The sequence below is a fragment of the Anabrus simplex genome, chromosome 7, assembly GCF_040414725.1.
Source record: "Anabrus simplex isolate iqAnaSimp1 chromosome 7, ASM4041472v1, whole genome shotgun sequence".
Taxonomy (NCBI): domain Eukaryota; kingdom Metazoa; phylum Arthropoda; class Insecta; order Orthoptera; family Tettigoniidae; genus Anabrus; species Anabrus simplex.
In genome coordinates this window covers 264,229,162-264,373,340 of record NC_090271.1, presented here as the reverse complement: position 1 = coordinate 264,373,340, position 144,179 = coordinate 264,229,162, and the positions used below count along the sequence as shown (strand labels likewise).

The 144,179-nt window shown below is 40.3% G+C and overlaps 1 protein-coding gene and 1 pseudogene across 1 annotated transcript; both read left to right on the top strand.

Annotated features, from left to right (window-relative positions):
- The first annotated feature begins 48,090 nt into the window (after nt 1-48,090).
- On the top strand, nt 48,091-48,209 carry LOC136877885 (5S ribosomal RNA; annotated as a pseudogene).
- A 12,601-nt stretch (nt 48,210-60,810) lies between these two features.
- Nucleotides 60,811-136,559, top strand: LOC136877105 (uncharacterized). Its single transcript, XM_067150920.2, has 4 exons — nt 60,811-60,941; nt 90,267-90,425; nt 119,922-120,092; nt 136,283-136,559. Exons 1-4 carry the CDS (start codon nt 60,864-60,866, stop codon nt 136,442-136,444), a joined length of 570 nt encoding a protein of 189 aa, XP_067007021.1. The 5' UTR covers nt 60,811-60,863; the 3' UTR covers nt 136,445-136,559.
- The last annotated feature ends 7,620 nt before the right edge of the window (nt 136,560-144,179 follow it).

The window sequence follows — 144,179 nt, the reverse complement described above, 5'->3', positions numbered from 1 at the left end:
AATGTACGAGTTTTCCGCGGATTTTTCGATGATACAGACCACTATCAGATCTGTAGTGAACTAAGTATCTCTATGCCTAGGGTAGAGAAAGTGAAATCTGTCTGCAAGCGAATAAGGGTAGAAAATCTCCAGGACGAGGAAATTAGACAGAAGTACATGGATATGATTAGTGAGAAGTTTCGAACAGTAGACAGTAAGCAGGTTCAGGATATAGAAAGTGAATGGGTGGCATACAAGGATGCTGTAGTAGAAACTGCAAGGGAATGCCTAGGAACAACTGTGTGTAAAGATGGGAAAAGGCGAACATCTTGGTGGAATGATGAAGTGAGAGCAGCTTGTAAACGTAAAAAGAAGGCTTATCAGAAATGGCTCCAAACAAGGTCCGAGGCAGACCGAGATTTGTACGTAGATGAAAGAAACAGAGCGAAGCAAATAGTTGTTGAATCCAAAAAGAAGTCATGGGAAGATTTTGGTAATAACCTGGAAAGGCTGGGTCAAGCAGTAGGGAAACATTTCTGGACAGTAATAAAGAATCTTAGGAAGGGAGGGAAAAAGGAAATGAGCAGTGTTTTGAGTAATTCAGGTGAACTCATAATAGATCCCAGGGAATCACTGGAGAGGTGGAGGGAATATTTTGAATATCTTCTCAATGTAAAAGGAAATCATCTTGGTGGTGTTGCAAACAGCCAAGCTCATAGGAAGGAGGAAAATGATGTTGGTGAAATTATGCTTGAGGAAGTGGAAAGTATGGTAAATAAACTCCATTGTCATAAGGCAGCAGGAATAGATGAAATTAGACCTGAAATGGTGAAGTATAGTGGGAAGGCAGGGATAAATGGCTTCATAGAGTAGTAAGATTAGCATGGAGTGTTGGTAAGGTACCTTCAGAATGGACAAAAGCAGTAATTGCACCTATCTATAAGCAAGGGAACAGGAAGGATTGCAACAGCTATCGAGGTATCTCATTGATTAGTATACCTGGCAAAGTATTCACTGGCATCTTGGAAGGGAGGGTGCGATCAGTCGTTGAGAGGAAGTTGGATGAAAACCAGTGTGGTTTCAGACCACAGAGAGGCTGTCAGGATCAGATTTTCAGTATGAGCCAGGTAATTGAAAAAATGCTACGAGAGGAATAGGCAGTTGTGTTTAAGTTTCGTAGATCTGGAAAAAGCATATGACAGGGTACCGAGGGAAAAAGTGTTCAGTATACTGGGGGCCTATGAATTAAAGGTTGATTATCAAAATCAATCAAAGGCATTTATGTTGACAATTGGGCTTCAGTGAGTATTGATGGTAGAATGAGTTCTTGGTTCAGGGTACTTACAGGGGTTAGACAAGGCTGTAATCTTTCACCTTTGCTGTTCGTAGTTTACATGGATCATCTGCTGAAAGGTATAAAATGGTAGGGAGGAATTCAATTAGGTGGAAATGTAGTAAGCAGTTTGGCCTATGCTGACGACTTGTCTTAATGGCAGACTGTGCCGAAAGCCTGCAGTCTAATATCTTGGAACTTGAAAATAGGTGCAATGAGTATGGTATGAAAATTAGCCTCTCGAAGACTAAATTGATGTCAGTAGGTAAGAAATTCAACAGAATTGAATGTCAGATTGGTGATACAAAGCTAGAACAGGTCAATAATTTCAAGTATTTAGGTTGTGTGTTCTCCCAGGGTGGAAATATAGTAAGTGAGATTGAATCAAGGTGTAGTAAAGCTAATGCAGTGAGCTCGCAGTTGCGATCAGCAGTATTCTGTAAGAAGGAAGTCAGCTCCCAGACGAAACTATCTTTACATCGGTTTGTTTTCAGACCAACTTTGCTTTACGGGAGCGAAAGCTGGGTGGACTCAGGATATCTTATTCATAAGTTAGAAGTAACAGACATGAAAGTAGCAAGAATGATTGCTGGTACAAACAGGTGGGAACAATGGCAGGAGGGTACTCGGAATGAGGAGATAAAGGCTAATTTAGGAATGAACACGATGGATAAAGCTGTACGCATAAACCGGCTTCGGTGGTGGGGTCATGTGAAGCGAATGGAGGAGGATAGGTTACCTAGGAGAATAATGGACTCTGCTATGGAGGGTTAGAGAAGTAGAGGTAGACCAAGACGACGATGGTTATACTCGGTTTCTAACGATTTAAAGATAAGAGGTATAGAACTAAATGAGGCCACAACACTAGTTGCAAATCGAGGATTGTGGCGACGTTTAGTAAATTCTCAGAGGCTTGCAGACTGAACGCTGAAAGGCATAACAGTCTATAATGATAATGTATGTATGTATGTATGTATGTATGTATGTATGTATGTATGTATGTATGTATGTATGTATGTATGTATGTATGTATGTATGTATGTATGTATGTATGTATGTATGTTATTATCACGCCTCTGTAACTACTTCTACGGTTTTCGGTGATATTGAGATCACGAACCAAAGTCTCACGCTCCAGGACACTGCCATTGAGGCGGTAAAGGTAGGATCCCTCGCTGAGTCCGAGGTAAAAGCCAGGAGGGTAAACAGGTTAAGAAATAAATATTTCGTAGCGGGGTTGACTGGCCGAGGCGGTAAAGTCGTATTCGATTCACCCAGGAGGACGTGGGTTCGATTCCCCGTCAAGCAGTCGAAAACTTTAAGAAACGAGTTTTCCACTTCCAGGGGTGCACTTGACCCTAATGTTCACTCAGCCTACACCAAACATGAGTAAGTTTATCGGGTTAATTCCTGGGGAAAAGAAGGCCGGGCGTAGAGCTAACCACTCTGCCCTACCAAGGCCGAGGTTACGGATGGTATAGGAAACTGCGCAGTAGAGGATAGTGTTGTGTTTGGTATGCAAATTGCCGAAATGTTAGGGACAGCATGAACCCCAAACCCCGAGCTAAAAGAATTAACCGTTTATGATTAAAATCCCACAAACCAATCGGGAATCGCACCTAGAACCCAAGGACCGCGTGCCAAGATAACAACCGCTCAGCCATGGAGCCAGACGGCATTCTGAGTAATTTGATAAGAATGCATTCCTGTACAATACATGCCTCGGTATGATGGGAAAAACTTATGATATGACTATGTACTACAGTGTCAGAGGGCTGTTATTTCAACTCACCTGGTGGTTTGGTTTGGTGGTTCACAATACCCGAGGCTGGTTGCTTTACGGCGACCACAGGGAAGCACACAGGTAACCCTGGGGCTGTTGTGGTGTAAGCTGGACTTCGCTATTCTCTCCGGGCTATTCCAAACCGACCTAATCAGTTGTAACTACAGCTTGTCTTGAGCTCAAGGCGTTAGAGAGCAGCATTTTAACCCGCGAGTGGTCGCTAGCCGAATTGTAACACGAGTGGTCGCACGTGAGACTTTCTCTCACATTAAACTTCATTTAAAATAAATATATCTTCCACAATTTTTCAGGGTGTAAGAGTGAAATGAATTGAGGAAATGAGACGTAAAGACTACGTTATCCAACTTGGATTAAAAAATTGAAGTGATTATCCGTATATTTCGGAAAATAATTACTCTTTAATGGAAATTAGTCATTAGTTCAGTCACATGTCGGTAGGTAATATTCAGATGGTTTAAGGCGTTAGCTCTCTGATCCCAAGCTGGCAGCTTCGATCCTGGCTCAGTCCGTTTGTATTCGAAGGTGTTCAGATACGTCAGTCATAGATTTAATGGCATGTAAAAGAACTCCTGTGGGACAAGATTTCGGCACCTCGGCACCTGCGAAAAAAGTAAAAAGTAGTTCTTGGACGTAAAACCAATAACATTGTTATTAATACAGAACTTTATGACAGACGCAATACGAATGCAAGAATAAAGTACAATAGGTCTTTTCTCCAACATTTGAGTTTGCTGGAGTTTGTACCAGCGCTTATTACCCTCTAACATTTGAGTTTGCTGGAGTTTGTAACAGCGCTTATTACTCTCTAACATTTGAGTTTGCTGGAGTTTGTAACAGTGCTTATTACTCTCTAACATTTGAGTTTGCTGGAGTTTGTAACAGCTCTTATTACCCTCTAAGATTTGAGTTTGCTGGAGTTTGTAACAGCTCTTATTACTCTCTAACATTTGAGTTAGCTGGAGTTTGTAACAGTGCTTATTACTCTCTAACATTTGAGTTTGCTGGAGTTTGTAACAGCGCTTATTACTCTCTAACATTTGAGTTAGCTGGAGTTTGTAACAGCGCTTATTACTCTCTAACATTTGAGTTAGCTGGAGTTTGTAACAGTGCTTATTACTCTCTAACATTTGAGTTTGCTGGAGTTTGTAACAGCTCTTATTACCCTCTAAGATTTGAGTTTGCTGGAGTTTGTAACAGTGCTTATTACTCTCTAACATTTGAGTTTGCTGGAGTTTGTAACAGCTCTTATTACCCTCTAAGATTTGAGTTTGCTGGAGTTTGTAACAGTGCTTATTACTCTCTAACATTTGAGTTAGCTGGAGTTTGTAACAGCTCTTATTACTCTCTAACATTTGAGTTTGCTGGAGTTTGTAACAGCTCTTATTACCCTCTAAGATTTGAGTTTGCTGGAGTTTGTAACAGCGCTTATTACTCTCTAACATTTGAGTTAGCTGGAGTTTGTAACAGCGCTTATTACTCTCTAACATTTGAGTTAGCTGGAGTTTGTAACAGTGCTTATTACTCTCTAACATTTGAGTTTGCTGGAGTTTGTAACAGCTCTTATTACCCTCTAAGATTTGAGTTTGCTGGAGTTTGTAACAGTGCTTATTACTCTCTAACATTTGAGTTAGCTGGAGTTTGTAACAGTGCTTATCACCCTCTAACACAGCACGCACGAACTCATACGAATCTTTGTTCCGACTATAGGAGGCGATGCTTACCCTTCAAATGTGAATCGCCTTAGTCAGGACAGTTATCAACTCAGCTAGAAGAGGGAACAGTCACCTCCCTTGCATCACTGAGAAGTAAACTCACAATACAAAATTATGTGAAAGTCTCACATAGCGACCACTCGTGGGTTAAACCTTGGTAATAAGCTTACAGCACAGTAAACAGAATATTTCCTTCAGGTAACCTTCCATTCTGCCTGCTGTCACTTCTTGATGGATACAGTACTTTTGCATCCATCTCTTGGCACAGGCCAGAGTAAAGTGTAGCTTCCACCAAAGTCCCAGTCAACATCCATGGCTGTGACAATATGGAAGTTGCTGAGGTATGAGTAGTGCTGAGTAATGACATTCAGAGCATGACTAGTGCATCTGAGTTTTATGAAAGGTGCTGCTCATACGGTCAGTCATGCTGCACTAGTACTTTCTGACGAAGTGAGAAAAGCAATGGCAAACTACCTCACTCCTCATCCTGCCTAGTATGCCTCATTTTGGTGCTGCCATTGGTTTTTGGGATCTCCTTATGACCGTATAACCTTTGGTGGTGCTATTTGAGGATCCAACCAGCCCCTGGGCTGATGACCTAACAGACAGAACCTTCCATTGCAAAGGCTAATGATAAGGAGCTGTGACAATGATTACCAACAGTCTGCTGTGATCAATAACAAACATTTGATATTTTTTAAAAAGACGTTCTAAGCAATTTTAAGACAATATTTTATTAACATTTCCGCCTCTGTGGTTAGTGGTTAGTGTGATTAGCTGCCACAAAATTTGAAAAGTGGTAGGAGGACTGGCAAGGGGTCCACTCAGCCCCGGGAGGTCAACTGAGTAGAGAAGGATTCGATTTCCAACTCAGCCATCCTCGAAGAGGTTTCTCGTGGTTTCCCGCTTGTTCTCCGGGCAAATACGGAGATGGTACCTAACTTAAAGCCACGGCCGATTCCTTCCGTCTTCTTCAAGGACCCTGCTCAGCATAGCAGGAGTGGCCGCCTAGGCGAGGTAGTAGTCTCACGCTCCAGGACACTGCCCTTGAGGTGGCAGAGGAAGAATCCCCGTAGAGTCCGAGGGAAAAACCAACCCTGGAGCGTAAACGGATTAAATAAAAAGTATTAACGTACGAATCATGTTTCCGAGTTCTGTGTCATATTTTTGTATTTTAGGGCATAAATGCATGTATATTTCCAGAGATGTTACGTCATACAAAACCGAGTCCTATTTGTGATTATGGTCATTTATGAACATAAATGTTGTGTTCAAGGACTTCCATTTGTTGTTTGGTTTTTATTTATCGAATGGCTTATAGTGCAGGGAGTATCCGAGGGCATGTTCGGCTCGCCTGGTGTAGGTCTTTCTATCTGACTCCCATGGGTGACCTGCGTATGGGCATGTTGTTGTTGTTGTTGTTGTTGTTGTTGTTGTTGTTGTTGTTGTTGTTGTTGTTGTTGTGGTGGTGGTGGTGGTGGTGGTGGTGGTGGTGGTGGTGGTGGTGGTGCTGAAGTAGGGAGAGGGTCAAACCCGGTGTGTTGAATAACACCAAGGGGACTGTTCAAGGCAACGGGCGGATCACCATCAACAGTTACATATGCCCTCACTTCGTATGAACATAGCGGAGAAGTCTGGAATTGAATCGAGGCGTTTGGCACGCACTCTGGTGATTAGAAATTGTATAACACCGCGTCTCCTACCTTGTGCGGGCAATATTTTGATGGAGAAAGTTTTTCGACCAACGGGACTCGAACCGGCCAACCACGGTGTCAGACCATACAGACTTGACACCTTAACGATCATGGCCACCAGACAGGCTACCAAAGAAAGCTGGATATCTTTGACAGAAAATTAATGTGAAAGGAAGAGGGGCAAGGAAGCAGGATTTGGAGGCTATGGAAAAATGACGAGGAGTACACAGATAAGAAAAGAAAAGGAACACCGGAAATATCAGTAACGATGTTATAAGTATTTCCAGATGATCTAATCAAAAGATCTGTCTACATCCACATCCGAAGTCCATAAAATCAATTTTATAGTAATAACATGTTCTATAAAAATATGTTATGACTAGGGGGCGGATGTTGTTGAAATGTCATACTTTTTCCCTTTGCATTAGGACGTTGCTCAGGAGTATAGAAATTCATTCTGCGATATAACAAACTATACAAATAATATGTTTTTGCGTTATTTTGTATTTTTTGCCAATTTGAGATGGTTAGTCATTAGTTCAACTTTCTAGAAAAGTTCTAGGTCAATATATAGCATTTGAAGAATCATTAGATCGTTTTAATAATTTTTTAATTTATGCATTTTTATGACAACAGAAAAAATTATTCATTTTTCTTACATATGGTTAAATTTGCTAAATATATTTCACGACCAAGCAAACTGACAGCAGTTGTTGGTGACTAAGAAAGGGTAAGGAAAGGATTTATACCTGTGAGTCTTGTGTTTCCAAGATTATGTGCAGGAACACAATACATAAATTGATAGGAAAAAGTATTTCTTAACGTGTCACAAGCACAAGGAATGCACCAAACAGTGGTGGCCACATTCCATTTTATCCGCCTGAAACTAGTAATTATTTCTAAAAGCCATTTGTGAAAGCCCTGTTGTCTTATCAGCTAATTATTTCCCTTATTTCCTTTAATTATCAATAAACCCGAGTACTTGCTGTTGTCTGTAAAAAAGCATCCCCCTCCCCTCCGCACAATTCTAATTCCCAATCACCACTACTGGCACCAGCCATCGCCAGCGCCCCTACAGCCAGTCATTCCCTCCCACGAACCACAAAGCCAAAAACAAATGTAAACGAGAAAGAATCGGAAACGACAGTTATATAACTTACCGCTTCAGTAGAGAATTGTCCTCCCAAGTAGTTCTGTGCAAGAAAAATGCCAAAGTCAAACCATCACGAAATGTTCTTTATCTTTAACAATTTGCTATACGTGACACCGACACAGAGAGGAAAGGCTAGGAGTGAGAAGGAAGCGAACGTGACCTTAATTAAGGCACAGCCTCAACATTTGTCTGCTGTGAAAATGGAAAATCACGGAAATCCCGAATTCAAGCTCATAGCTACGTGACACAAACCGGGCAGCCACTTGGTCGGTATCAAAAAGTGTACTTTCAATTCACCTAGTGATTAATTTGGAAAAGCCGTGTGTACACCAGATGGACGTGTTTTATTTTGTAAATTCTGCTGTGCTAAAGTGAGTACGGAGAGGAAGTTTTTTTGTATGACAGCACACTAAATGAAAAAGAGTGCGAAGAACGAGTGTTCCCGAGTTCTGCGAGGGGAAAGTACTACATCCAGGAAATCATTATGTGTATATTTACACTGACTGACAGAGCAAATGCAACACCAAGAAGGAGTGGTTCGAAAGGGATGAAAGTTGGGGAAAAAACAGGGACGGCACGGACGAATAATTGATGTTTATTTCAAACCGATATGCAGGTTAGACAATGCGCACGGCATCGACTCAGTAGGATGTAGGACCACCGCGAGCGGCGATGCACGCAGAAACACGTCGAGGTACAGAGTCAATAAGAGTGCGGATGGTGTCCTGAGGGATGGTTCTCCATTCTCTGTCAACCATTTGCCACAGTTGGTCGTCCGTACGAGGCTGGGGCAGAGTTTGCAAACGGCGTCCAATGAGATCCCACACGTGTTCGATTGGTGAGAGACCCGGAGAGTACGCTGGCCACGGAAGCATCTATACACCTCGTAGAGCCTGTTGGGAGATGCGAGCAGTGTGTGGGCGGGCATTATCCTGCTGAAACAGAGCATTGGGCAGCCCCTGAAGGTACGGGAGTGCCACCGGCCGCAGCACATGCTGCACGTAGCGGTGGGCATTTAACGTGCCTTGAATACGCACTAGAAGTGACGTGGAATCATACGCAATAGCGCCCCAAACCATGATGCAGCGTTGTCTAGCGGTAGGGCGCTCCACAATTACTGCCGGATTTGACCTTTCTCCACGCCGACGCCACACTCGTCTGCGGTGACTATCACTGACAGAACAGAAGCGTGACTCATCGGAGAACACGACGTTCCGCCATTCCCTCATCCAAGTCGCTCTAGCACGGCAAAATGCCAGGCGTGCACGTCTATGCTGTGGAGTCAATGGTAGTCTTCTGAGCGGACGCCGGGAGTGCAGGCCTCCTTCAACCAATCGACGGGAAATTGTTCTGGTCGATATTGGAACAGCCAGGGTGTCTTGCACATGCTGAAGAATGGCGGTTGACGTGGCGTGCGAGGCTGCCAGGGGCCACCGCTTGGCGGCGGATGCGCCGATCCTCGCGTGCTGACGTCACTCGGGCTGCGCCTGGAACCCTCGCACGTGCCACATGTCCCTGCGCCAACCATCTTCGCCACAGGCGCTGCACCGTGGGCACATCCCTATGGGTATCGGCTGCGATTTGACGAAGCGACCAACCTGCCCTTCTCAGCCCGATCACCATACCCCTCGTAAAGTCGTCTGTCTGCTGGAAATGCCTCCGTTGACGCCGGCCTGGCATTCTTAGCTATACATGTGTCCTGTGGTACACGACAACACGTTCTACAATGACTGTCGGCTGAGAAATCACGGTACGAAGTGGCCCATTAGCCAACGCCGTGTCCCATTTATCGTTCGCTACGTGCCCAGCACAGCGGCGCATTTCACATCATGAGCATACCTCAGTGACGTCAGTCTACCCTGCAATTGGCATAAAGTTCTGACCACTCCTTCTTGGTGTTGCATTTGCTCTGTCAGTCAGTGTATATACACTGCGAAGTAAAATTACGAGATAATTATTTCAGCAGAGCAAGATCTGTGCAGTGAATAGATCTGAGATATACAGCGTGTTGGGAAACGACGTGAACCGAGTACATGAGTGTTAGGGAGTTGGTCATGCTGACAGGTAATTTTAAAAAATCTCTCGTTACGAAATCTGAAGAAGAAATAGCCGGCTTGACCTTTGTACGATAACCAAGAAACCTTACCTTCTGTAAATACAAGAAAATCAGTAATAGGAGTACCGGTATCTACTACCTTGCCATTAAGAATTTGAGGAATAACAAAGCCAATGCCACCGTAGCTTGCTTGCTGTGAGCCGAGCTTATCATCAGGGAGGTCCTTGTTCAAGTCCCTCCCCTGGAGAAGTTTATTTCTTCTTTTGGCGCTTTCAAGCCGACCATAAGCCACGAGGAGATTTAGCAACACCGCCTCATAAAGCCCATTTGAATTCGCCCGCGAAGCGATCTGATTGGCTAACTTCAGCAGCTGATAAAATGACAGTGGCGCCAGATATCGACGCATTTTGTTTTTCAAATCACCTATCAGTATGACCAAGATACTAACACTCATACACACAGTTCACGTTGTTTCAGACCACCCTGTATTTCTTGTAAAACATTTGTCACACTGTCACCAGAATACAGTTAGGTCAAATACTTTAAAGTCACCTTTTTTACTTATTTTGCAACATTTTCCCGTATATTTAAGGGTATTTTATTGATCATTTGTAGCGATTTTTAGGATAACAGCATCCGCCCCCTAGTTATGACTGACAGAAGTTGAAAGGATATTACATGTCTATTTTCTACGAGAGTCAACTATCGATATCTTCGAAACGCATTTTTAACTTTCCAAGAATATTATTGTCCACCTCAAAAAGGAAGCTTCGGTAAACAGAAATGTGTTGGCTGCTTACTAAATCAAAAGAGAAAGCTTTTCTGTTTCCATGTATGGATATCACCGTTAATTACCTTGTTTCAACTCACTACAAAACATGAATATGGCTCATTCGGGGAAAAAATATCACCACATTTCCTGCATAAAATGTGGACCAGTATCAAGCAGGTTCTTTGATACTCTTCTTACCTTCCTGATCACGGTGGACGCGTAGGTGTGTTGTGCCACTGGTAACTAATAATGGATCGCGATTATGCAGATAAAAGTTAACGATGAGTTGCTTTCATCCTTGAATCAGCCAGAGTTCAGATAACGTGGTCACAAACCGTAACACATAACAAAAGCCTTCACAATCAGCAACAAAGGCCGTCATCCACGGATGTTTTAAAAAAGGATCTGGCAAGGAGAGGCCGGGCACTGCGTCTAACCGATTTCAACGAGCTTCAATGTACCTGTGTGTGAGGGGGGGGGGACAATAACTCTTGTATAAGGGTTAAGGTCAATAAGCATTCGTTTTCGAAAAAAAATACGGACAAACTTCATGACGCAGTAGCCGCTTCGGACAAACTGGAGATGATAGAATGCTAAACAACGAAAAATATTTACTTAAACATGTCAAGTTCGCAACCTGAATAATTTCCGAAAACTTGATGTATCCTCGATTCAAATGCAATGCATATATACTTGGAGAGTTATATCGCAATCAACCGGAGTGGTGGCCTTATGGTCACCATAGTTGTCTGTGAACCTCGAAAACGTGAGTTCGAGTCTCGTCGCAGCTACAGTATATTTCTTGTACAAAATAAATAATGCAAATCAAAATTCCTGGAACCCTTTTTCCTAAATGTATACGAAGACTGAAGGGAGAAAACAAGTCAATTCCTTCTCTTTGTATAGGAGATAGTGTCGTGCAAAACACGCTCTATGCTCGATTCATGACCGAGCCTCGCTTCTCACAGGCGAGGCGAGCTATGTTCGTTCGAACTTGCCCCTTCATAGTCGCTCCTTGACGCGCTGTCTCAGACACAGGTAGAAGTGCTCGCTTCCCCTTGTTCTTGTTTAGCCGTACTCTGCTGTTTCTCTCGCGCACCTTTATCTATCGAAACATTCGCTTTTGCCTCAATGGTGGACTTCCGACTGGGCATGTAGCTGTCAATAGTTAAACTCTTATTTTTAGACTGTGATTCTACAATTATACTGAACTCGGGCGGCTTCGTATATATAGGTAAGTAATACTGGAAAATAATGTAGTAAATATCGCTCCTGTCGGAGAAATGGTTCATGTATTTCACGTGCTGCCACGTGTATTCCTCCTGGCTAGCATACTTTACTGCTTTTATACGGAAACTAAATACATAAGGTATATATTTCACTACTAACTATACTAAAGACATTTTATAATCAACTGTTCAAGTTAAGTCATTATAACACATAAAGTTAAATATAAACCTCAAAAGTAATTTAAAAATTCATCTTTGTTCAAGGTTTTATATGGCTAGTGCACAAACTCTAGCTCCGAACTGGGAATTAATTGCAAACTAATTAATTATTCTTCTGATTGTTAGGAATTAATAACAAGTCATTGACTTGGTCTGGGTCTAGTTGACGCCTACGACTCGTTAAAAGCATTCCAGCTTTACTAAAGTTTCTTTCGCTACTTGCACTGATTGCTGGGATGCACAACGTACGTCTGGCAATTATTGACAGAGTAGGCAGACTGGTTTCGTGTTCCTTCCACCATCGCAGTAGGTCGTCATCATCATCACCAACATTCATATTGCAGTACATCCCTACTTCGTCGCCAGCAGCTGAACTGTCGCTTATCCATTCACTGAATTCGTTTTTTTCCTTCGGAGGCTCTTGTAGGCTGATCGATGCACGCACAGTGCGACGTGAAGGATCTATAGGGAGAGAAATATAAAATTAGAAATAAAGAAACTTAACGAGATGTTTGATGGACGTTGTAATACAATCACTTAAGTAATTACACACAGCATATTATATTACGAACCTGATATATCAGATGTTATACAGATAAGTCTGACTTCGTCCATTACGCCCTTCCTTTCATCTTCCTGTAACATTTTCAGGTGGCGAAACATAGGCCATAGAAATGTGGCTATTTTGTGTACAGTTGAGACCTGTACCTTTTCACTTAATAGCTTTTGAGCTCTGACTTTTATTTTACGGATTTTCTGAAAGTAAAATCAAGGTTCAACATAATATTAATGAAATGAAAATGAAATGGTGTATGGCTTTTAGTGCCGGGAGTGTCCGAGGACATGTTCGGCTCGCCAGGTACAGGTCTTTCGAATTGACTGTCATATCCTATGGATATGGCAAGCTGGGGACTGGATAGGGTTCTGAAATGCACTATACTCTACAATGATAACACCAAATTAAGGTGGCTTAATGCCAAGAATTAATATATTGAAATTTCCCAAAGTTATTCACTGTACAATATATACATCTATATATACAACTCTTGATGCTAATTTGATCTTGAATTAGGGAACTTCCTAATCCTGCACAACTTTCTCTCTAGCTAAAAGTTCTTAGTTCCCTATTTAGTTCACTCAATACTAGTTAATACTTATCTTCTGAGCGACGGGAGTCTTCTACGACGTCTTCTTTCTTGAAGCCTGAGTTTCACTATCACACGTTAGCACACGCTGATACACTTCTTCCCTTCACTGGTTCCCCAAGAGATACAGTTCTAAATTACAATGTTACAGTCCAGGCTATTCACTAGGTGATTGAGTTCATATGTTGTACTGGAACCTGTCGATCCGTGGTTACCTCTTCCCTACTGACCGGCCCAATCTTGTACAGTCTTATCCCTGTTTCCTTGATAATAGGAGACTTTAGTCCCTGAGTGATGCTTCCCTCTAGCCTCCTCTGTATAGTTAGTGTCTATTGAGTGGGTTCCTCCAGAGAACTTCACTCCTATTGAAGAACAGTCAAAGTCCTTAATTGTCACCCTTTACTTTACGTCCTTACTAGCGCAATAGGGATTATGTGCTTCCACTGCTTGTCAGAATCCGGTGCTTTTCCCTGGTCGCGTAAGCCTAATTTACTTAATAGGCTTCCCTTATTTTCTCGTTAATTTACGAGTCCGCCAGTGCGTTCTCTTCACCCTACCACTCTTTTACTGGAGTGTTCAGACTTCCTGACGTATTGTCTAAGAGTACTATTATCAATGATAATATTCCTGACTTCGAACTTCACTTCAAGTTCTGTTCGCGACCTGACTGGCTCAATGTCCCCGCCAGACCTTCAGCTTCCTTCCCAACTACCTCTTCTGACTGTGAGCTTTGAACTAACTGATCACCTCTCTGAGTTCTCCCTTAAGTTAATTCTGTATTTCGCTGTTGCTATGCTCAGCCGAACTTTGAACCCTGTGTACTTCTGATTTGTCTTATTCTCATTGGCTGGCAGCATCCCTTCCCTGAGGGAATTCTCAACCTTCTCAATTGTTCCAGAAGGTCGAACCTCGGAATTTTCCCTGTACTACGTGCGGTTTAAGCCGCGCTCTGTCATCCTTGACCATGTACATACAGTGATAAGGAATGACCAAAATCCTGTGTTTGTTCAAACATTTCACCACTGTCTGAAAGCTCAGAACTGCATCTCCTTTAGTAATTCCCAATGAATATTTCAATCTCATTTTCTTACCCATATAATTATTTCCTCTTGATACCTTAAGTTTTATTTCATTTTCTGACTCAACATTTCTTATATCTACCTTTATTTCTGCACTGTGAGGTCGCGGTTCGAATTTATTTTCGAACAGCGTGTTCACGACTTATGACCTGCAGGAGTGCCTGATCAGCGATACGACATGACTCCTGTAAGCGACCTGCGCGTCGTGATGAGGATGAAATGATGTTGAAGACAAAACATACACCCAGCCCCCGTACCAGCGAAATTAACCAATGATGGTTAAAATTCCCGACCCTGTCAGGAATCTAACCCGGGACCCCTGTGACCAAAGGCCAGCATGCTAACCATTTAGCCATGGAGCCGGCCAATGTAATGACTATATGCATATTACTTAAGTGACAGAAAATGAACAAGTCAATCATTAACAAATACCTCAGTGTCTGGTTCACTGACTGAGCAGTGCTTCCGCAGTTTACGGAAACACAAGAGTACTAAGTGAATTGTTGGTGCTGTGTCATGTTCCAGATCATCGGTTGCTTCTTTGAATGGTTTAAGGAAAGCTAGATCTCTTCTGAAACATCATAACTGAAGCCATCTAACTTTTTAAAGGCATTATTATTTCGCAGCAGCGCAACAATTTGATCATACTGCTTAAAAACATACTATAACATCGTATAGAAACTATTTCACCTCGTCATTACTTCTTGCCGTACCGTTGTTTGAAGCGGGGCAGCAAGACCGCTTTTCTCAGATACATCACTACTGCCTTTGCGGCGTTTATTGTATTTGCAGATACTGTAGCATCTTCCACAAGAAATCTCGTTTCATCGAATAAGTGCGCAAGTGCTGTATTTATACAGTGAGCAGAACAAGACAGACGTCTATGTTCTTCGAATGCTTCCTTTATGTTTGAACCCTGATCTGTTACAAAAAACATGTCTTCATAATCACATTGTGGAATGTTTAACTCGGACATTCTTTCGTGAACTTCCTCAATTATACTTGCACTTGTTTTCTTTGTATTCGGAAATTTTGTAGTAAAAAGCACATTACTGATCAGCTTCAACTCTCTGTCTATATGCTGCATAGTCAGCGTCAGATAATGGGTTTGGTTGTATTGGTCAATCCACATATCAACAGCAGCCGAGACACATTTGTCGTGCATAGCAGAAATAATCAGAGGCATTATTTCGCCCCGTATTTCATCTGCCTTTGCTTGGACGTTTCTACTGATGGTGGAAGGATGCGGTAACACATCAACAATATATACTTTCCCAAAATTAGCACCGATATTAATTAGTTCTTGCCCTATTTCTTTAAAGCCTTCTTCGGCAACAGTGTTAAACGGTCGGAAATCTTTGGCACACATGAAAACACACGCGCTAGTTATGGTTTGCTTTGTAATGCCGGGCAATACTTGGCGAGAAAAGCCAGCATCAAATTTGCAAACTTGTTTTTTTTAATGAGTTGCACAGTGCATTGCACATTTCACAGGAAATATACCCTGTCTGCTGATTATCTGCAGTAAAATGAAATGGCGTATGGCTTATAGTTCCGGGATGTGTCCGAGGACTTCGGCTCGCCAGGTGCAGGTCTTCTGATTTGACTCCCGTAGGCGACCTGCGCGTCGTGATGAGGATGAAATGATGATGAAGGCAACACATACACCCAGTCCGCGTGCCAGGGGAATTAACCAATTATGGTTAAAATTCCAGACCCTGCTGGGAATCGAACCCGGGACCCTTATGACCAAAGACCAGCACGCTAACCATTTAGCCATGGAACCGGACACTATCTGCAGTGACCACAAGCAGGAACTTCTTCCAAAGATCAGAACTGAGCCCATCTCTCTTGATTAGTTTATATTCACTGCTTTGAATTTTAGCCATAACGCTGTCCATCGATTTCCGTGGCATGGTGACTTCAGGTCAAAACTAACGGGTAACTCAACCATTCCATCGCCCTTTTATACCTCCGAATTCCCGGGCTTTGCTCTATGTAAACAAGGGATTCCCTATATCTGGAAAAAACCGCATTGCTTGCAACGTCAGTAAAGCAAGCAAGGCCATCCTTCCTAGTCAGCAAACTTCGCTTCGAACATGCCCTGTCGAACGAATTGGAGCAAACTCGGGCATTTTAGCTTACACGCTCCACTCATGCGTGATACTGGTTGCATATGCTACAAGGCACATGATGTTCTGTCTTGGTAACCCGTCTCAAGTTCGAACAACGCACGACACTAATAGGAGGGGATTTATTGGCGACAACAGATGTAGATAAAGCCAAAGCGTTAAATAAGCACTACAGAAATATTTTCAGTCCGGTGACCCAATTATTCAGGGACAATTTTCCGAAAACTAATAATGATTTCCAAATTAAAGCTTCATTATTGCGTAAAGGTCTTTCCAAACTCAGAAAAACTAAAATTTGTGGGCCAGATTCTATTTCCGGTGAGGCATTTAAACTCGGAGGTAAAGCGATCCTACCATACTTAATAAGAATCTTTAATATATCACTGAACAGTTCAAAGATTCCAGAAGATTGGAATTCGGACATTGTAGTTCCTATTCACAAAGGGGGTGACAAGAGCGACTAGAATAACCATAGACCGGTAAGTTTGACGTCAATCGTATGCAAACAAATGGAGCAAGTAATAGTAGATCATTTGAGGTTAAAATTGGACTCTTATGGAATGATATTTAAGGGGCAGAATAGTTTTGGTGAAGGCTTCTCCTGCGAAATCCAGCTCTCTTCGGTATGTCAAGATATATCGGATAAGCTCGACAGTGGGTCAAGAATTGATGCAACAGTAATTGATTTTGCTAAGGCATTCGATTTTGTGCAACATGACATCCTCCTTAACAACTTAGCGCGTACGGACATTGACATCAGAGTGGTGAAATAGATACGAGAACTCCTCAATGGAAGATCTCAAAGGGTACGCGTGGGAGAAACGCTATCTTCTCCAATACACGTTACGTCTGGTGTGGCTCACGGTAGTGCGCCAATTCTTTTCATACTTTTCATGAATGATATGCCTGATTCGATTCGATAAAATCGGAATTACGCCTCTTTGCTGATGATTGCATCATATACCGGGAGATAGAGACGGAAGAGGACGAACTATTGCTTCAGCAGGATTTAGATACGATTGAAAAATGGGCGCGTGAAAATCGAATGCAAGTCAGCTGTGGAAAAAGCAAGAAATTGTGTTTCAATAAAAAAGACAGGAAAGAGGGATTTATCAACTAGTGGGGGGGCGAGGAATTGTTGTTAAAGTTGATAGTTCTAATTAGCTGTTACTATTAGAAAAGACTTGAACTGGTCAGAGCAAGTGGAAAATGTAGTTAAGAAATCCTGGAGATCGTTACACTTTATTATGCGGAATCTCAAGAAAGCAAATTCCACTTACAAAAGTAAAGCTTATATGTACACTGACTGACAGAGCAAATGCAACACCAAGAAGGAGTGGTTCGAAAGGGATGAAAGTTGGGGAAAAAACAGAGACGGCACGGACGAATAATTGATGTTTATTTCAAACCGATATGCTGGTTACACAATGCGCATGGCATCGACTCAGTAGGATGTAGGACCACCGCGAGCGGCGATGCACGCAGAAACACGTCGAGGTACAGAGTCAATAAGAGTGCGGATGGTGTCCTGAGGGATGGTTCTCCATTCTCTGTCAACCATTTGCCACAGTTGGTCGTCCGTACGAGGCTGGGGCAGAGTTTGCAAACGGCGTCCAATGAGATCCCACACGTGTTCGATTGGTGAGAGATTAGGAGAGTACGCTGGCCACGGAAGCATCTGTACACCTCGTAGAGCCTGTTGGGAGATGCGAGCAGTGTGTGGGCGGGCATTATCCTGCTGAAACAGAGCATTGGGCAGCCCCTGAAGGTCTATGTGGGCATCTGAAGGTGATGTGTCGCATTGTCTGGAATTCTTCACACACATTCATAGCCTGGAGAAGGTCGAAGGCCTCAAGAATGCATCGCAGAGCCACTTCTTCCATGCCCAGTGCGTGCTCTGTTTAGTGGGACCCATACACTCCGCGGGAGATGAAATGCGGGCGGGGGCTGCGAAGGGTCAAAGATCGATCTCCATTCGTCGGGAGCCTTAGCAGTCCATTCTTCATTCCAAGTTCGCAGTCTTTCATCAGTTTTTGAGCCAGCAGCAGGGGAAGGTGTTTGGATTTCAGTCGGGTTGAAGTGATTCTTTGGATATCTTGGTGAATTGGGAACCATTTATTGACCTGTATGTTATTTGCTTCTCGGACGAGATTTTTCATGTGGCGTAGATCTGGATGAACGATGAGGCTAAGGACTGGAAGCCTGTGCAGTGGGGTTGTTTTGATGACACAGCTGATAAGCCACATTGTACTAGACGAATAGAAGACAGGAAAGCTCATAATATGAATTAAAGTTGGAATTCAAGAAGAAAAACTGGGGCAAATACTCATTCGCAGGAAGAAAAGAAGTAAATTGAATAAATCAAGCAAAATGTTGCATAAATTTCCAACTTCTTTGAAATCATTTAAGGAAAGACTAGATAAAAAATCCATACGGAATCTGTGACCTGGCGGACAGTGATAAATACGAACGCTAGGGGCTTTACGTCGCTCCGACACAGATAGGTCTTATGGCGACGATGGGATAGGAAAGGCCTAGGAGTTGGAAGGAAGCGGCCGTGGCCTTAATTAAGGTACAGCCCCAGCATTTGCCTGGTGTGAAAATGGGAAACCACGGAAAACCATCTTCAGGGCTGCCGATAGTGGGATTCGAACCTACTATCTCCCGGATGCAAGCTCACAGCCGCGCGCCTCAACGCGCACGGCCAACTCGCCCGGTTTGATAAATACGGATCAATGTTGACTGATTATAACCAGTCTGGCATATATGAGCACCTTCAGATACCACCGTTCTGAGCTGGGATCGAACCCGCCAACTTGGGCTTAAACGCCAGCGCTCTGCCGTATTATTATTCTTATATATATAATTCGCTGGGTCCATCAAGGACCACGTTAATTCTTGTTGCATTTGACACTGAACTTGGCCTTTATTAATTTTATTATTATTATTATTATTATTATTATTATTATTATTATTATTATTATTATTATTATTATTATTATTATTATTATTATTATTATTATTATTATTATTATTATTATTATTATTATTATCACCCATGGTTCATGTTTGTGGGTTACTGTAGTCACGTCCTAGTTCGTGAACCATGGGCAACGGCTGAGTGTCCTAGTAAGTGGTCCTGAGAGTCGGGATACCAGTTGCTATGGAATGGGAGTGGGCATCTCGGACATATTCTGAGTCCTGGCCCTCCTTGTGCTCAGGCGGCTAGGACTATACAATTCACCGGTGGTCCATAACCCGTTAGAGGAGAGATCCTCACTTGGACTATGTGCAAGTAGGGTAGCATCCTGCTTCATGAATTTACCGAGCTCAGAACACTTTAAGCAAGCCTCGGACCTATGGGAGTAATGGAGTTCCACTCCCTTTTGACAGGCGAGGGACTCCTTGGAAACAACTTGGCGAACGAAATGGAATTCAATGGGGAGCTATTAATATTAATGGGGCTTATGGAAGAAAGGAGGTAGAACTGGCTGAGTCAGCAAAGAGTATGCATCTGGATGTGCTAGGAGTAAGTGATATTCGGGTAAGGGGAGATAATGAGGAAGAGATAGGAGATTATAAGGTGTATCTGACGGGTGTTAGAAAGAGAAGGGCAGAGTCTGGGGTAGGGCTCTTTATCAGGAATACCATTGCACGCAACATAGTCTGTTAGGCACGTAAATGAGCGAATGATGTGGGTAGACTTGTTAGTTGGAGGAATTAGGACAAGAATTGTGTCCGTGTATTCACCATGTGAGGGTGCAGATGAGGATGAAGTTGACAAGTTTTATGAAGCATTGATTGACATCGTGGTCAGGGTCAACAGCAAGGATAGAATAGTGCTAATGGGCGATTTCAATGCGAGAGTTGGGAATAGAACTGAAGGATACGAAAGGGTGATTGATAAATGTGGGGAAGATATGGAAGCTAATGGGAATGGGAAGCGTTTGCTGGACTTCTGTGCTAGTATGGGTTTAGCTGTTACGAATACAAGCATAAGGTTATTCACCGCTATACATGGGAGGCTAGGGGTACCAGATCCATAACAGACTATATATTAACAGACTTTGAATTCAGGAAATCTGTTAGGAATGTACGAGTTTTCCGCGGATTTTTCGATGATACAGACCACTATCAGATCTGTAGTGAACTAAGTATCTCTATGCCTAGGGTAGAGAAAGTGAAATCTGTCTGCAAGCGAATAAGGGTAGAAAATCTCCAGGACGAGGAAATTAGACAGAAGTACATGGATATGATTAGTGAGAAGTTTCGAACAGTAGACAGTAAGCAGGTTCAGGATATAGAAAGTGAATGGGTGGCATACAAGGATGCTGTAGTAGAAACTGCAAGGGAATGCCTAGGAACAACTGTGTGTAAAGATGGGAAAAGGCGAACATCTTGGTGGAATGATGAAGTGAGAGCAGCTTGTAAACGTAAAAAGAAGGCTTATCAGAAATGGCTCCAAACAAGGTCCGAGGCAGACCGAGATTTGTACGTAGATGAAAGAAACAGAGCGAAGCAAATAGTTGTTGAATCCAAAAAGAAGTCATGGGAAGATTTTGGTAATAACCTGGAAAGGCTGGGTCAAGCAGTAGGGAAACATTTCTGGACAGTAATAAAGAATCTTAGGAAGGGAGGGAAAAAGGAAATGAGCAGTGTTTTGAGTAATTCAGGTGAACTCATAATAGATCCCAGGGAATCACTGGAGAGGTGGAGGGAATATTTTGAATATCTTCTCAATGTAAAAGGAAATCATCTTGGTGGTGTTGCAAACAGCCAAGCTCATAGGAAGGAGGAAAATGATGTTGGTGAAATTATGCTTGAGGAAGTGGAAAGTATGGTAAATAAACTCCATTGTCATAAGGCAGCAGGAATAGATGAAATTAGACCTGAAATGGTGAAGTATAGTGGGAAGGCAGGGATAAATGGCTTCATAGAGTAGTAAGATTAGCATGGAGTGTTGGTAAGGTACCTTCAGAATGGACAAAAGCAGTAATTGCACCTATCTATAAGCAAGGGAACAGGAAGGATTGCAACAGCTATCGAGGTATCTCATTGATTAGTATACCTGGCAAAGTATTCACTGGCATCTTGGAAGGGAGGGTGCGATCAGTCGTTGAGAGGAAGTTGGATGAAAACCAGTGTGGTTTCAGACCACAGAGAGGCTGTCAGGATCAGATTTTCAGTATGAGCCAGGTAATTGAAAAAATGCTACGAGAGGAATAGGCAGTTGTGTTTAAGTTTCGTAGATCTGGAAAAAGCATATGACAGGGTACCGAGGGAAAAAGTGTTCAGTATACTGGGGGCCTATGAATTAAAGGTTGATTATCAAAATCAATCAAAGGCATTTATGTTGACAATTGGGCTTCAGTGAGTATTGATGGTAGAATGAGTTCTTGGTTCAGGGTACTTACAGGGGTTAGACAAGGCTGTAATCTTTCACCTTTGCTGTTCGTAGTTTACATGGATCATCTGCTGAAAGGTATAAAATGGTAGGGAGGAATTCAATTAGGTGGAAATGTAGTAAGCAGTTTGGCCTATGCTGACGACTTGTCTTAATGGCAGACTGTGCCGAAAGCCTGCAGTCTAATATCTTGGAACTTGAAAATAGGTGCAATGAGTATGGTATGAAAATTAGCCTCTCGAAGACTAAATTGATGTCAGTAGGTAAGAAATTCAACAGAATTGAATGTCAGATTGGTGATACAAAGCTAGAACAGGTCAATAATTTCAAGTATTTAGGTTGTGTGTTCTCCCAGGGTGGAAATATAGTAAGTGAGATTGAATCAAGGTGTAGTAAAGCTAATGCAGTGAGCTCGCAGTTGCGATCAGCAGTATTCTGTAAGAAGGAAGTCAGCTCCCAGACGAAACTATCTTTACATCGGTTTGTTTTCAGACCAACTTTGCTTTACGGGAGCGAAAGCTGGGTGGACTCAGGATATCTTATTCATAAGTTAGAAGTAACAGACATGAAAGTAGCAAGAATGATTGCTGGTACAAACAGGTGGGAACAATGGCAGGAGGGTACTCGGAATGAGGAGATAAAGGCTAATTTAGGAATGAACACGATGGATAAAGCTGTACGCATAAACCGGCTTCGGTGGTGGGGTCATGTGAAGCGAATGGAGGAGGATAGGTTACCTAGGAGAATAATGGACTCTGCTATGGAGGGTTAGAGAAGTAGAGGTAGACCAAGACGACGATGGTTATACTCGGTTTCTAACGATTTAAAGATAAGAGGTATAGAACTAAATGAGGCCACAACACTAGTTGCAAATCGAGGATTGTGGCGACGTTTAGTAAATTCTCAGAGGCTTGCAGACTGAACGCTGAAAGGCATAACAGTCTATAATGATAATGTATGTATGTATGTATGTATGTATGTATGTATGTATGTATGTATGTATGTATGTATGTATGTATGTATGTATGTATGTATGTATGTATGTATGTATGTATGTATGTATGTATGTATGTATGTATGTTATTATCACGCCTCTGTAACTACTTCTACGGTTTTCGGTGATATTGAGATCACGAACCAAAGTCTCACGCTCCAGGACACTGCCATTGAGGCGGTAAAGGTAGGATCCCTCGCTGAGTCCGAGGTAAAAGCCAGGAGGGTAAACAGGTTAAGAAATAAATATTTCGTAGCGGGGTTGACTGGCCGAGGCGGTAAAGTCGTATTCGATTCACCCAGGAGGACGTGGGTTCGATTCCCCGTCAAGCAGTCGAAAACTTTAAGAAACGAGTTTTCCACTTCCAGGGGTGCACTTGACCCTAATGTTCACTCAGCCTACACCAAACATGAGTAAGTTTATCGGGTTAATTCCTGGGGAAAAGAAGGCCGGGCGTAGAGCTAACCACTCTGCCCTACCAAGGCCGAGGTTACGGATGGTATAGGAAACTGCGCAGTAGAGGATAGTGTTGTGTTTGGTATGCAAATTGCCGAAATGTTAGGGACAGCATGAACCCCAAACCCCGAGCTAAAAGAATTAACCGTTTATGATTAAAATCCCACAAACCAATCGGGAATCGCACCTAGAACCCAAGGACCGCGTGCCAAGATAACAACCGCTCAGCCATGGAGCCAGACGGCATTCTGAGTAATTTGATAAGAATGCATTCCTGTACAATACATGCCTCGGTATGATGGGAAAAACTTATGATATGACTATGTACTACAGTGTCAGAGGGCTGTTATTTCAACTCACCTGGTGGTTTGGTTTGGTGGTTCACAATACCCGAGGCTGGTTGCTTTACGGCGACCACAGGGAAGCACACAGGTAACCCTGGGGCTGTTGTGGTGTAAGCTGGACTTCGCTATTCTCTCCGGGCTATTCCAAACCGACCTAATCAGTTGTAACTACAGCTTGTCTTGAGCTCAAGGCGTTAGAGAGCAGCATTTTAACCCGCGAGTGGTCGCTAGCCGAATTGTAACACGAGTGGTCGCACGTGAGACTTTCTCTCACATTAAACTTCATTTAAAATAAATATATCTTCCACAATTTTTCAGGGTGTAAGAGTGAAATGAATTGAGGAAATGAGACGTAAAGACTACGTTATCCAACTTGGATTAAAAAATTGAAGTGATTATCCGTATATTTCGGAAAATAATTACTCTTTAATGGAAATTAGTCATTAGTTCAGTCACATGTCGGTAGGTAATATTCAGATGGTTTAAGGCGTTAGCTCTCTGATCCCAAGCTGGCAGCTTCGATCCTGGCTCAGTCCGTTTGTATTCGAAGGTGTTCAGATACGTCAGTCATAGATTTAATGGCATGTAAAAGAACTCCTGTGGGACAAGATTTCGGCACCTCGGCACCTGCGAAAAAAGTAAAAAGTAGTTCTTGGACGTAAAACCAATAACATTGTTATTAATACAGAACTTTATGACAGACGCAATACGAATGCAAGAATAAAGTACAATAGGTCTTTTCTCCAACATTTGAGTTTGCTGGAGTTTGTACCAGCGCTTATTACCCTCTAACATTTGAGTTTGCTGGAGTTTGTAACAGCGCTTATTACTCTCTAACATTTGAGTTTGCTGGAGTTTGTAACAGTGCTTATTACTCTCTAACATTTGAGTTTGCTGGAGTTTGTAACAGCTCTTATTACCCTCTAAGATTTGAGTTTGCTGGAGTTTGTAACAGCTCTTATTACTCTCTAACATTTGAGTTAGCTGGAGTTTGTAACAGTGCTTATTACTCTCTAACATTTGAGTTTGCTGGAGTTTGTAACAGCGCTTATTACTCTCTAACATTTGAGTTAGCTGGAGTTTGTAACAGCGCTTATTACTCTCTAACATTTGAGTTAGCTGGAGTTTGTAACAGTGCTTATTACTCTCTAACATTTGAGTTTGCTGGAGTTTGTAACAGCTCTTATTACCCTCTAAGATTTGAGTTTGCTGGAGTTTGTAACAGTGCTTATTACTCTCTAACATTTGAGTTTGCTGGAGTTTGTAACAGCTCTTATTACCCTCTAAGATTTGAGTTTGCTGGAGTTTGTAACAGTGCTTATTACTCTCTAACATTTGAGTTAGCTGGAGTTTGTAACAGCTCTTATTACTCTCTAACATTTGAGTTTGCTGGAGTTTGTAACAGCTCTTATTACCCTCTAAGATTTGAGTTTGCTGGAGTTTGTAACAGCGCTTATTACTCTCTAACATTTGAGTTAGCTGGAGTTTGTAACAGCGCTTATTACTCTCTAACATTTGAGTTAGCTGGAGTTTGTAACAGTGCTTATTACTCTCTAACATTTGAGTTTGCTGGAGTTTGTAACAGCTCTTATTACCCTCTAAGATTTGAGTTTGCTGGAGTTTGTAACAGTGCTTATTACTCTCTAACATTTGAGTTAGCTGGAGTTTGTAACAGTGCTTATCACCCTCTAACACAGCACGCACGAACTCATACGAATCTTTGTTCCGACTATAGGAGGCGATGCTTACCCTTCAAATGTGAATCGCCTTAGTCAGGACAGTTATCAACTCAGCTAGAAGAGGGAACAGTCACCTCCCTTGCATCACTGAGAAGTAAACTCACAATACAAAATTATGTGAAAGTCTCACATAGCGACCACTCGTGGGTTAAACCTTGGTAATAAGCTTACAGCACAGTAAACAGAATATTTCCTTCAGGTAACCTTCCATTCTGCCTGCTGTCACTTCTTGATGGATACAGTACTTTTGCATCCATCTCTTGGCACAGGCCAGAGTAAAGTGTAGCTTCCACCAAAGTCCCAGTCAACATCCATGGCTGTGACAATATGGAAGTTGCTGAGGTATGAGTAGTGCTGAGTAATGACATTCAGAGCATGACTAGTGCATCTGAGTTTTATGAAAGGTGCTGCTCATACGGTCAGTCATGCTGCACTAGTACTTTCTGACGAAGTGAGAAAAGCAATGGCAAACTACCTCACTCCTCATCCTGCCTAGTATGCCTCATTTTGGTGCTGCCATTGGTTTTTGGGATCTCCTTATGACCGTATAACCTTTGGTGGTGCTATTTGAGGATCCAACCAGCCCCTGGGCTGATGACCTAACAGACAGAACCTTCCATTGAAAAGGCTAATGATAAGGAGCTGTGACAATGATTACCAACAGTCTGCTGTGATCAATAACAAACATTTGATATTTTTTAAAAAGACGTTCTAAGCAATTTTAAGACAATATTTTATTAACATTTCCGCCTCTGTGGTTAGTGGTTAGTGTGATTAGCTGCCACAAAATTTGAAAAGTGGTAGGAGGACTGGCAAGGGGTCCACTCAGCCCCGGGAGGTCAACTGAGTAGAGAAGGATTCGATTTCCAACTCAGCCATCCTCGAAGAGGTTTCTCGTGGTTTCCCGCTTGTTCTCCGGGCAAATACGGAGATGGTACCTAACTTAAAGCCACGGCCGATTCCTTCCGTCTTCTTCAAGGACCCTGCTCAGCATAGCAGGAGTGGCCGCCTAGGCGAGGTAGTAGTCTCACGCTCCAGGACACTGCCCTTGAGGTGGCAGAGGAAGAATCCCCGTAGAGTCCGAGGGAAAAACCAACCCTGGAGCGTAAACGGATTAAATAAAAAGTATTAACGTACGAATCATGTTTCCGAGTTCTGTGTCATATTTTTGTATTTTAGGGCATAAATGCATGTATATTTCCAGAGATGTTACGTCATACAAAACCGAGTCCTATTTGTGATTATGGTCATTTATGAACATAAATGTTGTGTTCAAGGACTTCCATTTGTTGTTTGGTTTTTATTTATCGAATGGCTTATAGTGCAGGGAGTATCCGAGGGCATGTTCGGCTCGCCTGGTGTAGGTCTTTCTATCTGACTCCCATGGGTGACCTGCGTATGGGCATGTTGTTGTTGTTGTTGTTGTTGTTGTTGTTGTTGTTGTTGTTGTTGTTGTTGTTGTTGTGGTGGTGGTGGTGGTGGTGGTGGTGGTGGTGGTGGTGGTGGTGGTGGTGCTGAAGTAGGGAGAGGGTCAAACCCGGTGTGTTGAATAACACCAAGGGGACTGTTCAAGGCAACGGGCGGATCACCATCAACAGTTACATATGCCCTCACTTCGTATGAACATAGCGGAGAAGTCTGGAATTGAATCGAGGCGTTTGGCACGCACTCTGGTGATTAGAAATTGTATAACACCGCGTCTCCTACCTTGTGCGGGCAATATTTTGATGGAGAAAGTTTTTCGACCAACGGGACTCGAACCGGCCAACCACGGTGTCAGACCATACAGACTTGACACCTTAACGATCATGGCCACCAGACAGGCTACCAAAGAAAGCTGGATATCTTTGACAGAAAATTAATGTGAAAGGAAGAGGGGCAAGGAAGCAGGATTTGGAGGCTATGGAAAAATGACGAGGAGTACACAGATAAGAAAAGAAAAGGAACACCGGAAATATCAGTAACGATGTTATAAGTATTTCCAGATGATCTAATCAAAAGATCTGTCTACATCCACATCCGAAGTCCATAAAATCAATTTTATAGTAATAACATGTTCTATAAAAATATGTTATGACTAGGGGGCGGATGTTGTTGAAATGTCATACTTTTTCCCTTTGCATTAGGACGTTGCTCAGGAGTATAGAAATTCATTCTGCGATATAACAAACTATACAAATAATATGTTTTTGCGTTATTTTGTATTTTTTGCCAATTTGAGATGGTTAGTCATTAGTTCAACTTTCTAGAAAAGTTCTAGGTCAATATATAGCATTTGAAGAATCATTAGATCGTTTTAATAATTTTTTAATTTATGCATTTTTATGACAACAGAAAAAATTATTCATTTTTCTTACATATGGTTAAATTTGCTAAATATATTTCACGACCAAGCAAACTGACAGCAGTTGTTGGTGACTAAGAAAGGGTAAGGAAAGGATTTATACCTGTGAGTCTTGTGTTTCCAAGATTATGTGCAGGAACACAATACATAAATTGATAGGAAAAAGTATTTCTTAACGTGTCACAAGCACAAGGAATGCACCAAACAGTGGTGGCCACATTCCATTTTATCCGCCTGAAACTAGTAATTATTTCTAAAAGGTATTTGTGAAAGCCCTGTTGTCTTATCAGCTAATTATTTCCCTTATTTCCTTTAATTATCAATAAACCCGAGTACTTGCTGTTGTCTGTAAAAAAGCATCCCCCTCCCCTCCGCACAATTCTAATTCCCAATCACCACTACTGGCACCAGCCATCGCCAGCGCCCCTACAGCCAGTCATTCCCTCCCACGAACCACAAAGCCAAAAACAAATGTAAACGAGAAAGAATCGGAAACGACAGTTATATAACTTACCGCTTCAGTAGAGAATTGTCCTCCCAAGTAGTTCTGTGCAAGAAAAATGCCAAAGTCAAACCATCACGAAATGTTCTTTATCTTTAACAATTTGCTATACGTGACACCGACACAGAGAGGAAAGGCTAGGAGTGAGAAGGAAGCGAACGTGACCTTAATTAAGGCACAGCCTCAACATTTGTCTGCTGTGAAAATGGAAAATCACGGAAATCCCGAATTCAAGCTCATAGCTACGTGACACAAACCGGGCAGCCACTTGGTCGGTATCAAAAAGTGTACTTTCAATTCACCTAGTGATTAATTTGGAAAAGCCGTGTGTACACCAGATGGACGTGTTTTATTTTGTAAATTCTGCTGTGCTAAAGTGAGTACGGAGAGGAAGTTTTTTTGTATGACAGCACACTAAATGAAAAAGAGTGCGAAGAACGAGTGTTCCCGAGTTCTGCGAGGGGAAAGTACTACATCCAGGAAATCATTATGTGTATATTTATATACACTGCGAAGTAAAATTACGAGATAATTATTTCAGCAGAGCAAGATCTGTGCAGTGAATAGATCTGAGATATACAGCGTGTTGGGAAACGACGTGAACCGAGTACATGAGCGTTAGGGAGTTGGTCATGCTGACAGGTAATTTTAAAAAATCTCTCGTTACGAAATCTGAAGAAGAAATAGCCGGCTTGACCTTTGTACGATAACCAAGAAACCTTACCTTCTGTAAATACAAGAAAATCAGTAATAGGAGTACCGGTATCTACTACCTTGCCATTAAGAATTTGAGGAATAACAAAGCCAATGCCACCGTAGCTTGCTTGCTGTGAGCCGAGCTTATCATCAGGGAGGTCCTTGTTCAAGTCCCTCCCCTGGAGAAGTTTATTTCTTCTTTTGGCGCTTTCAAGCCGACCATAAGCCACGAGGAGATTTAGCAACACCGCCTCATAAAGCCCATTTGAATTCGCCCGCGAAGCGATCTGATTGGCTAACTTCAGCAGCTGATAAAATGACAGTGGCGCCAGATATCGACGCATTTTGTTTTTCAAATCACCTATCAGTATGACCAAGATACTAACACTCATACACACAGTTCACGTTGTTTCAGACCACCCTGTATTTCTTGTAAAACATTTGTCACACTGTCACCAGAATACAGTTAGGTCAAATACTTTAAAGTCACCTTTTTTACTTATTTTGCAACATTTTCCCGTATATTTAAGGGTATTTTATTGATCATTTGTAGCGATTTTTAGGATAACAGCATCCGCCCCCTAGTTATGACTGACAGAAGTTGAAAGGATATTACATGTCTATTTTCTACGAGAGTCAACTATCGATATCTTCGAAACGCATTTTTAACTTTCCAAGAATATTATTGTCCACCTCAAAAAGGAAGCTTCGGTAAACAGAAATGTGTTGGCTGCTTACTAAATCAAAAGAGAAAGCTTTTCTGTTTCCATGTATGGATATCACCGTTAATTACCTTGTTTCAACTCACTACAAAACATGAATATGGCTCATTCGGGGAAAAAATATCACCACATTTCCTGCATAAAATGTGGACCAGTATCAAGCAGGTTCTTTGATACTCTTCTTACCTTCCTGATCACGGTGGACGCGTAGGTGTGTTGTGCCACTGGTAACTAATAATGGATCGCGATTATGCAGATAAAAGTTAACGATGAGTTGCTTTCATCCTTGAATCAGCCAGAGTTCAGATAACGTGGTCACAAACCGTAACACATAACAAAAGCCTTCACAATCAGCAACAAAGGCCGTCATCCACGGATGTTTTAAAAAAGGATCTGGCAAGGAGAGGCCGGGCACTGCGTCTAACCGATTTCAACGAGCTTCAATGTACCTGTGTGTGAGGGGGGGGGGGACAATAACTCTTGTATAAGGGTTAAGGTCAATAAGCATTCGTTTTCGAAAAAAAATACGGACAAACTTCATGACGCAGTAGCCGCTTCGGACAAACTGGAGATGATAGAATGCTAAACAACGAAAAATATTTACTTAAACATGTCAAGTTCGCAACCTGAATAATTTCCGAAAACTTGATGTATCCTCGATTCAAATGCAATGCGTATATACTTGGAGAGTTATATCGCAATCAACCGGAGTGGTGGCCTTATGGTCACCATAGTTGTCTGTGAACCTCGAAAACGTGAGTTCGAGTCTCGTCGCAGCTACAGTATATTTCTTGTACAAAATAAATAATGCAAATCAAAATTCCTGGAACCCTTTTTCCTAAATGTATACGAAGACTGAAGGGAGAAAACAAGTCAATTCCTTCTCTTTGTATAGGAGATAGTGTCGTGCAAAACACGCTCTATGCTCGATTCATGACCGAGCCTCGCTTCTCACAGGCGAGGCGAGCTATGTTCGTTCGAACTTGCCCCTTCATAGTCGCTCCTTGACGCGCTGTCTCAGACACAGGTAGAAGTGCTCGCTTCCCCTTGTTCTTGTTTAGCCGTACTCTGCTGTTTCTCTCGCGCACCTTTATCTATCGAAACATTCGCTTTTGCCTCAATGGTGGACTTCCGACTGGGCATGTAGCTGTCAATAGTTAAACTCTTATTTTTAGACTGTGATTCTACAATTATACTGAACTCGGGCGGCTTCGTATATATAGGTAAGTAATACTGGAAAATAATGTAGTAAATATCGCTCCTGTCGGAGAAATGGTTCATGTATTTCACGTGCTGCCACGTGTATTCCTCCTGGCTAGCATACTTTACTGCTTTTATACGGAAACTAAATACATAAGGTATATATTTCACTACTAACTATACTAAAGACATTTTATAATCAACTGTTCAAGTTAAGTCATTATAACACATAAAGTTAAATATAAACCTCAAAAGTAATTTAAAAATTCATCTTTGTTCAAGGTTTTATATGGCTAGTGCACAAACTCTAGCTCCGAACTGGGAATTAATTGCAAACTAATTAATTATTCTTCTGATTGTTAGGAATTAATAACAAGTCATTGACTTGGTCTGGGTCTAGTTGACGCCTACGACTCGTTAAAAGCATTCCAGCTTTACTAAAGTTTCTTTCGCTACTTGCACTGATTGCTGGGATGCACAACGTACGTCTGGCAATTATTGACAGAGTAGGCAGACTGGTTTCGTGTTCCTTCCACCATCGCAGTAGGTCGTCATCATCATCACCAACATTCATATTGCAGTACATCCCTACTTCGTCGCCAGCAGCTGAACTGTCGCTTATCCATTCACTGAATTCGTTTTTTTCCTTCGGAGGCTCTTGTAGGCTGATCGATGCACGCACAGTGCGACGTGAAGGATCTATAGGGAGAGAAATATAAAATTAGAAATAAAGAAACTTAACGAGATGTTTGATGGACGTTGTAATACAATCACTTAAGTAATTACACACAGCATATTATATTACGAACCTGATATATCAGATGTTATACAGATAAGTCTGACTTCGTCCATTACGCCCTTCCTTTCATCTTCCTGTAACATTTTCAGGTGGCGAAACATAGGCCATAGAAATGTGGCTATTTTGTGTACAGTTGAGACCTGTACCTTTTCACTTAATAGCTTTTGAGCTCTGACTTTTATTTTACGGATTTTCTGAAAGTAAAATCAAGGTTCAACATAATATTAATGAAATGAAAATGAAATGGTGTATGGCTTTTAGTGCCGGGAGTGTCCGAGGACATGTTCGGCTCGCCAGGTACAGGTCTTTCGAATTGACTGTCATATCCTATGGATATGGCAAGCTGGGGACTGGATAGGGTTCTGAAATGCACTATACTCTACAATGATAACACCAAATTAAGGTGGCTTAATGCCAAGAATTAATATATTGAAATTTCCCAAAGTTATTCACTGTACAATATATACATCTATATATACAACTCTTGATGCTAATTTGATCTTGAATTAGGGAACTTCCTAATCCTGCACAACTTTCTCTCTAGCTAAAAGTTCTTAGTTCCCTATTTAGTTCACTCAATACTAGTTAATACTTATCTTCTGAGCGACGGGAGTCTTCTACGACGTCTTCTTTCTTGAAGCCTGAGTTTCACTATCACACGTTAGCACACGCTGATACACTTCTTCCCTTCACTGGTTCCCCAAGAGATACAGTTCTAAATTACAATGTTACAGTCCAGGCTATTCACTAGGTGATTGAGTTCATATGTTGTACTGGAACCTGTCGATCCGTGGTTACCTCTTCCCTACTGACCGGCCCAATCTTGTACAGTCTTATCCCTGTTTCCTTGATAATAGGAGACTTTAGTCCCTGAGTGATGCTTCCCTCTAGCCTCCTCTGTATAGTTAGTGTCTATTGAGTGGGTTCCTCCAGAGAACTTCACTCCTATTGAAGAACAGTCAAAGTCCTTAATTGTCACCCTTTACTTTACGTCCTTACTAGCGCAATAGGGATTATGTGCTTCCACTGCTTGTCAGAATCCGGTGCTTTTCCCTGGTCGCGTAAGCCTAATTTACTTAATAGGCTTCCCTTATTTTCTCGTTAATTTACGAGTCCGCCAGTGCGTTCTCTTCACCCTACCACTCTTTTACTGGAGTGTTCAGACTTCCTGACGTATTGTCTAAGAGTACTATTATCAATGATAATATTCCTGACTTCGAACTTCACTTCAAGTTCTGTTCGCGACCTGACTGGCTCAATGTCCCCGCCAGACCTTCAGCTTCCTTCCCAACTACCTCTTCTGACTGTGAGCTTTGAACTAACTGATCACCTCTCTGAGTTCTCCCTTAAGTTAATTCTGTATTTCGCTGTTGCTATGCTCAGCCGAACTTTGAACCCTGTGTACTTCTGATTTGTCTTATTCTCATTGGCTGGCAGCATCCCTTCCCTGAGGGAATTCTCAACCTTCTCAATTGTTCCAGAAGGTCGAACCTCGGAATTTTCCCTGTACTACGTGCGGTTTAAGCCGCGCTCTGTCATCCTTGACCATGTACATACAGTGATAAGGAATGACCAAAATCCTGTGTTTGTTCAAACATTTCACCACTGTCTGAAAGCTCAGAACTGCATCTCCTTTAGTAATTCCCAATGAATATTTCAATCTCATTTTCTTACCCATATAATTATTTCCTCTTGATACCTTAAGTTTTATTTCATTTTCTGACTCAACATTTCTTATATCTACCTTTATTTCTGCACTGTGAGGTCGCGGTTCGAATTTATTTTCGAACAGCGTGTTCACGACTTATGACCTGCAGGAGTGCCTGATCAGCGATACGACATGACTCCTGTAAGCGACCTGCGCGTCGTGATGAGGATGAAATGATGTTGAAGACAAAACATACACCCAGCCCCCGTACCAGCGAAATTAACCAATGATGGTTAAAATTCCCGACCCTGTCAGGAATCTAACCCGGGACCCCTGTGACCAAAGGCCAGCATGCTAACCATTTAGCCATGGAGCCGGCCAATGTAATGACTATATGCATATTACTTAAGTGACAGAAAATGAACAAGTCAATCATTAACAAATACCTCAGTGTCTGGTTCACTGACTGAGCAGTGCTTCCGCAGTTTACGGAAACACAAGAGTACTAAGTGAATTGTTGGTGCTGTGTCATGTTCCAGATCATCGGTTGCTTCTTTGAATGGTTTAAGGAAAGCTAGATCTCTTCTGAAACATCATAACTGAAGCCATCTAACTTTTTAAAGGCATTATTATTTCGCAGCAGCGCAACAATTTGATCATACTGCTTAAAAACATACTATAACATCGTATAGAAACTATTTCACCTCGTCATTACTTCTTGCCGTACCGTTGTTTGAAGCGGGGCAGCAAGACCGCTTTTCTCAGATACATCACTACTGCCTTTGCGGCGTTTATTGTATTTGCAGATACTGTAGCATCTTCCACAAGAAATCTCGTTTCATCGAATAAGTGCGCAAGTGCTGTATTTATACAGTGAGCAGAACAAGACAGACGTCTATGTTCTTCGAATGCTTCCTTTATGTTTGAACCCTGATCTGTTACAAAAAACATGTCTTCATAATCACATTGTGGAATGTTTAACTCGGACATTCTTTCGTGAACTTCCTCAATTATACTTGCACTTGTTTTCTTTGTATTCGGAAATTTTGTAGTAAAAAGCACATTACTGATCAGCTTCAACTCTCTGTCTATATGCTGCATAGTCAGCGTCAGATAATGGGTTTGGTTGTATTGGTCAATCCACATATCAACAGCAGCCGAGACACATTTGTCGTGCATAGCAGAAATAATCAGAGGCATTATTTCGCCCCGTATTTCATCTGCCTTTGCTTGGACGTTTCTACTGATGGTGGAAGGATGCGGTAACACATCAACAATATATACTTTCCCAAAATTAGCACCGATATTAATTAGTTCTTGCCCTATTTCTTTAAAGCCTTCTTCGGCAACAGTGTTAAACGGTCGGAAATCTTTGGCACACATGAAAACACACGCGCTAGTTATGGTTTGCTTTGTAATGCCGGGCAATACTTGGCGAGAAAAGCCAGCATCAAATTTGCAAACTTGTTTTTTTTAATGAGTTGCACAGTGCATTGCACATTTCACAGGAAATATACCCTGTCTGCTGATTATCTGCAGTAAAATGAAATGGCGTATGGCTTATAGTTCCGGGATGTGTCCGAGGACTTCGGCTCGCCAGGTGCAGGTCTTCTGATTTGACTCCCGTAGGCGACCTGCGCGTCGTGATGAGGATGAAATGATGATGAAGGCAACACATACACCCAGTCCGCGTGCCAGGGGAATTAACCAATTATGGTTAAAATTCCAGACCCTGCTGGGAATCGAACCCGGGACCCTTATGACCAAAGACCAGCACGCTAACCATTTAGCCATGGAACCGGACACTATCTGCAGTGACCACAAGCAGGAACTTCTTCCAAAGATCAGAACTGAGCCCATCTCTCTTGATTAGTTTATATTCACTGCTTTGAATTTTAGCCATAACGCTGTCCATCGATTTCCGTGGCATGGTGACTTCAGGTCAAAACTAACGGGTAACTCAACCATTCCATCGCCCTTTTATACCTCCGAATTCCCGGGCTTTGCTCTATGTAAACAAGGGATTCCCTATATCTGGAAAAAACCGCATTGCTTGCAACGTCAGTAAAGCAAGCAAGGCCATCCTTCCTAGTCAGCAAACTTCGCTTCGAACATGCCCTGTCGAACGAATTGGAGCAAACTCGGGCATTTTAGCTTACACGCTCCACTCATGCGTGATACTGGTTGCATATGCTACAAGGCACATGATGTTCTGTCTTGGTAACCCGTCTCAAGTTCGAACAACGCACGACACTAATAGGAGGGGATTTATTGGCGACAACAGATGTAGATAAAGCCAAAGCGTTAAATAAGCACTACAGAAATATTTTCAGTCCGGTGACCCAATTATTCAGGGACAATTTTCCGAAAACTAATAATGATTTCCAAATTAAAGCTTCATTATTGCGTAAAGGTCTTTCCAAACTCAGAAAAACTAAAATTTGTGGGCCAGATTCTATTTCCGGTGAGGCATTTAAACTCGGAGGTAAAGCGATCCTACCATACTTAATAAGAATCTTTAATATATCACTGAACAGTTCAAAGATTCCAGAAGATTGGAATTCGGACATTGTAGTTCCTATTCACAAAGGGGGTGACAAGAGCGACTAGAATAACCATAGACCGGTAAGTTTGACGTCAATCGTATGCAAACAAATGGAGCAAGTAATAGTAGATCATTTGAGGTTAAAATTGGACTCTTATGGAATGATATTTAAGGGGCAGAATAGTTTTGGTGAAGGCTTCTCCTGCGAAATCCAGCTCTCTTCGGTATGTCAAGATATATCGGATAAGCTCGACAGTGGGTCAAGAATTGATGCAACAGTAATTGATTTTGCTAAGGCATTCGATTTTGTGCAACATGACATCCTCCTTAACAACTTAGCGCGTACGGACATTGACATCAGAGTGGTGAAATAGATACGAGAACTCCTCAATGGAAGATCTCAAAGGGTACGCGTGGGAGAAACGCTATCTTCTCCAATACACGTTACGTCTGGTGTGGCTCACGGTAGTGCGCCAATTCTTTTCATACTTTTCATGAATGATCTGCCTGATTCGATTCGATAAAATCGGAATTACGCCTCTTTGCTGATGATTGCATCATATACCGGGAGATAGAGACGGAAGAGGACGAACTATTGCTTCAGCAGGATTTAGATACGATTGAAAAATGGGCGCGTGAAAATCGAATGCAAGTCAGCTGTGGAAAAAGCAAGAAATTGTGTTTCAATAAAAAAGACAGGAAAGAGGGATTTATCAACTAGTGGGGGGGCGAGGAATTGTTGTTAAAGTTGATAGTTCTAATTAGCTGTTACTATTAGAAAAGACTTGAACTGGTCAGAGCAAGTGGAAAATGTAGTTAAGAAATCCTGGAGATCGTTACACTTTATTATGCGGAATCTCAAGAAAGCAAATTCCACTTACAAAAGTAAAGCTTATATGTACACTGACTGACAGAGCAAATGCAACACCAAGAAGGAGTGGTTCGAAAGGGATGAAAGTTGGGGAAAAAACAGAGACGGCACGGACGAATAATTGATGTTTATTTCAAACCGATATGCTGGTTACACAATGCGCATGGCATCGACTCAGTAGGATGTAGGACCACCGCGAGCGGCGATGCACGCAGAAACACGTCGAGGTACAGAGTCAATAAGAGTGCGGATGGTGTCCTGAGGGATGGTTCTCCATTCTCTGTCAACCATTTGCCACAGTTGGTCGTCCGTACGAGGCTGGGGCAGAGTTTGCAAACGGCGTCCAATGAGATCCCACACGTGTTCGATTGGTGAGAGATCCGGAGAGTACGCTGGCCACGGAAGCATCTGTACACCTCGTAGAGCCTGTTGGGAGATGCGAGCAGTGTGTGGGCGGGCATTATCCTGCTGAAACAGAGCATTGGGCAGCCCCTGAAGGTACGGGAGTGCCACCGGCCGCAGCACATGCTGCACGTAGCGGTGGGCATTTAACGTGCCTTGAATACGCACTAGAGGTGACGTGGAATCATACGCAATAGCGCCCCAAACCATGATGCCGCGTTGTCTAGCGGTAGGGCGCTCCACAGTTACTGCCGGATTTGACCTTTCTCCACGCCGACGCCACACTCGTCTGCGGTGACTATCACTGACAGAACAGAAGCGTGACTCATCGGAGAACACGACGTTCCGCCATTCCCTCATCCAAGTCGCTCTAGCCCGGCACCATGCCAGGCGTGCACGTCTATGCTGTGGAGTCAATGGTAGTCTTCTGAGCGGACACCGGGAGTGCAGGCCTCCTTCAACCAATCGACGGGAAATTGTTCTGGTCAATATTGGAACAGCCAGGGTGTCTTGCACATGCTGAAGAATGGCGGTTGACGTGGCGTGCGGGGCTGCCACCGCTTGGCGGCGGATGCGCCGATCCTCGCGTGCTGACGTCACTCGGGCTGCGCCTGGACCCCTCGCACGTGCCACATGTCCCTGCGCCAACCATCTTCGCCACAGGCGCTGCACCGTGGACACATCCCTGTGGGTATCGGCTGCGATTTGACGAAGCGACCAACCTGCCCTTCTCAGCCCGATCACCATACCCCTCGTAAAGTCGTCTGTCTGCTGGAAATGCCTCCGTTGACGGCGGTCTGGCATTCTTAGCTATACACGTGTCCTGTGGCACACGACAACACGTTCTACAATGACTGTCGGCTGAGAAATCACGGTACGAAGTGGGCCATTCGCCAACGCCGTGTCCCATTTATCGTTCGCTACGTGCGCAGCACAGCGGCGCATTTCACATCATGAGCATACCTCAGTGACGTCAGTCTACCCTGCAATTGGCATAAAGTTCTGACCACTCCTTCTTGGTGTTGCATTTGCTCTGTCAGTCAGTGTATATGTTTTGTAAGACCGGTTCTCGAATATGGATCTGCTTGCTGGTATCCGTACATGGTAGGTTTAATAAATTCCCTCGAAAACTTTCAAAGAAGAGCGATGAGTTTCGTAAACGGGAATAGGAGGAATTGGGAAAGTCTTGAATCTAGAAGAACTAGACCTTCCCTGTGTGGACTCTATAAGAGCTACACGGGAAGGGCTGCCTGGAGTAGTATTAGGAATAGAGTGAAACCTCCCTCGTGCATATCAAGAAACGATCACAAGCATAAAATTAAGGCTAGAAACCAGCATACGGAGGTAGGCAAGTCTTCCTTCGTAAACAGGACCATAAGGGATTGGAGTAAATTACCTGCAGCAGTCTTTGATAGATTCCCTTCCGGTATCAAACCGTTTAAGAAGATAATTAGTGCGAATGTAAAGTGAAAAGTAAAAGTTGTAAATGACGGATGCTGAATTTGTGATTTCCTGCTGGATTTAAAATGTTAGACTAGTAGTATTTCATGTAATATTTTCTCTCCGTTGAATTGCTTGTTGTATTCTTGTTGTTGTAATTGTTGTTCTGGTTGTTGTTGGTTAATTTTGTTTCAACTTTACTTTAATGTAAATATTTGTTTGCATGGAATTGCTTGTTGTACTATTGTAGTTGTTCTTGTTGTTGTTGAGTAATTACGTTTTAACTTTACTTTATTATGACTTGTAATGTTAAGCTAGTAATAAGCTCACCCTAGGGTACTGTAAGCAGTAAGTGTTAAGCTCTATAATTACTTAAGTTATGTGTGTGAATTTGTACATGTTGATGCCTGATTTAGAATGTTAAAATAGTAGTGTTTCTTGCAATGTTGCATTTCCATGGAATTGCTTGTTGTACTCTTGTTGTTGTAGTTATTTTTGTTTTTTAATAAGTTAGTTTAGAGTCACTTTAACACTAAGGTCTTATCGTGACTTCTGATTGTAGAATTTACAATAAATTACAGTAGAGTGAAGAATGAAAGGAATTTAAAATTTATGTATTTTAAACTGAACAGTTAATTTTGTAATACAGACCAGTGTCTTTGAAAAACTTGGTAATTTGTTTGCGCATTGAAGGAGATGAGAATGCCTCCTTAATCTCCTTAGGTATACCGTGGTACTGGCGCCATTGGTCGTACAGTGAACAGCTTGTAATGATGTGCTTCACAGTCAACACACTATTGCATGTTGTACAGATGGGAGGCTGTTTCTTCTCAAGTAGGTATCTGTGACTCATCTTGGAGTGGCTGATCCGTATTCTAGATTAGGACTTGATCTTGGCTGTGAAGGTTGTGAAGATAGTGTTGTACTGAAGATTCCGTTGTTACTTCATGGAGTTTACTGTTTGAAGTTTGAAGCCATTTTATCTTCCACTGTTGGTAAAATTTCGTTTTAGCATAGGTAATAATGTCAGTGTGAGGGGTAGCTACAGTTAGATCGCCTAGCGATAGGTAGGTAGCGTCTTTAACTGCCTGATCAGCAGATTCATTTTCTTGAATATCTCTGTGTGAGGGTACCCACACAAGGATGACTTGTTTGCCCCCTTTCATAATGTTGTTAAACAACAGTTGTATTTCTTGTACAAGGATGTTTTTCCATGATGGACTTCCTATTGCGTTTAATGCGATTTCTGAATCATAAAATATCCCGAAGGAGTTATTGCAGGTGCTGGTTTTCAAAATTTGTAGCATAGCCTGCTTTATTGCGTGCACTAGTCAGGCAATCGGTATAACATGGTACGTTCAGGATATATAATCCTACAACCAATTCTTACCTCACATTATATATCAGAGTATCTGTTGTTGAACGTGCTTTACTGTGCCATATCATATATGCCCCAAATATCAATTATATAATATGTTGTAATATTTTGCAGTTCATATTCGAAGGGAGTCATGATGCGACCTAGAAGTTGCGTAATGCAGTATTCCGTCATCGGGTGACATCAGTAATAGCTTCTTATCTAAGCATAGCAACAGTGAAAATGTCGCGTACTCCGTATGAGTCACTCGGGGATGCACAAGAGTGTTTGAGAGCGGCCGATTATAAAGGACCAATCACAGCCCTGGAAGCGATATGGCAGAATGAAGGGATTTACAAAACAAATTAAGTCAGTCTTACCAACTTCTAAATTTACAGTGCTGCACTACCCTTTATTTATCAGGCAATTTGTTATAAAGCTCGACTCCACGGTTTTTATATGAAATAGAAGCCAGTTAAACATTAAAAGAACTACCTGTAGACAGTTGCAATACTTAATTTGAATTAATAAAGTAATTAACATATTTTTATTGAATCAGCGCTTTTGCAGAGTAGTGGGTGAGCAGTAACGTCACCGCGTCAGTGGAATCCCCTAAGACATGACTAATACCGGGAGCTTGGTGTATATAGTAGCCTCTGAACTTGGAAAGTCACTCTGCTTTTGAAGTGTGAACCGCGCGGGTCGGTGTTTCTGATATTAAACCAGTGGTATAGGAAAGTAACTTTTTTAAGTGACCAGTGTGAACATATGAGTAGTAAATTTGTGAAGCTGAAACGTTTTCCTTTCTGAAAATATGCATTACATGAATGCAAGTGTTAGATTGCAGTTACGAGTGTGCATAGTATATTAACAGAGCAATTACCTTTGCTATATAAATAATATTAGGTATCACGTATGTCAAAGTGCGGTGGTGACATGGGATTATATCAATAAAACGATAGTTACTGTCGATATTTCCGTACCCGCGTATGCGTAATTTGCATACGGTTTGTGCAAATACCGTGTCCGGTACGCGTTCGGTTTCGCGAAGGACTTGTACGAACCGTCGTCATCGTATCGGTACAATTAAATGGTGTGTGCGAAGCACTATTACATAATGATGAAGAGAGAAGAAAAGACTTGCAGAGTATTTGATAACGCCATGCAGTTTGGTGCAATAATGGCGTAATTTGCTGGACGCTGTGGCCTGGAATCATGAAGAAACTGAGACGCTACCAGTTAAGTTCATTTTTAATTATAGGCATGCTTAGATAGAAGGAATTAGGCTAATTCGATCCCAGTGTAATGTAATGTAAATGTAAATGTCAGTCTTGTTGTGACTGAGCTATGTTGTATTTTTATAGATTAGTGTCATGTTTCAGGGAAATGCATGTTTGGAACCCTGATTTTTATATTTTACTTTATTACCTTTTTATAAGATGGGAAAGAGGGAAATGATTAGGTGTAGATGAGGATATATATGTCTAAAGGTAACTGTGTATTCCATTTTGGTATAAGATGCAGACTCTTTTAGTATGAAGGCTACACAGCCTAAAGTTTGGTCTGGGAATAAAATTTAGCAAGGTTTTTTTTTTTTCCTGCATGTAGCACGTTTATAGGAATACATGGCAGTGATGACCAACGTATAAGTGCACCGTCGAACTAATATCTTCTAGATCCGCAGAGAGAACTAGCTAATTGGTATTGAGTTATGTTTTTACGAGAAAAAGGCAAGATTAGCCTGTAACTGAGATTACTATGTGTGAATATCGGAAAGATATAATGGTGTCAGCTGCATGGAGAGAGAGAGGTTTGATTTGCCTCAAGTGTTCATTATGATTGTGAGAATCGAACTCACGGACCCCAAAGTGTTAGGCCAGATGTGTTGAGTATCATATCTGCAAGCCGTGTTATATTGGAATATGTAGTTAAGGCCATAGGAATGTGTATTGTGCTTTAATTGGAGTTTGAGGCCTTGTATTAATTAAATGAACAGAGAAGTGAATGGCAGCGTAATTTATGTTTCCAAACATATTAGAATTTCTCAGGCAAGATTTACCAAACCAATTAGTTAGAGTCTTTTCTGGCGAAGTAAGATGTTTCATAGCTGGAGCATTAGAAGAGTTCAGTGATTTATATTACAGCGTGCTAGTGAAAGATCAACAGACGGATAGCTGAGCCTGGAGTTCGATGTTCTTTTTATATGAAGGAGTCTAGTATCTTATGGTTTATATTTCAGATATTGAATACACAGATGTTATTATTTTTTATTGCATGTCATTACAGATTTCTCCGAGAGTGTTTTTTTTTCTCCTGTATTAATTTGTGTTACTTGGATTGTTGTTGATTATGTCATGGCCAGCGTTGAAAAGATTTGTTCTTAAATATGAGTCCGAAACTCATTCTATTGGGAAGCAGGCTTCTAAGCCATCCAATTTATAACAGAACGGTCTGTTAAGTAAATTCAGTGTAGATGTAAGCTAAGGTCCCTGAAATATTGATTTGATGAAAAGTGATGTATATATATATAGTTTTATTATGGATCGGATTTAGCATTATTTTATTCTGTCGCGGTATGTCCTGTAATTATAATTTAAATGATATCCGTCAGGATGCGTTAAAATGAATTTAACTGCGTAGGTCGAAGCGAAGTGTGAATTTCTTCCCCAGGTCGTTGCGTTGATTTTGTAAATGTTTTCATTTTGAAACGGGACATTGCCCGTCCTTTGTAATTTGTTGTAAATTTATGTTAATTATGTGCTCGGCACATATTAATTTTTTTTGGCATTTATTTGAGCCATATTTTAATTATTTTTGTTTATCTCGAATTTCAATAATGTTTAATAGTCAATAAATCCATCTTACCCCTTTATTTTGTATTTTATTTCGGAAATATGATACTGTTTCCCGTTCATATACCCATGGTATTTATTTTATCCTGAGATTTTTAATTTATTTTAGCCCGATCAATTTTTAAGAACCGAACACGCAGCTCTCCGATTGGCGCCGGTGGACTGTATTTCAGACGGGAACGGTACATTACGAAAAACATATTTTGCATCACTAAAAATGTGTATATGTTCCAAATACCAGCGTAATCTATTGTTAACAATTTTCTCCATTAACTTACACATTGTATTTGTCAAAGCGATGGGACGATAATTATCTGGGATTAACATGACCTTTCCTGGTTTGAGTTATAGGCACTACAATAGCACAACGCCATTGATCTGGAAATAGTTTTGAACTCCATATATAGTTGAAAATAGCAAGTAAATAATTGAGTGCGCTATGTGGAAGCTGTTTTAAAAATTCATATGGAATGGTGTCTGGGCCGCGACTAGATCTACCGCATTTGTTGAATTCTGTAACAATTTCTTGTAACTGTAAAGTATCATTATGCATAGTTCAGTCTAGGTACAGTTTCACTTAAGTCTATTGGATATCGATTTTTCATATGAAGAAATTCAGGTTCATAATTGTTATCGCTAGAGGTTTCTGCAAATGAGTTAGTCAGTTGATCAGCTATTTTTTGAGGTTCATTTATAATTCATCCAGTGGCTGGATCTGTTAGAGATTTAATAAAGAATGTATTGTATTTACCACTTATTCTTTGTATTTTATTCCACAAAACCTTTTTTGAAGTTTGGAAGGTTAAGGAGGAGACGAATATTAACCAGGAGATTTTCTTACTTTAGTTTATTTTATTTCTTGCTATTGCTCGATATTTCTGAAAATTGATTTCGTTTTCAGGCGTAGTATTTCTTTTGTAGAGGTAGTAAGCACGGTTTTTATTTTTGATAGCCTCTTTACAGGAGTTATGCCTTTTTCTTGAAGGGAATAGGAGATGTTTTCGGGATACTCTGGTCAGCAGATTTAATTATTACTTCAGTAAAGTCTTGAACAATATCACTGATGTGTTTAGAACGAAATTTATTTTTTTAAGTTAGATCGTTTAAATAGTTATTTACAGTCTTTTTAAATGATTCCCAATTGGCCTTATTTAAATTCCAGTTACAGTATTGGGGTTTTGATAAGTTGCCTACAGAACTATGGTCATCGTTAATAATGATGGTGAAGCGTTCACTTCCTTGTAGACTTGAATAAATGGACCAGTTGTCCGGCTCCATGGCTAAATGGTTAGCGTGCTGGCCTTTGGTCACAGGGGTCCCGGGTTCGATTCCCGGCAGGGTCGGGAATTTTAACCATCATTGGTTAATTTCGCTGGCACGGGGGCTGGGTGTATGTGTCGTCTTTATCATCATTTCATCCTCATCACGACGCGCAGGTCGCCTACGGGTGTCAAATCAAAAGACCTGCACCTGGTGAGCCGAACATGTCCTCGGACACTCCCGATACTAAAAGCCATACACTATTTCATTTCAGTGGACCAGTTAAACAGTGCAGCTATGTCTGGCTTACATATAGTTAAATCTATGCTACTACATGTTCCGTGTGCTATATCAAAACGGTTCAGAGCAGTTGAGTTCAATAATACTAGAATAAATTCATCTAGTATATAATTTAATTCTTCCCCCTTTGCATTAGTATTGCGACTACGACACAAACTGTTATGGCTATTAAAATCACCCATCAAAATGAAGGGTTTGGGGAGTTGGTGTATTAGGTTTCTTAAATCATCAGCCTGATATGTACTATTAGTAGGAAAATAAACATTGCATACGCATATAACTTGTGGTAGGTATAACAAAACTGCGATTGTTTCTAAATCAGTAGTTAAAGGAACCTCTTGATGGTGTAAATTATTTTTATCATAGGTAGCTAGGCCTCCACTTGTATGATTTGGATTAATTCGGTTTTATAATACACGTTGAATTGTCTTAAATGGGAAACAAAGTTGTCTTGAAAGTTAGTTTCTTGTAGACAGGCAACTTAAGGCTGATGTTTATTTAGTATAAGTTGTAAATACTCTCGCGGTGATCGAAAACTGTTGAGGTTCCATTGAAGTAATGTTATGGTCATAAGAATGACAAACAGGTGTAGAAGGAATATTATTATCAGTATGTAAGGGAAGTAGAGCCAACGCTGGAGTAATCAGGAATTAAACTGTTAATTGCTTCATCTCGGTTTTGACTGCTAGCCTTAAGCAGTTTATTGACTAGTCGAGAACTCCTGCTCTTTCTGGACTTTTCAGTGTAGTTTGGATATAGTTTTTAAAGGTTTTAAAGTTTTTAAACCCTCTAGATCTTGGGTGTAATTGGAAGATATTGTTGTTATGTGATTAACTCTAATACTGTTTCCTGATTCATGAGGTTACTTGAGACTTGCTGATTTTCATTATTTAGATTCAGTGAATTAGAAATATCTTGCCCACCTCCACCAATAGAGGCGGCCATCATCGGTTAACTGGCAGGGTGAGGTTAGTTATGAAACTGAAAGGACTGAGGGTTGGCTTCTAGAACTTGCTTAATTGGCTTAAGCATATCACTAATAGTTGTGCTTTCCTTCTCTGTATTTGATTTCTTATAAGTTTGTTTCGTCTTGTGTTTCCCTGTCTGTTCACTTGTTGTAGGTTCAGTTGTTAGGGGAGGTTTCTTAAAATCAAGCTCTTTTGTGTCTGTAGTTTCACTGCTGGATAGTGATAGTGGCCTCTTTGATCCAGCAAGATGAACACATGAGGGGTTTTGAGGAAATTCCAAAGGAGAGGTTACAGTAGTTTCGACTGAGGGCAAAGGGCCACAGTTTTGGTCTTGGGAACACTGAAGAGTTGTAGATGTAGCAGTTCAGAATTAGAGGGCAAACGTTAGATAGAATAAATCGTTTGTTTTAGTTAGGAGAGGTCTTATTTCCAAGGAAACACTATTTATGAGAATCCTGGGGTGTTTTGAAATTAATTCTTCAACACACTTCTGACTTGCAAGGAAGATACATATTCTTCTATTAGATAACCGTGAGACAAATCGGATGTTACTAGGGGTAGTCAGTTTTCCATTTGCTAGTATATAATCTCAGATACTCATACCATCATAAGATTCAATAACAATAGCTTGATCTTTGGTAGGATAAGATTGCGTTGCTGTGGAGTAACTTAAACTTGGGTTGTTAGTAGATTGATTAGGTATTTTAGGAACAGTAACCGAGGTTGTCATGAGGTTACCTGGATCACCAGGACGGGTGATAATGATGCCTTCTTTATCCTGTTGATTCATGAGGTTACTTGAAACTTGCTGATTTTCATTATTTAGATGAATTAGAAATATCTTGCCGACCTCCATCAACAGAGGCTGCCATTATCGGTTAACTAGCAGGATGAGGTTAGCTATGAAACTGATCCTTTAATGAATGCTAACCTCCACAATGCAGATTTAAAACCACATTCACTTACAAAAGTACTTAGCAGCTTGCCTCTGGTGCTTCAGAAGGTAAAATATAGCTTAGAATTAAAGATTATTCAATAGTTCTAAGCTACAATATTACACGCGAACATTATGTAAGTCACTGCCATCTTGATCCAACGTTGTCTTTTTGTTGTTGTTGTTGTTGTTGTTGTTGTTGTTGTTGTTGTTGTTGTTGTTGTTGTTGTTGTTGTTGTTGTAGAATAATTACATTTTAATTTATTTTATTATCACTTGTAATGTTAAGCTAGTAGCAAGCTCAACCAATAGTATTGTAAGGCGTAGTGTTAAAGCACTAGAAATACTTAAGTTTTGTGCGATTTTGTCTATGATTCTGGATTTAGAATGTTAAACTAATAGTATTTCTTGTAATATTTCCTTTCCATGGAATTGCTTTGCTTGTACTCTTGTTGTTGTAGTGATTGTTGTTGGGTAATTATGTTTTAACTTTACTGTATTATAACTTGTAACGTTAAGCTAGTAGAAAACTCAACCTATGGTATTGTAAGCCGTAGTGTTGAGCACTGGAAATACTCAAGTTGTGTGTGAATTTGTATATGATGCTGGATTTAAAATATTAAACTAGTAGTATCTCTTGTAATAATTTCTCTTCATGGAATTGTTTGTTGTTGTTGTTGCGTCTGTGTACTTATGTTTTAATTTTACTTTATTATTTCACTACTGTAAGTGACAATTGTGACCCGGATAATACCCAATAGCGATGTATTTGTTAATAATAATAATAATAATAATAATAATAATAATAATAATAATAATAATAATAATAATTTTCTACAGCACATAAGGTGTAGGCAATATTTAATGTGACTCTATGTTTGTTACTAATAGCTTATAGGTTAATGTTACTTAGGCTTATAGGTTAATGAATGTGAAAAATATTAATTACAAGTGTTTACAGATATGTTTTCACTGTATTTAAAAAGGAACCTTGGGACTGCATACAATTTAGCATATTGTTTCTTCAAATAAAAGAAAAATATTGTCTCTAGCACTGCACTTCTCAGTTTTATTGATCGAGAAATGTCAATTAGAACAAACGATAAAACTCGTCATATCGCCTCGATACGGATCACGAGATTCCCATGGCCTCCTAACATCCTGTAAAACGTTGTTTCGAAAAGCGACAGTGTGTCAAAATAAACGGAGCGTCTATTCCAGCTCACTAGCGATGATGAAATGAGGATGAAATGTAAATGATTTTGACGGAACGTTAGAAAGAAACGGGTCGTCGTATTTGACATCCGTCGAACATGTTAGGACGAAGCTTGTCGAAACCGGCCATGAGAAGGGACACCACAGTCACGCTGGGGGAAGGAACTTTACCGCATCTCAGTAAGGACTCTGCGTAGATTCCTGTATTTGTGCGGATCTTATTTAGAGCGGACAGTATCCTCCTTGGAAGAAGAAATCCTGTAACAAGGCTGTTTTTGCTGAGCAGAGGCCAAAGCAGATGGTCGATATTGCTAGTTCGCTCCCCTTTCCATTCATTGAATGAAATGAAATGGTTCTCAGTTAGTTCCTGTGCATAATCAACAGATGGATGTCTGAACATCCTGCCCCTCTGAAGGTCAAAGATGTCGTCGTGAACGGAAAGGTCCAGATTAGCTATGTTCTTGTCATATTCTCTGACAAGAGCGACTTCTCTCCGCAGGTGAGGTGGCATAATGTGGCTGAGGACAGGAAGCCAATAAGTAGGAGTGGGTTTGATGACTCCGCTAATCTAAAGATTTACCGTACGTTGTGTCCTCAATCCGAGGACTGGTTGGATCCTCAACAACTCGACCATCAGCTGTCATAGGTGGACTAGACGTCATTAAGAGGCGTGCAAGGGAAACAAGGAGTGAGGCAGTTCCCCGTTGCATTCCTCACCAAGCTAGAAAGGGATCATAACTGCTCCTATCAGCAATTTCTTCACACCATTCATCACAGATATTGACAGCATAGCCAACGCCCATTCCATGTTGAATGCACCGGTTCTCGTCCGATCACCGCAGTTAAACAACATGGGGGGTGGTCAGTAGTGGAACGGATGACCGCTTCGGAATACCACGTGCCGTTGGCTCAATTCACTTTTAGGGATGCCTGGACGAGGAGGTAAAGGCGTGCTTGGTTCACCTGGAAGGACGTGGGTTCGATTCCCATCAGAAAGTTGCAACGCAACCCCAAGAAGGAAAGGAATGACGTTACGCTCAACAAACGCCATAGGGTTACGTGAACAGCGGACATGGTAAGGAGCACAAACAAAATATACTACAAAACCCTCAAAAAATTAACTTACCCAGACACAGGCGGAAGCAATGAAATCTGTGCTGAAAACCCACCCCATTAAAAAAATAGGATCCAGGGACTCTGGGATAATACTGAGCAAAAATTACAAAATTAGAACGCCCATATTTCTTAAATATATCATTAATTTTTGGAACAGATCACATTTAAAAAATCAAATCAATTAAAATTTTAAAATATAAGAATATTTCTGGAAAATAAATTAATATATTAACAAGTAAAATATTGCAGTTTTAAATAAAATTACAAAATTAACAAGAACTAAGTTAGTACCAAAATCATTATATTTTAAATAAAATATTAAGCTTCTCGAATATAATATTAAGTGTGGGACGAACAGTTAGGGTGAATAAAAGTGAAAGGTTTATGACAACTTCTAGTAGAGGCATCACTCACCCAAGATGTGCCCTGAAGCATTGGTCCCTAAACAGTCATATGAAATTAAAAGTTAAGGACCATCCAGAAGAAAAATGTTTTAACACATAACCAGACCAAAATTTAGGAAAAGAAAGATATCAAACACAGATAAATCAAACATAAATCGCTAAATAAAATAAAATGGATTAGTAAACAAACTAAATTAAATCCCATGGGCAATACCTCTCAAAACGTCCACATAAACCGAAAATCGTCAACGATCTCTCACCAAGATCAAAACAATAAGAAATCAGCGTCACCACGGGAGAACAAGAAGAAAGATAAGCCAGGTCAGGCAACAATAACACCATTCCGTAATAGGACAAAATAGAGGCAAGGTAATGCAACAATGAGAAGTTAAGATAAGGATATTAAACGCTTGAAACACTCCACTAAGGAACGCATATGCACTCACAAAACAATAGATTTTAAGTTAACTACTCTTCTTTTGAATATTTCAGTTAAAACATAAGTTTGAAATAAAACAATATTTAAAGTATTTAGTACGTCCCAGCATTAATAATTAATAAATAAACGTATTCTTTGAAACGACTTATATGGATATTAATATCTGAAAAACAATACGAAATATTTAAAATACTGAACAGGTTTTAAAATAATAAAGCAAAATTAAAATTTACCAAACATGAATTAATAAGTAGAGGTCCCGCAAGAAGAGCTTGCCAAAAAGCTGCGCAGAACATCGGCAGTGTTCGGGTGGGCTCGGTGGTAGCACTGCACGCCCCCTCACTTCGCTAAATCGCCTTACTGCCAGCAGTTGTTAATGAAAATGAACCGTCTGCGCTGGCGGTCTGGCCAGCTGAACTGTGACCAGCGTTCGAGTGAAATCTCAGCGCGTGTATGTAATGCCTTATTGTAGTTATAACCAGAGCCAGCACACATTACCCTATAGCATAATGATATTGTTGGACATGCAGAATCAGAAACATTGAATGAAATAACAATAATAACAATAACGAACAAAGAGATTAAGAATTATGTGATCGTAAAATAGCAGTTAACTTACCCAATAGCTTGTTCTAGTCCGCATCTTCTGAAAGAGGTTGAAAGCTGCTCATATCACCTTCACTGTCATCCGCGCTATCACTAACGCTCTCTCCGTCACTGTCACCATCGTCCTCCGGATTGATTATGCTGTCTGATACTTCATCCATTATATGATCGCTCGCAATGTACTTATTCTCAGTGTCGATTACGTGCCTACATCGACTCGACCATTCTTCTGCCCCAACTGATGCAATTCCTTCCCTAAGCAATGTTCTTGCATTATCGAGTCTGAAAGTAACAACTTTTGTGCTACATAATCTTTAACTTGAACCCAAGTCATTTCGATTGGGTTCAAGTCTGGATGGTATGGCGGTAGACGCAAAATCGTATGCCCATATGTAGCAAGTAGTCTGTCGATTTGATATGACTTATAGCGTGATTTATGGGATTTAACCAAAGCGTACAGTTGGGGTTTTATCGTCTCTGTAGAAAACGGAATACCCTTATCAGTCAACCAATCCTGCATAACTCTTTTTCTGGATGATGATGTGGGTGCACGCTCACATTGGACATTATGGTACGAGGCATTATCAATCACGACTACAGAGTTGGGTGGCAAATTAGGAATTAATTTCTCTGTCAGATATTTCTCGTAGTTTCTTTAGCTTATCTCATCGCTATAATCCCCTGGTATTTGGTTGGATTTGAAAACCAACAAAGCATTTGGAACGAAACCTGCATCTGAACCGGCATATACCACTATTAATCGTCGCCCTTTCGAGATAGGTGACTTCAGTCCATGAAGAGTACTGTCACTCCAAGCACTTGACTTGGTGTGCGAACTATGCTAATATGTCTCATCAGTGTAAGTACAATAGGCCTATGTACTTTGTATGAATCCACTTCACCCCTTTCGATCTTCTTTGCGTCTCGTATTACATTCCGCACGGACCTTGTCGGTACCGCTTTATGCTTTGTATGTACTGCACACGTAGGAGCCTTATGTTAGGCTTCTGCATAAGTATTCTACGCATGTCTTCTGTCTTCTTCCATCGAAAACCTAGGCCTCGAACTATCTTGCTTAGTGTTCTTACGCAACCTTTAAACTGTATATCCTCAACCAGTTTCTTACGGATCTTTTCTAGCGTTGGTCTCTCGCCTTCGGTATTGTGAAAATTGTGAATCGTGCGCCTGAACGCGCATTTCTCAAAATCGTCTAATTCACACTTCTTAACAGACTTCGGTCTTCTCTTTCCAGGCGTTGAAAATGAATCCACTTCACCCCTTTCGATCTTCTTTGCGTCTCGTATTACATTCCGCACGGACCTTTCCGATACACCCGTTGCTTCGGCCACTTTCTTTTGAATAGCACATAAGTTTCCAGTGGGGTGGGTTTCGTTTTTCACGAATTTATACACATTATAAATAACTTCTCTGGTTTGACTGTGTAAAGTTTTAGCACTCCCTAATTTAGAACGAAACAGGGGCATCGCTACGTACACTGAATATCATACTACAAGAAAATCACTTTCAGCTACGAAATATAAATAAAATATTAATAATACAAGCACACGCTTCTTGCTTCTTTTCAATACACGCTTGATAAAGAGCTGTACACTGTACCTCTCAGTGAGCGGTTGAGTAACAATGAGCCCGGTAATCAGCATTCGGGCGACAAACAGGAGCGTACGTTTGAGTTTCGGCAAGCTCTTGTTGCGGGACCTATTATAACAATAATAATAATCAAACAATATAAACTTTAAGTAACTTGGAGATAAAATATCCATGAGAAATTAAAATTTACGAAACACAAAATTAACAATAAAAATGTTACTTAAGAAAAAAGGTGAAAGAAAATGGTGATTTACACAGCACCATGGGTCAACACAAGGTAATTACTGAATCAAAAACGCAAAAAAAAAAAAAAAACGAAACGACAAAATAAAAACCCTCAAGAACCGGGGCAAGGAATACCATATCTACAAGGCACAAGAAAGTTTAATATAAATAACACACGCGCCAAACGAAATAATACAATAAATCATAAAAACGAGGCGAAATAATAATAATCAGAGAGGGAAAATAAAATTTGGATAAGCCACAATGAATTTCAAGTTACCGGTCAAAAAATGGGCATGTCAAATGATTACCAAAATGTCGGTCAAACGGCGTAATAGAAGGAGAACACAAACCAAAAATCTCACCATTAACTCCACAAAAATTTAGTTTACATATAATAACACAAATCACATGACCCAACAAATATAGTAGGAAGTACTTACAAGAGTGGAGAGGCGTTTCAGTCTCAACTTACCGGTCCTGACCCATGCACTGGTAATCACCGACACGAATTAATAACTAAACTAAATAACATATTTAAAATACTAATAATAATAACATTCCTGTTGGTCTATATCCCAAAATAGGATATAATTTAAGTATTTATCCGACCCCAGTCGGATTGGGCTTCATCTTAGACGATGAGAGCGAGGACATGGCTTCATGCATCTACACGTGCCTCAGTCTACTGGTAGACAGACTCTCTCAGAAGGCGACCACGCAAGCGTTAGTGTCGGGCGAATAATGTGCACTCTAGTGACAGAGTCCGTACACAAGAGTAGTAAGTCAATTCCCTGACAGATGGCGTCAGAGTCCACACACACAGCATTTGCGGAGCAGCAACGAAGGAATGTTACACAATGAACACGACGACAATATGCCAATACAGAGTCTTTTAAAATGAGCAGATGAAAACGTTGGCAATGTCCAATCCATATCATAATTTTTGGGTAGATGTGTCGTCCAGACACGTATTTTAGTATACACTGGTTTTTTTAGTACAGTCGGATTTCCAATAATATTGTTGTTAATGTAATAACGTTACAAAGTCGAAAAATTCTAGAGGAGATTTGTACTTCCGGTTCTGAGGTTCATTTAGCCTACACCAAAAATGAGTACCAGGTTGATTCCTGGGGAGAAAAAACGGCCGGGCTTACAGTAGAGTTAACCACTACTAAGTGCCGAGGTTCATCTTCCATCCCTCTCAGGGCTTTAATGGTCTGCACGGAGACTGAGACAGGTCAATGAAAGTAACAAATTTGTTCTAGCCCATACCAGAAGACATGGTGCACTCAGAGCACTGCATCTCACCACAGACGGATCTGGGTAGTGACGTACTTCATTCCAATCATTTGCACTTCTATTACTCTGGCATGCGATAGCAGTATTTAATGATAATAGTCGGTGGCGCCACCGGACAGTGAAAATTTGGAAGTACCTAGAAATGTATCAGCTGTGATCTGACATCTCGAGAGTGAGTGTAAACGGCATCTGTTCTGTCCTGGCAAAGCGACACTTGGCATGATATGGGGCCCAGATGGATGGAACATTGTTGTACGACCATTTACTTTCGCTCGTTACTAGATGGCTCACTGTGCGCTAGCCTCTCGAGCTCCAGTTAAGATGTTCCTTGTTCCATCGTATGTGCGTGCCAAGTAAACAGCAAGGTAATCAGACCTGTTAGTCTTTCATTGCGCTTTATTTTTCATTTCATTACATTATTATTTATTATTCCTTCTACCGCATTCCTAACTTTCGCAAGAGTTGTGGAACTAACTGGCAACGTGCATACTGTAGTTATTGTTTTCTATTTATTATTATTATTATTATTATTATTATTATTATTATTATTATTATTATTATTATTATTATTATTATTACGGGGATACCCGTGGAGCAGAAAGAGGTTAAAGAAGGTGCCGGGGTGAATTTGTCTATCTACAATATCAAAATGAATTTAAAACTTGAACTGAAGGTTATATTTCTTTAGAATTTCAAAAAATCAACAAATAACAATATAACAGGTACAATTAGCAATCTTGAAACAAGTCTTGGAGAAATCCAAGATTCAGAACTTTAACAATTTTGGGCTTCAAGCCCTTAGTTTTACAATGTCAGAGATACGCGATCCAGCTTACGAAAACCTTAATTCAAACTAAGGAATCATTTATTCAAGGGCATAAATCCCCTAATTCAAGAGCACTTGCTCCCTAAATACAAGATCAAGCCTCCCAGAGGCACTATTTACTATTACAAAAACCTTGAAAAGCGCTAACAGGCTCTCAGTTTCTTACAGCCCACTCAAGGCAATATTATCTCAAAATGTTAAACTCTCTGAATTACAAATAGTAATAGTTTAATACAGGGGTACCTAGTACCCAACCTACAAGGCCTTCGAGAAAAAGAACAGGTTAAATAAACGGCCCGAACACAAACTGAATGGAGGCGAAAACTGCGCTCCAGATAATGAGATATAAAATCCTACAGGGCTCTCGAGCGATGAAACAGGAGCTATTCCCAAACTACTGAGGTGGATCGCATGGAGATCTCTTTAACACGTTACAGAAAGGAAAGGTTGTGAAAACGTAGCCACCTCAAACCAAGATGAAGGGGAGCTCGGGAGGGAAACTCACTCACTATCCCCGATTTCAAGTTAAAGACTTAATGTTTTATGAAGTTTTACATTAGCCGAAAGAAAAGTTACATTTTAGAAAAGTATGTTACATGGTTAAAGACTGGGACCTTCCCCTCGGAATAATTTGCGAATACAGCAAGAAAGATGGAATTATGTGGCCATTACCTTATAGATGTTCTGCTGACCGAAGAAAGAGGCGGCCCCGCCTCCTGCCTTAACACACACACTTAGAAGACGACTATCAATTGGCAAGGAAACATTAAAAGCCGCAGTTTTAGACCATGAGGGAAGGTTCGAGATAATTCAAGACTAATCAGGACACACCCTCTTAATTTTTATTGGTAGAGTCAAAAATGAACAAGAAACACGGGATTGGTTGAAAATTAATTACCAGAATTTATGATTGGTCCGATTCAAAACTGGCGGAAAGAAAAGTGTTGCGAGTCCAAAAATAAAGGAACATAGATTCAGTTATAAAAACCTAGAAATACAGAACTTCTTTAAGTTTTAGGTTCTTCCACCATGCACCAGAGTGCATGATCAGAGTTTTTGGTAGTGTCATCTGTGGAAAAATGTTCAAACTTCTTGATGTATAGCAAACAAAGCAAGGAGAAATTCAGTCAGTTTAGGAAACTTCAGAATAACAACATTACTTAGTATTTCAGTGGTGACATCTTCTGATTAAAGTTCCAACTTGTTGTGTTATTAGTTTCACTTTTTGAACGATAGAGGAGTTTATTAAGGCGCTTATTTTGAATGCGCGGCGTTGAGGTGTACCTCCCGGTATAATTATTATTATTTTATTCCGGTCTAGAAAGCCAAGAATAAGCAGCGGTCGCTTGGTAGGCCATGGTTCTTCGGGGCTGTTGCGCCATGGGGCTTATTATTATTATTATTAGTAGTAGTAGTAGTAGTAGTAGTAGTAGTAGTAGTAGTAGTAGTGACTTGCATGTTGGTCATATTGCTGAAATGTGAGCATTTTACATTTATAAATTAATCAAAATAATATTCTAAAACGTAACGTTGGTTTTCTTGCATTTTGTGATTCTGAGTATACTTATTATTCATATTCTTCTTGTACAACATCCCCATTGAATGTCGGCTGTCATCAGGGCGATCTAGTTCTTGTTCTCAGCAACTCGGAAAAAAGTGGGAGTACTGAACTCATACCATTCTCGTAGCCAGGATATTCTCCTTCTTCCCCTACTTCTCCCTCCTTCAATTTTGTCTCGTAAAATAAGCTGAAGAAGTCTATATTTATCATTTCGAATGATAAGGCCAAAATACTCACCTTTCTTCCTTTTGATGTTGTGCACGACCTCTAGCTCTTTGTTTTCTCTTGGAGTATTTCCGTTTTACGTATTCTGTCAACCCATGATATTATGTGCAAGCGTCTCTAGCACCACATGCCAAAGGATCTAAGTTTTTTTGGTGGTTTTCTCTGTTAGGCTCCAAGTCTCGGCGCCATAAAGTAAGACAGAAAATACACAACAGTGAAGTAAACTGAGACGGAGATTGATCTTAAACTCTCTGTTACAGAGAAGTTTGCTCATTCTCTTGAATGCAGTCCTTGCCTGTTCAATCCGGGACCTAATTCAACAGCATTATTCCAGCTGTGAACAAGAACGCTGGACTTGCTCCAGTGATGTGCCAGCCACTGTCAAATTAACAGGTTGAATGACATGTTTATTATAATAATTACTTTGGTCTTTTTCGTGTTTAAACGCAGACCTCGCTGCAGCACTTTGTTCCGCCACACAGTTTAGTAATGTCTGCAAATCTTCAGCACTTGTTGCAAGCAGAACAGTTACCATCAGCACATCGCAGATTATTTATTATAATCCCATTAAAAACGATGCCCTCCTGCTTTCCTTCCAGTGCTTCAGAAAATATCCTTTCAGAGTAAATACTGAAGAGGAATGGAGTCAGAACACAGTCTTGCCTTACTCCTTGCTTTATTTCAATAGCACAGGTGTTTGTGCTGTCGACCTTAACTGATGCTGTCTGATTCCAATACAAATCTATCTATCTGTCAATGCTTTCATTCACCGCCTCTGAAGAGGCGGGGCGGGCCACCTAGAGGGTTGCGCCTTCTCCCTGGCCAAGAGATACAGGCAGATTGGGGAGATGTGAGGTAAGACGGTAGGTAAAGGATGTGAAGAATCAGGAGATGGGAGAGGATTTATACCCTCCAGGCTAAACATTGTATAGTTTTATTTGTTTGGTACTTTCAATTTAGTCATTATTTTTATACATAATTTGTAGCGGGTTTTTTGGCTACGTCTGCAGTTACATAAATACATAACTAAAATCTACATTTTAATAAGGAACTGACTGGTAGTTTTCCGTTGAGTCCTACGCGTGACAATACTAATACAAAAGGAGACAGTTCAACGTGTAAATATGCTAGAATGTGGTACATTTGTTCTCTTAGTATACTTACAACCAACGATGAACATACAGTAGTATAAGTGACAGCATTGGTGACTGTACTACACGTGGAAGATGGAGCCTATTTGTTAAGATGTAACACATGTGGGTAGGTTTAGACAAGGTTTTCAGAGGCGTGAAGCTGAAATGAGAATTTAATCCAGAATAAGTGGCTAAGAAGTGAAAACTGAAAGTTTGATTTGCCGCTGCTTGTAAGACTTGCAGGACTTAAGATCTGTTGTAGGGATGAATATTGACTAATGAAAACAGAACGTGTGAATGATGTGGGATTATCGATGGTTCTAATGGTGGCTATGACCACAGATTGGTTTGGGAGACGAGTAGGGCGACGTCTGCAGCGGCGAGAGTATACTAGGTGAGTACCCCCACAGGTGTGACGCAGGGAGGGTTGATGTGTGTTGGAACAGAGGGATGTAGAATGTTCTTGGCTGCAGTGGTCGCAGATGGAATTTTTAGCTGTGCAGTGAGTGGTGGAGTGCTTGTTATAGACGAGGTATCGCTCACACCGGATGGATTGTGGTGGCTGGACAGGGGATAGTTCCACTTTGTGGTAATGTCGGTGGATAGAGACTCCACTGGCCAATACGCGGTAGACGTCTTCGGGTAATTGTAGAAGAATGCGCATCAGGTAGGGCCTGTTGCGTTCTTGATCCGGAATGACTTCTTAGCAGGGATGCCTTCTGCGTTGAGCTCTGCAATGACAGTGTTTTCAGCAATGGAGGGATCTGCCCCTCGTACAACACAGCTGATAAGTCTATAGTGTGGAGAAGGAGGTGGAGATTTAATACGTGGAGGAGGAAGGTGTTGGAATGGGGCGTTTGATCCTAGGTCGTGAGATCCTATGACAGTGGTGATCAGATGGGCAGCAGCATTTCCGTTGACCTGAATGATGACTCCTGTAGCAGTTCTTCGGATATCTGCGATATCCTCCCGGCGCATGTTGAATCTGAGTAGAGTGAAGAATATGGCGTGGGGTGACTGGAAGTCTGGGGAGGGGTGGAAGAGTATAAAAGAATGTGTGCCTGATGGAGTAGGTTGGAGGAAAATGGGGTTGGTTGATAGGGCGTCTAGTGCTGGATATAGCGGAAAATGCGAACTGGAAAGGAATGGTGATGCTGGTAGTGGTAACAGTTGGAGGGTCATTCTGCATGGTGACGTCTACGGAGAGCGGTGGGTTACTTATCGTGGATGTCGGAGGTGCTAGATCCGAATGAGCTACCTGGCGCTGTGAAGCTTGTGCCTCTTCTGGAGCAGATCGTACGACCAACCTCGCGAACTGAAACTGAAGTCTCTAGTTATCCGCTTGTGGAGCTGGTGTCGTTGGGATGAATCTGGCTTGGTAATTAGGCGCTGCATAGTTGGACATTACAGCCGAGTGATATGCAGCTGCGGCTGATTGGCTGAATTCGGTGATGGTGGCAGTAGTTGGGGTGCTAGTTGTGTCTGTTGTGGTGGTCATACAATAAGGCGGATAAGGAAACATGGTGGTTATTGATGTCCCGGGAGACTGGATGGAGTTCACAGTAGATTAATCCACCGGAGCTGAGGTAGTCGTTGGCACGTCCTGAGGTGATACCTCCCGAATTTTCTTTCGACCACCTATTCGGATCACTTTTCCAATAGGGAATGTCCTACGTGACTGACTTATGGTGTTGAAAATCGTCGGACGGCGAAAGATCAGCCAATACAGATTGGCAATAATTCGGATATCTCTGCCATCCATGCCAATATTATGTAGGATATGCAGCAACTCTTCATGTTTCACATGGTCGAAAGCTTCTTCATAGTCGATAAAACAAGTATATACATACATCGACTTATTTATGCATCTTTATACCAAAACCTGTATCCCCAGCAATACCTCTCTGGTGTCAAATCCATTATGGAAACCAAACTGTGTGTTACCCATGTATGATTGATATTTGCTGTACATTCTTGCCATGAGTCAAAGGATGCATGACGTTACTCATTTTGTTCGGTAAATACTTGTTCTGTGGCGACTCTCAGTTCGTACTCATTGCCTGTGGACCGTAACTTTTGTCCGTATCGTGCTGCCAGTCGGATATTTATAACGCTTGGGCGAGTGTATTTGTGGTGCTAGTGTTGTAAAGTGAGGGATAGACTGTCGACTGCCTCAATAGTGTCGCACACGAGCTATTTTCAGTCTATCGGGGAATAACTCGATAAATATTACCAAGTGCATCACGTTTGATGACACTTTATGTCCATGATCATGCGCGAGAGAGGATGGAGACATACTCGCTATAATACGGTGCGAGCTTGGAGACATATATTCGCAGAGAGGTTGAACTGAGGACGGTTCTGGAGTTCCATAACATGAGGCTTCAAATTCAGGCACGGGAGCAGGAAGCTATGGGAGTGCGCAACCATCTATGCTAAAAGTGGTAAAAACACTTAGAATAATATGTTGGATTAGGGTTGTTCTGAATTTTTAAGAAAATTGTAAATAGTAATTTGTAAAATTTCACATGATCTTGTTTCTTTTAAAAAATGTAGAGACAAACAATTACATTTATTTATGGTAGCTTTGTACACATGGTGACCTCTGATGCCCACTGACCTGCTTTTTCTATTTTAGTGTCGTCATTTATTTATTCACTTATTTTAAGTTTTATTTAATTGGAAGTCGCCAAGTGGAAATTACATTCAGTTATGGTACGAGAATTAATATTTGCATGAATATATTTTTAAAGTTTCAATTAATGCGCACACGTGAGGCAAAGTATCTAAGTAGATTGTAATGGTCACCCAATAGTGGTGCAATGGCTAGTGGTATATTATTATAAGCCTCATCAGTTATGCAATCATGTTTTACAACATTCTCACTACTTCATCGCCTACAATAAGTAAATAATGAAATATTAGAAATTAAATAATAACAAATGTTTAATAATAATAATAATAAAACTATTACTTTGGTCGCTAAAAAATACAACCAAATTAAGTTAAAACTGTTCTACACGCTTCATGATACGTGCAGAGAGATTTTAAGTTTGTCAGTTTGGAAAATAATTAAATTGGTTCACGAATATAAAATATAGTGTATTTTTAACACATTTGCACATAATATTTAAATGAAACAGAGTTGAAACTTAACAGAGAAGTTTATTTATAAAATGATTAAAATCTGTTCTATTACATACGTTTAGTGAATAATTTTCCTTTGCATTTATTCGCTTTCTCCTTCAAACAAATCCATTTGGTAACATTAAATTGTCTGTAACTCTAATCATTCAATAAAGCACATTGCTTACATTTCTCTGTCTCGATAAATTTCATAATAGCACAAAAACAAGCAAAAACAAACAAACAAACACACTCAAAACTCAACACTGTTGTAGAGCTAACGTTCTGTATGACAACTAGAGCAGAACTGGATTATTAAGACGGGCGGAAGAGGGATGGAAAGGAAAACCCTGGAACGAGCTGGCACCCTTCCCAAATATTTTGTGTCCGCAATCGAGACTGAGGGGTGTCTGCAATCAACACGTAACCAACTGGTCACGTAGCCATAATAAGCTTGCTGACAAACCCGAAGATGGATTTCCACGGTTTCATATTTTAACACAATGTAAATGGTGGGGTTGTTCCTTAATGAACATGACGGCTGCTTCCTTCTCGATCCTAGTCCCTTCCCACCCTTGCGTCATCGAACACTTTGATGTGTTAGTACGACGTTAAACTACTAGCAGAAAAACCCGTACACGTGTAGTTAACAACAGGCTTCACTTGGTCGAGCAGGAGAAAACTTCCCACACATGGGAACTGCATACGTAAATAAGTTGACTAATGTTGCTCTATTGTCATCGTTTATCACCCGATCTCATTAATGTCAAGTTTCCATTAGGCTATCACTCCGGTTGAGATTATAATCGCATTGTTATGGTCAACAAGCACCTTGAATTCCTATTCAACATAACGGATGCACAGTGGTTGTGAAATCTACTATATTTTATCACTCAGCTTAATTTCAGCTCAAACAAGTGTCTATGTGCAGTTAGTCTCCAAGAGCATTAGGGGATTGTCTGCAGCTCTGAAGTGTTGTCCCAAAGCTCCGATATGTTGGGCGCTTTATTGATTGTTTTGGTGACCATTGAAATTTGCTGTTCACTGGAACAACCTAGTTTAGGAGAAGCTGTAAGTCTTTAAACCACTATAATCTATATATATATTGTACCCGCCCCTACCCAGAAAAGGCTCCGGCATGAAATCTACAGGGCGTTAACGGGTTGAAATAAAATAAAATAGGCGCTTATCTAACATTACCTTAAAGGCATACAGGGTAGGAGAAATGTGGCATGCTTAACTACAATGAGAACACATTTGAATTGAAGTTTAAATTAATACAAGCGGTTTATTAGACCTAGATGATGATGGGAATGATGCATCTATTTTTGCAAATGAATTACATTAATTATTAACAATTGTGGTTTGTTATCGACTTGTAGTCGTGTGTGATGGATCCGAGTATTGTTTATCGCAAAGCGATTCGCCGTGACGTGATACGAACGGAAACATTTACCATAAACACTGAGGCTATATGACATTATTGACTAATGAAATTAACATTCATGCAACAAGTCTGAGCGATCCCTATACTAAAACACAAAATTATTTCCCAACGAAATACCATGAAAGAAATTATATAAATGTGGAACAAACGCCCGGGTTTGAACCGACCCCCACTAGAATGCAATTCGCCGCGCCGATGGTCAGAACCATCGCCGACGCTAATTATAGTCACAACATGTTACATAAACAACACAGAGAAACACAGATTATATACAATGAACACGTGAGGCACCCCATTCTTCATTTTAGCATTGCGGAATACCAATGCCGACGTAGGGAACTGAACTGACAACCCCTTAGGAGGAATGTAGGACACTGAAACCCCTAGCTACATTATACTCAAATGAGTAACGACAGTGAACTAACAAATACTGGTACCAATCGCCGTGTCATTTATTAGCGAATACTTCATTCTGGCGTGTTGAATATTTCCCATTATTAGCCGATTCCTACAGGCCTTGTTTTCTTTAACTCAAGGCTCCCCTCTCATATGAGCGGACACACACACAAAAACACGCCTGTTTACTAGGTCAAGCGCCCCAACCCCTGCCACGGGTGGTCAATGGCCTCGGCCTTCACAGGCATGTCTGTCTGTTAGGTCATCAGCCCAGAGGCTGGTTGGATCCTCAAATAGCATCACCAAAGGCTATGCAGTTATACGGAAACCACAAAAACCAATGGCAGTACCAAAATGAGGCGTACTAGGCAAGATGAGGAGTGAGGTAGTTTGCCATTGCTTTCCTCACTGGGCCAGCCAGTGCTATTGTAGCACAACTAACCCTATGAGCAACACCTTTCATGACACTCTGACACACTGGTTGTGCTCTGAATGTCATTAATCAGCACCACCCATACCCCAGCAGCTTCCATATTGTCACAGCGATGGATGAGATTAGGACTTCAGTGGAAGCTACACTTTGCTCTGGCCTGTGCCAAGGGATCATAACACGCCCTTTCTTTAACAAAAAAACACTTCATCCCGAGGTGCGTTCACAACAAACTGAGGTATGTTCCTCATTAAGCAAATTGCATCAGCTCCCAATACATCACCTCGATTCAACACATATTTTTTAAAACAATCATGACTTCACAACACGACACCGGTTTTTAAGATACCAATATTTGTATGATCATCGTCATTACAATTTATTATTATTATTATTATTATTATTATTATTATTATTATTATTATTATTATTATTATTATTATTGCTGGATTCGTCATTACACTATCTTCCTACGTGATTTACCTGGTAATTAGATCATACTGTGTGATCATACCGAACTTCCTCGTAATGACGATGTAATTTTGACGATGTAATTAATCCCTAATAAATTTGTGATTAACACATAATTAATTTCTAATTAAATCGTCATACGGCAATACAATAATGAATTAAATATTCACACGCTAATCAGCTCAATCAAAAAATTAATACTGTAATTAACTTCTAATTAAATATTCACATCGCGATCAACCCAATTAAATTTTCACACGGTAATTAACTAAATTAAATATTTGCACGGTAATTAACTCAATTAAATATTCACACGGTAATTAACACAATTAAATTGTAAATAAATTATTATAAACCTGATCAAATAATCCAGCTTAAATTGTAACACTCCCTAGCTAAATATTTCAAAGGAGGCCTGGGGCATCAGTTCCATCTTAATTTCTCGTGACTTTGAGGCTTCACGTCGCATACTTATATTATTTATCAGTCATGCATTTTTGATACAGGATCAACTACGGCCTAGCTTAAATTACCCTGAATTTACTAAAATACTAGTCTCCTGACGTCTTAATTGTACACAAGTCTCCCAAAATAAACTAACTGAGTAAATCTTCTACCGCATGCAAACCTATTAAATTATTGTCACAATTATTTACAGTTAAATCACTCAGACCTGTTATTAATTAAATTAAATAAGACATAAAAGCTACGAGCTCCATTTTGGCACTACAATATTTTAATTAAGTTATCCCTAACATGATAGCGTCAGCTTATGATAAATAATTCCCGTCTCCTCTAATCAGGACATATAATATGAAAAATACTCATCTCCATCACTTGATGACCCGTCGTCAGCTCGGGAAGTCCATTGCTGGTTTACTGCTTATCCATTGGCACCAAAGCAATTACTGGTGGCACCATTCTTCCTTCAGGATGGAAGTCCATAGTTTCTGATTGATGAAGCCGCTGGCGGTATCCCTAGGCACACAACACGTCACTATTTATTTCAAAATCTGCTTAGTTGCGTTCAGTGTGAACGTCCGGCCACGATTTCGGATATTACTTCGCAATCCGCGGTTCAGTATCGGATTCCGCGTACCTTTGTTACTACATTACACAGTAGTGCCGTAATAATAATAATAATAATAATAATAATAATAATAATAATAATAATAATAATAATAATAATAATAATAATAATAATACGAATCGTATTGGGTGTTCGCGACACGTCACTGATTTTTTAAAGTTTAATCACTGGTATCACGTCTATCAAATCTATGCACTATTTACGTACAGTACGCTATTTCACTTGAAAATTAAGTTTAAAGTCACTTAAACAAAGGATCAATGGGAGATTAACTGAACACAGCTCCGCCGTCGGTAAGCTGCGAGTCTCGAATGACCCGCTTCTTCCTCGGCAGTGCTTTTTACAAGGGGATCATTTCTCCCACCTCTAAACTGCATATGGTCTATCCACGGCCCATTAGAGGTCAAATATTACAACTATCAGGTGACCAGTATTCACCTGACGTGATTGAGACATATCCGTACGATTATTCTTCGCAGGATCTTCTTTAATTAATTAAAGTCTGTCCGGCTTCCCCTACCACGCGAGGGTGAACTCCCTTGTCAAGGAGGTGTCATGAGAATGAACAGATGGCCCCGGTACTTTTTCACACAGAAACAACACACTATTCTTTCTTCATCTGAAAGTTATCAAGTAAGAGGGCATTAGACGCTCTAAATAAATGTCCCAGCGACATTTATCTCTTTCAAATCGGGAGACGACTCCAGAATTCAAATTTCATTAATTTTTAGATCGTAGATAATTAAGTTGGCTAGTCTGAATTAAAGATGGTTTCCATATTTCGTTTCCCGCATTCTCCTCGTCGTGAGGAAGGGATGTCTTCTCTCGAGTTACGTCATGGGGAATTTCCGATTGCAGACCCGCCTGAGTCTAGGTGGACTTGGTTTCTGCCGCGAGTTCCAGCTACACAAAGGACAATATTGCGCAATAGATCGCAAGTAATGAAACCCTGCAGAATAAATTTAAAAGACTCATTTTATCTGTCTTAATGATATGGATAGTAATTAGTTTTGGTTTTATTCCCTCAAAGATCATTGCGTCTGTAATTTCACAGACCAGTATTAACCAGAGGTCCTTGGGTCATGCCCCTGTTGGGTGCAATATATATATAATAACATGTCCTGACTGGCTGACTGACTGACTGACTGACTGACTGACTCATCATCGCCGAGCCAAAACTACTAGACATAAGAAATGAAATTGTGGGGGATATATTTATATTAGGGTGTAAGTGCTCACTAAGGGGGATTTTTGGATATTCCCGGCGCTAAGGGAGTGAAAAGGCGGGGATGGATTTTTAAAATGAGGATATCTATATCTCAAAAACTTAAAAGCTCACAGACGTAAAAATTAGTATTTGGAATCTCCTTTAAAAATAAAGAGACGTATTTTTCTGTTTTTGGATAATCCGATGAATAGGGGGTGAACAGGAGTGACAAACGGAATGAATTTGTAAAAAGACTATATCTGCAAATTATCTCAGACAGGTACCGTAACATATTACAGAACTAGCAAATGTACCCGGGCTTCGCTGCAGTATTCTACATTGTATACGGATTTCTCCGTAAATTACTGCAAAGGGAGTGAGTAAGATTATACTAAATTGCATCTACAAACGAACTTCACCATGCGACGCCTCATTCAGTGTTCTACATGGTTGGTCCTATGACATTTTCTCGTATCTCCTATATTTATGGGTTAGATTCAGTTAGTCATTGAAAGGGGCGAAATTTGGTACAGTTTTCATATACTACTTTATACTTTTGATACCCATGTGACACTGGAATCATAATATTTGGCGAATATATGGCCACTGCTCATGTCAACGTGCCTGCCTAATGTCATGATTCCATCTTTCCTATAAGTATGCGAAACGATAACATATACGTGTAAAACGTACTGCAGCTCTATTTAACATATAATGGATAGATATATGACAAAAAATCGTAGGACCCCCTAAATGAAATGCGATTATGATTTCTGTTTTGTGATACGACTTACAGCTTAGCCACCAATTATCCCGAAATTAAGATTCTGCACCGTCGTTAAAATTGCATCCATATTCCGATGTCTTTCGGGGCCAAAAGTTACACATTTGCATAGCTTATAATATTTCCTCAAAGAAGAGAGTGTCCAGGCTTCGGGATTAGCATTCGCATATGTACGCAGTAAGAAAATAATACAGTTAACAAAGTTGAAATTAAAATACCAAGTGAATGATTGGAAAATAAAATGCCCCTCAATAAATTATGCTGATATGAGTTAAGGATATACGAAAGCGGTAACACAGGAGGAATTTAGGTGCAGGCATTCTTAGGTAAAGAGATAAGAAGTCTACCCAAGGAACAACCACGAATTTACAGGATTGGTGACGAAAATGGCAATACGTTACTTCCTTGCTGGCAAGCAGTGAGAGACGTTGCCATGGTAACCTGTAGGTTCGTTGATGGTCTGTCCGTCACTTAATGCAGAGCATGATACCGGCAAAAAATAGTAATTTTCTCCGTCATTTGAAGAGTAAGGTACATTATGAATATAACAAAAGTTGTTTATAATGAGGAGACGTTTCACATACACTCCACGGCGTTTACAGAAAGACCAAAGTATAAGAGAAAATGGAGGAAAACCTTTCGTGTTTTCCTATAAACACCCAGTCTATTCAAAGATTTTAAAATGATATGCATTTCGAAACCTTCCCCGGGATGTGTAATACTAAATATGATGTTTGGTCGAGATCTAACCAGCCGTTTCGCCGTGATGGTGGACCAAACAGACAAACGGACAGAAACGGAAAATAAAAACCACCGATTCTGTATTGAGTTGACCTAAAACGGAAAAATATCTGGAAAAAATGGCAAAACAAACGAAATTACAGAGAGCGGACCCGCGACAACTTTATTTATATAGATGACGGATAAGCATGAGCACGTTTAAAAGTGCAGGCCTAAACAGTACATGATATTAACAAACGGTTTGCGCCATCTGCGCCCCTTTTCTCGCTCTGCATGTTTGTTTCTAAACCATTTCTTCGTATCTCCCATATTTACCAGGTAAATTGAGTTGGAAATTTGAATAGGGTGAAATTTTGGTATATTTTTAACGCTTTACATTATTTTTTTCATACTAATGGATAAGCTAGATTCATGAAATTTGGTCCACATATGACCATTTGTCGTGCTAATGTTCGCACCAAACATTATGATCCTACCTTTCGTATAAGTGAGTCAAACAACGAAATATACTCGTAAAAAATCACCAAATTTACGAACAATCCTGAAATACGGCCAAATCTAACGTGTAAGGGAAAGAGATACGACAAGAAGTCATAGGACCAAAGTTGTAGATCACTCCAAATTGAACGAAGATTGAGCCATCCGTTTTGTGATACGACTTACCGTTTAGCCAACAAATACCTCAAAAGAATGTCTGCGCAGTCATTAAAATTGCCTACATATTTCGAATTTTGAGGAGTAAAAGTGAAAAATTTGAACATCTTGGAATTTTTCCCTCGGTTACAAGATAGAAGCTATAATTTCGCCAAATTTCAATTTTCTACCTCGTCTGGCAGGTTGTGCCGCCATCTTGATTTGAGGGGACGGCGGATAAAAATTAGGAAACTCCTGTCAATTTTTAAATTCACGGATCTTATAGGTAGTCGCTTCAGATAAATTATACGACTTGTGTTCTTATGCTGAGACTAAAATTCGAGGCCCTCAGCGTGCCCCCTTCAGGGAAGTTTGAGAATTTTCGATTTTTCTAGGGATCCTGGAGTCATTAACTTCTCCCATACCAAGTTTCAAATTTCTTAGATTTCTGGAAGTGCCTCATTAATTCACGTCTATTTTCATTTTTAAATATTTATATATACATCGCTCCAGACCGACTTGCTTTTATTATATAGATGACGGATAAGCATGAGCAGGTTTAAAAGTGCAGACCTCCACTTCCAGATTCATTACTCCTAAACGGTACATGATATTAACAAACGGTTTGCCCCATCTGACGCCCCTTTTCTTGCTATACATGTTTGTTCCTAAACCATTTCCTCGTATCTTCCATATTTACCGGGTAAATTGAGTTGGAAATTTGTATAGGGTGCAGTTTGGGTACATTTTTAACGCTTTATAATATTTTTTCCTTCTTATGGATAATAGGAGCCGTTGACCATCGATTTTAGGCCCCTTAAAACAACAAACATCATCATCATCATCACTTATGGATAAGCTAGAATCTTGAAATTTGGTCCACAAATGGCCATTGATCGTGCCAATGTCGCATCAACATTATGATCCTGTCTTTCTTATTAGTGTGTCAAACAATGAAATATACTTGTAAACGTCACCAGATTTACGAACAATCCTGAAACACGGCCAAATCTAACGTATAAGGGAGAGAGATACGACAAAAAGTCATAGGACCAAAGTTGTAGATCACTACAAATTTAACGAAGATTGTGCCATCCGTTTTGTGATACGACTTACAGTTCAGCCAACAAACACCTCAAAAGGAATGCCTGCGCAGTCATTAAAATTGCCTACATATTTCGATATTTTGGGGGTAAAAGGGAAAAATTTGAACATCTTGGAATGTTTCCGTCGGTTACAGGCTAAAAGCTATAATTTCGCCAAATTTCAATTTTCTACCTCGTCTGACAGGTTGTGCCGCCATCTTGATTTGGGGGGACGGGGGATAAAAATTAGGAAATTCCTGACAATTTTTGTGTTCACGGATCCTATAGGTTGTCGCTTCGGATAAATTATACGACTGTGTTCTTATGCTGAGACCAAAATTTGAGGCCCCCAGCGTGCCCCCTTCAGGGAAATTTGAGAATTTTGGATTTCTCTAGGGATCCTGGAGTCATCAGCTTCTCACCTACCAAGTTTCAAATTTCTAAGATTTCTGAGATTTCTCATTCATTCACGTCTATTTCCATTTTTAAATATTTATATATAAATATATATATATATATTTAAATATTTACATTCGTACTTCGCACCAGACCAACTTTCTTTTATATGTATACTGTAGATGACGGATAAGCATGAGCAGATTTAAAAATTTAACATGATGCAGACGTGAAAATTGGTATTTGCAATCTCCTTTAAAAAGGAAACTCGTATTCTTTTGTTTTCGGAAAAAACTCTTAACGGGGGCTGAAAGAATTGAAAAATTAGTTGAATTATTTGTATGAATATATATACCAAAAATCTAATGATGTTACAAATGTGAAAACTGGCATTTGGAATCTCCTTTAAAACACGCATTTGGGGCGGATATCAACTTGGTAGGGGGGACGAAAACGGAGATGAATTTTTTTTTTTCTAGTTGCTTTAGACAGATAGGTCTTATGGCGACGATGGGATAGAAAAGGCCTAGGAGTTGAAAGAAAGCGGCTGTGGCCTTAATTAAGGTACAACCCCAGCATTTGCCCGGTGTAAAAATGGGGAAACCACGGTAAACCATTTTCAGGGCTGCCAATAGTGGGATTCGAACCCACTATCTCCCGGATACAAGCTCATAGCCGCGTGCCCCTGACCGCACGGCCAACTCGCCCGGTAATGAATTCCTTTTACGAGGATACATATATCTCAAAAAAATTGAAGATGTTACAGTCGTCATAATTCGTATTTGGAAGCTCCTTTAAGGAAACGGGTAGGTACTGTTTATTTTTGGAAAATTCACTTAATTGGGGGGGGGTGAAAGGAAGTGAAAAAATTGAACTATTTTTCTGGAGATACTCATATCTCAAAACTGAAGGTTACAGACGTGGAAAATGGTATTTGGAAACTCCTTGAAATATAAAGAGACACACATTTTTGGGTGGGGTGAAACCAACTCAACGGGCGGGGGTGGAGTGAAAAAGGAGTTGAATTCTTTTCATGAGGATACTTATATCTCAAAACTGATGATGTTACAGACATGAAAATTTGTATTTGGAATTTTCCTTCAAAGTAAAGAAACCCGTAATCTTTTGTCTTTGGAAAATCCACTTAAGGGGTGAATTAATTGAAAAATTAGTTGAATTCTTTGTATGAGGATACTTATATCTCAAAAAATAAAGATGTTACATACGTGAAAATTTGTATTTGGAAACTCCTTTTAAAATAAAGAAACGCGCATTTTTGGAAGGGGGATCAACTTAACGGGCTGGGGTGAAAAAGGAGTTGAATTCTTTTTATGAGGATACTTTTTATTTCAAAAACTGAAGATGTTAGAGGCATGAACATTTGTATTTAGAATCTTCTTTCAAAGTAAAGAAACACGTGTTCTTTTGTTTTTGGAAAAACCACTCGAGGAGGGTGAATGAATTGAAAAATTAGTTGAATTCTTTGTAACTTATGAGGATACTTATATCTCAAAAACTAAAGATGTTAAAGACGTGAAAATTGGTATTTGGAATTTCCTTTAAAAATAAAGAAACACGCACTTTTGGGGAGGGGGAATCACCTTAACGGGTAGGAAGGCGGGTAGGAGGGGTAAAAAAGGAGTTGAATTCTTTTCATGAGGATACTTATATCTCAAAAACTGAAGATGTTAAAGACATGGAAATTTGTATTTGGAATTTTCTTTCAAAGTAAAGAAACACATAATCTTTTGTCTTTGGAAAATCCACTTAAGGGGGGCGAATTAATTGAAAAATTAGTTGAATTCTTTGTAAGAGGATACAGTAGAAGTCCGATATTCCGGCACGATCGGGACCGGCTCGGTGCCGGATTACCGAAAATGCCAGACTATCGGGCGGTACCTCTTACTACGATATAGGTTAAGGCGTACAGCGAAAACAGCTGTAACACGGCGTTTTGCAGTAAAATGTTGATCAGCAGAATCATTAGTTTAATAACACACTCCTCTTTTCAATCGTGTTGTTTCTTATTGCAATTCCATAATAATGCCGAAGTTCATCGATATTTTTATCTGTAGTCTTCCTTTACCATTTAGAGTCTTTCCATCTACAACTATTTTCCTTCTGTCCGCTTCAGGTTTTGAAGGCATTTTCTCATCCGTTTTTGAACGTGGCCCATACATTCAATTTTTGAAATCTGTTTTTTATCATAGGGTTGGTTTTCCAGTACTCAGTATAGCACACAGCCTTCTAGGCTGAATATTTCCAGAGATGGAGATATTTTTGTAAGTCATTGCATAACGACTGGATTGTATCAGATACATTTGCACTATTAACTTTGAAATAATAAAAAATACACTTCCAATGGTTTCGAAAAATAATGAATCAAATTGTTCAGGAGAGATTATTATTAAGAGATAATAACATTAAAAAATCCTGGAATGGTGCCGGACCATCGGGCGTTCCGGACTGTTGCATGCCGGACTAATGGAATTCTACTGTACTTCTATCTCAAAAAATAAAGATGTTACACACGTGAAAAGTAGTATTTGGAATCTCCTTTAAAAATAAAGAACAACGCATTTTTTAAATCTACGTAAGGGGTGTGGGGTTGAAAATAAGTAAATAAGGAATTGAAATATGTTAATGAGGATAATTTATCTTAAAAACTGAAGCTGCTACTGACGTGAAAGTTGGTATTTTGAATTTCGTTTCATAATAAAGTAACAAGCATTTATTTTGTTTTTGGAAAGTCCACTTAAGGCGGGAGAGGGTTAGAAAGAAGTGAAGAAGAAGAAGAAGAAGAAGAAGTTGAATTATTTTTATGGGTATACATTTATCTCAAAAACTGAAGGTGTTACAGACGTACAGACAGGAAAACTGGTATTTGGAATCTCCTTTAAAAGTAATGAAACACACATTTTTCGATTTCGGAAAATCCAGTTAAGGGGTTGAAAGGAATTGGAAAAGCGGGTGAATTTTTAAAATGAGCACCGGTATATCTACATTATATGTCAAAAACTTAACGTGTTAGAGACAAGAAACTTGGTATTTGGAAAGTCCTTTAAGAATACAGGAACGTGTACCTTTTTTGTTTTCGGAGAAGGCACTTAACAGGGTGTGAAAAGACGTTAAAAATAGTTGAATTATTTTTATGAAGATACTTATATCTTAAAAACCAAAGATGTTACAGACGTGAAAATTGGTATTTTGGAATCTCCTTTAAAAATAAAGAAACGCGTATTTTTGTTTTCGGAAAATACACTTAAATTGGGGTGAGGGTGGGGGGAGGACTGATCGAGGGGTTGAATTCTTTTTATGGGGATACTTACGTAAATTTCAAAAACTGAAGATGTTACGGATGTGGGAATAGGTATTTGGAATCTCCTTTAGAAATAAAGAGTTATTTTTTTCGACTTTAGAGAAGACTGTTTCTCACATGTACAGTTCTATGTCGCATGGTCGTCTTAGTTCCAAAAGGTAATTCCACAAACATGGTTTACAAAGAATTTCTTGGGTAAATGAAACTCAATTTTGGGTGAGTTTTTATACTTTAGGAATTTTCAGATAATGTCTTAGTACAGTGCCGAGGAGCGATTACTTTGATCAAATTACGAAATCCACGCGAGCGAAGCCGCGGGTAATTGCTAGTCTATATATATAAAATAAGAGTTTTGTCTGTACATTGCTCAGAATTTGAAAAGAATGGTATTTCTGTATCGGTCATGTCCATAGTAACAAGAAAATGCACTTTTTACATTTCCGTAATTTCTGTCTGTCTGTCTGTCTGTCTGTCTGTCTGTCTGTCTGTCTGTCTGTCTGTCTGTCTGTCTGTCTGTCTGTCTGTCTGTCTGTCTGTCTGTCTGTCTGTCTGTATGTATGTATGTATGTACACGCATCACGAGAAAACGGTTGAAGAGAATTTAATGGAAATCGGTATGTGAAGTCAGGGGATGAGCCTCTACAATCTAGGCTATAAATCATTTTACTCACGCTAAGTGAAATGGTACTTTAGGGGAAGGCCTAAAATTGAATTCTCAACTATTTATGTTATTAGTGGTCTAATGAAAATCGGTATGTGAAGTTGGGGGATGAGCCTCTACAATTTAGGCTATACATCATTTTACTCACGCTGAGTGAAATGGTAGTTTAGGGGAAGGCCTAAAATTTAATTCTCAGATATTGTTGTTATTAGTAGTCCTATCTTGATGAAAATCGGTATGCAAAGTCAGGAAATAAGTCGCTATAGTCTAGGCTGTAAATTATTTTATTCACGCTGAGTGAAATGGTAGTTTAGGGGAAGGCCTAAAATTTAAAACTTAAATATTTCTTATTAGAGGTGTAATCGATGAATGCTACATAACTAAGGTTATATAGTATTAAATTTCCTATTATTCATGTCTTATACATTGTTACCGTACTGGCTATGATCAGAGATTTTCATGAATTTGGATTTTTGTTATTACGTCCATATCAGCGCCGAGTAACGAGAAAATGGGTAAATAGTATTTAATGAAAATCGGTATGTAAAGTCGGAGAATAAGAAACTACAGTTTACGGTATAAAATATTTTACAAATCACAGAGTCGAAAGAAAACTAAATGTGAAGGCCTACAATATAGAAATCTCATAACGTTGATCAACAATAGCATTACATTGACCATTGTTTGTCGTGATGTGCTTTGTGGCTTCTGTTGTCCCTCATCTCCGGTAGATAGGATTACTGCTGCGTACAGAGTATTTTTTGTGTGATTTACGTCGCACCGACATAGGTTTTATGGCGACGATGGGATAGGAAAGGGCTAGGAGTGCCTTAGGCCTTAATTAAGGTACAGGCCCAGCATTTGACTGGTGTGAAAGTGGGAAACAACGGAATACCATCTTCAGCGCTGCCGACAATCGGGTTCGAATCCACTATCTCTCGGATGCAAGCTCACAGCTGCGCACCGCTAACCACACGGTCAACTCGCCCAGTCGTACAGAGTGTAACAGCCTGCCTGAATATTGATGGGAAGTAGCTGGGGAGTTGGATAACTTTCTTCTTTAGCATGCCTTTCTCCTGGTTTATAAATTTTTTGATACTACTGGTACGTAACACACTGGATCGTCATAGCATTCGGGCTATTCAACCCCTCTTTTGAGGCACTGATTGGAATTAACAGTGTGCATATTTAGCAGAATAATGGCAGATGAGTGTTCATGGCAATCTGAGGCCTGGTCATCCCAGCTCTGGAACTTTGGACTATTAGATTGGCACCTCCATCTAACCGCAGCACTGTTCGTTAAAAGTAATAAAACGTGCGGCTTTCCATTTGATCGAGTATTTTATATGATAGCATTGCTTTTAATCGCTACATTCATACTCATGTTTTTGTAATGACCTATGTTGATTTCAGTTAGGAAAACCACAAAGTCAGTCTTTCTGAGAATCCCGTAGCGAAGCACGGGTACATCAGCTAGTCTCTATATAAAAAGGAACACATCCTGTCACCTGTTTTGATATATTATTGAGCCTATTTGAGAGACATAAATGAAATTAAAATATTGTGCCTCTACAAATGAATGTACATAGTCTAACCAATATTAGACAGACTGACTCATTCATCATCACCGAGCAAAACTGCTGGAATAAAGAAATGAAATTTTGAGGATACATTTATATCACACTGTAGGTGCTTGATTAGGGAGGATTTTCGGATATTCCGTCGCTAAGGGGGTGAAAAGGGGGTGAATTTTTAAATGAGTGTATCTATATCTCAAAACTTTAAAAGTTTACAGGTGTAAAAATTGGTATTTAGAATCTCCTTTAAAAATAAACACGTATTTTTTTGTTTTCGGAAAATCCCATTAGAAGGGATGAAAAATGGAGAAAAAGGGTGAAAAATGGTTGAATACCTTTAATGAGGATAATTATTTCTCAGAAACTGAAGATATTACAGACCTGAAAATTGGTATTTGGAATCTCCTTTAAAAATAAAGAAACACGTATTTTTTTGTTTTGGGAAAATTCAATTAATGGGGGTTAAGCAGGAATGACAAATGGGGTGAATTTTTAGAAAGACTACATGTACAGTATGTCTCAGAAAAGTGAACTGTTACAAACGTAAAAATTTGTATTTGGAATCTTCTGTAAAAGTAAAGAAACATAGGTGATTTGTTTTCGGAAACTCCACTTAAGGGGAACTAAAAAGGGAGTGAAATTTTAAAATGAGAATGTGTACAGTGTATCTCAAAAACTTAACATGTTAGAGAAGTGAAAATGGTATTTTTATATCTATTAAAAATAAAGAAACATGTATTTTTTGTTTTCGGTAAAACCACTTGGGTGGGGGATAAAAATGACTGAAAATGGGGTTGAAATAATTTTATTAGGATACTGATATTTCAAAAACTGAAGATGTTACAGACGTGAAATTTGGTATTTCCTTTAAAAATAAAGAAATAAGTACTTGTTTTGAAAATCCATTAAAAGGGGGGAGAATTGAAAAATTAGTTGAATTATTTGTATAAAGATACTACTATCTCAAAAATGAAATATGTTGCAGACGTGAAAATTGGTATTTGAAATCTGCTTTAAAAGTAAGGAAACACGTATTCCTTTGATTTCGGAAAATCCAATGAGTGGGGATGAAAGAATTGAAAAAATAATTGAATTAATTGTATGAGGTTACTTACATCTAATAAAAACTAAAGTTGTTATAGACGTGAAAATTGGTATTTGGATCTTCTATAAAAACAAAGAAAAACGCATTTTGGGGGAAATAATCTTGGGGGCGGGGGTGAAAAGAGTTGAATTCCTTTTATGAGGACACATATCTTAAGAACTTAAGTTGTTATGTTCGTGATAATTTGTATTTAGAAGATCCTTTACTAATAAAAAACAAGTACCGAGCTCGATAGCTGCAGTCGCTTAAGTGCGGCCAGTATTCAGTAATCGGGAGATAGTGGGTTCGAGCCCCACTGTCGGCAGCCCTGAACATGGTTTTCGTGGTTTCCCATTTTCACGCCAGGCAAATGCCTGGGCTGTACCTTAATTAAGGCCACGGCCGCTTCCTTCTACTTCCTAGGCCTTTCCTATCCCATCGTCGCCATAAGACATGTCTGTGTTGCTGCAACGTAAACCAAATAGCAAAAAAAAAAACAAGTATTTTTCCGGAAAATTCACCTAAGGGCGGAGTGTGAAAGGAAATGAAAAAGTGAATTATTTTTATGGGGATACTTATATCTCAAAACTGAAGGTAACAGACGTGAACATTGGTATTTGGAATCTTCTTTAAACATAAAGAAACACGCCTTCTTTTTTCGGTGAGAGGGAAACAACTTAACGGCGGTGGGGTGAAAAAGGAGTTGACCAATTGATTTTACTGTTCATAATATACTTGATTCTGATCAATAAAGAATTATTTTTAACCTTTCGTGGGTTCATTTTCAAGATCCATATTTTCCTTGGGAGAATTTAAAGTTAGATTACAGTAGATTCTGCTGGTATATGAAGAAAAATTTAAACACATTTGAAGTATACGATAGGAACGATATTGACCATGCAATTGTTCGCCTCTATAATAAGGTTAATAATGCGCTGAAGTATATCATTCGTATCGCCAGAAATCCCGCGCACTTGCCTACGCGCAACAATGGTGCTGGTCACATTGTCAGCAATAACAATGGCAGCAGATGTAATTTACCGCCAAGTAGCGGTCTTGCATCTTGCTGCGGGGTCCAGAACATCAATAATAATAATAATAATAATAATAATAATAATAATAATAATAATAATAATAATAATAATGTTCTGGACCGTCGTCAAAATGTGCGGACCGGACTGGAAACGGGTCCTGGCCGGGTAATGACTACGAATGCAGTCCGGCCGCGAGTTCAGTACCGACAAGGCACCCAAGACGACACCACGCCGGATCTCCTCAAGGATTTGATCCATATTAAAAATGCTTAAAGGAAAATATGGCAGAGATTTAGGGACCCAACTGACCGAGCGGAATACCTGGACCTAGCCCGGGAAGTACGAAATCAACTGCTGGAAAGGAAGATTGAAAAATGGTAGGAAATTTGCCATCAGGTCGCGAATTTTGGCGGATTACATATAAAATGCTAAGCATTCAATTATAAATTTCAGTATAATACCGTAGCAAATACGTTTATCTTGCTAGTATAATATGGTCACAGCTACCGTGTGCAGACACTTTAATTTCACGCCATCTACCTGTCTTCTCGTCAATGGGTCAGCAGAGATCTTTTACATGCCGACATCGTACAACATGGAGTGTCGAATGAACTTTTTTCCACCCTTCAAAAATTCCGCCGCGTTTGAACCCACTATCTTCGGTCCGGAGGCCGATACTCTATCACTGATCCACAGAGGCAGCTTTTCAACCACAATCTGCTGCACTCTCCATGCATTTACTCTGATATATGATTGCACCTAACAAATCATTTGGAAAAGCAAAGTTCTCAGTAGTTATCTGCCGCTCCTGCGTTTTCTGTACATTATCAATAGAATGATTGCCTTTTACTCCGTACCCTGTGCAAAATTTATATTGTATAGTATTCTTTTTCGGTTTGGCAACCTCAGTCAATTGAGGAAGATTAAATATTATTATATTCTAATATTATTATCAACCAATATCTCATTTTAGATTAGACTGGTTTAGATAAGGAATTGTCATTATTGAGGGCGAAACTGGGGCTCTAGGCCCTCTCTAACAGCTAACCTCTATTGCAATATTTGATCATAATGCAACTAGAATAAGCAATATTATAATGCAAGGTCACGTCTAGGGGAGAGGTTAGGAGGGTTCAAACCCTCCGAGATAAAAGTGAAGTTGACAAATTTAAACAGTACATACGGGTTTTGAAATAGCATACAGTAAATTAGAAATATCACAAAAACAAACCCAAACCAAACCCCATGGCACTACAGCCCTTGAATGGCCTTGGCCTACCAAGCGACCGCTGCTCATCCCGAAGACCTGCAGATTACGAGGTGTCGTGTGGTCAGCACGATGGATCCTCTCGGCCGTTATTCTCGGTTTTCTAGACCGGGGACGCCATCTCACCGTCAGATAGCTACTCAATTCTAATCACGAAGTATGAGTGCACCTCGAACTTGCCCTCAGGTCCAGGTAAGAATCCCTGGCCTGGCCGGGAATCGAAGCCGGGGCCTCCGGGTAAGAGATAGGCATGCTACCCCTACACCACGGGGCCGGTAACATCACAAAAAACAAGCATTTGCAAAATAAGTAATTTAATTTAACCTATAAAATATGTGCCATCTTTAAATGTTTCGTTATGAATATAGTTAACAAATATACATAAAACATAAATGGACGATTTAATTTTGGTGAAAAATACGGATTGTTTTATGTTCTTAATACATTTTGCACAATAAAAATCAATTTTAAAAACATGTATAAATATTTTCATGTTATCGAGCAGCCAGAAGATTTTTTAAATGAATCAAACACCTAAATATTTGAATACTTACTGTTACGAAGTTCTAATGACTTTAAATTTGGCAATATCTGCCACAACCGTGCCTCCAAACTGGACCTTTCCAATGAGGAGTTCATAAATCAATTCCTCCTTGCGCAAGTACCCGGGAACGAGGACTTCGCGAGGACTTCGCGAGGACCGGACATGTTGACAGAAAATAATTTAACAATTAGGAAAATTTCCAGCAACCGACAAAATGCTTAGGGCTCGGAGCGTATTCTACGTTTTGCCGTAAAAAGGGGCTTTATCTGGACCCATTTAACCACGCTCTGCAACCACTTGTTACGGAGTTTCCGTGGAACAGAGAGAGGTGAAAGAAAGTGCTGGGGGAAATGAGTCTATCTACGATATCAAAGAATAATTTAAAACTTTAAAATAAAGGTTATATTTCTTTTCAGAAAATTAAAGGTTTATTTCAGGTACGGGTAGTCAGGTACAAAATATTAATTCTGATACAAGAATAGAAAACCCAAGGATAGGTAATTTACAAGTTTTGAGCTTCAAGCTTCAAATTTACAAGTTTCCAAAGTCGCTAATATTGCGTTTAGATGGATGAGAGAAATCTCTCAAAACACAATTTTCAAGAGCGCTTTGCTCCAAGAGCTACAAATTTACTCACTATTACACAAATATTAGGAAAGAGCTTCCATGCTCTCCAAATTCAACCAAGGAGACTGCGCTCCGAACCCTTACAGCCTACTCACGGCAACGTTGCAAACTACCTTACAATTTCTGGCCTCTCTAGACCCAATCTACAATTTACAATACCATATTAAGTACCTTTAGTTTACACAGGGGTATCTATTACCCATGCTACTAGACCTTTCGTGAAAAAGAAGAACACGTTGATTTACTGGTCCAAACTCCGAAATATATAGAGGCGTACACTTGCACTCCTTGAAAGCCAAGTTTTAAAACCCTACTTGGGCTTGTGGCCCGATGATACAGAGGCTCATCCCAAACTACTGAGGTGACTAGAAGGATAATTTAATTTACGATTTACAGGAGAAAAACAGTTACAAAATTGTGGGCACCTAAAAATAAATTGAAGGGGAATTCAAGAGGGTAACCCACTCTCTATCCCCGATTTACTGTTTAAGTCTCTAGGACTGCATGAAGTTTTACATGAAAAAGAAGAAAAATATATATTTTTTAGAAAATTGACGGTTACCTAGCTAAAGATTAGAACCTTCCCCGCGGGTCAGTTTGCGGAGATAGCTACAGAGATAGAAAACTGGTGTCCATTACCTGGGCAGATGTTCTGCCTGCCGAAGAATGAGGAACTCCGCCTCCTCTCTTAACACACAAACTCAGAAATTTGACGATCTATCAGACCAGTTAGCCCGAAAAAGCTACAGCTTTTATACCCGACGGGAAGCTTCAAGAAGGCTCTGGACTAAATCTGGGCACATCTTCTCATTTTTATTGGTTAAACAAAAGGTTACAAGAACCCTATGATTGGCTAAAAAGTAAATACTGAAAATTTGCCATTGGTCAGACTCAAAAGCTGGCGGGATGAGAAGGAAGAAAGGAAGTGTTGCAAACCTTCAAGTACCAAAAATAATGAAAGTCAATTCAGTTGAGAAAACTTATAAACACAAAATTTCCTCAAATCTCTAGTTACTCCACTTTGCACCAGAGTGCATGACCTCAGTTAATTGGTGGAGACACCTATGGAGAAAAGAGGGAACTTCTAGTGATACACCAAAACAAAACAAAGAAATCCAATCTGTTTGGGAAACTTTAAAATAACATGTTCCTCTGTTATTAAGTAGTGGCATCTTCTGATCAATGTCCCAACTTCATGCACTAGCTGTTTCAAAATTTGTTCGAAAGATAGCGTTCCTTAAGGTGCAGGGTAGAGGTATACCTCCCGGTACAGACCTCCCCCCCCCCCCACCTCAAAGGTCCTTCCCTAGGGTGACACAGTATAACTTTCAAAAAAGAAAATTTTAACGTTCGAATTTCACGGATGAGAAATTTCTTGCTGAACGTCATTTTTAGAAAAGTAATTTGGAATTCTTGCAGTCGTAGAAGTTGGAGATACAGAGTACAAGTTTGACGGCAAGAGTGGCCGCCGCTGCCGATACCCAGGTGAGGTCCCCCGGACCCCCCAAGTACCCTCTGATACACCTCTCCCGTTCCTATGAGAGGGGTAGTCATGGTGATGGTCGCCGCACACCAGATGTACAAGTACAGTTCCAAGATGCGTTGGTTGTATGGTTACCGCACCTCAGCCCTTGCCGGAAAGATGGACCTTCGACGAGTCGCTCAGAATGAGACATAACTAGAGGGGAGTGGGCCCATACCCCACTCCGGTATCGTTCGCCCGATGTTGAGACACGGCGGCCGACGGTTGAGAGGGCACTTAAACAATAATTATCTCGGTGACAGACGTTGTTTGATGGAGTTTGAGAGTACTATATTTATTTTTGTAGGTGGTAGAGAGACGGACGACATAGATGGAGAGTGTGTGTTAGCAATACCTGGCTTTTGGGAGATGGGGTCTAGGTAATGGCCACCAGGCAATGGACAACAGGAATTATATCAGAGGGGAAGGTTTTACAAACTCTGATTATAATACATAATGTAATTTCTTTTATGATCGGGGCAGAAGGCCTCCATATTACCATGTAATTAATTTTGAGGTCGACAAACCTTCTTAAAAGAAAAATAACCTTCAATTACTGCAAAGATTTAGTGGCTAATGTTATCAAACAATGAATTTATACTGGTTTCACCTGAGAAAGGTGAGCCATAAACATCATCTCTATGGCTGATAACTGACTGATAAGGTAACCGTGGTTAGGAAATCCAAGATGATGCACGGCCCATGAAATCTGGGGGCAAGCTTGCCCACAGGTCCAAAGTTTCTAACCAGGACCTGATCTCCGACTTTTAAATTGGTGGGCCTCAGTACACCATCATATCTTTCTCTAACCTCTTCATGAGAAGCTTTAAGATTACCCTTAGCCTTATTCCATAGATCTCTAAGATTGTCGGGATCTGTTGTCTCTGGCAATATGTCATTAAGTGATGTGATCAAAGATTAGAGAGCGGCGTGTTGGGGACAAATTTAAACATTAGAGATACCGGAGTGAACTTCTGGGACTCATGAACCGCCGATTTAGAGCAAAGGCTAACCAAGGAAGTATCCCACCTGGAATGGCCTTCATGATGGAATGCAATTAAAGCAGATCGAAGACAACGATTGAGCCGCTCAGCCAGAGACGGTTGAGGATAATAAGCAGAAGTTGTTTCGTGTGAGATAGACAGGTCAAAACAGAATTTACGGAATAAGTTGGATGTAAACGCCTTAGCATTATCAGAAACTATGTATTGACAACGACCAAAAGAAGCAAAGATAGTATTCAAACAAGAAATTGTACACTGACCGGTAGCCAGCTTAGTCGGAAACAACCGTGAAAATCTAATGGAAGCCGTCTACACACACCAGAATGAATGTACTTCCATTCCCCTTTGATTGTGGGAAATGTCCGACGTAGTCTATATATAGGCGTTCCATAGGGCGAGACGCATGATGCCATGACAAGAGCCCTAGCTTAGTGGACAAGGTGGGCTTACTAAGCAAGCAAGATTTACAAGCTTTCACCATTTCTCTAATTTCACCGTCCATACCCTTCCAAATAAACATCTCTCGAATCTTTTCCCGAGTTTTTAAGATGCCTAAATGACCCCCTAATGGGGTCTCATGATAGTATTTGAAGATCATAGGCACAAGCACAGCTGGAACCACAACTTTCATCTTCTTATCGCGCCTCGAAGGGCAATACAAAACCCCGTTCCTCAGTACATAAGGGACGACATGTTCTCCAGAAGAAAGGGTTTCCATTATAGGAGCCAGCACTGGATCTTCACGTTGATATTTCTCAATATCCCGAAATAACATAGGGACATCAGTCAGAATAGCATTAATCCCTGAAGGTATGGGCATAGGAAGAGAAGAACTATCCTCCTGTTTATCGGTCTCCACTTCACGTGAAAACATGTGGCTTAGTCCATCAGCAACTACATTTTCTGATCCCCTAATATGCCTTACATCATATTGGAATACAATAATCCTGATGGCCCAGCGGGCGATACGTCCATTACGACGAGGCCTAGCAAACATCCAACTTAAGGCTTGGTTATCCGTTTCTAAGTCAAATTTGACATGTTCCAGATAAAGGCGGAACTTCTCTAGGACAAACAAAACTGCCAAACTCTCAAGGAAATCATCGATCAGATGGTAAAGGATGGTATCATTCGACCTTCCAAGTCGGCGTATTCATCGCCCATTTTTCTTGTGCCGAAACCCCAAGGTGGCTTCAGGCCTGTGATTGATTACAGGGCTTTGAACCGTAAGGTGGTGTTACAATCTGTGCCCCTTCCTGATCTTCACTCTTGTTTTTCATGGTTTCGAAAGGCCAAGTTCTTCACAATTCTCGATCTTAATCAGGCAAGTAACTAAATATCTCTCGCAGAAGAATCGAAACATCTAACGGCTTTCGCTACGGATTGGAACTTGTACGAATACAACCGCGTGCCTTCCGGTCTCCCCACGGGGGCAGCTGTTCTTACTAAACTGCTATATAGGCTATTCTAGGACATCAAATTTGAATATCTATATCACTACCTCGATAATGTAGTTGTGTTTTCTGAGACCTTTGAGAAAGATTTGGATCATCTAAAGGAAGTACAAAATCGCCTTCGTAAGGCTGGGTTGACTGTGAAATTTAAGGTAGCTTTTGCGAAACTTTCCATGTCGTTTTTAGGGCATATCGTGTCGCCCGATGGTGTTTCCATTGATCATTCCAGAACACAGGCTATCCGTGATTTAAAGCCTCCTAATGACTTCAAAGGCATTGCCAGGTTTATAGGCATGGTGAATTTCTTCAGGAAATATATTGCGAACTTCGCTAACAGAGCGGCGCCCCTGAACTTACTGCGTAGGAAAAACGTTAAATTCGAATGGGGGCCGTCTCAGCAAGCCGCTTTTGAAGATCTGAAATTAGCTCTTTGTAACGCTTCTGTATTAGCCATGCCAGATTTCTCTAAAGAATTCATTGTCCGAAGAGACGCCCCGTCACCTGCTGTTGCCGCTGTCCTTCTTCAGGAAACCGAACTCGGAAGGCGGCCCATCACCTATGCTTCTAGGAGTTTATCGGCTCAAGAAACCAATCTAACGACATCTCACTCTGGGTAGGCGAAACAGATGAACATGACACAGAATTGCACATTACATACTATCCAGTTCATTCCGTATCGATATTGTAATCAAATAAGAATTAAATAAGAACTTTTCCACCTGATCGATACTTTTATTATTTAACCTTAGGTTAAATTATGTCATTAAAAAACTGCAGTACATGTTTCAATTGCTTGGCAATCATCATCAGCTGCTTATCTTATAGCTTAGGTGAAAGAATATAAAAAACAATTGATAATTAAAATTTTTGTAAAGAACACTTAATAGTGAGGGAGGGTTGGGGGAGAGGGGGATGTTAAAATTAGATATACAAATTAAAAAACTATTTCTAAACTAAAAACTTCCTAAACTTCATTCTATGGCACTACATTCGTTCTTCAATAGTTTCAGCTGTGTTTCACTCAATGCAGAGTTCACTTGTCTTGATTATATGTTGTCCTTCATTTTTCTAGATCGTTCTTATTGTCCGCTGTTATACTAGGTCGAAGACGGTAGAGAAGGAAATAAACAAGTAAACTCCGTAACCAGGACACATTGGACAGGGGTCACACCAATGTGCCAATCTTTTGAATATTTAGAATAAATTTACACAACGAACAATTAAATAGGGATCGTACTTCAAATTATCCGTCTAAGTGAAATACTGTATAAATTCGACCATAGTTAGTATAAATTCTTCCTACTTCATTAGTTCAATTTACTGAAAATTTCGAAATGCCCTTAAGCAATATAGCCAATGGATGAGGTAAACTACCGAAACCAGGTGACATAATAGGTGACGCAATGGGAGCTTGAGAGGGCTCAAACACAACATTAATCGAAAAGAAAGGTGGAATGTGTCTTAGATGACCAGACTCAGTTTCCGATGGGGCAGATGTTCGTTGAGCAGCGATGGATTTAATACTTTTAATAGATTTAATAGGATCCTCATCAGTAGCCAAGTTCATCAAAGGGACCTGGTCGCTTTTGGGAGTAGCGGCCCCAGACAAAAATTGACTAACTCTATTAGACATATCGGACAGGTGATCAACTAGATTACCAGCCTCCTTACCATCATCATCCTTTAACTTTACAGACAATAGGTCCCTAGCCTTATTGTAGACATGAAACAGTCTAGCCTGTACTCTTTTAAGTTAGTTGGCAGATATATCACTCACTTAAAAAACTAACCACAGACGGTAGCTCGGTTTATTGTCTGTGATAGTGGATAGAGCCTCATCAATTTCTTTCTCTCCAAAAACTGGGATGCAAATACGAAGTTCTAATAACTTTAAATTTGGCAATATCTGCCACAACCGTGCCTCCAAACTGGACCTTTCTAATGAGGAGTTCATAAATCAATTCCTCCTTGCGCAAGTACGCGGGAGCGAGGACTTCGCGAGGAATTCGCGAGGACCGGACATGTTGACAGAAAAGAATTTAACAATTTGGAAAATTTACAGCAACCGACAAAATGCTTAGGATTCGGAGCGGATTTTACGTTTAACCGTAAAAAGGGGCTTTATCTGGACCCATTTAACCACGCTCTACTACCACTTGTTGCGGAGGTTCCGTGGAACAGAGAGAGGTGAAAGAAGGTACTGAGGGAAATGGTCTATCTACGATATCAAAGATTCATTTAAAACTTTAAAATAAAGGTTATATTTCTTTTCAGAAAATTAAAGGTTTATTTCAGGTACGGGTAGTCAGGTACAAAATATTAATTCTGATACAAGAATAGAAAACCCAAGGATAGGTAATTTACAAGTTTTGAGCTTCAAGCTTCAAATTTACAAGTTTCCAAAGTCGCTAATATTGCGTTTAGATGGATGAGAGAAATCTCTCAAAACACAATGTTCAAGAGCACTTTGCTCCAACAGCTACAAATTTACGGCCTTCCCAATGCACCAATCACTATTACACAAATATCAGGAAAGAGCTTCCATGCTCTCCAAAATCAACCAAGGAGACTGCGCTCCGAACCCTTACAGCCTACTCAAGGCAACTTTGCACAATACCTTCTGGCCTCTCTAGGCCCAATCTACAATTTACAATACCATGTTAAGTACCTTTAGTTTACACAGGGGTAACTATTACCCATGCTTCTAGGCCTTTCGTGAAAAGAAGAACACGTTGAATTACTGGCCCAAACTCAGAAATATATAGAGGCGTACACTTGTGCTCCTTGAAAACCAATGGCGCGATGATTAAGAGGCTAATCCCAAACTACTGAGGTGAGTAGAAGGATAATTTAATTTATGATTTACAGGATAAAAACAGTTACAAAATCGTAGGCACCTCAAAATAAATTGAAGGGGAATTCAAGAGGGTAACGCACTCTCTATCCCCGATTTACAGTTTAAGTCTCCAGGACGTACATGAAGTTTTACATGAAAAAGAAGAAAAATTTACATTTTTTTAGAAAATTGACAGTTGCATAGTTAAAGATTAGAACCTTCAGTTTGTAGAGATAGCTACAGAGATGGAAAACTGGTGGCCATTACCTGGGCTGATGTTCTGCCTTCACCTCCTCTCTTAACATACACACTCAGAAATTCGACGATCTATCAGACAAGTTAGCCCGAAAAAGCTACAGCTTTTATACCCGAGGGGAAGCTTCGAGAAGGCTCTGGACTAAATCCGGACACACCCTCTCATTTTTATTGGCTAAACGAAAGGTTACAAGAAGCCTATGATTGGCTGAAAAATAAATACAGAATATTTGCCATTGGTCAGGCTCAAAAGCTGGGGGGATGAGAAGGAAGTGTTGCAAACCTTCAAGTACCAAAAATAATGAAAGTCAATTCAGTTGAGAAAACTTATAAACCCAAAATTTCCTCAAATCTCTAATTATTCCACTATGCACCAGAATGCACGACCTCAGTTGTTTGGTAGAGACATCTATGGAGAAAAGAGCGAACTTCTAGTGATACACCAAAAGAAAACAAGGAAATCCAGTCAGTTTAGCAAACTTTAAAATAACATGTTCCTCTGTTATTTAGGTAGTGACATCTTCTGATCAATGTCCCAACTTTATGCACTAGCTGTTTCAAGATTTGTTCGATAGATAGCGTCCCTTAAGGCGCTACATTTGAATCAGGGGTATTGAGGTGTACCTCCCGCTACACTTACAGTGAAAAATATTGTTACCTCCATTTTTAAATAAATGACAAAGCTTTGTGTCGCTCTGCACGCACGTGTTAAAGTGTATTCTGCCCACCGGACCGATATGAATTTACCTCACTACTTCACCCGTTGAATTGTAAAGGTTAAAACGTGTCTTTCTGTAAAATGTATTTGAAAGTAAAAATCATTTGTTACTATAGTTTTTGTTCTCGGAAGCTTCCTCCCTCCCCTCCCCAGTCCTAACCCACTCCGAAAACAATATCTGCGTACGGCCTTGCTATAACGGATAACAATAATGATCATATTCATAATTATCGTCGATCCGGGGTTCAAATTTTCATCTCAAAAATTACGTGCCATAATTTGGTCTGATATTCCCGGCCAAAATCAAAATGAACCTGGGTAACTCTATCGATCACAGAAATGAATGGAATGAACTGAAGAAATATAAATACTACAATGTTTGACTACTCACATACGCATTCGTAATTGTATGTCGCCATCTACTATTACAGGCCTAACAGCAGTAATTATTAAATATCTGTCGTACAGTTTAAGGGTACGGTAAAACAGGAGCCAGATCGTATATTGTGATTATTATATTATTAGATGAATTCCAAGTGAAAGTAAGGGTGATTTGGTTTATCAGAAGCAAGTATATTATAGAGAAGTTTAAAAACAGACAAATACATATTCCATCAAGGGTAGTGTACGATTCTTCAGCTTTCTTTATATTCCACCAGTGCAATCCACCTCCAGATGAAATATCACTAAATACTATAATCTCCTTGCGAACTTTAGCGCTAGGAGATCAGGTTGCCGAGACAGCTCAGGTAACCAGTCCGCCTACGCCAAACCACCTCATGAATTTTCTTGTGTAGATGGAACTTATTTTGGTGCCTATCTACGTCCTCAATTTCGGCACATCGGTTCTCAAGCCAAGTGGCTTTGGCCATCCTGATATCTCCTCTGATCCTTATATTGATTCCTCTGTCAGAATGGTATTTTTCATCCACTGTTTACTTTAAAGTGATTTCTGATGTTGGAGTATTGTGTGTGCGGTATCCATAACGCAGTTCACATGTCCTCTGCAGTATCTCTGCCTGGATGTCAAACTGTTGTTCTAGATTTTTAACGAACTTTTGCTTCTTCTTCTTCTTCTTCTTCTTCTTCTTCTTCTTCTCCTCGCCTCGGAGCACTTCGTCCAGTCTGTCGGGTAATTTTAAGCTCTGTCTTTTCTTCAGTCGTAGTACAAAGCTGATTTTGGTCGGATGGAGTGGCTGCTCCCGGCATGGTCCTAAAAGATTTCACTTCGTTCCAGAACCTTTCCCTGATCATGAAATAATTTATTTGATTTCTAACCACTTTTTGTGGGTTGTCCGCTGGGGACTTCCAAGTGCAAAGGCGTATCTTTGGCAGTTTAAAGAAAGTATCGCCAGATCGTGTTCGACACACAAGTGGAAAAGCCTGTCCCCCTGTTCGTTCCTATTTCCCACCCGAAACTTCCAACTACTTCACCGTTCATTCCTTCTCCGACCTTTGCATTAAGGCGCCCCATTAGTATGACCATGCTGTTGTTCTTGACAAGTTCTTCTAGTCATTGTAGAAGGACTCGATCAAGTCCTTGGGCCATGATGATCCGGTCATTGTAAAGCACTACTGTCTTGCCAGCCTTGTCCATTTCTTTGGACATGATGAGCGCAACTGCGCTCCGGTGCTGTCTGCTGTCCTCTCCACAACAGTAAACGATGCTTTCCTCCACTAGGCACGTTCCTGAGCCCGGCCTCCTCATTTCACTAATATCGAGTATTTCAATGTTGGTTAAATTTTTCACAATCGTAATCTCGAACCAACTTTTAAAATAGCATGGCCAAATTCATGTTGAATATCAAGGAAATTAGTGATTTTAATAATATTACATTGTACAGAGATCCAAAAGAGCTGTTCGTCATCAGTGAATTATATTAGGGTTTGTGACCTTCTTTATGACGATAATTTCCTACAAAAGAAGGAATAAGTGGTTATATAAGACTGAAAAGTTACAGAGGTCATATGTTTATTCTCTCGTTTCGATTAATTTTGTAAGCATTAAGTATAGGGACAGAATAGAGGAACGTTCTCTACATCAGTCTGCTTCCAGGGCCTGATGCTAGAAATAGCCACACGAAATTATTATTATTATTATTATTATTATTATTATTATTATTATTATTATTATTATTATTATTATTATTATTATTATGCGGGGTATTAGGGGCACAATAGTGCGATAATCAGGTGATCAGTGATCTTATAAGATGGTAAGACTCTCCCGGACGAAATCTGTTTGCACAATCCAGAGTAATAAATAAATATCTGTCCTCATTTTCAACTAAGTCACGGGACTTCACCGCTGTCATAAAAATATATCGTCAAAATATATATTCATCAAAAATGTTTTGCATCACCTTGATGCTAAGAGGTCCTGCCTGATCTTTTACATACACATGGAATAGAGATATACACAAACAAAATTTCAGCTCTCTTTATTGCTCATGAAAACCACACATTGCAAGTTGTGCAGTCATACAGCTAGCCTTTCTAAAGTTGTGGTCCAGATTACAGCATACACCAGGACCTCTAATACCCAGTAGCACGTCCTATTGCATTGATGCATGCCTGTATCCGTCGTGGCATACTATCCACTAGTTCATCAAAGCACTGTTGGTCCAGATTGTCCCACTCCTCAACAGCGATTCGGCGTGGATCTCTCACATTGGTTGGTGGGTCATGTCGTCCAAAAACAGCCCTTTTCAAAGTATCACGGACATGTTAGATAGGGTTCATGTCTGGAGAACATGCTGGCCACTCTAGTCGAGCGATGTCGTTATCATGAAGGAACTCATTCACAAGATATGCACGTTGATGGCGAGAAGTTTCATCCATGAATACGAATGCCTCCCCGAAATGCTGCCGATATGGTTGTACTATAGGTCGGTGGATATCATTTATGTATCGTATAGCCGTTTTGGCACATTCCATGACCACGAATGGTGTACGACGGTCCCACATGATGGCACCTCAAAACATCAGGGAAACGCCACCTTACTGCGCTCGCTGGGGAGTGTGTCTAAGACATTCAGCCTGACCCCACTGCCTCCAAACACGTCTCCGACGATTGTCTGGTTGAAGGCATTTGCGACACTTATCTGTGAAGAGAACGTGATTCCAATTCTGATGGATTCATTCAGCATGTAGTTGGGCCCATCTGTACCGCGCTGCATGGTGTCTAGGTTACAAAGTGTACCTCGCCATGGACGTTGGGGGTGAAGGTGCGCATCATGCAGCCTATCGCTTACAGTTTGAGTCGAAACACGACGTCCTGTGACTGCACGAAACGTAATATTCAGCATGGTGGCTTTCCTTTCAGGGTTCCTCTGAGCTGAAATCCGTAAGTTTGATCATCCACTGCAGTCGTTGCCCTTCGGCAGCCTGAGCAAAGCATGTCATCGACAGTTCCTGTATTTCTGGACCTCCTCCATGTCCGAACCACATCGCTTTGGTTCACTCGGAGACGTCCGGAAACTTCCCTTGATGACAGCCCCTCCTGACACAACGCTTCAATGCGATCAAACTGCGGTATTGACTTTCTAGGCATGGCCGAACTACAGACAACACGAGCAGTGTACCTCCTTCCTGGTGATCGGCTGCCGTACGCACTCCGTCTAATAGGCCCTGCTAATGCATGGTTGTTTACATCTTTGGGCAGGATTAGTGACATCTAGAACCAGTCGAATGAACTGTGTTCTTGATGTAATATAAACATTCAGGTCAGTGTTCCAGCGATCTTGGTACGGAGGTGATGCAACACTTTTTTGATGTGTGTATATATCGTATTTATTACCTTTATATCTTACAGTTTAGATTTGAATTTCGTCTCGACAACATGCAGTCTTGTCCGGATGAACCTCAAGCAACTATATTTTTGGAGAATGTTTCTATGGATCCTTTCAACAGGACAACGCTTGTGACTAATGGCCAATTCCGCGTGAAGGAACTGGTGCAAGGCAGCATAAAGGTATGATTTCATTTAATTAATTTATTTATCACACTAAACTATTTCGTTTGTTTGCATTTATTTATTTATTTATTTATTTATTTATTTATTTATTTATTTATTTATTTATTTATTTATTTATTTATTTATTTATTTATTTATTTACACTTCAAATACAGGACCATAATGTGATGAACAGTTACAAACAAATCTATTTAAAAAATTAAAATGTATTTTTCGTCCGATGCAATACGTTCTGGTGCAAGGATGTGCAGCGGGATCTAATGGAAAATATCCCAATCTGTTAGCATTTTTCAGTGGTTTCAGAAATTCATACTTTAAGGTAGGCTTCCCGATAAAGTACGACTCAGCAAAATCTAATCTTTACTGGACAATTCAAGGGTACAGCTATAAAAGCCCACACATGGCCCTAAGGAATGCGTAGACCTTAAACATTACAGCGTCGTATTTACCGTCGCTGAAGAATAGCTCCTCGCTCATCAGTCCGCGTAAGACTGGTTTCTCAATGTCTTGTCTCCAATTCCGGCAGGTGGTGGTGGTGGTGGTGGTGGTGGTGGTGGTGGTGGTGGTGGTGGTGATTATTGTTTTAATAGGAAGTACAACTAGGTAAACATCCTCTATATAACCCTAATTGGAGGGGGGGGGGAATGGAAGGGATGCGACACTTAGAAAAATGAAGACGTCGGCCAAAGAAAGACAAGGGCCACGAAAATCTCCCCAGGCCTCGGGAGCCTAAAACCGTCGGGGTATGTAAAGAACAAGAGTTGACCAAGGGCGGTTGGATCAGATAGATGAAAGGTCGGATAGGATAGATCAAAGTGAGGAGTCTGCCACACGAAAATGGAAGCAATATCAGGACTCAGCTAGGAGCCCTGTGGTCGCCAACCCACGCTCCTAAGTTGAGAGCCCCAGGGCATCTTTTAGTCGCCTCTTACGAGAGGTGAGGGATACCGTGGGTGTTATTCTAACAACCCCACCCGCGGAGGGATCCAATTCCGACATTTCCTCTGTGTGGTACGTATGGTATTAGTTATTATGCCAATAAGGAAGCTAACAATAACATAAATAAACATTCATAGACTTAATTGTAGAACCAACAGATCTGTTAAATCTATTTTCTAACAAGCCTCGCAAGTTGGATGTTAGATTGTAAACTGAAGATATCATTCGCTTTAAAACTGTTGTCCTTGGTCGTATTTTTCCTGTTCTGTATTTTAATGTAAGATTTTGTAGTGCACTGCAATCAGAATATCAACGTTGTTCCGGGGTTTATCGTGGAACGCAGAGGTGAAAGAAGGTGCCGGGGTGAATGGGTCTAACTACAATGTCAAGAATTGAATTTAAAACGTAAACTGAAGGTTATATTTTTGAAAAATAACAAAACAACTTTTCACTTAGTGAGATAACAATGACATAGCGATTTAGAAACAAGACTTAGGAAAATCCAAGATTTCAGAACTTTAACGCTCTTGGTCTACAAGCCCCTAGTTTTACAATTTTTGAGTTCCCAGCTCAAATTTTACAGACGAGCATAAATTTGTTCAAAGGGCAGAAATCCCCTAAATTCATGGAGCACTTGCTCCCAAAATACAACATCTAGCCTCCAAGAGGCATACAGTAATCTTACTTTGAAAAAGAGCTAACAGGCTCTCAGTTTTCAAAGCCTATTCAAGGCGACATCAACTTACAATTCTGGCCTCTGAAGGCACAACTTACAATAGGAAAATGATTATACAGGGGTATTTAATACCCAACCTTCTGGGCCTTCATGTAAAAAAAACGGTTAAATAAATGGCCCGAACACAAAATGAATGGAGGCGGATGCTTGCACTCCTAGATATGAGCACTTAAAACCTAAAAGGCACTAGGCCGGTGAAACAGGGGCTATTCCCAAACTACTGAGGTGACTCGTCTAGGAAGTAATTTACCACATTACAGAATTAAAAAACAACAATAAACGTAGTCACTTCAAACCAAGATGAAGGGGAGCTCGAGAGGGTACATCACACTCTATACCCGATTTACAGTTAAAGATTTTATGAAGTTATTACATAAGTCGGCAGAAGTTACATTTTCAGAAAAGTAGGTTACATAGGTGATGATTCGGACCTTTGCCTCGGGTTAAACTGCGAAGCTAGCAAGAAAGAAAGAAAGATGTTATGTGGCCATTACCTTATAGAAGCTCTACCAGCTGACGAAGAGGCCTCCCGCGTCCTGCTTGACACCCACACTCAGTAAGATGATGATCAATTGGCCAAGAGACGAGAAAAGCCGCAGTTTATAAACCCTCGGGGCAAGTTCGAGATCATTCAAGATTAAACTAGCCACACCCTCTCACGTTTATTGATCCCTTTAAAAGTTACACTCCAAATCGAAGAAGAATAAGAATAAGAAGAAGAAGACTGTGATGGGTAGAAAATTAATTACAGAAATTAGGGATTGGCTAAATTCAAAACTGGCGGAAAGAAAAGATAAATATTGCCAACCCAAAAATAAATGAACATCAATTATTAAAAAAACTTATAAATACAAAACTTCTTTAAATCAAAAGTTCTTTCACTTCGCACCAGGGTGCATGATCATAGGTTTTTGGTAGTGACATCTATGGAAGAAGGTCCAAACTTCTTGATGAATAGCAAACAAAACAAGTAGAAATACAGTCAGTTCAGGAAACTTCACAATAACAAAATTACATCAGATTTCACTGGTGACATCTTCTGAGTACATTTATAAGTTGGTCTAGTTTCAATTTCACGGTTTCTCTAGTAGGGGAGTTCTTTTAGGCGCAAGATTTAAATGCTTGCCGTTTGGGGTGTACCTCCCGGTACAAACATAATTCACTTGTATCAGTGTTTTTATAATGATATTCTTGCAAGCGCGCACCACACACACACACACACACACACACACACAAGCACCTTCAGGGTGTTGTATCATCATTTTGTAACTATACCCCCACCCCAAATCGGTCGATGCTGGCTACGCTACCGCTTGTACAAACTGAGAAACAAAAACAGCTGATCATTTGTCTGTTGCTGAGCAAGAGATATTGCGGATAAGTTACATTTATAAGTTTCACGTCCATATCTGTGTTAAACATCATGAACTGCGCATTAGATAATTGATAGAGAACCTTCTGTGTAGCCTAGTACGGCAACGTCTGGAAAATAGAAACTGCTGGACTGAGTGGCTCAGACGGATAAGGCGCTGGCTTTCTGAGCCCAAATTAACAGGTTCGTACCTGGCTCAGCCCGGTAGTATTTGAATATACCGGTACTCATATACGTTAGTCCCTTGTCGGTAGATTTACTAGCACGAAAACGAACCCCTGCGGAACAAAATTCCAGCACCTGAGCGTCTCCTAAAACCGTAAAAGTAGTTAGTGTGACGTGAAACCAAGAACACTATTTCTTTCTTTTTTTTGCTATTGTGCTTTACGTCGCACCGACACAGATAGGTCTTATGGCGACGATGGGACGGGAAAGGCCTAGGAATGGGAAGGAAACGGCCGTGGCCTTAATTAAAGAACAGTCCCCAGCATTTGCCTGGTGTGAAAGTGGGAAAGCGCGGAAAACCATCTTCAGGTCTACCGACAGTGGGATTCGAACCCACTATCTCCCGGATGCGAGCTCACAGCTGCGCGCTCCTAACCGCATGGCCAACTCGCCCGGTAACATTATTATTAAAATGGAAACTGAACTGATTTGAAAACGAGTGCTTCTGAAGTACGAGGTTTAGCAGATGAAGGATCCTTTTCTCAAACTTCTTCCTGCCGGGCTGAGTGGCTCAGACGGTTGAGAAACTGGCCTTCTGACCGTTACTTGGCAGGTTCGATCCTGGCTCAGTCCGGTGGCTCATTCCACGTTAAGAAAAGAGTATTGCTCTTATGGACCTACAAGGAGTGAACCCACCCCCTCTTAGACACCCATAATTCCCCGTGATTAAGGGATAGTATACTGTACTTTGTAATGTATTATGATAGATAAAAAGGATAAGACATTTTTGCCCATGGGATATTAAAATTACTATGGATAATTTTATTTTTAAAAATACATTCGTAGAGAGGGAGTACAATGGCGGGAACAGCCACCGCTTCGTTGCCTCGTTTCATTTGCCTTCTATGTTGCTCTGGTACAAGCATCTGTGAACCGCGGACAGCTCACTTCTGTAGTAAAGTCACGCACAATGTTTCCTTATTGCATGTGTTTTTTTAGACTGTAAATCAGTGCGTTCTTGTCTTGTGTTGAGTGAGTGTTATGTCATCAATTAGCCTACTTGTGTGATTTCTTTTGTAGAGATGTCGTTTACGGTATTTATTTGTTGCGTGTGTTTTCAGTGTAGAGGCCTAATTATATTCTGTAGAGTGAGTGTTATGTGATTAGCCTACGTGTGTGATTTCTTTCTTTTAACATTAATAGTGTTTATTAATAGTGATTTATTTGCGTTATGGGTGAGTAAGTCCATAAAAATAAGCAGGGAGGGACACTTAAGAAGAAACAAAAGTAAACTGTGCTTAACGTACTTAATTACCTTTCTCGAAAGAATCCAGATAAACGTCTCAGCTGGGTGGTTAAAGAAACTGCTGAAGAAACAGGCATTTTTGAGAGGAATGTTTATAAAGTGCGATCAGCAGCCACTACAGGACCTTTGGCTTATATTATATCTTGGCGTCACAAGTATCTGTCAACAGTTAAGAAATATCGAGACGAGGGAAGGAACATCTTTTACACTGATGAGTCATGGGTTGACACAGGGCACACGGTTGGGGAAGATTGGAAAGATAAGACCATTTCAACTCCACGGGATGTTTTTTTGTTAGGACTCTCTTGCGGTCTGAAGTCACCTACAGGTCGTGGTCCACGATTCGCGTTAGTTCATGCCAGTAACGAGAATGGGTTCATACCAGGGGCGAAGTACGTGTTTCAGTGCAAGAAGAATACCGCAGATGCACACGACGAAATAGACGGTGATTGTTATGAGGAGTATTTTAAAGAACGTCTACTACCGAACCTGCCGCCAAACTCTGTCATTGTTCTTGACAATGCCTCCTATCATAGCCGCAAGAAAGAAGCTCTACCTACGAAAGCATAGAAAAAAGAAAACCTGCGGTCATGGCTTCGAGAACGTGGTGTAGTGTAGGATGAGAACATGCTGAAAACAGACTTGATGGCCCTCGTAAACAGTGTGCGATGGAAATACGATCGCCACAGAATCGATGAAATGCAAGAGAAAGTGGTGTCACGGTTCTTCGTTCACCACCATACCATTGTGAGCTGAATCCTATTGAACTTGTTTGGGCGCAAGTGAAGCACTATGTTCCTATGAACAACACCACGTTCAAAACAACGGAGATGGAAAGATCATCGATAAAGGTTTCCTACGCGTGTCTACTGAAAACTGGGCGAACTACGTGAAACACGTGAAAGATATTGAAGCGGACATGTGGAAATCTGATTTGATCCAGGACGAAATGGAGCCCTTCATCATTGCTGTCGGCAGTGAATCTTCGTCCGAATCAGAATGATAGACGACTTCAGCCTGCAGCGGCAAGGAAGTAACATTCGGTGAGTACCATAAAGTTGTTGTCTAATGGCAGATATTTTACTTTGGTTGTATATTTCATAGTATTTGTGTGTGTTCTATTATTTTCGTTCTGTACAGAAGTTGTTACTGAAGATTTTGATGCTGTGGTGTGCAGCGATAAGTCATGGCATTACTTGTACCGATACAAAAATTTGCCATGTGTTTTGTTTGTGCTTGGTTTTGTTATTTAACTGTTCTTTCTTAAGCGCATTTTAATAACCGCTGTTTTCTTTAAGACCGCATTTAATTTTTACTATCGTCTTTTGTTAAGCGATACGACAGCACAGTAGAACCCCGCGTTGCCTGGGGAAATTTAATAATAATTGCTCCTTTACATCCCATTAACTACTTTTATGGATTTTGGAGATGCCGAGGTGCCGGAATTTAGTCCCGCAGGAGTTCTTTTACGTGCCAGTAAATCTACCGATACGAGGCTAACGTATATATGAGCACCTTCAAATACCACCGGGATAAGCCAGGATTGAACCTGCCTGGTTTGAGTCAGAAAGCCAGCACCTCAACAGTCTGCGCCACTCACCCCGTCTGGTAAAATGTATTAAATGCAGTTAAATGCATCTTTCACCCTTCGAGCCCATAAAAAATATTATTTGTATATTTCTCCGCCGATATACCTTACACTTCAATGCTAAGGTTTTGTATGTGCCGCAGTTAACCTCTGATTCTGTACAAACCAAAAATAGCCCCTGTAAACTCCCCGTCGCCTTTAGTTTATACAAATAATTTGCAGCTTAGTTTATTCCGCTTGTTATCTTGAAGTTAAATACTGAATTTCACAGATTTATGTGCCGCCGTTACCCCGTGATAGTGTTGCGCAGAGCCGTTTGATATGGCAACCCTGTTGTCATAAGAGCAATACTGTTTTCTTAACGTGGAATGAACCGTATATATGGGAGGTTGAGATTAAGTTGCCTTCTTTTATAAAGTAGCTTTCTTCATAGGAGATTCATTCTTATGCTTGTTATTTGGAAATAGCAATCCAACATGCCGTGATCGAGATCTGTACTTCCATGTCATAGGACCAACTTTGATAGGTCTGCCCAGTTTGAAAAATGTAGCTGTGTATTCAGTGGCGGCTCGTGATGATAAAAATAGGTGGGGCACGTTCAACATATTAGGAACACTAGGAATCAAATCAATTAAATTAATCTTACCTTTTTATTTCTTGCATATAAAACTGTGATTGTAGGTTCTATTTTTATCTTTGAACACTTGATTTATGCTAAGTTCTGGTCTTGGTCGGCCCATTTCTTCAGTTAATAATCTGTTTTCGTAATTAAGTGAATTTGTTTGTAAGTAGCTCACTTGATGCATTTTAAAAACACTTATGCTCGCACAGGAATACCCTCAGATACATCACACTAATCTTCACACATTTTTCAGACTTACAATGAACATCGACACCGATGGACACGATTAATCTAATGGACGTACAAGGTAAGCACAGGTTTGCTATAAACACTACCTTTGCGCGCGTTAATAATACATATGTCGACAAGAAAGTAGCTGGGTGCTATCTAGTAGGCTGTAGGAGAAGTAAGTTCAAAATACGAACTAGCGCTGAAGTGTCTCGTCGTAGAAATACTGTGACCGGGTCAATGGAATTTGCCATAACCCCCTTCAACTCTCACAGCTCGCAGAATGAGGGGATGTTGTTCAGGTATAAGAACGAGTCGGTCCCATCTAGGATTAGACCTTTACTATGTTGCCTAGTTTAGTCCAGGGCTGCTAGAACAAGAACAACAATGGTGAATCATAGCCTCTTGAACTCACTGAAGATGGTCGTGACACTAATCGTGCATAATGTTGTTCTGATTTTTATAATAGTTTTAATCGGTCGAGGGGCACGTGACCATGTGACCTAAAGGCAGAACCGCGCCTGTGTGTATTACATGTGTACAATTACTAAGAAACTGTGAGAAATATAGAATATCAACAGTAGAACGATACGAGTTATCACCCACTCGTAACGAAGAGCAATTGGGGATTCCCCCACGAGCAAAGGCGAGTCTATGTAATCCATCTATACATAAATGCCATTGTTCGTGGGTATGTTAGGCCCTATGTATTACATCTCCTCCACACTTCATACACTTATGACTTACTATCAGGAGACAAACCGCGTCGGGGTAAGATACCCCAAACACCCTTAGGGACGGGGGGACAGGGGGTTGATATTTAAAAATGATCGAAAATAGTGTCGAATCCATACTTGTAGGGGTCACTGAGATGAATAGCGACATTCCAGATTTTTAAATACCAAGTTCAGCCCTCTTTGGTGCGGGGGGGCGAGGGGCGTGAGATTTTAAAATAATCGAAAATAGTGTCGAATCCATACTTTTCCAGGTCTCTGGCATGAATAGTGACACTCCGAATTTTTATCCCATATTGGAGGGGTCGGGCAGGATGAGATAGAAAAATAATCGAAAATAGTGGTGAATCCACAGTTTTTGGGGTCACTGAGATGAATAGTGACACTTCAGAAATTTTATAAGTCCAACTTCATCCCCCTTTGTGGCAGGGGTCAGTGAAATATAAAACTAATCGAAAATAGTGTCGAATCCATAGTTTTTGGAGTCGCTGAGATGTGCAGTGACACTCCGGATATTTTTTTTATCCCTTAGGGGAGGAAAGGGGAGATGAGATACAAAAATAATCGAAAATAGTGTCGAAACCATAGGTTTCGGGGTCGCTGAGGTGAAAAGCGACACTTTGGAATTGTTTAAAGTCCAACTTCAGCGCCTTTGGGGATATGGAGCTGGGGGGGGGGAGATATAAAAATAATCGAAAATAGTGTCGAAGCCATAGTTTGCGGGGTCGCTGAGATGAATAGTGACACTCCAGGTTTTTTATAAGTTCAAGTTCATCCCCCTGTGTGATGGGGTGTGAGAGGGGAGAGAGATATAAAAATAATCGAAAATAGTCTCGAATCCGAAGTTTTAGAGGTCACTGAGATGGACAGTGACACTTCGGACTTTTTTAAGTCTAAGTTCAGCTCCCTTTGACATAGGGGTGAGAAAGGGTGAAAAATAAAATTACCAAAATGACGGATATTATGGATGTATGTGTGCATTTTCCAGCATAGCTGTCAACTTAATTTGGTACAAATATTACTTACTACCTGTGAAAAATACTGTTGGGATAATACACCACTAGATCCCCGGGGAAGGGGGATACAACTAACAACTACAGATACTAGTCTCGAACCATACTTTCCAGGACTACTTGAGCGATTTCTACCGAACTTGGTACACGTATGACTTACTATCAGGAGACTACCACGTGGGGATATGAAAACCCCTAGCACTCTTAGGGGGTGAGATATAAAAATCGGAAGTGGTGTCGAATCCCGCAGTTTTGGGGGGGTCGCTGTGATGAATAGTGATACTCCGGATTTTTTACAGTCCAAGATCAGCCCTTTTGGCATAGGGGTTCAGAAAGGGTAAAAAAAGAATTGTCCGAAATAACCGAGATAATGTTCATAGGTACGTTCCAGGGTAGGTATCAACCAAAATTGTTATAAGTTACTATCTGAAAAAAGTATTGTTTGGGGTAAGACATTCCTAGAACAACTAGGGAAGGGGTAGAGGGGTGAATTTTATATATATAGACCAAAAATAGTGTCCAGTCAATATTTTTCACGACTACTGCAGTGATTTCAACCAAATTTGGTACACTTGGAGGGGGGAGATATAAAAAATAACCGAAAATAGTGTCGAATCCATAGATTTCTGGGTCGCTGAAATGAATAGTAACAATCCGCATGTCGTTTAAGTCCAAGTTGAGCTCCAATCTCCAGGGGTGTGAGAAGGGTTGAAGAAAAAAAATGTCCAAATGACAGCGATAATGGACGTATGTGTATATCTTCCAACATAGCTCTCAACCAAAATTGATAGAAGTATGTCTTACTATCTGGAAACAAAATACCTTATAATAAGAGACCCCTAGACCCCTAGAGTAGGGGTGAAATGAAAAGTAAAAACGGCCTATATTTGTGTCCTATCCGTAGTTCGGGGGACATTGAGATGAACTGTGACACTCTAGATGCCATTTAAGACAATAGTCAGTCCCAATCGGCAGGGAGGTGGGGTGAGAACGGGTGAAGAAAAGAAAATGTCCAAAGTGAGCGAGTATAAGGACGTAAGGACGTAGGTGTGTATGTTATAGCCTACCGACAAAAGAGTAGCGTTACAAAAATGTTGCAAAGTTTGGGTTGGGAAGAATTGAGAGAAAGAAGAAGAGCTGCTCGACTAAGTGGTATGTTCCGAGCTGTCAGCGGAGAGGTGGCGTGGAATGACATCAGTAGACGAATAAGTTCGAGTGGCGTTTATAAAAGTAGGAAAGATCACAATATGAAGATAAAGTTGGAATTCAAGAGGACAAACTGGGGCAAATATTCATTTATAGGAAGGGGAGTTAGGGATTGGAATAACTTACCAAGGGAGATGTTCAATAAATTTCCCATTTCTTTGAAATCATTTAGGAAAAGGCTAGGAAAACAACAGATAGGGAATCTGCCACGTGGGCGACTGCCCTAAATGCAGATCAGTATTGATTGATTGATTGATTGATTGATTGATTGATTGATTGATTGATTGATTGATTGATTGATTGATTGATTGATTGATTGATTGATTGATTGATTGATTGATTGATTGATTGATTGATTGATTGATTGATTGATTGATTGATTGATTGATTGATTGATTGATTGATTGATTGATTGATTGATTGATTGATTGATTGATTGATTGATTGATTGATTGATTGATTGATTGATTGATTGATTGATTGATTGATTGATTGATTGATTGATTGATTGATTGATTGATTGATTGATTGATTGATTGATTGATTGATTGATTGATTGATTGATTGATTGATTGATTGAAGGCTGGTTTGATCCTCTACAGCTCCACCAGCAGCTGTCATAGATAGCCTAGGTGTCACTGAAGAGGCATACTAGGGAAATGAGGAGTGAGGGAGTTTCCCGTTTCTTTCTTCACTGAGTCAGAAGTTGCTATTACATACCAGTCCGTCATGCCCACTGAAATGCATGCACCAACCGACCCTATGAGCGATATTTTCACACCATTCATAACAGGGACTGGCTGCATAAGGAACGGTGTTACTAGAATCGCTCATACCTCGGTCACTTTCATATTGTCAAAATCAAGGAGAAGACTGAGACAGGTCAATGAAAGTAACAAATTTATTCTAGCCCATACCGGAAGACATAGTGAACTGTAAACACTACATCCTGCCAGCGAAGGGTGAAATATAAAAACATAATAGACAACGATGAATATTAATGTACAGTACATAGTTTCCGGAATCGCTGAGGTGAATAATGACAGTCCGGATGTCGTTGAAGTCTATGTTCAGCCCCCATTTGCATGGAGATGAAAAGGGCTGGAAAAGAAAATGTCCAAAATGACCGAAATTACGGATGTATGTGTGTTTCTTCCAGCACAGCCCTCATACAAAATTGGTATACATATGGCTTACTATGACACTGTGGATGGTTAAGTCATCCTTCTGCCGCAATATGTATGGAGGTTGCGAAGGGCTGAAAATGAATGTAAAAATAATCGAGATTATGGATGTATGTGGATTTGCTCCAGAATAGCTCTTAATGGTTAAGTCATGGTTAAGTCATCCTTCTGTCGCAATATGTATGGAGGTTGAGAAGGGCTGAAAATGAATGTAAAAATAATCGAGATTATGGATGTATGTGGATTTGTTCCAGAATAGCTCTCAACGGAACTTGGTACACATTTATATGATTTACCATCTGGAAAAAAAAAATACTAGAGAGATGAAACATCCGAACCCCCGCTGGGGATCTGGAATGGGAAGGAATAACATGTAAATATAATGGAATGCAACAGATATTAATGTCGAATCCATTGCTTATATGTCGCTGAGACGAATTATGACGCTCTGGATGCCGTTTAACCCCCTACTGCATACTGTTGCCATTAGGCAACAAATAACTTTTCACCTGTATACATGGATAAATATTGTAGGCAGAGGTAGTTTTACGTCACACCTTCAATTAAACATATATTCCAGTGATACCTTGTTTTTTTTTTTTTACATAACTTAAGACAAAACAGCCCTACAACCAAAGGTACTCCTTCCACCCCGTCAACATCCACGCGTACCAACCACCGTTGAAATTTTCTTCACCAAACGGAAACGAAAAATAATTCATTCAGTAGAGGGCTTAAGAGTAAATAGTACCAAATGACCGAGTTTCCACCCCTTCCACTGCTTTTGGGGTCGCAAGGTTGATTTTTGACAGTCGCAGTGACAGCAGAATCGTGTCCGACATTTTGGAACCATCCCACCATAACCCCTTTGACCCATGGAACCATACGACAGTAACATTGCCCCAAACTGGGCTACAGCCATATGGGACCATACGCCAAGACGCATGATGGTATGGACCTTTTCTGCCTAGAGTTAAATGCCACCTCATCGGAAAACAAAAAACAATTTAATCCATACTGATGGGCGAACAAATGCTCTTTCGGCCAGGCGAGGATCGACCGCACTTCCCTCCGTTACAAGAATACAATATCCGGCCTCCCAGGGCCATAGTTCGTTCGCGGCATGCTATCAACTAAAATACTACAACTAATTTATAGGCATAAGAGAACGTGGGAAAACTAGGATGAATTTAACTACGGCAAATGATAAGCAGGAAACCCTTTTAACGCAATTTAATTTGTCTTGTTGAAACACACACAATTTATCCAATCTAGCCCTGAATAGCAATAAAATGAAATCAAAACTGTAACATGTCGGACGGACTGAATGCATAATCTTGGAGATATCACTACGTTCATTTAAGAATTAAACTGATTTGATCGTTCTTTTCTTTTATGACACAACGTTAAATACACCGAGATCATTTAATAAACACACTAATTTGAAATATACATTAATACAGGAATATCTTCGTAAATGCGATGGTTTTTCATCAAACTTTTTCTTCACTGTTGGAAGAAGTGAAATACTTCCATGAAATCGGAGACAACTTGGAGTGGTCGCCTAATTAATTAATTAACTACACTCCTAATTGACCCTAAAAATTAAAACTAGCACTAGTAGACATGATACAACAAACAACAAAATTTAACAGATGTGGGATCCGAAATCAAACCCACTTCGTACTGAACACGAAAACCAACACCACGAGGCAGAACCCGCGCTAGAGTTCAGACATACAACAGAAAATAATCCTCAAGAACAACATTCAAATTAAAATACATACACACACTACAAAAACTCCACTGGGAAAGCATAAAAAATAAACTATAAACAAAATATGGCCGGCTGTATTTCATGGGACAAATAAACTTGTGTTTGACGGAAAATCTAGGGTTTGCCCTGGACCTCGAACCGGTGGTATCCAGTACGCCACCGAAGTTGGGTCTCTGAAAATCCCAGTCTACAATTATTCATAAAAATCAACAAACATAATAGTCTAGCGTTCCAGTTACTCAGTTTACAGAAATAAACACGAAAGAATTAAAAAGGAATCTTCTAATGCAATCTTATATTCATGAGCCACAAAGTTTCTCCATATTTGTGTGCAGACTGGAAACATATCTTGGCAGGATTCTATTTTACAAACACGGTCGGGCACTGCCTCTCACAATACCATAAATCAGTCATCGTATGGCCATGTCTCTAAGTGCTGGACCGGTGACCCTTTATTTAAACACTCTCAAAGCGAGGCATTCATTCTTCTCGAGAAACATCGTGGTAAATATCATTTCAACCATAATCATCATATCATATTCATATTCAAAAGCTTAATTTGCTTATACATTTTCTGCACATTTACTTCTCTTTAAATCAGATCAAGCCGCTATTCATCTTATCACTGTCACATCCTTTACTCATGGAGGACCAGGGTTCACGACTAGTCGATCACATAGAAAAATCAGCCTACGGTTTTCTTCAAATCTGAATGCAAACAAAAATATCACATGGATTTGAACGTAGCCATTAACTTTATTCTAAATAAAGAAATTATACACTTCTTGACAGGATAGGAAAACCCTATCTAAATGGGAGGACGTATGTTCGAGTCCAGGCATGTCACACATCATTTAAAGATAAAAATTTCATTGTTCCGTATTGAAATTATTGATGTTAAAAATTAAATAATTGAAAAGGAGGTTCAACCTATTCAATACTTAAAAGAAAGAAATGCAGTAATCACATTCCTATTTAAATGGGACCGGTTTCGACCTTAGTCCAGGTCATCATCAGCCGTAAAAACATGTACAATGTTTATGAATATTGGAGGTCAGTTTCACACTCTGATAGGCACAAAGACACGACACCACATTCTGTCATGCACAAAGTCACAACACTATCAACTAATATACGAAGATCAAAAATAACTTGAAGTCGCAGACGAATAGATTTGTAGTAGAAAGCCGCCAGCTCCTGGTGATCAGCGCGGCACATTCAAGGTCATGCGCTGCGGTCGAACGCCAAAGTAGAGTGGAGAATGTTTTGAAGGTCCAGAATTTGTCACGGTTGCGGGAATTTAAGTACGTATATAAAAATATACGACGCAAATCAGTATAATTGAATGAGTACTTGTACTCCTGCTAAGTTCTTGGAAAACAGTTGACTTGAAAAAACAATTCAGTCAACTGTTTTCCAAGAACTTAGCAGGAGTACAAGTACTCATTCAATTATACTGATTTGCGTCGTATATTTTTATATACGTACTTAACTTCCCGCAACCGTGACAAATTCTGGACCTTCAAAACATTCTCCACTCTACTTTGGCGTTCGACCGCAGCGCATGACCTTGAATGTGCCGCGCTGATCACCAGGAGCTGACGGCTTTCTACTACAAATCTATTCGTCTGCGACTTCAAGTTATTTTTGATCTTCGTATATTAGTTGATAGTGTTGTGACTTTGTGCATGACAGAATGTGGTGTCGTGTCTTTGTGCCTATCAGAGTGTGAAACTGACCTCCAATATTCATGAACATTGTACATGTTTTTACGGCTGATGATGACCTGAACTAAGGTCGAAACCGGTCCCATTTAAATAGGAATGTGATTACTGCATTTCTTTCTTTTAAGTATTGAATAGGTTGAACCTCCTTTTCAATTATTTAATTTTTAACATGTCACACATCACACAAATTGATACAGCCATCTCTATCTTACTATCATGCAAATTTACTTTAAAGTCAGAGTGCATTGCTATCCAACGATTAATATACTAATACAGGCATCTTAGAGGACCCTACCATCATGCAATACAAATATAAAGGTAATATTCCAGTATAAAGAAAACTATTAACTACACCGTTTGAAATCTATAAAAAAATCTACACTTTACCCTCTTGATCTAAAGCACTCTCAACATTCGGATATCTAATCTAGAATTCATGCGCATGCTTTGCACTCGATTAAAAATTCTATATGCTTGATATTTTTCTCCTATTCCATAATTTCCATTCCCCTCTAGATTAACTTTACTTAATAAAACACGGAGACCACTACAAAGCTGCTCCCTAGATTAAAACAAATGCATTTCACCCTTACAATCCTATCCTGCATAATTTACATATTTACAAGAAATTAACCCCGCATTTACAAGACTACATAATATTTAAAATCAGTGTACTCATCGTCATGTTGGGATATCCATGGCTTGAACCTCGGAGAGGCCCCTGGCGGACGTTTAAACCATCATGGCGCTGGTGTCGTTCACTGGTTTAAATTCCGTTGCGATCATCTTGTGCACCTTCATAGTCCTCGGGTCGCATCCACTGGGAAAACGCTAATGTAAATGACGTCCAATTAAATCCCCTATTTCACCAACACAGTTTATGAAACTCCAGTTGCAGTGGACTGTACTTATAATTTCACCGTCACAGTTTATGAAACTCTAATTACAGTGGATTCTACTTATAATTTCACCGTCACAGCTTATGAAACTCCAGTTACAGTAGATTCTACTTACAATTTTACCGTCACAGTTTATGAAATTCCGACATGTAATGAAATCTATTAACTTACCACCCATACAGTTTATAAAGGAGATACTGCACCACGGTCGTCTTTACATCGAAACGATCGTCTGTCAGTCGAATTTTCACATATTTTCAGCAATCTCGCTTTATGTTTAAACTCGAAAGTAAATAAATAGATGGATGGATGGATGGATGGATGGATGGATGGATGGATGGATGGATGGATGGATGGATGGATGGATGGATGGATGGATGGATGGATGGATGGATGGATGGATGGATGGATATTGATCTGCATTTACGGCAGCCGCCCAAGTGGCAGATTCCCTATCTGTTGTTTTCCTAGCCTTTTCTTAAATGATTGCAAAGAAACTGGAAATTTATTGAACATCTCCCTTAGTAAGTTATTCCAATCCCTAACTTCCCGTCCTCTAGACGAATAATTGCCCCAATTTGTCCTCTTGAATTCTAACTTTATCTTCATATTGTGATCTTTCCTATTCGTCTACTGATGTCCTCCTACGCCATCTCTCCACTGACAGGTCGGAACATACCACTTAGTCGAGCAGCTCGTCTCCTTTGTCTCAAGTCTTCCCAGCCCAAACTTTGCAACATTTTTGTAACGCTACTCTTTGCCGGAAATCGCCCAGAAGAAGGCGAGCTGTTTTTCTTTGAATGTTTTCCAGTTCTGGAATTAAGTATTCCTGGTGTGGGTCCCATACGCTGGAACCATACTCTAGTTGGGGTCTTACCAGAGATTTACCGCAGGTTGATTGAATTGAATTGAATAATCTAAATCTTTAAATAAATCGCATATAAATAACTGTAAAACTACATAATATATCGTAAAATCGGCATCGCATAAACGAATTCTATAAAAAAAATGACTTCACACTTAATAACCGGTAATACATATCTTAAGTAAACGTTCAAGAACGATCGGAGCTAAGCCGGGTAATACAGCTAGTAAATTTATATATATATAAGTATTTCTTCTAAAAGCAATCATCCTGAACTAATTTACTTCATTTCTGCACTTAACATTTTAAGACAGTGATATTTTCGCAACAATACGTCGAATACGGAAACTGTTTGCTGTCTTATTAGTAACCACTCCTACACTTCTGCCCTGAAATATTTGAACGGTCATTTGCAAATAATTACTGCACAGGAAAGATTGAATGGGTTAGCTCTTTTGTATATACACAAAGAAGAACACGTGACCGTAGAAAATATAATCCATGTGCTGGCCAAAGGACAGGAGACGTCTGCTATTGTAATCATCAACATGAATACAAATGTGCTTAATTAAATGTGTAATTTTGAAAGTTTTAGTTTAGTGCTTTTAATTTCACAATATGCACCTTATATTATTTTATAGAAGTCCTCTAATTTTAACATTTAATATCCCTCCCCGAATGTAATTTCTGCGTACGCCCATGATTACTAGTAATGAAACATGTGTTTTTTCCTAGGACATATTGAAACGGAAATGCCCTCTCAGCATTTGCCGTTCATTTATTTCTTGAGCAGAACGACTGTGTGGATTTAAAACGAACGCCAAGCGCACAGGCATCATGGGTGACAGTGTGCAAGTGACCACTCGTTGCAGAGTACCACCCAAGGCCAATTAACGTCACGATCGAATGTTCCATTCGGTTCGCTATCATTATATCACGAACGGAATGTCAGATCGTGATTTGAAGAACGTCGCCTTGTAGGCCTGGATAACAAATATTACTGCCCAAAATTTCATGAAAATCGGCGGAAGGATGTATCGAAACCCTCCCTTACCGTTGGTAATTGACCCATAAAAAACACGCAAGACGCGAGATTCGAGGCGTGGTCTCCGAACAGGAAAGGCAGAAAACAGCCCCGAACTGGAGATGTCCCTCGTAATTAATTAGCAAGGATATATACCAAGTCCTACTCTCAATGAAAATCAGATGAAGTTAAAATAATGGTTTATTGAGAAAGTAAATATGAAACATAAAGGGACTGGAAGCCAGTAGTCAAGCCAAAATAAACGGAATATAACATAACGTACCTTAACAAATGATCAACTCGAAGTTGTGGTGTGAGCATAACATATTATTTTGCAAACACCCAACAAGCATTATAGAGAGCTCACAGTTTTAGTAATGATCTCGTTTCATCAAGTATTACTACCTCTGTCGTGCACACGGCTGAATTAAAATCGATCATTTTACGAGAATAACTTCATTCATATTACACTTCTTTTCGCTTCACACAACTGTGATTTTGAATCCATATTTTTTTCCAAAAGGAATGTGCGTCCAACACCATTTACAACTTGTTCGGCTAATAAACAGTGTCTCGATACAACTTGCAGTGTAGTGCGGTAGAGAAGTGTATCAGACTCTATTGACATTCTGTGCGAACCTCTTACATTTCTCTACTCCCTTCATGGGACTTTAGTGGAATACAAAGCTAATCAACTATTCCACGCTGCACTATCACCAGACGACAGCCCCAGGTTCGAGTCTCCTTTAACATCGAGGGTTGACAATCGCCGTGGATGACGTGGTACGTTGGTGGGAAGTGAGGAGTTCAACGACGTGGGACTACGCCTTCTCCAAATCTTTGAGGACACTCAAACCATTCATCTGTAAAGGTGTTACAACTTCCATGTTTTCTTGAATAAATTGCAAATTCCACTTTAAAAGTGAACTCATTACACTACCCTTCTCTCCTATACTCTCGGTGCATGAACCTTATACACCCAGGCGTCAATCCATGCTCTCCACTAAGCTAAAGTACGGGCTTTCCTGTTTCAGAGAGAAGGTAGTGTAAGGAAAGTGGCACCCATGACGTTGTGGCCCTATTAAAGAGAGTACAAAGTGACCATACTTAACTTTGATGAGTATAGTGATATTTTTACTTTCAAGTTCAGACAGAAGTGAATACAATAAACTTTAACTTCAGTTCAGTGAAAGCTTTAAATTTTAACAAGTTCAGTTTAATTACTTTGATAAAATCTTGAACTTATGGCACAGAACTCTGACTATTTTTGATGGCACAAGTAAATATTTTCTTCGTTGTACTTAAACTTTTCAGGCACAATATTCGATTTTATGCACACTTTCATATAGGTGCTTAATATTTGTGTTAGTCTACAATTGAACATTATCACTGGACAATAATGGTGATTTTACGTATAAATTGAATGATTGTAATTTTTGTATTTTGTGAAAATAACGATATTAATATGGAGAATATATTAGCTGCTATTGAGGCTTTAAAAGTCAGTCCAAATGACAGGATTACAGAAAGTAACACTAATCTAGGGCGTAGGATTTCTGCCCTAGATGGCAATATGACTCAAGTTAGAGAATCTAATGCTGCATTAGGAAGTCGTATTGATGACACTAATACTGGCATGAACTAACTTTGCGTTAACTTATAAAGTCGCATTGATGCCACTAATACTTTAGGAGCTTAATTTCTAGAGTCTAACACCGCCTTGGAAAGTCGTATTAATGCCAATATGATTCAGCTTAGAGAAGCTAATGAGGTCACTAATGCTAGTATAGGTCAGCTTAGGAAGGATAATGAGGCTAACCTTGCAAAATTAACTGGATCTCCTGATTAAAAAAATTGGCAGAAGTAAATAATAATTTGGAACGTAGACTCAATAGTGCAGGTGTCGAAATTGAGAAACGATTTAACGAGTCTAACAAAATGGATTCTAAGTTTACGGAGATAAATGAAAAATTAACACGGGACTGAGAAACCATTAAAGAAGACATCAAATCACAAGTAGCAGAGGACTTAAAAATTGCTTTCCCTCCTTCTTAGGAAGTCCTTAAATAAATAGAGAATTTAAAGGGAGAATTTCAAGAATCCCATGCTCAATTATCACTTGCACAAACCAAATAGGGAGGTACATTCAGGGAAACGGGGTGACCAAGGGAGCGGTGATAAGGGAACAGGGAACTGGAAATCAAGTGGGGATGACATAAAATTGTTAGTGTTGAACTGTAGAAGTATTGTAAAGTAAGGAATAGAATTAAGTAATTTAATAGATATATATATTTACCAGATATTGTACGGTAATATGAGTTGAATCATGGCTGAGAAATGATATAATGGATGCAGAAATTTTCTCACGGCACTGGAGTGTGTATCGTAGAGATAGGATAGGAATGGTGGGAGGGGAGTATTCATTCTGGTGAAAGAAGAATTTGTAAGCTACGAAAAAGTTAAAGATGAGACACATGAAATTCAAGGTGTAAGGCTCATTTCTAAAGATAATAGGCAACTTGATATATTTGGAGTGTACAGACCTCGAAAGGGTAGCACTGACGCGGATTCGGAATTATTTGATAGGATAGCCGGCTATGTGGGAAACGACATGGAAAGAAATGTGATTGTAGCGAGAGATCTGAATTTGCCAGACGTCAATTGGGAAGGAAATGCGAACGACAGGAAGCATGACCAACAAATGGCAAATAAGTTAATATGGGAAGGACAGCTGATTCAGAAAGTGATGGAACCAACCAGAGGGAAAAATATCCTGGATGTGGTGCTGATAAAACCAGATGTGCTCTATAGGGAAACTGAAGTAATACAGTAGATGGTATTAGTGATCATGAAGCTGGTTTTGTGGTAGTTAAAAATAAATGTGATAGAAAGGAAGGTCTTAAAAGTAGGACTATTAGGCAGTACCATATGGATGATAAAGCAGGCATGAGGCAGTTTCTAAAAAGTAACTATGATCGGTGGAAAATGGTATATAAAAATGTAAACAGACTCTGGGATGGGTTTAAAGAAATTGTTGAGAAATGCGAAAACTGGTTTGAATCTTTAAGGGTGGTAAGGAATGGTAAAGACCCACCTTATTATAATCTATATATATATAAAGTAACTTGTCCTGACTGACTGACTGACTGATTCATCATCGCCGAGCCAAAACTACTTGACATAAAGAAATGAAATTTTGAGGATACATTCATAATAAGATGTAGGTGCTCGCTAAGAGAGGATTTTTGGATATTCCGTCTCTAAGGGGGTGAAAAAGGGGGTGAAATTTTAAAATGAGTGTATCTATATCTCAAAACTTTAAACGTTTATAGATGTGAAAATTGGTATTTAGAATCTTCTTTAAAAATAAGGAAACACGTATTTTTTTGTTTTCAGAAAATCCTAATAGGAGGGGTGAAAAAGGGTGAAAATGGGGAAAAATGGGTTGAATACCTGTAATCAGGATACCGGTACTTATATATCAGAAACTGAAGATATTACAGACCTCAAAATTGGTACTTTTGATCTCTTTTAAAAATAAAGATACACGTATTTTTTTGTTTTTGGAAAATCCAATTAATGGGAGGGTGAAAAGGTGGTGAATTTTTAAAATGAGTGAATCTATATCTCGAAACTTTTAAAGTTTGCTGATGTAAAAATTGGTATTTAGAATCTTCATTAAAAATAAAGAAACACGTATTTTTTTGTTTTCGGAAAATCGCAATAGGAGGAGTGAAAAGGGGGTGAAAATGGGTTGAATGCCTTTAATGAGGCTACTTATATCTCAGAAACTGAAGATATTACAGACCTGAAAATTGGTGTTTGGGATCTCCGTTAAAAATAAAGAAGCACTTATTTTTTTGTTTCTGGAAAACCCAATTAAGGGGGGGTGAAAAGGGGGGTAATATTTTAAAATGAGTGTATCTATATCTCAAAACTTTTAAAGGTTATAGATGAAAAAATTTGTATTTAGAATCTTCATTAAAAATAAAGAAACACTTTTTTTTTGTTTTCGGAAAATCGCAATAGGAGGAGTGAAAAGGGGTGAAAAATGGGTTGAATGCCTTTAATGAGGCTACTTATATTTCAGAACCTGAAGATATTACAGACCTGAAAATTGGTGTTTGGGATCTCCTTTAAAAATAAAGAAACACGTATTTTTTTGTTTGTGAAAAATCCAATTAATGGGGGGGGGTGAAAATGGGATGATTTTTTAAAATTAGTGTATCTATATCTCAAAACTTTTAAAGTTTATAGATGTAAAAATTGGTATTTAGAATCTCCTTTAAAGTAAAGAAACACGTATTCTTTAGTTTTCGGAAAATCCCAATAGGAAGGGTGTAAAAGGGTGAAAAATGGGTTGAATGCCTTTAATGAGGCTACTTATATTTCAGAACCTGAAGATACTACAGACCTGAAAATTGGTATTTTGGATCTACTTTAAAAGTAAAGAAACACGTATTTTTTCGTTTTTGGAAAATCCAAATATTGGGGGGTGAAAAGGTGGGGTGAATTTTTTAAAATGAGTGCGTCTACATCTTAAAACTTTAAAATTTACAGATGTAAAAACTGGTAGTTAGAATCTCCTCTAAAAATAAAGGAACACGTATTTTTTGTTTCCTCTAAATCCTAATAGGACGGGTGTAAAAGGGGTGAAAAATGGGTTGAATGCCTTTAATGGGGATACATATATCTCAGAAACGAAAGATATTACAGAACTGAAAATTTGTATATGGGATCTCCTTTAAAAATAAAGAAACACGTAATTCTTAGTTTTGGGGAAATCCAATTAATGGCGGTTAAACAGGAGTGACAAATTGGGGTGAATTTTTTGAAAGATTATATCTACAGAATATCCTGGAAACGTAAAATGTTACAGACGTAAAAAGTGGGTGTTTGGAATCTCCTGTAAATGTAAAGAAACAGAGGTGATTTGTTTTTGGAAACTCCACTTAAGGGGAACTCAAAAGGGGTGAAATTTTAAAATGAGAATTTTTACAGTATATCTAAAAAAAACTTAACATGTTACAGAAGTGAAGGTATTTTTTATCTCTATTAAACATAAAGAAACGTGTGTTTTTTGTTTTCGGAAATACAACTTGGGTGGAGGGGGGTGGTAAAAGTGACTGAAAATGGTGTTGAATTCTTTTAATTAGGCTACTGATATCACAAAAATGAAGACGTTACAGACGTGAAATTTGATATTTGCAATCTGCTTTAAATGTAAAGAAACACGTATTCACGGAAAATCCAATGAAGGGGGGGGGGGGAAGAATTGAAAAATTAATTGGATTAATTGTAGGAGAATAGCCTACATACATCTAATAAAAACTAAAGTTGTTACAGACGTGAACATTCGTATTTGGATCTCCTTTAAAAACAAAGAAAAGCGCGTTTTGGTGGGGAAACCATCTCGGAGGGCGGGAGTGTAAAGGAGTTGAATTCCTTTCATGAGGACACATAAATCAAAAACTGAAGAAGTTAGAGTCGTGATCATTGGTATTTAAGAAGATCCTTTACTATTAAAGAAACAAGTATTTTTTGCGGGAAAATTCACTTGGGGGGGGGGGTATTGTGATATGAAGTGCAGAAAGTTTGTTTGGAATCTCCCTTAAACATAAAGAAACAAGGCTTCTTTTAATTTTGGGGGTGGGGGGTGGCGGTAAATAAACTTAACGGCGGTGGGGTGTAGAAGTAGGTGAGACCAATTGATTTTAGATGTTATTAATGTACTTATAAGGATCCTCCGTTGCTCAGGCGGCAGCGCGCCGGCCTCTCACAGCTGGGGTGGTTCAAATCCCGGTCACTCCATGTGACATTCGTGCTGGACAAAACGGTGGCGGGACAGGTTTTTCTCCGGATACTCCGGTTTTCCCTGTCATCAGCCATTCCAGCAACACATAATAGTAATAATAATAATAATAATAATAATAATAATAATAATAATAATAATAATAATAATAATAATAATATTCCGGACCGTCGTCAAATGTGCGGACCGCGCTGGAAACGGCTCCTGGACGGGAAATGACTAAGAATGCAGTCCGGCCGCGGGTTCAGTGCCGCCAAGGCACCCAATATGACACCACGCCGGATCTCCTGAAGGATTTTATCGATATTAAAAATGATTATAGGAAAAGATGGCAAAGATTTACGGACCCATCTGACCGGGAGGAATACCTGAGCCTAGCCCGGGAAGTACGAAATCGATTGCTGGAAAGGAAGATTGAAAAATGGGAGCAAACGTGCCGTAAAATAATAGAAAACCAGTTAGATCGGGAATTTTGATGGATTCTCGCAGAAAACGAGTCAGATTGCGAATTTCGTCGGATTATATATCTAAAACAATAAGCATTCAATTATAAATTTCAGTATAATACCGAAGCGAAGCACGGGTATCTTGCTAGTAGAGAAATAAAGAGACTAAGAAGGAGGTGCAGACTGGAAAGAAATAGAGTTAGAAATGGCTGTGGAAGTAAAGAGAAATTGAAGGAACTTACTAGGAAATTGAATCTAGCAAATAAGGCAGCTAAGGATAACATGATTGCAAGCATAATTGGCAGTCATACAAATTTTAGTGAAAAATGGAAGGGTATGTATAGGTATTTTAAGGCAGAAACAGGTTCCAAGAAGGACATTCCAGGAATAATTAATGAACAAGGGGAGTGTGTATGTGAGGATCTTCAAAAGGCAGAAGTATTCAGTCAGCAGTATGTAAAGATTATTGGTTACAAGGATAATGTCGAGATAGAGGAGGAGACTAAGGCCAAAGAAGTATTAAAATTTACATAATATGACAACAACGACATTTACAATAAGATACAAAAGTTGAAAACTAGAAAAGGGGCTGGAATTGATCAGATTTCTGGGGATATACTAAAGACAATAGGTTGGGATATAGTACCACATATCTGAAGTACTTATTTGATTATTGTTTGGTCGGAGGAGCTATACCAGATGAATGGAGAGTTGCTATAGTAAGCCCTGTGTATAAAGGAAAGGGTGATAGACATAAAGCTGAAAATTACAGGCCAGTAAGTTTGACGTGCATTGTATGTAAGCTTTGGGCAGGCATTCTTTCTGATTATATTAGATATGTTTGTGAAATTAATAACTGCTTTGATAGAAGGCAATTTGGTTTTAGAAAAGGTTATTCCACTGAAGCTCATCTTGTAGGATTCCAGCAAGATATAGCAGATATCTTGGATTCTGGAGGCCAAATGGACTGTATCGCGATTGACCTGTCTAAAGTATTTGATAGGGTAGATCATGGGAGACTACTGGCAAAAATGAGTGCAATTCAACTAGACATAAGAGTGACTGAATGGGTTGCTATATTTCTAGAAAATAGATCTCAGAGAATTAGAGTAGGTGAAGCTTTATCTGACCCTGTAATAAGTAAGAGGGGAATTCCTCAAGGCAGTATTATCGGACCTTCATATTTTCTTATATATATAAATGATATGATTAAAGGAGTGGAATCGGAGGTAAGGCTTTTTGCGGATGATGTTATTCTCTATAGAGTGATAAATAAGTTACAAGATTGTGAGCAACTGCAACGTGACCTCGAAAATGTTGTGAGATGGACAGTAGGCAATGGTATGTTGATAAACGGGGCTAAAAGTCAGGTTGTGAGTTTCACAAATAGGAAAAGTCCTCTCAGTTTTAATTACTGCGTTGATGGGGTGAAAGTTCCATTTGGGGATCATTGTAAGTATCTAGGTGTTAATATAAGGAAAGATCTTCACTGGGGTAATCACATAAATGGGATTGTAAATAAAGGGTACCGATCTCTACACATGGTTATGAGGGTGTTTAGGGGTTGTAGTAAGGATGTAAAGGAGAGTGCATATAAGTCTCTGGTAAGACCCCAACTAGAGTATGGTTCCAGTGTATGGGACCCTCACCAGGATTACCTGATTCAAGAACTGGAAAAAATCCAAAGAAAAGCAGCTCGATTTGTTCTGGGTGATTTCCGACAAAAGAGTAGCGTTACAAAAATGTTGCAAAGTTTGGGCTGGGAAGAATTGAGAGAAAGAAGGAGAGCTTCTTGACTAAGTGGTATGTTCCGAGCTGTCAGCGGAGAGATGGCGTGAAATGACATTAGTAGGCGAATAAGTTTGAGTGGCGTTTATAAAAGTAGGAAAGATCACAATATGAAGATAAAGTTGGAATTCAAGAGGACAAACTGGGGTAAATATTCATTCATAGGAAGGGGAGTTAGGGATTGGAATAACTTACCAAGGGAGACGTTCAATAAATTCCCACTTTCTTTGAAATCATTTAGGAAATGGCTAGGACACAACAGATAGGGAATCAGCCACCTGGGCGACTGCCCAAAATGCAGATCAGTATTGATTGATTGAAATGGCTTCTATTCGAGAGAAACTTCATGAATCTGTTAAGAATAATTTCGTGAAGTTAGGAAACGAAATTACCCTTCTGAAATATCAACAAGAGGAAGCAGATAAACGTGTCATGACACAACTAGATAGTGCTTACACGCAAATTACTCGTATCTGTCGCGATGTAGCGGAAGTTAAAAATGACTTACAGAAGGAGGTCAAAGAAATTGAGAATTCCGTACAGGGGAAAATTAAAACCCTCAAACTCGAACTTCAAGGTAATATGGAATCTCTCAACAGCAAAGTATCCCAAATCGAACAGGATGTCTTATCATCTAGCCTTCACAATGCTAGTGGAGAAACCATGAGTGTCTCCACATCTTTTAAAATGACTGAGGAAAAACCAGCCAAATTTTCGGAGAAGGAGGAGTATACAGCTAAAGAGTTTCTCCTTAACCTTGAAGAGTATTTTCAGAAAAATCACATTTAAACAGAACGCCAGTTACGTATAGCATCTCCATTGTTAGAAGGCAGGGCGTTAATGTGGTACACTGCTTTCAAATTTAGTATCAGCACTTATCGAGAATTTAAGGAAGCCCTACTTAGACGATTTTGGAGTTCTGAAACTCAGCACTTGATAAAACTCCAATTATACTCCAGAAAGTATAACACTTCCACCAATTTCTCACGAAACCAGGCTTTCTCATATCTCAGCTTAAAAAGGTGCAGTTTTTCGATCCTCCTTTGCCGGAGCAAGAACTTATTCAGGTCATAACACTGCAATTCCCTCCAAACGTTCAGGAGATATTGGTAGCGGCAAACGTCCAGTACTTAGAGCAGCTCGATGACGTCCTGAAGAAACTCGACTCCGCTCACACTCAGAACGTAACAAAGAACAGTAGAACCAAAGAAACTACGGCTAACCCCGTGGAAGTGAAGGCTCCGGTTCAAATAACCCAGAACCGCGAGAAGAAAGAGAAACTCGTCGAGACGTACCGTTCCGGTACAGAGGATATAGAAAGTGTCCCTACGAAGAGAGGGCCACGTTTCAACAAGGACCTTCGTGGAGGCAGACAGCTAGCCAACCTAATGATAATAGCAACTCCCAGCGGGAAGAATTAGAGAAACGTTGGAGAGACTAGAGAATACGTAAGATATAAGAACAGGGAAGAAGGTCTGCCTGGAGCAGCATCTTTGGAATACCAGGCAGAAGTTCAAAGAAGAAATGAGAGAACGGAAATGGATCCCGAAACTACGGGTGCAAAAAAACTTCGACGAAGCAATAAGGAAATTGCCTGAAAACCTGGAGGAAGGAGGAATAATACGTACTACAGCCATCAACCATTGGTATTTAGAGGATATGGATTTACTGTATGAGGACTCAACACCACGACAGCCTCAGATACAGCGCGATTTACTGATCATAAGTATTAAGCTAGGCAATATGATTGTAACCTCTTTAGTGCACTCAGGATCGCAAGCCTCACTAACTTCGCAAAAATTGATAGATGTGGCGCAAGAGACGACCAACATTTCCATCCTGCCTGTTGCCCAAGTTAAGGTTAAAGGCATAGTTAAAGGCTATTAAATGTAAATTCCAGGCGTTTCTTGAGTTAGAAATTGGTGGTGTTAAGTTCCAACATCTATTTTTCATTTTCACTCAAATGAAACTTGATTTAATCCTTGGATCGGACTTCCTCATTCAACATGGGGGAATCATTATCCTGCTAGCATGATTAAATACTTTCACGTCGAATCTGTAGAGCTACAGTTGTTTGCCTGTAATGAAATGAAGCATCCGGAATTTGAGACTCCGGTGGACATAATAGAAGGCAAGATGAGTGAGGGTCCGCCTGTCGAAGAAAGCATCCACGAAGAGGGGAGACCCGAGGAATTGGGACCCGTAGAGGACCAGATGGCGTCCATCATCGATGATGAGTTTAACGAGAACCACTACAACTTCACAATTTATGCCAGTGTAGCTGAAAGCCCAGATTATGATGATGCTGATGAAGCAGCAGAGGCGATCCAAGAGCTTTTTGAGGAATTTCCAGATGTATTTTCTGATAAACCTGGAGTTATCAAAGGTTTTGAACACCACTTACATGTTACTGACACTTCACCTTATAAGAAACGGCCTTATCTGATAAGCATGAAGTACTTTGAAGAAGCTCGGGTCATCATTGAACGGTAGAAAGAATGGATGGTAACGTCGAGGGAATTTTCAACTCTGCCAACCTCAAGAAATACTTTACTAGGAGATGAATAAAAGAAAATCGTCCACCAATTTCCTTTTTCCCTGAGCAGGGGAGAGATGAAACGGGAATGTCCTGTCAGCATTCGCCGTTCATGTATTTCTTGAGCAGAACGCACAATACCCGACTGTGTGGATTTAAAACGAGCGCCGAGCGCGCAGGCATCATGGGTGACAGCGTGCAAGTGATCACTCGCTGCAGAGTACCAGCCAAGGCCAAATGACATCGCGATCGAATGTTCCATTCGGCTCGATATCATTATATCACGAACGGAATGTCAGATCGTGATTTGAAGAACGTCACCTTGTTGGCCTGGATAACTAATACTACTGCCCAAAATTTCATGAAAGGCGGAAGGATAGCCGAGTTATAAATTTTTAAAGAAGATCATATTTCCAGTCTGGCCGTCCGACCTTGAGCAATATAAGGAGCTCGCCAGTACCTTATTAGACAGTGTATGATTTCTTCGTGTACCAGCCGCCACGGGCCAGCTGCGGTAGTACAGTCCGTCACTCCGTCCAGCTAAGGACCGGTGATAGAAAATACGCGATACAAGTGTCGAACATATTTTCATCTGACTCTAACTTCGCGTGCAAGCGGAAAACTTATTCATTTATAATATCGACCTGTCGAGCTGATTAACATTATTTTCATCTTGTGAATTTTGTATTGCAGATGCTATACAGTAATCGCTAGATATTTTTGAAACTGTGCTTAAAGGACTTAGGGCTTTGGTGAAACCTTGTTTTCTCTTCAAGAGACTGTGTTAAGTTATTTCGAGAAACTGTGCCCTTGCGAAAGTACATTTCTTTTCAAAGGACAGTGTTAATTTGTGTCATAAAGGACAGTGCCAAGCTTTATTTTCAAAGACTGTGTCAATTCACTTCGTGAAAAACTGTGTCGACATTTCTTTTCATAAGACTGTGCCAACCTTTATTTTCAAAAGACTGTTAATTCACTTCCGCATGTTTGGCCGATGTATACCTTACCGTAAGTACAGGGAATTTCGTATACCCCAGGATGTAAAAGTGGGGACAATTTGTCCTTGGTTTTACTCAGACTGTGAGTAATTTTGGTGGCGGTGCCAAACACGGTTTTTATATTGTGTTTGCGAAGGACTTTGTCAATTCGATCTGTGGTGTTGTGAATGTAAGGCAAGTAGGCAGTCCCCTTCACTTCTCCCTCCTGTGAGCTTTGCTCGGTCGTTTCTCTGGGATGTAGGGTTCTATGAATCTGCAAATCGCTGTAACCATTACCCTAACGTTAAGAATTTCACCTTATTTTCTTGACAAGGCATAAGCCCATAAACGTATACAGTATTATGTCTCAATAGTTTACATACACAAATTACTAGTAATGAAACATGTGTTTTTCCTAGGACATATCAAAGTACGAAGTACGAAGCTGAGTAGTCTAGATACACTAATTACTAAGACATATGAACGTACGAACCTGGGTATTCTAGATACACAGATTATCAGTAATGAAACATCTGTTTTTCCTTACAGGGTATAATTGATCTAACAAAATGTGACAGCAAGCAGCAGTATGATTCGTGCCAACACTTCATCACTGTGGTATTCGATGACCTATGTGCTGAGTTGCCAAAGAAGAATGAATCATGGACTCCATTCTTCGCTCATATAATAAATTTTCAACCCGACTGTCCTCTGAAACCAGTAAGTATAGTCTTGTTATTTAACTTTAGAACAACCCAGCTTTTCTAGAATTCAGTGAGGTTCAGACTAACAGGTAGCAGGTAAGCTCCGAATTTTCTTCTTGCTTCTTGAATGCCAAAATCTATCAATATTCATTGTTTCGAAGTACTTTCTAGGGTTGTGCTTGTTTTCGTACACTTCACCTTTGACATTCCACAAACACTCGAGTTGAATATATTTTTCCACAAAACGGTACGCTTGGTCTTTCATCCCCCATTTTTAATACCACAACAAATCAGAACAAACAATAGACATGAAACAGGGAAACAAGATCAAATCACTCATCCCAAGTAGACTACACTTCTGCCGATCTATGTGACTTGCTAGGAAATGGGCTGCAGGTTACCTGCAGCATGTAAGTAGCAAGTACGCCCAGCAAATGAACGCTCACATGACGCAGGTGAAATACAATATACAATTGGAAGGAAACAGAGTTAGAAATGGTTGTGGAAGTAACAAGAAATTGAAGGAACTTACTAAGAAATTGAATCTAGTGAAGAAGTCAGCTAAGGATAACATGATGGCAAGCATAATTGGTAGGTAGTCATACAAATTTTAGTGAAAAATGGAAAGGTACTTTAAGGTAGAAACAGGTTTCAAGAAGAACATTCCGGAAATCATTAATGAATGAGGGGAGTGTGTATGTAAGGATCTACAGAAGGCAGAAGTATTCAGTCAGCAGTAGGCCTATGTAAAGATTATGGTTACAAGGATAATGTCCAGATAGAGGAGGTGACTAATACTTAACGAAGTATTGAAATTTACCAACGATAACAAAGACATTTACAATAAGATACAAACGTTAAAAACTAGAAAAGCAGCTGGAATTCATAAGATTTCCGGGGATATAATAAAATACAATGGGTTGGGATTTAGTACCATGTCTGAAGTACCTTGATTTCTGTTTGCATGAAGGAGCTATACCAAATGAATGGAGAGTTGCTGTACTAGCCCCTGTGTATAAAGGAGAGGGTAATAAACAGAAAGCCGAAAATAACAGGCCAGTCAGTTTGACATGTGTTGCATTTAAGCTTTGGGAAAGCCCTGTTTCTGATTATATGAGACATGTTTGCGAAACTAATAACTAGCAGTTGGGGTTTAGAAAAGGTTGTTCCACTGAAGCTCAACATGGAGAATTCCAGCAAGATACAGCAGATATCTTATATTCAGGAGATCAAATGGACTGCATCGCGATTGGTCTATCTAAAACATTTGATAGAGTACATCATGATAGACCACTGGTAAAAATTAGAGCAATTGGACTGTAAAATAGAGTGATTGAATGTGTGGCTATTTTTCTAGAAAAGAAAACTCAAAGAACTTTCTGATCCTTTATTCATTAAGAGAGGAATTCCTCAAGGCATTATTATTGGATCTTTATATTTCCTTGTATATATAAACGATATGAGTGAAGAACTGGAATTAGAGATAAGGCTTTTTGCGGATGATGTTGTTCTTTATAGAGTAATAAATAAGTTACAATATTGTGAGCAACTGGAGAAAGACCTCGGTAATGTTGTCAGATGGGCAGCAGACAGTGGTATGATGATAAACGGGGTTAAAAGTCAGGTTGTGAGTTTCACTAATAAAAAATATACTCTCGGTTTTAATTACTGAGTTGATGAGGTCAAAAGTTCCTTATGGGGTTCTCTGTAAGTACCCAGTTTGTTTGCTTGGTTTTTTTTTTTTCTTTACGTCGCACCGACACAGATAGATCTTATGGCGACGACGTGAGAGGAAAGGGCTAGGAATGGGAAGGAAGCGGCCGTGGCCTTAATTAAGAAACAGCCCCAGCATTTTCCTGGTGCTAAATGGGAAACCACGGAAGACCATCTTCAGGGCTACCGACAGTGGGGTACGAACCCACTATCTCCCCGATGCAAGCTCACAGCTGCGCGCCCCTAACCGCATGACCAACTCACCCGGTCTAGGTACTAATATAAGGGAAGATCTTCATTGGAGTAATCACATAAACGGGACTGTAAATAAAGGGTACAGATCCCTGTACATAGATATGAGAGTATTTAGGGGTTGTAGTAAGGATGCAAAGGAGAGGGCATATAAGTCTCTGAAAAGACCTCAGCTAGAGTATGGTTCCAGTGTATGGAACCCTCACCATGATTACTGTCGATTCGGGAACTGGAAAATAATCCAAAGAAAAGCAGCTCGATTTGTTTTGGGTGATTTCCGACAAGAGGTCCGTCTCCATGGCTGAATGTTTAGCACGCCAGCCTTTGGTCATAGGGGCCCCGGATTCAATTTCCGGCAGGGTCTGGAATTGTAACCACAACTGGTTAATTCAGCTGGCACGGAAGGGGGGCTAGGTGTATGTGTCGTCTTCGCCTTCATTTCATCTCACCATGACGCGCAGGTTGCCTACGGGCGTCAAATCAAAATACATGAATCTGGCGAGCCGAAGTTGTCTACGGACACTCCCTAAAAGCCATACGCCAGTTCATTTCTTCCGACAAAAGAGAAGCGTTACGAAAATATAGCAAAGTTTGGGCTGGGAAGACTTGGCAGAAAGAGACGCTATTTGCTTTACGTCTCACCGACACAGATAGGTCTTATGGCGACGATGGGACAGGGAAGGGCCAGGAGTGGGAAGGAAGCGGCCGTGGCCTTAATTAAGGTACAGCCCCAGAATTTGCCTGGTGTGTAAATGGGAAACCACGGAAAACCATTTTCAGGGCTGCCGACAGTGGGGTTCGAACCTACTATCACCCGAATACTGAATACTGGCCGCACTTAAGCGACTGCAGCTATCGAGCTCGGTAGAAAGAGACAAGCTTCTCGACTAACAAGGAGGCATTCTCTGCTCGTCACCACCAATTTCGCTCAAATTTATAGAACATACAGGGCTTGGCTAGAAATGAAAGTACACAAAGTGGGAACTCCACATGGCCAAGCGTATAGAAAATAAAAATAAAAATAATAATGTTGACGCGGCTCTCGCACCGTATAAGCCACTTACGTTAGTACAGACGCTGAGCAGTTGTTGGTGTAGCGGTAAGAGCTTGGAGTAGTAATTCGATGGTCGTGGGCTCGACTCCCCTGTCGAGAATATTTTTAATAATTCAATTTTATATTCATCATCATCATCATCTGTTTACCCTCCAGGTTCGGCTTTTCCCTCGGACTCAGTGAGGGATCCCACCTCTACCGCCTCAAGGGCAGTGTCCTGGAGCCTCAGACTCTTGGTCGGGGGATACAACTGGGGAGAATCACCAGTACCTCGCTCAGGCGGCCTCACCTGCTATGCTGAACAGGGGCCTTGTGGAGGGATGGGAAGATTGGAAGGGATAGACAAGAAAGAGGGAAGGAAGCGGCCGTGGCCTTAAGTTAGGTATCATCCCGGCATTCGCCTGGAGGAGAAGTGGGAAACCACGGAAAACCACTTCGAGGATGGCTGAGGTGGGAATGGAACCCACCTCTACTCAGTTGTCCTCCCGAGGCTGAGTGGACCCCGTTCCAGCCCTCGTACCACTTTTCAAATTTTCGTGGCAGAGCCGGGAATCGAACCCGGACCTCCGGGGGTGGCAGCTAATCACGCTAACCACTACACCACAGAGGCGGAAGTTTTATATTATTAATTTATTTGTATGCAAAAGGCGTATAGGACGTTATTTTTGTAATGAGCGCACAATTGTAGAAAATTTGGAGTTGCGAACTTTCCCGACGTGTTCAAACAGAAATTCTTTTTTTTCTTTTCTCCTTTATTGGCTATCTCCCCTCATTGGGGAATGTGCCATAAACGTGAATAGTCGTTTCGCTGTAAGATTCGTTTTCACCTGACAAGTGAAGGTTGCTCCTCGCTGCTGTACACAAACAATAGATTCTTGGCGCATGTAGAAAAAAGTCTGACAATTAAATCCCAATTTTGTTACCTTTTCTATGCCTTTTGCGTATAAATAAATAAATAAATCATCATCATCATCATCATCATCATCATCATCATCATCTGTTTAACCTCCAGGGTCGGCTTTTCCCTCGGACACAGCGTGGGATCCCACCTCTACCGCCTCAAGGGCAGTGTCCTGGAGCTTCAGACTCTTGGTCGGGGATACAACTGGGGAATGACCAGTACCTCGCCCAGGCGGCCTCTCCTGCTATGCTGAACAGGGGCCTTGTGGAGGGATGGGAAGATTGGAAGGGATCCGCAAGGAAGAGGGAAGGAAGCGGCCGTGGCCTTAAGTTAGGTACCATCCCGGCATTCGCCTGGAGGAGAAGTGGGAAACCACGGAAAACCACTTCGAGGATGGCTGAGTGGGGAATCGAACCCACCTCTACTCAGTTGACCTCCCGAGGCTGAGTGGACCCCGTTCCAGCCCTCATACCACTTTTCAAATTTCGTGGCAGAGCCGGGAATCGAACCCGGGCGTCCGGGGGTGGCAGCTAATCACGCTAACCACTACACCACAGAGGCGGACTAGATCAGTACTGATAATGATAAATATTATAATCCATACTTCTTTGACCCATGACTTTTTATATTCTTTTCGATAAGTATTTTTTTTTTCGGTGTCCGGCTCCATGGCTAAATGGTTAGCGTGCTGGCCTTTGGTCACAGGGGTCCCAGGTTCGATTCCCGGCAGGGTCGGGAATTTTAACCATCATTGGTTAATTTCGCTGGCACTGGGGCTGGGTGTATGTGTCGTCTTCATCATCATTTCATCCCCATCACGACACGCAGGTCGCCTACGGGAGTCAAATCAAAAAAGACTTGCACCTGGCGAGCCGAACATGTCCTCGGACACTCCCGGCACTAAAAGCCATACGCCATTTCATTTCATTTCAGTTATTTCGGTTAAGAATAGAGATACCACGTTTGTTAAAGTAAAAAAAGTATCACGTTACAGTTTAAGTGTACACAATTACAGCACTGTACGCATCCAATAACGGTGTAAACGCGAATGGAGTATGTGTTTATTATTTGTGAGGAACATTCCTGCAGTAGTTTCATTCGTACAGTACATAACAATATTCTCCAAATTTTCCACAGTCAGGCTGTGTCTTTTGTCTATTAATATCATTTTGAAAGCAGAAAAAGAGCGCTCCACACTCACAGATTTTAGAGGGGCATAGGAAAATTTACCTACATTTTTTAATTCAATTTCACTTGGTAAGTCTACCTTTTCGACATCCATTACCTCATGAACCCTTTTCAGCACTGAAAAACCTGGGTTCTTCTGCAGTACACTAGACCACTTGTCTCTTGTTTTATCCCGTAACTTGCCCCTAGCACTTAATATGTTATTCTCAGCTTCCTCGATTACAGAAAATTGCTGTTTGAAACAGTTTCCTTTTTCCTCAATGGTGACTGGAAGAAATGAAAAATTTGCCTGAATATACGCAATGTCTCTCTGAACACTGGAACAATCATGTAACAGCTCTTTGACAGACGACACACATGCAGAGTTGTCCGTTAAAGGCAAATTGTATATCACAGTCATGATTTCCTCAAGATGTTCTGCATAATACAGGGCAACTTCCATCCAGGAACCCCAACGGGTGATGATTGGCTGTGGTGGAAGGGGAATAGAGGGGAGTTTCTCTCGAAAGATGGCTATTCTTGATGGAGACTTACAGAACACTTTCTTCGTTGTTGAAATGAGAGTAATTACTGCAGGAAACTCGGCCCTAACTGTTTCTGCGTGTCTATGCAAGGCATGGGCCATGCAAGTAACATGAATTAAAGGAGGATAGAAAGTTTGAGGAGAGGTGCAGTGGCAATCATGTAGGAAGCTGCATTGGGGACAAGGAGAAGGGCTTTAGAATCATCAACACTCCCAGGATACAATAATTGCAACCCCGTGTTGATGAAGTATGCAATGCTTTGACTGCTATAAAGTTAGCAATGTACCTGCCCACAGAGTCGGTGGTTTCGTCCACACACAACCATATGGAAGACTCCCCAATATCCTCCCTGATTGACAAAATGACCTCATTGTAACAAATATCCAAGTAGGCAGTTTTTCTTTAATGTAGATGCTGATGGGATGTGCTGCTTGGTGTATTTCTGTAAAAAAATCTCCGAAAACCGGATTATGCACAGCATTCCAGGGGATATTTGCTGTTACTAGGGCTCTACACATATCAGCATAGAAACCAATATGGGTTGTAGGAGATATAGTTTGTGTGAGCAGAGTCTGTCCAATGTTACTTTTCACGGCTGCTTTCGCTTTGTGACTGGCAGTATCTGCATGCTGCTGAAGGTGGCATTTTCCTCATGTGAGATCTAAAACACAATAAAGTGATGTCAGTTAGAGACTAAGATGAGGAATAGAAAAGGTGAGCTATTGAATAAAATTTGTAATTTTAAACTATTTAAATTAAGCCATTATTACTCTAAAGTTAATTAAGAACACTACACTCCCCGAAGGGCCTTGGCTTCAATAACGGTTGCTGCCCAGCTCATGGCCTGCAGATATTGGGTGGCATGTAGTCAGAACGATACATCCTTCAGCCGTATTGCCTTGCCTCCGTGAGCCCCTGCCCAGTGTAGCTTCTCAATTGCCCTCACGATGCTGGGGTCAACACCATTCCAGACCTCATAGATGTCTAAATTACTGTCGGTACTAGAAATAGAAACCAGGTCGCCTGGACTAGGTCTCTACAATTAATTAGAGGAGCCAATATCAAAACCTTAGTTTTAGATTAATATTAAATTTAAGATATATGCACATACCTGTTTATTGCAGTACTGGCAGAAAATAATCTTGCCATGAAAAGTCATCCCTGGAAATTGTACAAGCCATTGTTGTATAAGCGCACTCTTAGATGATTTCGTTTTAGGCATGATGAACTATATTCACTTAAAAAGATGTTCTTTCACTGGCGACTTGACACAGTATGTACCTTCTTACTACCTGCTCCTTGTTCTTCCTAGATAATCCTCCCCCTCACCTCGTCACTCGACACAGTACGTCCTTTACTACCTGCCCGTTGTTCTTCTGAGCTAATCCTCCACCTCTGCCCTTCACTCAGCATTCCTTTGGTGACAGTTGTCTGGGAAGAGTACATTTCTGTGCAAAACCCACCCTCTGCTGTTCCGCTCGTTCCAGGGATGTCCATTGTGTGAATGTAAAAATTACAGAAGTTGAATTTTATTTTAAACTAGCAAATGTACCCGTGCTTCGCTACGGTATTCTACATTGTACACGGATATCGACGTAAATACTGTGCGTGCAGTGAATGAGATTGTTTTAAAATTGCATGTCTCTTAGCCTTATCCGAGAAATAACATGGGGAGGTCCCCATACGTTGTTTCCAATTTAAAGTGAGGGTTGCAGAGTTGTGGTGATAACGGCATGCTCACTTGCCTACTGCCATTCACAATCGAGTTGGCAAGTTTACATTATAATTGCAGGCCCCATTGCCTACTGCGCGGTCACAATCGATTTGGTGAGTTTTAGTTACAACGGCAGACCCATTTCCTACTTTCAGACAGATTACAGTTGATGAGTTTTTATTATAATAGCAGGCAACTTCCCTACCACCAGTCAAAATTGATTTGTGCAGTTATCATTATAATGACAGGCCCTTTTTACTGCTGCCAGCCAACTTACTGCCAGTCACACAGAATTAGTGAGTTTCCATGAAAATAGCAGGCCACTATACCTAATGCTAGTCAAATTTTAGATTGGAACATTTGTTTATAATGGCGGGCACCCTAGCCTAGAGCCAAACACAATGGGGTAGCGGACTTTCGAACAAAACTGCATGATCCCTTGCATTCTGCAAGACAAATCGAGAAGTGAATTATTCATTAAAATGGTGGGCCCACCTTACTAATGCCAGTTACACAGGAGTTGGAGAAGGACCCTATTCCTACTGCCACCAGTCAAAGTCGGTGTAGCGAGTACTGATTACAATAGCAGACACACCATTTCTCGATCGCTACAAATCGACATCAATGAATATACACTGACTGACAGAGCAAATGCAACACCAAGGAGGAGTGGTTCGAAAGGGATGAAAGTTAGGGAAAAAACAGAGTCGGCACGGAAGAATAATTGATGTTTATTTCAAACCGATATGCAGGTTACACAATGCGCACGGCATCGACACAGTAGGATGTAGGACCACCGCGAGCGGCGATGCACGCAGAAACACGTCGAGGTACAGAGTCAATAAGAGTGCGGATGGTGTCCTGAGGGATGGTTCTCCATTCTCTGTCAACCATTTGCCACAGTTGGTCGTCCGTACGAGGCTGGGGCAGAGTTTTCAAACGGCGTCCAATGAGATCCCACACGTGTTCGATTGGTGAGAGATTCGGAGAGTACGCTGGCCACGGAAGCATCTGTACACCTCGTAGAGCCTGTTGGGAGATGCGAGCAGTGTGTGGGCGGGCATTATCCTGCTGAAACAGAGCATTGGGCAGCCCCTGAAGGTACGGGAGTGCCACCGGCCGCAGCACATGCTGCACGTAGCGGTGGGCATTTAACGTGCCTTGAATACGCACTAGAGGTGACGTGGAATCATACGCAATAGCGCCCCAAACCATGATGCCGCGTTGTCTAGCGGTAGGGCGCTCCACAGTTACTGCCGGATTTGACCTTTCTCCACGCCGACGCCACACTCGTCTGCGGTGACTATCACTGACAGAACAGAAGCGTGACTCATCGGAGAACACGACGTTCAACCATCCCCTCATCCAAGTCGCTCTAGCCCGGCACCATGCCAGGCGTGCACGTCTATGCTGTGGAGTCAATGGTAGTCTTCTGAGCGGACGCCGGGAGTGCAGGCCTCCTTCAACCAATCGACGGGAAATTGTTCTGGTCGATATTGGAACAGCCAGGGTGTCTTGCACATGCTGAAGAATGGCGGTTGACGTGGCGTGCGGGGCTGCCACCGCTTGGCGGCGGATGCGCCGATCCTCGCGTGCTGACGTCACTCGAGCTGCGCCTGGACCCCTCGCACGTGCCACATGTCCCTGCGCCAACCATCTTCGCCACAGGCGCTGCACCGTGGACACATCCCTGTGGGTATCGGCTGCGATTTGACGAAGCGACCAACCTGCCCTTCTCAGCCCGATCACCATACCCCTCGTAAAGTCTTCTGTCTGCTGGAAATGCCTCCGTTGACGGCGGCCTGGCATTCTTAGCTATACACGTGTCCTGTGGCACACGACAACACGTTCTACAATGACTGTCGGCTGAGAAATCACGGTACGAAGTGGGCCATTCGCCAACGCCGTGTCCCATTTATCGTTCGCTACGTGCGCAGCACAGCGGCGCATTTCACATCATGAGCATACCTCAGTGACGTCAGTCTACCCTGCAATTGGCATAAAGTTCTGACCACTCCTTCTTGGTGTTGCATTTGCTCTGTCAGTCAGTGTATATAGATGGACATACGAAAGTATATGCATGTTTACAATATTGCAGACCTTCATTTACAGATTAACTGCTGCTAAACGGTACGTCATATCGACAAAGGATTGTACCGTAAGGCGCAGTATTTAGCGACCTAAATGGCTGGTCTTATGATATTTTCTCGCATCTCATCTGTTCATTGGTCAGATTGAGTCAGAAACGTTGAATAGGTTGAAATTTGCATTACTTTTCGGATGATTATGTGACATAGCATTTGGCTCACATATGGGTACTGGGTGGGCCAATGTTCGTGTAGAGTTTGATCATACTATCTCTCCTGTAAGTGATTGAAAGTATGAATTATATAGGTAAAGAGTACAAATTTACTTAAAATCGAGAAATAGATACGAATCTAACGTATACGCGATACAGATACGACAAAAAGTCATAAGACCAAGGTTGAAGATCACTCGTAATTCAACGAAGATCGTGGCATCTGTTATGTGATAGGACTTGCCATTTATCCCACGAAATACCTCGAAACGAAGGTCTGCACCTTCATTAAAATTGCTTCCATATTTCGATATTCTTCGGGGATAGAAAATGAAAAAATTAAAGATCTGTGAAGTTTTTCGTTCGTTACAGGCTGAAACATATAATTTTGCCAAATTTCAATTTCCTTGCTTGTCTGGAAGATTATGCTGCAATTTGGATTTTGAGTGAGGGGGTAAAAATTATGATTTTCAGTGAGAACTTCCTAACTGTCTGACTGAATTTACAAACATATTAAACTGGATTAAACTGGATTAAACTTGAAAATCTGATTATCTGCATTTAAAATGGAAAATCTGAAAATTAACATTCATTAAATAAAATACACACTCGTCGAACCTGGTACTCACACTTACCAGTTACCTGCTTATTTACACATACGTTATTTGAAGGGCGCCAGCTGTCGCTCAGTACAGCAATAATAGAATGAGACTCTTGACCATCTCTAGGGTGTGGGGTAATAAGCTTACTGTTGACAACATACCATATAAGTTCTGGGAAAAGGAGATTGGCGTTCGGTTTCCCCATTAATTTTGGGGTTAAGATATTTTACTTTCAATGAAATGAAACTATGAATTCGTTTGATAGAACAATATATATTCTTTAAATAATATATCAAAAAAATAGTGAGTCTTGTTGCGATAAAACAGATGAGAATATGAAATTATGACATTGCAACTGAAAGAAACTAGGCATGAATTTGAATTCTTCTTGACCGGACATTTAACAATTTATACGAAATATTTCCCTCACTGATTTACTTGACTGTACCTTCAACACTTTGAGTGTAATTACGACGTAATCCATTGCTCTGGTGTTTACTGTAGATGTGTCACGCCTAACGTGGTGATACATCCTTGCGACTGCTTCTTCTCCATATCATCTGACTTCTTTGTAAGTCAATACGGTATGACCTCTTGGCAGGTCCAGGGTTGCCCTCTCTGACTCCTTGGTAAGCCTTGCGTCCGCGTCTTCCACTAAGTGACGGACCAACCATTTGGTCTCACTCTCTCAATGACCAATAATGGCTCACTGAGTCTTCACCATCTCTCGTTCACACTGGTTGACGGACCAACTAAGGCCTCTTGATCTAGTAGACTACTTCACTGTACTGCATCCGTATAACTAATGACTGACGCTACAATATGGAGCTACCTTATATAGCCGTTGGTTGACACAACTACGTAATCTCCAGAAATAACAATGACATACTCCCACCTACGCGACAGATATTACATACAGTGGTGAAATAGCCCCGCGGCGACTAACTTTCTGAGCGCATAGCTAAATAAATACGATGACGTAGCCAAGGCGCGGCGATGACTTGGCAGAATCGCCAGTGGTGTCGCAATATAACAACGTCACTTCCAATCTCTGATATATACAACAATTCTCACTGTACAGGTATTGGGGGTTATACTACACATACGTATATATGTATACATCTAAGTGCAATCTTGCAAGCAACAGGCAATTGCAAAATTGAATAAAACGGATAATTACAATAATAGTACAATATCACAGATAACATAATAATAATACTGACATAATAATAATAATAATAATAATAATAATAATAATAATAATAATAATAATAGTAATATACAGATAAAATCATACAATAATAAAAATACAGATATCATCTTGTAACGGGATTTGAACCGTTACATCAGGAAATTAAACCAAAAAATATGCATACGATCATTATTACCCCTCAAACGGGTATCTGTACGAAAATTTCACCAAAATAGTCAATGTACAGGCACACACAGTCGTTATGATTTTATTTATATAGATAGATAAGGAATATGCTCCACGTACAATACATTTGGCTACGTCCGCTGGACTTAACCTGCAAAACCAACCGTTCATGATATCTAACTTATTAATCCTCCTGTCGAAAAATTCACATGATAACAAAAGTTTTAGAAATGGATTTCCATTAGGGATTGTAGATTTCGATTAATTTCGGATGTGCATATTTTGAGGAAGTGCAAAATCATGGTTCCGGTTTCGGATAAACCCCCAGTAAATTTAGGTATTCAGAAATAATATTGGCCCTAAAACCTACACAAGGACAGGTGGATTCTAAATATCAAGTTTGGTAGAAATATATTCAGTAGTTTTCAAGTTATAAAAACTCATACAATCAAACCGACAAACAGACACCAAAGTTAAGAAATATGCAGATGGTCATTATTACAACTGAAACGGATAACAGTACGAAAATTCCGCCAAAATAGCCAATGTATAGACAGACAGTCGTTGCGATTATATTTATATAGATGACAGATAAGCATGGGCACATTTGAAAGTGCAAACCTTCATTTCGAGATTTACTGCTCCTAAACGGTACATCATACCAACAAACGGTTTGCACCCTCAGACGTCCCTTTTGTCGCTCTACATGTTTGGTGTTAAAACATTTTCTCGTATCTCACATATTTATGGGTTCGATTGAGTTACGATATTTGAATGAGGTGAAATTTGGGTACATTTTCATCATTTTACATTATTTTTCACATACTTATGTGGAAGCTAGAATCATGAAATTTGGTTCGCACATAGCCATTGGTCGTGTCAATGTGCGTGCCAAATTCGATGACTCTACCTTTCCTATAAGTGTGTCAAACTAAGTAATACGCGTGTAAAAAGCACAAAATTTACGAACCATCGAAATATACAGCCAAATCTACCCTATAAAGGAGAGAGAGAGAGAGAGAGATACGACAAAATATCACAGGACCAAAGTTGTAGATCACACGAAATTGAACGGAGATCGTGCCATCCGTTTTGTGATAGGACATACCGTTCAGCCGCGAAATACCTCGAAACGAAGGTCTGCACCGTCAGTAAATTGCCTATATTTCGATATTATTCGGAATAAAAAGTGAAATATTTAAAGATCTTCGAAGTTTTCCGTAGGTTACCGGCTAAAACGTATAAATTTGCTTAATTTCAATTTTTCAGCTCGTGTGGCAGATTGTGAGGCAATCTTGATTTTGGGCGGGGGGGGGGTAAAATTTAGGACTTCCAGGAAACTATAGGTAAACAATATGCAGGTGGTCACTATTACCCCTTAAACGGAAATCTGTACGAAAATTTCGCCAAAATAGGCAATGCACAGACACACGGTCGTTACGATATGATTTATCTAGATAGATAAGGAATCTGCTCCACGTATAACACCTTTTGGGCTATGTCCGCTAGACTTAGCCTGAATACCGATCTTTCATGTTATCTCCCGTATTAATCCTCCCGTTGAAAAATGCACATGAGAAAAAGAAATTAGAATTGGATTTCCAAACAGTTTTCTCGATTTCCAGTCAGGTTGGTCTTGTACTTTATATATTGTGGAAGAGTAAAAATCACCATTTCAGTCCCCTATAAAACCCCAGTCCATTCCGGGAATCTGAAATGGTATAAACCTTAAAACCTACCCTTGGAGGGGTGGATGCTAAATATAAAATTTGGTTCAAATATCTCAGTAGTTTTCAAGTTGTAAGAAATACGCTTTACACGCACCCGCTCTTGCGTTAAGTCCGCTGGGATTTGTACCGAAAAACGGTCCGTTAATGATATCTCCCTTATTAATTCCTGTTATCGAAATGATGCACTTGAGAAAAAAAATGGTTTAGAAATTAATTTTCATTAAGGCAGGTAGATTTCCATTAAGTTCGGTTGTGTATACTTTGAGGGAGTGCAAAATCACGGTTTCGGTTTCGTAAAAATCCCCACTCAATTCAGGGATTTAGAAACGATATTTGCGCTAAAATCTACCCAAGGACAGGTGGATTCTAAATATGAAATTTGGTGGAAATATATCCAGTAGTTTTCAAGTTATAGAAGGACAGACAAACAGACAAACAAACACACAAACAATCAAACAAACAAACAAACACCAAAGCTAAAAATTATGCAGATGGTCATTGTTACACCTGAAACGGATAACTGTACGGAAATTTCGCCAAAATAATCAATGTACAGACACACGGTCGTTACGATTTTATTTATATAGATAGAAGAAGAAGAAGATAGAAGATGTAGAAAATAGGCATTTTAGGCACTAAAATAGTAAAATAGGCTCTAAAGGTCCAAATAGGCATTTTAGGGCACTATAAAACTCTATTAATGTAAGGGATTTATCATGAAACGTCAACATATTTAAAAAGATCATGTTATTTCGTAAGGAACGAGCGAAATCGGTGGTGACAAGTTAGGAATGCCCCCTTGTAAGTAGTATGTCCCGAGCTATCAGTGGAGAGATGGTGTGGAATGATGTTAGTGGACGAATAAGTTTGAGTGGTATTTTTAAAAGTAGGACAGACCATAGGACGGTAAAGTTGGAATTCTAGAGGACAAATTGGGGCAAATATTCGTTTAGAGGAAGAGGATTTAGAGATTGGAATAATTTACCAAGAGAGATATTCAGTACATTTCCAAATTCTTTTCAGTTATTTAAAAAAACTAGGTAAGCAACAGATAGGGAATCTGCCACGTGGGCAGCTTCCCTAAATGCAGGTCGGTGATTGATTGATTGATTGATTGATTGATTGATTGATTGATTGATTGATTGATTGATTGATTGATTGATTGATTGATTGATTGATTGATTGATTGATTGATTGATTGATTGATTGATTGATTGATTGATTGATTGATTGATTGATTGATTGATTGATTGATTGATTGATTGATTGATTGATTGATTGATTGATTGATTGATTGATTGATTGATTGATTGATTGATTGATTGATTGATTGATTGATTGATTGATTGATTGACAACCTACCTGCATGCCAACCTGCATCGTGTACACTGTATAAGGTCCCTTAGCTCACTTAGCTGAAGTGATAGTGACTTCCTCCCGGATAGCTGCATGTGTGTCAGTGCGACTTGGCTTAAATGGAGAGAATTCGCAGGAGTGCTTGTGTGGCGGCAGATCACAGCGGCACTGAAGGGTAACATTCGCCCTGTTGCCCTGAATGGGTTCAAGTGCTGGTCTGCAACTGCCAGACATGAACAAGCACTCCATGTTATGGAAATGAGGATGCGAATTCCACGTTATTAGATCGTGTTACGAACGAAGACGTAAGGAAGCACCTACTGTATTGCTGACAAGATGCGAGAGAGGTGACTACTTAGGTACGGCCTTGTTATCAGAGACAGAGAGATTACAGTTGGGAAGACGTCACATCACATATCACCTGACTGACGACGGCCAAGTGATCGATCTAAAATACAGCGGTTTGCTCGGCACATTAAAGCGTGGGACGAGAGTCAGCCCCAATGACGCCTTGCATCGAGTGAAATGCTCAAAGGCAAATCGAAGAGTGGATCTTGCACCTGTGCGAGATAGTATATAGGCCTACGCAAGAACGAAGAAGAAAACGGAATACAATTCTATGATATTAAAATCTGAAAGGCCACCTCATTATGGTTCATCGAACTTAGTGGAGGTGCCAAAAACGTGTTTAAATATTTCAAAATTACAAAACCAAAACTCCATGGCGCAGCAGCCCTGGTGGGCCTTGGCCTAGCAAGGGACCGTTCCTCAGTCCGAAGGCCTACTGATTACGTGTAGTCGGCATGAATCATCTCGGCCGTCATTATTGGCATCCTAGATTGAGACCAATGTCTCCTAAAGTGTTACCACATAAGCAGAGTGGATCTCGAACCAACCCTCAGGTTCAGGAAAAAATCCCTGAGGTGTTGGTGGTGGTGATTACTGTTTAAAGAAGAAGTACAACCAGGCAACCATCCTCTGTATAATAGTCTACTAATCAGAGAGAAAAATAGAAGGGATCCGACACTTCGAAAAGTGAAGGTATCGGTCAAAGGAAGACAAGGGCCACAAAGGGCCTCTAGGCCTCGAGTGCTCTAATACCGTCGGGGTCGGAAAAGAACAAGAGTTGACCAAGGGAGGTTGTGTAGAACAGATGAAAGTGAGGAGCCTGGCACAAGTAAGTGGGAGCAATGCCAGGACTCAACTACGGGGCCCGTGGTCGCCAACCCACGTAACCAAGTTGAGGGCCCCTGGGAGCCCTTTTAGTCGCCTCTTACGACATAAAAAACCCTGACCTCGCCAAGAATCGAACTCGCGACATTCGGGTAAGAAGCAGACGCGCTATCCCTAGATCATAGGACTGTCATTTAAAAATTATAGTGAATATTTATATAGGGACATACATGTTGAAGGTTTTTACTTGCGAGAGATAGGGCATTCCCGGTTTCCTTAGCACGTTTATCTATTTAATCCGACTGTTGGTATTATGTTTCAGGGTACCTATGAGATCAAAGATGCACCTGTTGATCTATCGTTCTTAGCGGACAACCCGATAATATTTGGATACTGGAGGGCTCGTCAAACAGCAATGGAAGGAGAGAAACTCATCAGTTGTACCACAATCTCATTTAATGTAATTAAACCAAGACCAAAATGATATAATGTATTATAATGTGTTATGTTATAATTATTATAATGCATTATAATGTATTATTATAATGATATCATGTATTATAAATAACCATAGCGGAATAAATATTTCTTGTAAAAAGGAATTCACATGACCTGGAGAAAAAAACCACTGTGTGCTAATTTACACAAATATAAGCAATCCTTAATTCCATACTGTAATTACCCTTGGAACGCCGCATGATGTAAGCAGGAGTCTTCAGCGTAGCCGGATGCTAACCTACTGACTCTTAATCTTTTGGATCGCCGTTGGTTTTTGCTCATATTCATGATGGGGTGCAAAGAGGTATGTATGGATGTGTGTGTGGAAATTATCTTATTGTAAAGAGAAAACTGAGTTCTACTTAAACTGAATTTAATGAATAAAAGATCAAACAAAGAAGGAAAACATTGAATAATTACAAAATCTAACAAGATCACCAGAAGAATAAAATGAAATGCAGTAGTTTACAACAAAAATAATAACCTATTTGAACCCATGTGAGTCTGATTCGACTACTATCCAAAAATATGCTGAACAGGGCATTCAGACCTCACACAACTAAGAAAGTAAGACCTAATGGATCGTTTACATAAAATAGTTGAGTCTAAAGAAAATGCCTATGACATAAATCAATAATGAAGGTTCCCACAGAAAAAAATGAAAACCTTCTACGCTTGACACCGAATATGTTCTATGAGTACCACCCTGACACTTGTCTTATAGGAATTAAAATGATTATTCATATTACATTGAACTGTTCCTGAAAACAGTCACTCGTAGGAAACCAAATTTTACCCTGGAAATACAAATTCTTCTTCTGTTAAAATGAATTACTATAAAATATCCTAGACAAATTTTCATTTTTATAATTTTATAAAACTGATGGATATGTTTATTTTACTTTCTATGAACACATTGCCGACATTATTAACTAGCTGTCCCTGATTCTCCACTATTAAACCCTAATTCATAGTTACTATTGCTTAACGATTACAAGTCGATTACACTAACACACAAAAATACACTGCAACGCTGGTTAAAAATACTTCCAACACCACAACAATGTTGCAACACAACAATGTTGCAACACAACAACAATTGGTCAGAACAACTACGGCAAGCAAAAATAAAGCAACAACACATAAAAATCTGTGCACCAAAATATTCCACAAATGCTGAAATAATGACATAACGAAATGTTAACATGCTAAGAGTCACGTGTTTTACATGCAAAGAATTCATGACTGAAAATCATATGATTATTATTTATATGATTTTAAAGCATATTTGGGCCGTTTCCAATTCTCTCTTGAAATGTCTCCTTCCGAATGACTATTATAAATTATAACACACTCTACATGACCTTTACTAATATAATATTCGCATCTAAAAATAATGAATTAATCAATTAATTCGACAAAACTAATAATTATCCTTTTAACTACTTATAGGTGACATGAAAGTACTACAATAGCCTGTTAACAGATGTCAGATTTTTAACATACATACATACATACATACATACATTATCATTATAGACTGTTATGCCTTTCAGCGTTCAGTCTGCAAGCCTCGGTGAATTTACTAAACGTCGCCACAATCCTCGATTTGCAACTAGTGTTGTGGCCTCATTTACTTCTATACCTCTTATTTTTAAATCGTTAGAAACCGAGTCTAACCATCGTCGTCTTGGTCTACCTTTACTTCTCTTACCCTCCATAGCAGAGTCCATTATTCTTCTAGGTAACCTATCCTCCTCCATTCGCTTCACATGACCCCACCACCGAAGCCGGTTTATGCGCACAGCTTCATCCATCGAGTTCATTCCTAAATTAGCCTTTATCTCCTCATTCCGAGTACTCTCCTGCCATTGTTCCCACCTGTTTGTACCAGCAATCATTCTTGCTACTTTCATGTCGGTTACTTCTAACTTATGAATACGATATCCTGAGTCCACCCAGCTTTCGCTCCCGTAAAGCAAAGTTGGTCTGAAAACAGACCGATGTAAAGATAGTTTCGTCTGGGAGCTGACTTCCTTCTTACAGAATACAGTCGATCGCAGCTGCGAGCTCACTGCATTAGCTTTACGGCAACTTGATTCAATCTCACTTACTATATTACCATCCTGGGAGAACACACACCCTAAATACTTGAAATTATCGACCTGTTCCAGCTTTGTATCACCAATCTGACATTCAATTCTGTTGAATTTCTTACCTACTGACATCAATTTAGTCTTCGAGAGGCTAATTTTCATACCATACTCATTGCACCCATTTTCAAGTTCCACGATATTAGACTGTAGGCTTTCGGCACAATCTGCCATTAAGACCAAGTCGTCAGCATAGGCCAGACTGCTTACTACATTTCCACCTAATTGAATCCCTCCCTGCCATTTTATACCTTTCAGCAGATGATCCATGTAAACTACAAACAACAAAGGTGAAAGATTACAGCCTTGTCTAACCCCTGTAAGTACCCTGAACCAAGAACTCATTCTGCCATCAATTCTCACTGAAGCCCAATTGTCAACATAAATGCCTTTGATTGCTTTTAATAATCTGCCTTTAATTCCATAGTCCCCCAGTATGGCGAACATCTTTTCCCTCGGTACCCTGTCATATGCTTTCTCTAGATCTACGAAACATAAACACAACTGCCTATTCCTCTCGTAGCATTTTTCAATTACCTGGCGCATACTGAAAATCTGATCCTGACAGCCTCTCTGTGGTCTGAAACCACACTGGTTTTCATCCAACTTCCTTTCAACGACTGATCGCACCCTCCCTTCCAAGATGCCAGTGAATACTTTGCCTGGTATACTAATCAGTGAGATACCTCGATAGTTGTTGCAATCCTTCCTGTTCCCTTGCTTATAGATAGGGGCAATTACTGCTTTTGCCCAATCTGAAGGTACCTTACCAACACTCCACGCTAATTTTACTACTCTATGAAGCCATTTCATCCCTGCCTTCCCACTATACTTCACCATTTCAGGTCTAATTTCATCTATTCCTGCTGCCTTATGACAATGGAGTTTCTTTACCATCCTTTCCACTTCCTCAAGCATAATTTCACCAACATCATTTTCCTCCTCCCCTTGAGCTTCGCTGTTCACAACACCACCAGGATGATTTCCTTTTACATTGAGAAGATGTTCAAAATATTCCCTCCACTTCTCCAGTGATTCCCTGGGATCTATTATGAGTTCACCTGAATTACTCAAAACACTGTTCATTTCCTTTTTCCCTCCCTTCCTAAGATTCTTTATTATTGTCCAGAAAGGTTTCCCTGCTGCTTGACCTAGCCTTTCCAGGTTGTTACCAAAATCTTCCCATGACTTCTTTTTGGATTCAACTATTATTTGTTTCGCTCTGTTTCTTTCATCTACATACAACTCCCTATCTGCCTCAGTCCTTGTTTGGAGCCATTTCTTATAAGCCTTCTTTTTACGTTTACAAGCTGCTCTCACTTCATCATTCCACCAAGATGTTCGCCTTTTCCCATCTTTACACACAGTTGTTCCAAGGCATTCCCTGGCTGTTTCTATTACAGCATCCCTGTATGCCACCCATTCACTTTCTATATCCTGAACCTGCTTAATGTCTACTGTTCGAAACTTCTCACTAATCATATCCATGTACTTCCGTCTAATTTCCTCGTCCTGGAGATTTTCTACCCTTATTCGTTTGCAGACAGATTTCACTTTCTCTACCTTAGGCCTAGAGATACTTAGCTCACTACAGATCAGATAGTGGTCTGTATCATCGAAAAATCCCCGGAAAACTCGTACATTCCTAACAGATTTCCTGAATTCGAAGTCTGTTAAGATATAGTCTATTATGGATCTGGTACCCCTAGCCTCCCATGTGTAGCGGTGAATAGCCTTATGCTTGAAGAATGTATTCGTAACAGCTAAACCCATACTAGCACAGAAGTCCAGCAAACGCTTCCCATTCCCATTAGCTTCCATATCTTCCCCACATTTACCAATCACCCTTTCGTATCCTTCAGTTCTATTCCCAACTCTCGCATTGAAATCGCCCATTAGCACTATTCTATCCTTGCTGTTTACCCTGACTACGATGTCACTCAATGCTTCATAAAACTTGTCAACTTCATCCTCATCTGCACCCTCACATGGTGAATACACGGACACAATTCTAGTCCTAATTCCTCCAAATGACAAATCTACCCACATCATTCGCTCATTTACGTGCCTAACAGAAACTATGTTGCGTGCAATGGTATTCCTGATAAAGAGCCCTACCCCAGACTCTGCCCTTCCATTTCTAACACCCGTCAAGTACACTTTATAATCTCCTATCTCTTCCTCGTTATCTCCCCTTACCCGAATATCACTTACTCCTAGCACATCCAGATGCATCCTCTTTGCTGACTCAGCCAGTTCTACTTTCTTTCTTCCATAAGCCCCATTAATATTGATAGCTCCCCATCGAATTCCATTTCGTTCGCCAAGTTGTTTCCAAGGAGTCCCTCGCCTGTCAAATGGGAGTGGGACTCCGTTACTCCCATAGGTCCGAGGCTTGCTTAAAATGTTCTGAGCTCGGTCGATTCATGAAGCAGGATGCTGCCCTACTTGCACATAGTCCAAGTGAGGATCTCTCCTCTAACGGGTTATGGACCACCGATGGATTGTATAGTCCTAGCCTCCTGAGCACAAGGAGGGCCAGGACTCAGAATATGTCCGAGATGCCCACTCCCATTCCATAGCAACTGGTATCCCGACTCTCAGGACCACTTACTAGGCCACTCAGCCGTTGCCCATGGTTCACGAACTAGGACGTCCAAGTACAAGTAAGATATCAGCTTCGACAGGTAGATTACTACGGCGTGTCCAAAAATGTATTTGGAGTCAAACAAAATAAACCTGTCTTGCTCTGAACATAACCTCAAAATAATGTAATATCTTAAACAACTTCAAGAAATCCACATAAAATAATGCTCTCTATCTCCGACAAAACTTTAATTCAATAAAATTATACTAACTTCACGGTCATAACTTATACTGCATTCATATACCACTTCAGCAAGTGATCTATCTGAGCTTCAGATTGATTCATCACTCACAGTATTTCTGTCCCAATTTGGAGTCACTGAAACATCTTCGAAAACAGGAAAACAAACTCTAGGACTTTTTAACTCTCTCTATCTCTGTGGTCTATTACCGTCTACCACATAAAAATGCTGACAGAGAAATAATATCTCACAAAACTATCTGACAAGATCAATATCCACTGCAAAATTTTCATCAGAAAATACTAGGACACCATAAACTCACGAAGGTTCGTTTAATTTGTCAGATAAATCTCAATAATCTCGTCACTGAACGTTATATTAGGCTTACATTATCAGGACGCATCCAAATAAAAGAATTCGGCATAACCTCGCTTTATTACAAATCTTACAAGCATAACCACTTACCTCACACTGCAAATATCTAGGACTACACACTCGTATATTTTTATATGTATTTACGTCAGCGAGAAAACTTCTGTTAGCAGCAGCAGTAGTAGTAGTAGTAGTATGTCGTAAAGGCGTGCTCGGTTCACCCGTCCCTATGTGTTGTCTTCCTAGACTTTTCTTAAATGATTTCAAAGAAATTGGAAATTTATTGAACATCTCCCTAAATCCCTAAATATCCTTCCTATAAACGAATGTTGGGCCAATTTGTCCTCTTGAATTCCAATTTCATCTTCACATTGTGATCTTTCCTACTTTTAAAGACACCTCTCAAACTTATTCCTATACTAATGTCATTTCACAACATCTCTCCATTGACAGCATGGAACATGCCACTTAGTCGAGCAGCTCGCCTCCTTTCTCCCAAGTCTTCCCAGCCCAAACATAGCAAAGTTTTTGTAACGCTACTCTTTTGTAGGAAATCACCCAGAACAAATCGACCTGCTTTCTTTTGCATTTTTTAGTTCTTGAATCAAGTAATCCTGGTGAGAGTCCCATACTCTGGAACCATACTCTATTTGGGGTCTTACCAGAGACATGTATACCCTCTCCTCTACAACCTTACTACAACCCCTAAACACCCTCATAACCATGTGCAGAGATCTGGTAAGGTAAGGGTTATTCTGCCCGAAGGCAGGTCCGAACCTCCGCAGAGGCGTTCCTGAGCCGGAGTTTACGTGCGGTAGGGTGGCCAGTTCCTTTCCGCTCCTCCATTCCCTTACCCCCCACCAACAGCGCGTGGCAACCCATCCAACTCCTGACCACGCCCAATGTTGCTTAACTTCGGAGATCTCACGGGATCCGGTGTTTCAACACGGCTACGGCCGTTGGCTGCAGAGATCTGTACCCCTTATTTACAATCCCATTTATGTGATTTCACCAATGAAAATCTTTCCTTATATTAACACCTAGATACTTACAATGATCCCCAAAAGGAACTTTCACCCCATCAACGCAATAATTAAAACTGAGAGGACTTTTCCTATTTGTGAAACTCACAACCTGACTTTTAGCCCCGTTTATCAACATACCATTGCCTGCTGTCCATCTCACAACATTTTCGAGGTCACGTTGCAGTTGCTCACAATCTTGTAACTTATTTATCACTCTATAGAGAATAACATCATCCGCAAAAAGCCTTACCTCCGATTCCACTCCTTTACTCATATCATTTATATATATAAGAAAACATAAAGGTCCGATAACACTGCCCTGAGGAACTCCCCTCTCAACTATTACAGGGTCAGACAAAGCTTCACCTACTCTAACTCTCTGAGACCTATTTCCTAGAAATATAGCAACCCATTCAGTCACAGTTTTGTCTAGTCCAATTGCACTCATTTTTGCCAGTAGTCTCCCATGATCCACCCTATCAAATACTTTAGACAGGTCAATCGCGATACAGTCCATTTGACTTCCTGAATCCAAGATATCTGCTATAACATGCTGGAATCTTATAAGTTGAGCTTCAGTGAAGTAACCTTTCATACACCCGAATTGCCTTCTATCGAACCAGTTGTTCATTTCGCAAACATGGCTAATATTACCGGAAAGAATGCTTTCCCAAGCTTACATGCAATGCATGTCAAACTGACTGGCCAGTAATTTTCAGTTTTATGTCTATCACCCTTCCCTCCATACACAGGGGCTACTATAGCAACTCTCCATTCATTTGGTATAGCTTCTTCATGCAAACAATAATCAAATAAGTACTTCAGATATGATACTATATCCCAACCCATTGTCTTTAGGTCCCCAGTAATCTCATCAATTCCAGCCACTTTTCTAGTTTTCAACTTTTGTATCTTGTTATCATAGGTAAGTGTTAATACTTCTTTAGTATTAGGCAACTCCTCTATCTGGACATTATTATTTTAACCAACAATCTGTACATACTGCTGACTGAATACTTCTGCCTTTTGAAGATCCTCTCTCTCTCTCTCTCACACACACACACCTTACTCATTAATGATTCCTGGAATGTCTTTCTTGAAACATGTTTCTGCCTTAAAGTACCTATATGCACACTTCCATGTTTCACTAAAATTTGCATGACTGCCAATTATGCTTGCCATCATGTTATCCTTAGCTTCTTTACTAGATTCAATTGCCTAGTTTCCGACTCGTTGGCTGAATGGTCAGCGTACTGGCCTTCGGTTCAGAGGGTCCCGGGTTCGATTCCCGGCAGTGTCTGGGGTTTTAACCTTCATTGGTTAATTGTAATGGCCCGCGGGCT

Excerpts from the sequence above, each read along its gene's own strand:
- LOC136877105 (XM_067150920.2), top strand. The coding sequence starts at position 60,864 with ATGTTGGGCGCTTTATTGATTGTTTTGGTGACCATTGAAATTTGCTGT. Across the intron at positions 90,426-119,921 it reads TGGTGCAAGGCAGCATAAAG|GGTATAATTGATCTAACAAA; the intron begins GTATGATTTCAT and ends TTTTCCTTACAG. Across the intron at positions 120,093-136,282 it reads CCGACTGTCCTCTGAAACCA|GGTACCTATGAGATCAAAGA; the intron begins GTAAGTATAGTC and ends ATTATGTTTCAG.